The sequence below is a fragment of the Saimiri boliviensis genome, chromosome 16, assembly GCF_048565385.1.
Source record: "Saimiri boliviensis isolate mSaiBol1 chromosome 16, mSaiBol1.pri, whole genome shotgun sequence".
NCBI classification, from domain to species: domain Eukaryota; kingdom Metazoa; phylum Chordata; class Mammalia; order Primates; family Cebidae; genus Saimiri; species Saimiri boliviensis.
In genome coordinates this window covers 18,855,235-18,989,057 of record NC_133464.1, presented here as the reverse complement: position 1 = coordinate 18,989,057, position 133,823 = coordinate 18,855,235, and the positions used below count along the sequence as shown (strand labels likewise).

General features: G+C 40.4%; 2 protein-coding genes, 1 non-coding gene and 1 pseudogene across 8 annotated transcripts; 2 read left to right on the top strand and 2 right to left on the bottom strand.

Moving 5' to 3' along the window:
- Nucleotides 1–29,533: 29,533 nt before the first annotated feature.
- Nucleotides 29,534–29,606, bottom strand: TRNAF-GAA (transfer RNA phenylalanine (anticodon GAA)). Its single transcript has one exon. It is a non-coding gene; the product is annotated as a tRNA-Phe (tRNA).
- Nucleotides 29,607–43,095: 13,489 nt separating this feature from the next.
- Nucleotides 43,096–76,356, bottom strand: TGDS (TDP-glucose 4,6-dehydratase). 3 transcript variants are annotated; one of them, XR_012514310.1, is made up of 13 exons: nt 76,232–76,356; nt 73,733–73,799; nt 72,097–72,165; nt 70,420–70,510; nt 66,331–66,473; nt 63,736–63,834; nt 62,268–62,327; nt 61,147–61,190; nt 60,108–60,273; nt 59,439–59,497; nt 58,676–58,773; nt 46,967–47,058; nt 43,096–46,319 (listed from the first exon to the last, which is right to left on the bottom strand). XR_012514310.1 is itself a non-coding variant. In XM_074387543.1 (12 exons), the coding sequence occupies exons 1-12, from the start codon at nt 76,315–76,317 to the stop codon at nt 47,018–47,020; spliced, it is 1,023 nt and encodes a 340-aa protein (XP_074243644.1). In that variant the 5' UTR covers nt 76,318–76,356; the 3' UTR covers nt 43,096–47,017. The 3 variants fall into 3 exon arrangements, 2 of the variants coding, with proteins under 2 accessions (XP_074243644.1, XP_003928247.1); XM_074387543.1 differs by having other exon boundaries at nt 43,096–47,058; XM_003928198.4 differs by having other exon boundaries at nt 43,096–56,938; nt 76,232–76,352.
- A 116-nt stretch (nt 76,357–76,472) lies between these two features.
- Nucleotides 76,473–110,994, top strand: GPR180 (G protein-coupled receptor 180). 4 transcript variants are annotated; one of them, XM_074387542.1, is made up of 10 exons: nt 76,473–76,552; nt 83,013–83,599; nt 86,747–86,905; nt 93,670–93,870; nt 99,493–99,673; nt 99,811–99,860; nt 101,596–101,759; nt 104,398–104,551; nt 106,749–106,826; nt 108,057–108,145. In XM_074387542.1, exons 2-9 carry the CDS (start codon nt 83,455–83,457, stop codon nt 106,805–106,807), a joined length of 1,113 nt encoding a protein of 370 aa, XP_074243643.1. In that variant the 5' UTR covers nt 76,473–76,552; nt 83,013–83,454; the 3' UTR covers nt 106,808–106,826; nt 108,057–108,145. The 4 variants fall into 4 exon arrangements, with proteins under 4 accessions (XP_074243643.1, XP_074243641.1, XP_003928248.3 ...); XM_074387540.1 differs by having other exon boundaries at nt 76,477–76,552; nt 104,398–104,589; nt 108,057–110,994; XM_003928199.3 differs by having other exon boundaries at nt 76,481–76,552; nt 101,596–101,753; nt 104,398–104,589; nt 108,057–110,994.
- LOC141581600 (NADH dehydrogenase [ubiquinone] 1 alpha subcomplex subunit 3 pseudogene) lies at nt 86,912–93,655 on the top strand (annotated as a pseudogene).
- Nucleotides 110,995–133,823: the final 22,829 nt, after the last annotated feature.

Genomic DNA, 133,823 nt, shown 5'->3' with positions numbered 1-133,823 from the left:
TCTAGATCATAGCATGCTACATTTTGTGATGCTGTTAGTAAAAACTATACTAATAATTATTATGTATTATATTGGTGGTAAAAAACATCTATCATTGCCCTAATTATTTGTCAGAATAACTAACATTTTATTCCTACTACATATAAAGCACTGAGCATACCACTTTATAGATTATTTCTTTTATTCCTTCAATAACATTGTGAGTTAGGCACAGATAAGTCTGCAAACATATATTCGCTAGTAATATCTGGCATCTGAGAAAAAGCTGGGTGGATTACACTGGGTCCCAGGAAAGGTCTAGCCTGGAGAAGTGACTGAGTTATCACAACAGCCACTATTTGATCTATTCCCTTCTAGTTATGTCTTTTAAATCCATTTACTCTGTTAGCACCGCGGAAGGGTAGGAGGCATGAAAGGACGAAGGAAGAGAGGAAAGAAAGAAAAGGGAAAAAAAAATCTCAAATTGCATGAAGAGTCTCAACCTTGTCATAAAAATGTAACTTTCAGTTTGATGTGTTTTAAATTAGAGAAGTTTCCAATTGGAGGAGAAAGACTCAGGAGGAACATGAAAGACAGTTTTTAAAATGTGAAGGGCTGTTCGGGGAAAGGGGGATTCGAGTTGTTGTGTATGTCCTGAGAAAGAAGAATGGGACCACGGGGTGAAAGTTTACGTAGACACATTTTCGCTCATTATAAAGAAACACTTTCTAAGCAGGTAGTCCAATAATGGGAGATGCTGCCTCAGGACTTACTGAGCTCTTGCTCCCATGAGTACTACGGAGGAGGCTAGATAACCAACTCTCAGAGAAAAAGAATAAAAGCAAGGGATTGGTACTTAAATGACTTTGAAAGTCTCTTCTCGTCAGCATGCTCTGTGAGGAATTCTGAGCCTTCACTTTGCCACCGAATCAACCCTAATGAGAGAGGTCAGTTCCAACTCCTTCCTCCCTGGTGTCTTAGCTCTGGGCTACTTATTATGTTGAGTTTAGAGAAGCAAACTGAATGGGTATTTGGAGATAAGAGGCTGACTCAGACAACAAGTGCATTGCTGTCAGTTGTTCAGAGCTGAGAGAGACCTGTATGAGATCTAAAATTTGGAAGACTCTTTGTGAACTCTTCCGTTTTTCTGTAGGCGGGAGGCCATGCAGTATGGTGTGTAAGATGTCAGCTGTGGAGAGCCTGCCTGGGTACAAATCCTGGTTCCCTGTCTCCTGGCTATGGCAGTCATTGATGCTGTTCTCTCGAACTATATCCACATCTTTCCTCCTGGGAAGGGTTGATGTCTCCCCGACACTACCCACCCCTCCTACGCACACACAGAGGAGTGTGACCATGTGACTCATTCTGGCCAGTGAAATAAAAGAAGTAAAGCCAGTGTGTGATTTTCAGCCTGGCACCAAAGTGGGGACAATGTGGAACACAGCTCCCTGCCAACCATAATGGACATGTAGAGTGAGTGAGAAATATATTCTTGTATTAAGCCACCTCGATTTTATGAGTGTCATCTCAGCGTAACTTAGCCTACCCTGACTGATATGTGGGCTCTGGGCCAGTTACTTGACATTGCTGAATCTCAGACTTCTTACACATAAAATGGAATCATAATAACACCTATCTTCTAGGAGTGCTGTGAGAATCAAGTGAGAGAGTTCATGCATATGAAGTCTAAACATGGTGCCTGGCTTATAAGTAAGTGCTCAAAAATGTTATCTACTATGATCACTATACCATAAGCTCCACTGGGTCAGGAATCATGTGCCTGGCACTCAGTAGCAATTTGCTGAGGAATCAAAATAAATCATTCTTAACAAAGAGCATCAATGACACCTACCACACTATTGCTAATCTGATGAATGATATTAAGGTGTAATCTTACTCATGGCAGCGTCCTCCTTGAAGCTCTCCCTTTGCTTTCTAAGACATTCTTCCTAGATGTCTGGCCTCGTCTCAATCTCTTTTCCAGTTCCCCTTTCTACTCCCTTACTATCAAGGGCATTCTCCAGAGTTATGTCTTTGGCCCTCTTCACATCAGAGGCCTTGGAGGGCTCTACAAAGTCTTAATGCCCAGGCCCCACCTGCAGGTATCCTGATATAATTGGATGGGGGTGCATCATGGGCATCAGGATATTTAAATCGCCACCCTCTGCCACCAAGTGATCATCCTGTGCAGCCAAAGTGGAGAGTTAATGCCCTGCCTCTGAACCATCCACCACAGTGACCACATAAGACAATTAAGCACTTGCATTGTGGTGAGTCCAAACTGAGGTGTGCTGTCAGTGTAAAATACATACCAGGTTTCAAAGACTAGTAGGAAGAAAAGCATGTGAAGTGACTCATTCTTAATTTTCACACTGAGCACAGGTTGAAACAATGATACTTTGGATATATTGGCTGAAATATATTATTCAAATTAATGTTACCTGTTTCTACCTTCTGATATGGTTATCAGGAAATTTTAAATGGCATGTATGGCTTATATGTCTAGTGGACAGAGCTGCTTTTGACACTCCTGCTGAGTAGTGCCCTCATTCTCATGGCTTTTACTACTGTACAATATGATCCACAAATACGTTTCTCCAGCACCTACTCCTTTTTGAACTCCAGGCTCACGCATCCAACCCAAACACGTCTTCCACAAAATTGGCTCTTCCTCCTCCTGGTGCTGCTTGTGTAGCATCAACATCTACTGGTCCACGAGACAAAAGCCCAGAATTGCTTCCACTTCTCCACATCTTCCCCCCACCATATGGACGACCTCCTGTCCATTCTACTTGCTAAATATCTCTCAAAACTGCATGGCTCTTCATTCCCACTGTTTCTGTCCTCACCGACTTTCAGTGGTCTATCTTCCCTCTCATTGGACGTAGCAATGGATGGATCATTTAAAAATGCAAATCTCCTCTGTTTAAAATTGCTTTTACGGCACCAATGGATTTGAGTGTAAAATCCAAAGTCTTAACAAAAGTCCTAACAATGTCCATCAGGCCTTTCCTGATAAGGTGCTTACCTGTCTCTCCCCCGTTCCCACCTGAGAAATGGGGGCTGCCCTGCTCCTCCAGCTACATTGAACTGCCGATTCCTCCGGTGCACCCTGCTCTCTCAGGACCCTGGATCTTTGCACAAACTGTGCTCTCTTCCTGGAAGGCTCTTCCCGTTCCCCTGCACCTACATAACACTCTCTCTCTCTCTCTCGCTCTCTGTCTCTCTCTCGATGGAGTCTCACTCTATTTCCCAGGCTGGAGTGCAGTGGCATGATCTTGGCTCACTGCACCTCTACCTCCTGGGTTCAAGTGATTCTTGTGCCTCAGCCTTCCAAGTAGCTGGGACTACAAGAGCATGCCATCATGCCTAGCTAATTTGTATATTTTTTGCAGAGACGGGGTTTTACCATGTTAGCCAGGCTGGTCTCAAACTCCTAACCTCAAGTGATCCTCCTAACCTGTCTCTGACTCCCAAAGTGCTGGGATTATAGTTGTGAGCCACTGTGCCCAGCCTTAGAACTCCCAGCTTGCTCTCTGTGAAAACATCTCCAGCCACCCCATCCCTCAGGCTAAAGGATAAACTTTCTCACCCCACTCCATGTTCTCATACCATAAGCGTGTTGTCTCCTGCCACTATATACCTCAATGCCCAGCATTGTCATTACGTGTGTGTGTGGGTGCGCACGCGCATGTGTGTTTATGTATGTTTTAAGAGATAGGAGCCTTGCTCTGTCACTCAAGCCAGAGAGCAATGGTACAATTATAGCTCACTGCAGCCTCCAACTCTGGGGCTCAAGTAATACTTCCACGTCTGCCTCCGGAGTAGCTGGAACGACAAGTGTGTGACATCACACCCGGCTTTTCATTCTTTTTCCTTTGTCTACTCCCAGTGGGCCAAAAGGCGTTTAAAGGCAGTAGCCATTCCTGACTTGCCTTTGCATCCCCAGTGCCTCACCCAGTACCAGAAACAGCATGATAATAACAAAGCAACAATGATAGCAATGTTAATAATAGCAGCAGGGATGGAGCAGTTACCACACGTCAGAAACTGCTCCCTGCTTCACATGGATTGCCTCTTTTAATAACTTTTTAGAAGTTTATTGAGCTAATCAAATTTGAGCATGGCCCAGGACTATGCTAAACACCACAAGAAACACTAAGGAGCAGATTCTCTAATCTAAAGGAATTGGAAATATCATCAAGCAACAAAAATAGTGCCTGATTCTTTCAGGCAAAACTACCACCCAAAGAAAGACATTCGAATAACTTCTAATTTGCTAATGGAAGAGTTGTTCTTGCCATCTAAAAATAAATATATATCAATAGGAATTATAATCATTATGAACAGTTGAGAAGCCAGAAATGAGGGAAAAAATACATGTAGTATGACATGGCTTTGTTCACTAAAACACTGGCTAGCTGTGGATTGTTTCTATCCAATCGTAAATAATTCCTGTTATTTACCAACTCAACAAATCTATGTAATATTTATAATACAACACCCTGACCAATAGGTTTCCTGTATATACACACACACACACATCTATGTGTATATATGTGAAAATACACAGGAACTAGAAAAGAAACACCTGAAAGATTTAAAACAACAAAGCTAAACGAAGTATCTAGGCCCATTAGAACTTCAGAGTAGGAAGAGATTAGTGTGGATCACTGTAACCTGGGGAGCCTTCACTCAGGTAACAAGATTTAAAGAGGAAGATGTGGAAGGCTGAATACACAGAAGATAGAAAGAAGGGCATTCAGGCAGCAGAAATGGCGTGAGCAAAAGTTTGGGTGAACTTGTTCAGAGAACATGCTCCTCTGTTGAGTCAAATTCTTACCCGTGTCTTTAAAGACACAAAGGGCTGCTTTCTTCATTTCTCCTGATTCATGTCTGTGCTTTTGTGTCACCTGTGATGCTGAGTGAAAGGACGTGTCTCTCTGATGTGTGCTACTCATTCCCAAGGCGACAGCTCTGTCAGAGATAAAAATAAGGAAGTCTCCTTTTTTATCTCCTTTGAGACGCTAACAGGCTGCTTTCCAGACCACATTCCAGTCTACGGTTGTTAGCACCTGTGTGTACTGGTTCCACCTGGGCATATAAATTACTCTCCCCACTCAAAGTGCTTTGTAGAGCACAAGAATTTATCATGTGGAGAGGTAACAATGGTCTGTTACAGTTTTGTTGGTGTCCATGGAATAATCCTGAGCCTAGAGTAAATTTTAGCACACCAAGCAATTTATATAACAGCCAACCTCCAATTATCCAATTTTCAGAAATAACATATGAAACCATGAGCAGCGTTTGTTAGGCACTTACCATACCTTTGAGGTTTGGCGGGGAATGTTCTGTTACAGGGAGACAAAACCAGCAGGGAGCAGCCAGGGGTCCACACGCTAGGGCTATGTAGGCCCTAAAGACTCTATTCAGTTCCCAGAGAGGTAGGCTGGGAGACAGCCGTTAGATAAAGATAGATACCACCTGGCACAATGGCTCACACCTGTAATCCCAGCACTTCGGGAGGCCGAGGTGGTTGGATCACCTGAGGTCAGGAGTTTGAGACAAGCCTGACCAACATGATGAAACCCCATCTCTACTAAACTACAAAAATTAGCCAGGCATAGTGGCGGGCACCTGTAATCTCAGCTACTGAGGGAGGTTGAGGCAAGAGAATCGCTTGAACCCAGGAGGCAGAAGTTGAAGTAAGCTGAAATCGTGCCATTGCACTCCAGCCTGGACAACAAGAGCGAAACTGTCTCAAAACAAAACAAAACAAAACAAAAAACGAGCATGGTGTCTCACACCTATAATCCCAGCACTTTGGGAGGTCAAGGCGGGCAGATCATCTGAGGTCAGGAGTTCAAGACCAGCCTGGCCAACATAGTGAAACCCTGTCTCTACCAAAGTACAAAAGGTAGCTGGGCATGATGGCGGTGCCTGTAATCCCAGCTACATGGGAGGCTGAGACAGGAGGAATTGCTTGAACCCGGGAGACAGTGGTTGCAGTGAGCCGAGATCGTACCACTGCACTCCAGCCTGGGTAGCTGAATGAGACTCCATCTCAAACAAACAAATAAAAAAAGATAGATACCTGTTTCTCCTTTTGATTTAGATGTAACAGGTCAAGGATTGGAGATGGGGCAGCTAGAACACAGAGACTAGGATCATGCGCTGGGCATCTGGGCTTTCCACAGATGGAAAGCCAAAGCCACCGACACTTATCTCTGAGTACAAGACCTAGCTGCCTGCTATGCCGGGAACGTCACCACTGCCATCCTGATGAAATATGGAAAGGGCGCAGATGTGAAGTCATAACAACAGTCCAAGGTGGCGAAATATGAATTTCTTCACAGAGGAAGAGGAGATGGCCGAACCACCAAAACGGGGTGGATATCGAGGGGATTCACCACACTTGACTTCAGGCAGCCTTTCTGAACCCCGTCCTCCTTTCCCTTCCTGCCATAGGACGCTGGACTGACCATGGCAGAGTCCAAGAGGAGTCAGCAAAGTTTTAGCAGCTGCTCGTTAGGCAAAGTTAGCAGCTGGTAAGCAAAGTGAGCAGCCTTGGCTGGGTTGAGTCACTGGAAGGTTCTGTGTGTTCAGAGGCTGCTGCAGCACAGGGTAAGACGCGTGGGCCAGACGCCTGAGCGGTGTCAGAAGAGGCTGCACGTACACGGGAAAGCTAAACAGGAGCTAACCAGGCAGAGTGGGGAACACATGGGCAACGGGGCCAGCAGGAAGAAAGGCAGAGATGTGAGAAAGACGGAGCCTTTCCGTTCCCTCGATATGGCTGCAGGGCAGGGCGGGAAGAGGGAAGGCGAAAAATGGACGGGGAGACCTAGCCTTGCGTGGCAGGAAAAGGAGCCTGGAAGTCAGACTGAAGACAGTGAGGAGCCTGGCAGATGTAGCATAATCGGAGCTGTATTTTAGAAAGGCTGCTCTGGTGACAGGCTGGAAAAAGTTAACTAGATTTGTTAGACTGAATGTTTGTACCCCCTACTTCTTGCCCAAATGCATATGTGGAGACCCTAAACCCCAATGTGGTGCTATTAGGAGGTGAGGCCTCTGTGAGAGAATTAGGTCATGACAGTAGAGCCTTCCTGAATAGGATTAGTTCCCTTAGAAAAGAGACCGCAGAGAAATCTCTACCCTCTCTCTACCATGTGAAGACACAGGAAGAAGATGGCAGTCTGTGAACCAGGAAGAGGACCCTGGGCAGAACCCAACCATGTTAGTGACTTTTTCTTGGACTTCCAGCCTCCAGAACTAGATGGAAATAGATGTCTGTTGTTTATAAGCCTCCTGGTCTATAGGACTGTGCTGTAGCAACCGCAACTGACTAAGGCAGAGGTCAAGAGGGATACAGAAGGCAGCAAAATTAGTCAGGAAACTGCTGTAATAATCCAAGTACTAAATAAACAAGATTCTAAACCAAATTTGCAACAGTGGGGAATGAAGAAGATGGGATAGATTCAAACTGTAACAAGGAGGTACAAAAGAATACACAGAATTTGAAAACCAATTGGATGCGGAAGGTGAGGAGCGAGAGAAGTAAACCCCATGGTTAAGGCTTAGCTAACTCAGTAGCTGGTAATGCCGCTTACCAAATACTTAATCAGTACTTGTCAGTGCTAAGCTGCCATATGTATTGCAAGCATGATGGGTTCTAATACAAGGAAGTAGAGGCTTACAAAACCTCAAGAAGGGCTAGGAGTGGTTTTCAGAAGTGCTACAGCTGCTCTTCAGAAAAAGAGAAGCTTCTTTGAATCTCAAGAACTTCTAGAAAGCTTGGACCTCAGCCTACAGCAGCAATGCAGGTCATCTCCAAGAAGCCACTGCAGCTGTCTATGCCACTGCAGCCGTCTACACTGCCTACAGCACTGTGGCAGATACTCACCTGGGAGTTCAGCTAGAGAATCGAAAGTTGAGTTGGGGTAGGCAGTGTGATCGCCAAGGAAGAGGCACCACATGCATCCACATAACAAGGAAGAGCTCTGAACTAGAAGGACAGATTTGAGAGTCATGGGGCTTAAAAATGGAATCACCCGGCCGGGCGCGGTGGCTCACGCCTGTAATCCCAGCACTGTTGGGAGGCTGAGGTGGGCAGATTTCAAGGTCAAGAGATTGAGACCATCCTGGCCAACATGGTGAAACCTGTCTCTACTAAAAAATACAAAAATTAGCTGGGCATGGTGGTGCTTGCCTGTAGTCCCAGCTACTCAGGAGGCTGAGGCAGGAGAATTGGTTTAAAAAAAAAAAAAAAAAAAAAAATGGAATCACCCAGAGAGACCATAGGCAGAAAAGTGAGAAAGAACAGGAGAGTATCCACAGGAGGCCAAATAAAACAATGCTAAGCAGCAACCCAAGCTCCTAGATGCTGCTCCCCCACCCCCACCCACCTTCTAACTTCAGGAGCTCCTTCGTCTCATGGTGAGGAGCCAGATTCATTTGGTCCCAGTGCAAGCCCTCAGCCTCCTGTTCTCTAGCGCATGACCAGGGCTGTATATTGAAGAGGTGGCATATGGATTGAGTCTGCCTGTCGGATATTATAAGCCTGGGTTTGCTCCAAGTAGGAAGAGACGATGGTCAAGTGCAGGTGGGTAGGGAGAAAAACTTCTGGGAGAATTAAGGCTTGAGAAAGAGAGATGCAAATCAGGTAGGCTATTTCCTACATTAAATTTCAACCATTGCTATAACTGCTGCCCAGAAGAGAAATACTTCTGGTGAAAATCAATGGTTCAAGCTAAGTGAAATAAACAATTTTTCTTTGTGCTAAAGATTTCATGATTTGTCTCGTTTGCAAGTGGAGGGGGGAATTTTTTAAGAGAATATATTGTTAAGAAGCAACTTGCTGTGGTTTGGATATTTGTCCTATTCAAAATTCATGATGAAATTTAATCCCCAATGTGACATTATTTAAAGGGAGGGTCTTTAAGAGGTGATCAAGTCATGAGAACTCTGCCTTCATGAATGGATTAATTCATTTATGAATGAATAGATTCATGAGTTATCATGAAAGTGAGACTGGTGGCTTTATAAGAGGAACAGAGACTTGAGCTATCACAGTCTGCCCCTCACCATGTGATGTTCTGTACCATCCTGGGTCTCTGCAGTGAATTCCCACCTGAAAGAAGGTCCTCACCAAATGTAGCCTCTCAGTCTTGGACTTCTCAGCCCCCACACCTGTAAAAAATAAATTATCAGCCCCCACACCTATAAAAATAAATTGCCTTAAAGGCAGTTAAGGACATCTAATTTTCTTTATAAATTACCCAGTTTCGGGTATTCTGTTATAAGCAACAGAAAATAGACTAAGACACAACCACATTTACTAACCAAGTAGTTTACAAGATCATTCAAGGAACGTCAACACGAACCAATTTCAAAAGTGTGCTCTAAGAAACAAGTTTGTACAAAGATGTATTATTGCAAATGAGGCACCTCAAGGTATACTAATTACGTAGTTTCTAAAATATCTCCCCAAATATGGTCATTTCCTGAATGCAAGAGGGTAAGTGAAGTAAGGAATTGAGGAGAATTATATAGGTTGGAAAACATTTTCTGACAATTTCCCTTCCACCCTTTTTATTCCACCAGACAACATCTTTATTTCTGTCTCCTAACATCTAATCACTTTTACTCACTAGCCAAAGACTGACAATTAACCTCAACAATTTTTTGCCATTTTCTAATGAGGCTTCAAGGTCCATGTTGACACTCACCCAATATCCTGGACCCTCATCTTCTTGACTTCATCTCTGGTGAATTCTTCCTTTTCTCTACCTTAGATACCACCCTCATGGTTTCATTCTTGACTCTCATCACCTGAAACTGTGTCATTTTCATAAATGACACTTCTAAAATTTATAACACGTAAATTGTGACCATACTCTCACATCTTTCCAGTTCCCTTGCTCAAGCATTCTGTAACAGGCTGAATAATGACACCCAAAGACAGCAAGTCCTAAGTCCGTAAATGTTGCCTTATATGGCAAAGACTTTGCATATTCAGTTAAATTCTGAATTTTGAAATGAGGAGAGTATCCTTGGATTACCTCGGTGGGCCCTCTACTAGATGAAATCACAAGTGTCTTTTTTTTTTTTTTTTTTTTTTTTTTTTTTTTTTTTTTTTGAGACGGAGTTTAGCTCTTGCTGCCCAGGCTGGAGTGCAATGGCATGATCTCGGCTCACCGCAAACTCCACCTCCTGGGTTCAGGCAATTCTCCTGCCTCAGCCTCCTGAGTAGCTGGGATTACAGGCACACGCCACCATGCCCAGTTAATGTTTTGTATTTTTAGTAGAGACAGGGTTTCACCATGTTGACCAGGATAGTCTCGATCTCTTGACCTCGTGATCCACCCGCCTCAGCCTCCCAAAGTGCTGGGATTACAGGCTTGAGCCACCGCGCCCAGCCACAAGTGTCCTTATATGAGATATGCAAAGAGATTTAACATGGACAGAAGACAGGAAGTCAATGTGAAGACAGAGGCAGAGATTCGAATGATGCCACCACAAGCCAAAGAATGCTAGTAGCAAAATAAATTGATTAATTAATTAAATAAAATCATCTAAAAGGAATGCCGGTAGCCAACAGAAATTGGAAGAGGCAAGGAATGAATTCTCCCCACTAGATCCTCAAAGGAAAGCATGGTCCCCACTGATTTCACCCCACTGAAGATGATTTCAGGGTCAGGCGCAGTGGCTCACACCTTTAATCCCCGCAATTTGGGCAGCTGAAGTGGGAGGATTACTTAAGTCCAGGGGTTCAAGACCAGTCCGGGTAATAAAGTGAGACCCCTCATCTCATGAAAATGAAGGAAAGAAGGAAGGAAGGAAGGAAGGAAGGAAGGAAGGAAGGAAGGAAGGAAGGAAGGAAGGAAGGGAGGGAGGGAGGGAGGGAGGGAGGGAGGGAGGGAGGGAGGGAGGGAGTAAGGAAGGAAGGAAAAGGGGAAGGGGAAGGGAAAGGGCAAGACTTATTGCCCAGACTGGTCAGAAATCCAGGTCTTCAAGACCAGTCTGGGCAATAAAGTGAGATGAAAGGAAAGGAAAGGAGAAGGGAGGGGAGTCAAGGGGAGTTAAGGGTGCTTATTCAATTTTGGATGGAAAGGAAAACTTAGAAACTTGGGAGTTATAAAAGATGAGCAAGACCTGGTTTTGTACCCAAGGAGTCTGCATTTGGATACTTGTTCAAATCCCATTTCATCTAACCCCATCTCAGAAAAAAGAAATGACTGCATATCAAGAAGCATATTGAGATGAGTACCTAAGCAATTTAAACAGGGTGATTTCAGCATGGCCACTGTAAAATTATGCGGGGTTTGCACTGCACAAGGAAACGCTGCCAGGAGGTGGGTGAGGAGCTTCAATCCAGCCAGGCTCAGCTTTCCTAGCTACACATCTGTAGGGACTGCAATCTGTTGAAGATGTCCTTTTCCTAACTTGCACAAAGGTATGGTAGAGGCTAGTGGTTGCCTTGATTCACATCCCAAACATGTGGGTCCTGGGTGATTTTGGTGGTATGTAAAGAAATGCAATAGCCTAAATCAGACATCCCCAAACTTTTTACACAGGGGGCCAGTTCACTGTCCCTCAGACCGTTGGAGGGCTGCCACATACTGTGCTCCTCTCACTGACCACCAATGAAAGAGGTGCCCCTTCCTGAAGTGCGGTGGGGGGCCGGATAAATGGCCTCAGGGGGCCGCATGCGGCCCGTGGGCTGTAGTTTGGGGACGCCTGGCCTAAATAGTCAGACAGGTAGGAGAAGAACCAAGAAAAAGCCCCAGGCTTGCGACATGTCCATTATTTTATTACATCACTCAAACAGTTAACTATGAGGAAGAACTGACGAGAAGTTCTAAATACATATTGAGTTCTAAGGTGGCAATTAAGGACATCTAATAGAATCTTTAAGTGGTCCCTATCTGACTTTAAGATGTCTCTCTGAGGTCAAGAAAGGTCAAACAGAGCCTCAAAAACACAAATCTTGCTATTTAATATTCTCAATAATCTCAATGTTCGCCCCTCAATAGCTTTCAGATATTATATCATTTACTGCAAAATTAAAAATTAGAGTCAATACAACGAGTACTCAGTATGCAAAACAATTCAAGGCTCTATTTCAGCATGAAGTTTCATTTAAGCTATAGGAATGAAAAGAAAAGACAACCCTTTGTTCTCTTTATTTCACAATCCTGCAAATGGCCTCTTAGCCAAAATAGCTCCTCTAATCTTTAAGTTTTAATTAGCTGCCCACAATTCATAAAATATCAGGAATTAAAATGCTGATACCTCATTCTCCTGAGAAATGGCACACAATTAACCTCTTTTTTCTGGTCAAAGGCAGAAATTGAGAAAGGGTAATGACAAAATTAATCTATTCTGGTGGCAAGGCCTGCTATAGATCTGAAAAACAGCATCCGACCCTGCATGGAAGGGGAGAGCAACCTCCAGCATGTCGAGGCGCTGCAGATCAGTTGTGCCTTTTGTATTCACGGTGAGTCCTATCACAAAATATTGAGCCCCAAATATCTCACAAAAGTGTTAAATGATTCCCCAGGATGAATCAACCTACCCTGCCTTACTTTCTCTCTGAAAAGAGGTATGTACAGAGGTTTTAAGTGGTCAGAAGCACTGGCTTTCTAGCAAGGTGGGTAGACGGAAAAGAAAGAACTGAGAAACTCACCTTCCTGGCAAGATCTCCAGATCAAAACATGCTGGTCCGTAAAGTCAGATGGAGTTTCTGGGACCAAGTTTATGCCTTTCTATAATAATTAGTCCCAGAAAATATAAATTCTGTTTTTATTCCCTAATGGTAAATTACATGGTAAATATTTAAGTAGAATTAGCCATATCTATTTAAACTCAGTTGAAAGCTCATGGGACAGAATAGAGCCCAGTACTGAGAAGGTGAAGGTATTTCAACGGAGGCTCTCCATGAAGACAAAGGGAGACCTAAGTAGCCCAGTACTTAGAAGGTAAAGATGTTTCAACAGTGGCTCTCAGTGAAAACACAGGCAGACCTGGGTAACAAATTGAGGCTGTGGAGTCTATCTGCCTGGTTTCAAATGCCAGCTTGGCAACTTACTAGCTGTGTGATCTAGGGCAAGTTGCTTAACCTCTCTGAGTTTCTGTTACATATCTCTAAAACAAGGACAAAAACCTGTGTTGTAAGGATAAAAGAGAATGCTTTTAAGATGCTTAGCTCAGTATGGCACTTCATGAGTACTTGCTAAAGTTAACTACTGTTATTGTCAATAGAGGAACCTAAATATTTTTAATGAGTTAAAAGAAAGAAAGATACACTTTCATATTAAGAACTCTTTAGTGGCTGGGTACAGTGGCTCATGCCTATAATCCCAGCACTTTGGGAGGCTGAGGTAGGCAGATCACCTGAGTTCAGGAGTTTGAGACCAGTCTGGCCAATGAACCTGGAAGGTGGAGGTTGCAGTGAGTCAAGATCACGCCATTGTACTCCAGCCTGAGCAACACAGTAAGAATCTGTCTTTAAAAAAAAAAAGGAAAAAAAAAAAAAAAGCCAGGCGTGGTGGCCCACGGTAATCCCAGCACTTTGGGAGGCTGAGGCAGGTGGATCATAAGGTCCGGAGTTCAAGACCAGCCTGGCCAATATGGTGAAACCCCATCTCTACTAAAAATACAGAAAAAAAAAAAAAAAAAAAAAAAAACCTACCTGGGCATGGTGGCACATGCCTGTAGTTCCAGCTACTTGGAAGGCTGAGGCAGGAGAATTGCTTGAACCCAGGCAGCAGAGGTTGCAGTGAACCAAGATTGTGCCACTGCACTCCAGCCTGAGCAATAAAGGGAGACTCCATCTCAAAAAAAAGAAAGAAAACTTTAGTAATTTCAATTGCTGCTTTTGATGTTGTTGTTAACAGCTTTATTAAATACAATTCACGAACCATAAGATTCACTCGTTTTAAGTTTACAATTTGATGGTTTTTAGTATATTCAAAGAGTTGTGTAACCATCACCACAATTTTAGAACATTTGTATTATTGTGGAAAAGAAGCCCTATACCTAATACCTAACATGTCCCAATCCCTCCATTCCTCCCAGCCATAAACTTTCTGTGTCTATCCACTTACCTATTCTGGACGTTTCATATAAATGGAACCATATAATACATAGTCTCTTATGATGGGCTTCCTTCACTTAGTCCAGTGTCTTCAAGGTTCACCATGTTGTAGCATGTATCAGGACTTACTCATTTTTACGGCTGAATAATATCCTATTATATGGTGTAATTATTAATACTGTCAACTTAACCGGGCGCGGTGGCTCAAGCCTGTAATCCCAGCACTTTGGGAGGCTGAGGCGGGTGGATCACGAGGTCGAGAGATCAAGACCATCCTGGTCAACATGGTGAAACCCCGTCTCTACTAAAAATACAAAAAAATTCGCTGGGCATGGTGGCGCGTGCCTGTAGTCCCAGCTACTCGGGAGGCTGAGGCAGGAGAATTGCCTGAACCCAGGAGGCGGAGTTTGCGGTGAGCCAAGATCGCGCCATTGCACTCCAGCCTGGGTAACAAGAGCGAAACTCCATCTCAAAAAAAAAAAAAAAAAAAAAAAAAAAAATACTGTCAACTTGATTGGATTGAAAGATACAAAGTACTGATCCTGGGTGTGTCTGTGAGGGTATTGCAAAAGGAGATTAACATTTGAGTCAGTGGGCTGGGAAAGGCAGACTCGCCCTTAATCTGGGTAGGCACCATCTAATCAGCTGCCAGAAAGGCTAGAATATAAGCAGGAAGAAAAATGTGAAAGGAGAGACTGGCCTAGCCTCCCAGCCTACATCTTTCTCCCACGTTGGATGCTTCCTGCCATGGAACATCAAACTCCAAGTTCTTCAGTTTTGGGACTCAGACTGGCTCTCCTTGCTCCTCAGCCTGCAGACAGCCTATTGTAGGATCTTGTGATCATGTGAGTTAATATTTAATAAATTCTTCTTAATTATATATAAATATAAGTGTGTGTGTGTGTATAAATAAATGTGTGTATATGTGTGTGTGTATATATATATACATATATATACACAGTATTAATTCTGTCCCTCTAGAGAACCCTGACTAATACATATAGATATACTACATTTTGCTTAACCATTTATTTTTTGGATTAATTGTAAATTCAATGCTAAGTTATTAAAAAAAAAAAAATAAGACATAGTACCAACTTTCATCCCTATGGAGATGCCTTGGAACCTACAGGATATGTTGACATATGCAATTTCATTTGAACAGGAGCAATTTCATTTGCAACTCACCACGATCCTGGGTGACACGTGTCGTTTTACACTTTAGAGATGAGTTCAGATAACTTAAGCGTCTTACTTAGCAAAGGTTATATAGTCATATACTTACTGGCACAGCCAGAACTCAAACCCAGGCCTTTTGAATTGAGTCTGTGTTTTTCCTGGTACAGTCAAGCTGCAGGAGCACTAACCTGTCCGCCCAGTGGTGAACGTGTCAAGATTGACAGCATTAGCATATGTGTTTTACGTCTGGGAGGAAGTTGAGAGTAGATAAAAGCAATTTACCATTACCTCCGTTTGCTCCCAACATGCAATCACCAGCCAATATCTAGCCAGTAGAAGGGGGACTGGGCTCTCCGGTCTCAAAGCAAGAGTATCGGGTATCGGGATGACCTTGGGGAAGAAATCAACCGAGACTTTGTTAAATGTTTGTGGTGGTGACTGCAGCATAGTACTGGTACCAAAACAGAGTTATAGACCAATGGAATAGAACAGAGGCCTCAGAGGAAACACAACGTATCTACAACCACCCGATCTTTGACAAACCTGACAAAAACAAGCAATGGGGAAAGGATTCCCTGTTTAATAAGTGGTGTTGGGAAAACTGCCTAGCCATGTGCAGAAAGCAGAAACTGGACCCCTTCCTGACACCTTACACTAAAATTAATTCCCGATGGATTAAAGCCTTAAACATAAGTCTTTAAAACCCTAGAAGAAAATCTAGGCAAAACCATTCAGGACATAGGCGTAGACAAGGACTTCATGACCAAAACGCCAAAAGCATTGGCAACAAAAGCCAAAATAGACAAATGGGACCTAATTAAACTCCACAGCTTCTGCACAGCAAAAGAAACAGTCAGTAGAGTGAATCGGCAACCAACAGAATGGGAAAAATTTTTTGCAGTCTACCCATCTGACAAGGGGCTGATATCCAGAATTTACAAAGAACTAAAACAGATCTGCAAGAAAAAAACAAACAAGCCCATTCAAAAGTGGGCAAAGGATATGAACAGACACTTTACAAAAGAAGACATACAGGAGACCAACAAACATATGAAAAAATGCTCATCATCACTGGTCATAAGAGAAATGCAAATTAAAACTACATTGAGATACCATCTCACACCAGTTAGAATGGCGATCATTAAAAAATCTGGAGACAACAGATGCTGGAGAGGATGTGGAGAAATAGGAACACTTTTACACTGTTGGTGGGAGGGTAAATTAGTTCAACCATTGTGGAAGGCAGTGTGGCGATTCCTCAAGGTCCTAAAAATAGAAATCCCATTTGAACCAGCAATCCCATTACTGGATATATATCCAAAGGATTATAAATCATTCTACTATAAGGACACATTCACATGAATGTTCATTGCAGCACTGTTTACAATAGCAAAGACCTGGAACCAACCCAAATGCCCATCGGTGATAGACTGGACAGGGAAAATGTGGTACATATACACTATGGAATATTATGCAGCCATCAAAAACGATGAGTTCGTGTCCTTTGTAGGGACATGGATGAACCTGGAAACCATCATTCTCAGCAAACTGACACAGGAGCAGAAAATCAAACACCGCATGTTCTCACTTATAGGCGAGTGTTGAACAATGAGAACACATGGACACAGGGAGGGGAGCACTACACACTGGGGTCTGTTGGGGGGAAACTGGGGAGGGACGGGGGGTGGAGAGGTGGGGAGAGATAGCATGGGGAGAAATGCCAGATAAAGGTGAGGGGAAGGAAGGCAGCAAATCACACTGCCATGTGTGTACCTATGCAACAATCTTGCATGTTCTTCACATGTACCCCAAAGCCTAAAATGCAATAAAATTAAAAAAAAAAAAAATTTTTTGTGGTGGTGAAAGCAGCCCATTTGGGGATGCTAATTGGCTACATTGACTTCTAATTAACCCCAGTTCCAGGAATGCCTCTAAGGTTTTTATTTTATCTTCTGTTTCTTGTATAAGAGTATGTGCTTAAAGTAAATCTTGCCCTTAAGTCAAAACAACTTAGACCATAAATCCTGTCCTTAGGCAGATTCACTTTACCTTCTTACTTTTCCCTGGGAGGTTGACTTCAGTTGTCTTACAGGCCCCTCCCCTATGGTATATAAGCCCTGAATCTAGCAGGTAGTCCTACTGCGCTCCACCATCTAGAGCAGGCGTCCCCAAACTACGGCCCGCGGGCCGCATGTGGCCCCCAGGCCATTTATCCAGCCCCCTGCCGCACTTCAGGAAGGGGCACCTCTTTCACTGGTGGTCAGTGAGAGGAGCACAGTATGTGGCGGCCCTCCAATGGTCTGGGGGACAGTGAACTGGCCCCCTGTATAAAAAGTTTGGGGACGCCTGATCTAGTGGTTACCTGAGTCACAGATATGGCTTCTGTACCTAAGTCCCTATTCAATGTATCTAAGAAACTGGATTAATCATCTCTTTCTTTGGCCTCTCAGCTTCCTCAGACTTTGGGATAGGTTTGCATAGACCTACTCGCTGTGGAACAATGTTCCATCTTCATACCTTCCTGGCTAAATCTCTATTCCAAGTTTTACAAATCTCTATTCAAGGTTTTTCAAGGCCATTCCTAAGCAGCACCATTCTGATCAGAGACACTTTTGCCCTGCCCTAATGGGGGAGAATGAGATCCTTGTCCTGTATTTATATCCCTAGGTAAGTCCCCAACACCTTTCTGAAAATGTATACAATAGAGTGCTTGAATTTCCTTGCTCCCTGGGAAAGAAACCTAAAATTATTTTACTTTCCACAAGATGTCCTGAGGACTTCTTTTTTTTTTTTTTTTTTTTTTACCATTTTGCATTTCCTCCAAGCCCAAATCTAAGTAATTTGCTAACAGTAACCACTCATGCACCCAGCATCAATCATGGGATGGGCTAATCAGGCAGCATTGTGCCAATCCTGTAAAACAGGACAAAACACCGCAGGAAAAGTAACCAGATGGAGAAAAATGGCAATTACTGGATCATACAGGGAGAACACCCTGGTTGAAAGAATTGGAGTAAGGCTGGGTATGGTGGCTCACGCCTGTAATCCCAGCACTTTAGGAGGCCGAGGGGGGAGGAACACTTGAGGTCAGGAGTTCAAGACCAGCCTGGCTGAAATATTGAAAGCCTGTCTCTACGAAAAATAAAATAATCAGCCAGGTGTGGTGGTGCATATCTATAGTCCCAGCTACTTGGGAGGCTGAGGCAGGAGAAGTGCTTAAATCCAGGAGTTGGAGGTTGCAGTGAGCCAAGATTATATAACTGCACTCCAGCCTGGGCAACAGAGCAAGACTATGTCTCAAAAAATAAAATAAAATAAAAATAAATCAAAAAAAGAAAGAATTCAAGTAAATATCTTCTTATCGACCCAATTAGAGTTAGCCAGTAGGTCAGGTCATTGAAAAAGTTGATTAAAGAAGGGAATCATGAGAAATTACACAGGCACCTTAAATAATTTACAGTATTTTATCTTAAAACATGTAACTGTTCATTTCTTTATACATCTTTTTATATGTGTACACTTTGAGTGTAGGCTGCCTGATCAAAGTTCTTACATTTACTACACTTGTGATGCATTCTCCGTGATTTCCAACAGAACAAGATCAAAACAATTGTTACAAAACAAGTTGACTGCAGCCTCTGTCTACATTCACAATTTTCCCCCATAAATATTTTATTTATAGATATATAGTTATATAATAAATTAAATAACCTATTAATTTATCTTTATTAGTCACCCCATTATGTGACACTGTTTCAAATTTCCAACTCTTCAATATGAGAATAGATTCTCTGAGGTGGAAGAAAGAGATTGAAAAAGAAGATAGAATGAGAAGGAAGAAAGAAAGAACAATTGTGGAATAGATGCTCTGCTCTGGGCACTAAGGGTTGTAGAAAGAGAAAGTTCCCATTGTCCAAGTGTTAGAAAAACATATTCTTTGGGCCATTTAAGACACCATCTCAAGCTGGGCGCGGTGGCTCGCACCGGTAATCCCAGCACTTTGGGAGGCCGAGGTGAGCAGATCATGAAGTCAGGAGTTCGAGACCAGCCTGGTTAATATGGTGAAACCCTGTCTCTACTAAAAATACAAAAAAAACTACACGGTGGAAGGCACCTGTAGTCCCAGCAACTCAGGAGGCTGAGGCACAAGAATTGCTTGAACCCAAAAGGCAGAGGTTGCAGTGAGCCGAGATCGTGCTGCTGCATTCCAACAAAAAAAAGATACCACCTGAAAAGGAGAATCAATAATTAGAGATGCTTTGTGAAGATGAGAAACACTGTTGTAGAATCAAATTTCAAAGAGAACCAAAACATGTAAGGAACTCAACTCAATAGCAATAAAGCACATAATCTGATTTTTAAATGGGCAAAAGATGTGACTAGACATTTCTCAAAAGAAGACAAACGAGTGGCCAACGGGTACATGAAAAAATGCTCAACATCACTAATCATCCGAGAAATGCAAATCAAAACCCAGTGAGATATTATCTCACCCCAGTTAAAATGGCTTTTATCAAAAAGACAGGTGCTGATGAGGATGTGGAGAAAGGGGAACACTTGTACACTGCTGGTGGGAATATAAATTAGTACAACCATTGTGGAGAATCGTATGAAGGGTCCTCAAAAAACAAACAAACAAAAAAATAGAATATCATGTGATCCTGCAAATCCCACTGCTAGGTATATATCCAAAAGAAAGGAAATCAGCATATACAATAGATGTCTGCACTCCCATGCTTATTGCAGCATTATTCACAATAGCTAAAATATAGTTTCAATCTAAGTGTCCACCAACAGATGAATGGATAAAGAAAATATGGTACTACACAGTATTCAGCCATAAAAAAAGGATGAGATCCTGTCATTTGCAACAATGTGGGTGGAACTGCAGGACATTATGTTAGGTGAAATAACACAGGCACATAAAAACAAACATCTCATGTTTGCACTCATATGTGGGAGCAAAAAACAAAATTGATGTCATGGAGATAGAGAGTATATTGATGGTTTCCAAAGGTTAAGAAGGGTAATGGGGAGGTGGAGATAAAGAGGTGTTGGCTAATAGGTAAAAAAATACAGTTAGATAGTAGAAATAAGATCTAGTGTTCAGGCCGGACACAATGGCTCATGCCTATAATCCCAACACTTTGGGAGGCCGCGGCAGCTGGATTGCCTGAGGTCAGGAGTTCAATTCCAGCCTGGCCAACACAGTGAAACCACATCTCTACCAAAAATACAAAAATTAGCTAGATGTGGTAGTAGGCATTTGTAATCCCAGCTACTCAGGAGACTGAGGCAGGGGAATCACTTGAACCTGGGAGGCAGAGGTTGCAGTGACCTGAGATCACACCATTGCACTCCAGCCTGGGTGACAAGAGTGAAACTCCGTCTCAAAAAAAAAAAAAAAAAAAAAAAAAAATCTAATGTTTGGTACCATAATAGGGTGACTAAGGTTAATAATAATTTATTGCATAAGTTGGTGCAAAAGTAATCAAGGCTTTTGCAATTTTTGAAAATGACAATTACTTTTGCACCAACCTAATAAATTTTGAAGTAATTAGAGGACTGGATTTGAAATGTTCCTAACACAAAGAAATGATACATGTTTGAGGTGATGGATATCCCAACTACCCTGATTTGATCATTACACTTTGTATACCTGTATCAAAACATCACATGTGCCCCATAAATACATATGGCTATTACGTACCCATAAAATTGTTTTTTAATTCAAAGAGACCCATAGAAACATGGAGGGAAGCAGCTCTGTGCTGGTTACACGCAGGGGTCACTGCAGCTGGAAGGGACTCCAGAGGCAGGACCATGGATTTTAGGAAATCATCAGTCCCATTATTTGCCTTCACACAGGTAAACGTATATACTACATCAATACTCATTTCCTAGGTAATTTATGGAGTCCTATTTGCCTATCAAATTTCCCTTCAGTCAAAGCATGAAACGGACATAAAACAGACTAGCAGCATGTACCCTTCCCCTTTACCAGGACACAGTATTTAAATGTCTGTGTTACTATACAAGCACTTTAAACACTGTCATGTATCCACCCTACCAAGAATTCGCAGGCATTCTATCTCTTTACTTGAGACAGGGTCTCACTCTGTTGTCCAGGCTGGAGTGCAATGGTGCAATATCATCTTATTGTAGCTTCCACCTCCCAGATTCAAGCCATTCTCCTGCTTCAGCCTCCCAAGTAGCTAGGACTACAGGAGCACACTACCACACTCAGCTAATTTTTGTATTTTTTTTTTTGTAGAGTCAGGGTTTCACGTTGGCCATGCTGGTCTCAAACTCCTGACCTCAAGTGATCTGCCCACCTCAGCCTCCCAAAGGGTTGAGATTACAGGCGTTAAGGGATTACAGGGCCCCTGCACCTGGCCGGTTCCATCTTTAAATGCCTATTCCCTTCACTCAAGGCCACTGAGGATGGAATGGCAATTTTCTTTTCTTAATTCTGACCACATACTGCCTCCTGCTTCATGCATTCAATTCCCCAACTTTCCATTTGCCTGAGGCTCAATCGAAGCGTTCAGATTTTTACTTTTCTAACACTGAGCCTATCTTTAAGCAGACATTTTGTTCTGGAACCAGCTCTGTGAAAAGCATTTAGGAAAACAAGTAATTTACTTGCACGAAAGTTTAACAAGGGAGTACAGGCTTTCAAAAGACTAGCTTAAACACGAAACAAAAACAAACAGGAAACCCTGAAATAAACCCAAAAAACCAAAGCACACCCACATTCACACACAAGAAAAGCAATGTTGCCAAGTTCAGTTTCTCTGTTCATGGTGGGAAAACAGCAATCTTGTCACACTAGTTTATTTACGAAGGATGTTTTCATACATCAGCTTTGAACTGGTCACGGAAAAAAATTCCTTGACATAGAATCAATAACTTTCAGGAAAGTCTCATGACTTCATTTATTATAGGGCATCTAACTGGACATGGTGATCTGGTCGGTGGTTTGTTTTGGTTTACCTCAGGATACCAAGTGCTTTCTGTTTCTGTCTAACTAGGGCACATGATTATGATGTGCACGCTAATCACAGCCGCAGGGACAGATGCTGCTTTTGCTTCTAGTCATACTTTGTGTTAAGAGATAATGAGGTAATAGGATTCATCCAGTAAGGCCATCACCCTTTTTGTCTCTACCCCTGCCCACATCTCATGCTAATCCACCCCATTTCTTCCTGAACAATCACTAGCAGCAAGCACATAAAAATCACAACTCAGAAGAATTTCCAAAAGTGCCAAAAGTTGGCTAGCAGTCTTATTTCAACACAGACACAGCAATTGGACAGCAGCTGTCTAGCTCACCCAATCTTGGATAGATATTTTCCTATAACACAACCGGGTCAAACAATCTTATCACTCCGACTGAACAGTTCCTGTCTTTCTCTAACAGAAATATCTCCTGCCTTTATCTAAGCCCATTCCTTCTTGTGGTATCTTCCTAGAAATTCTATACTCCTGAAAAATAGTAATTTGAAGATGGCAATCAATTTACCCTTAGCTTCTTTCATGCTGGCAAATCTATTCCATATCCATTTATTGCTGCTTTTTAAAATGAATCTCTCCTTCCTAATCACATTGTTATTCTTTGTTAAGCCTTTTTTCTTCAGTTGAGTTAATCAAAACTGAACAAAACGTGGTGGCTCACACCTGTAATCCTAGCACTTTGGGAGGCCAAGGTGGGTGGATCGCCTGAGGTCAGGAGTTTGAGACCAGCCTGGCCAACATGGTGAAACCCCATCACTACTAAAAATACAAAAATTAGCTGGCCATGGTGGCACATGCCTGTGATCTCAGCTACTCAGGAGGCTGAGGCAGGAGATTCGCTTGAACCTGGGAAATGGAGGTTGCAGCGAGCTGAGATGATGCCACTGCACTCTGGCTTGGGAGGCAGAGTGAGACTCCATCTCAAAAAAAAAAAAAAAAAAAACCTGAACAAAATGCTCTATATGGATCTCATTGATGCAATGTATGAAAGAAGAACAACTACTTTATACTATGGCTCATGTTTCATTTTAGTACCTCTCAGAATTACGCTGATTTTTCACAACAGCACTCCTAGTAGCATGTATTTTTTTCTATTTATTTATATTCAACTCTGCCCCCTATCTCTAAGGGTTATTGACAAGTTTAATGGGATTGTGTATGAAAAGTGCGTATCAGAATGCCTGGCACATAGAGAACCCCTCCATAAATGGTAACTATCATTATTCTTGACACTATGGACTAGGCGCAGGCGTCCCCAAATTTTTTACACAGGGGGCCAGTTCACTGTCCCTCAGACCGTTGGAGGGCCCCACATACTGTGCTCCTCTCACTGACCACCAATGCAAGAGGTACCCCTTCCTGAAGTGCGGCGGGGGGCCGGATAAATGGCCTCAGGGGGCCGCAGTTTGGGGACGCCTCGACTAGGGAGTCACTGAAGTATGTGGGGAAAGAGGGTCTGCTCAAAATGAATTGTAGGAAATATTTAGGTAGTGAATAGCAAAATATTTGTGCTCCCTGCTTTAAGACGACTCATTACAGGAACACTGGAATTTACAGAGCTAAAGTGTGCATTTGGTGTATGGGATGAAGAGCTTTGCCATTGCTCAGCCTGTCCAGCTTCATCTGAGGGCCCTTGCTCAAGCCACGACTGCAGACTATCCTGCAAGATGATACATTAGATAAGGGAGCTAAACAAAGGAATCCATTGTGACACCACATATGAAGGATGATTGTACAGGAACCATATATTCCTGGAATCTGTGTCAAATCCACACGGAAGTTTTATTTCTGGCCAAGCACTCACCATCAACTAAATCTGAGGTATGACAAATAGTACAACAAAAATAAGCAACTACAAACCACCATCCGTTTAAAAGAGGAGAAGTATTATCCAAGACTAATGAAATGAGCATTAACATATGTACACACTGATTACACAAAAGGCCTCAATGAATTATTAAATGCTCATCTGGTTTTATTGTATATAACAATTATAGCAGTTTCGCTATATCATGGTTCTGAACTAAAATGAATATAGTATCTAAAACAATTAAGAAAGAAACATTTGCTCAGCAATGCATTTGTGTGTCATCTTAGAAGTTACCCAGACAAGGCAGATGTCCCAGGTTTCTTTCTAAAAAGCTTTCCAAGGAAATTTGAGAAAAGACGCCTTTCTGTTCCCACCCTGATAAATTGCCTGAAGCAAGAGAAGACATTCACAACCTTTCTGCAGACAAAATAGCTGGGCTGAGCATTAACACTTATAAATGTTTAATGGTGATGGTATTCTTTCCCATTAAAAGCATTTCTTTTCTAAAGTAAGGGGTGACTCTATTCTCCCACCCTTCACCCATCATAGCCTCCTAAGTTATAAAATGTGATCATGGCATCAGTTGGGTTCCCAGGAGACACCTGATGTTCAATTTTTTTCAGCCTTCACTCTTGGGAAGTGACAGTGTTTGACATCTATTAGAGCACATCACACTTCAGAGGAAGATGATAAAAATCATCAGATTACGTTTTTAGACTTTATCTCTTCAGGTAAAGTATGTATAATGAAACCGAGTACCCAAATGAGCCATGGTCAGACCATATATAAAAATGGAACTGTGACCATAACCTGCCCAGGAAACCAACCCCATATCTACAATAAACAGTCACAAGCACATCTGCTAAAGCCAGACTTGCAACAACTCTGGGAAATAACAATCTGGGAAGCTAAACAATAACTTCTGTAATGATGAATCCCAAACGGCCAGGACTTGATGAATAACTGACAGTTTTCCTAATTTTTGGCCTCAACCTCCAACTTAGGACCAACCACAAAAGGCTACTTAATTAATCACATGGCTGCCAACTCCCTGTTAGCCACCTCCAGCTTCCGAAGCCAACAGCCTCCAATGAGGGCACACCTGAAGCCGTCCCTTGTGTCTGCTGTAAAGCTCTCCCACTCCCCTGCCTGCCTTTGAGTCTCTGCCAAATGCCAGTGATGGTGGCTGACTCCCTTGCTATAGCAAGCTCTGAATAAACAGCCTTTGCTTTCTCATGTGGTGGTCTTCCTTTATTTCATATATTTAAGTGGTTTGTGTATTTTGTTTTTAATGCTGCCCACCTGCTTCCTGATCATCCCTCCCTGCCACAAGACCCGAAAAACGCTTCACAACCCACAAGTGGAGGCCTGCCTAAGCTCTTCCCCTTCACCCTCCCCTCCTCACACTTCCAATGACAAGGATTCTCTCCTTGACCAAACGCTAGCCAGGCTTCTCTGAGCCCTCCCTTCTAGCCACAGCCCCCTCAGAGTGCCTGCTTGAGAAAGCCCAAGACTGCCCAAAGAATTCTAGGCACCATCTGATGATAGGCTCCTGGCACTTTCTTTCTTTTCTTTTTTTTTTTTTAAGATGGGGTTTCACCATGATGGCCAGTCTGGTCTTGAACTCCTAACCTCAGGTGATCCACCCACCTCGGCCTCCCAAAGTGTTAGGATTACAGGCGTGAGCCACTGCGCCCAGCATGGTACTTTCTTAGAGCACTTACTCCAAAGTGCTTACAATTGTGACACCTTCCTCTGTCTCTTTGAGATGCCTTTGTAACTCCTACAAAGGCAATCAAGGACCTAAAAAAACATTCCTTTATAATGTAATCACCAGGAAAGATGGCGCCAGTGTCTTCCAGTCTCTAGAAGGACAGAATCTGGACTTTGATCATTGCCAGCTAGCAGACACAGCTGCCTCATCAGCATTTATATGCACTAACCCTTTGCTATTTTTCACCTCCCTGACTCTGCCACACTAGTTCCTCTCCTTTATCCCTCACGGTCCCTTTAAAATGCCCAGTCACCTCTGTACAAATCAAAGTTGAGTTCCATTCATGCTGGACCTTCTTCCCTATTGAAATAGTACATTTAATTACAATCTGTCCTTATCACATTACCAAGTGTCTGGTTTATCTTTGGCACTAACCAGGTGTGTGCCTCCATCCTTCCCCCACCCACACCAATAGCCAGTAGCTGGTCTTACTGTTACAGTAGGGAGCTAGTCAGGGCATGAGCAGGGCATGAGAGCCCCCCTCCCCACCAAGGAACGTTAGGAAATCATCAGGTGGTGGGCAGGTGGCAGTTACACTGTTTCTCTAAAATAATAATTGGTAGCAGCCAGCACGGAGGAAAGGCAGGCTCCAAATAGAAAAAACCTGAAACTGATCATCAGCAGCTTCCTGATAAGATCTTAAGGGTTGGGCGAGGAGGCTCAAGCACGTGCACTAAGCGGCAAAACGGCGGCGTTTAACTCCCATATGAGCACTTGGAAACAATCGATTGGTAAGGGAAGAACGTCTCATGTGAGCACAGTTACAACGCCAGTAAACACACTCTGCATGCTCCCCTCCCAAGGACGAGCAGGCCACTGTGCATGTGAAAGCCCACCCCAAAGGAAGAATTAGGGGAAAAGGGATGCAAGACCCTGGAAATAATGCCAATGTATAAAACCCTAAGTCAACGGTCAACGGGGCTCTTTGATTGCTCAAGTTGGTCGCTTGGCCCTCTTCCATGTGTACTTTACTTCCTTTCATTCCTGCTCTAAACTTATTTTATTTTATTTTTTAAGAGATGGAGTCTCACTCTGTCACCCATCAGGCTGGAGTGCAGTGGCGTAACCTCGGCTCACTGCAGCCGCCACCTCCCGGGTTCAATAGATTCTTCTGCCTCAGCCTCCCAAGTAGCTGGTATTACAGGCTTGCACCAACCACACCTGGCTCGCTTTTGTATTTTTAGGCTCGTTTTGCATTTTTTGTATCTGTATTAGGCTCATTTTGTATTTTTAGGCTTTTACAGTCTTGCACCACCAAGCCCAGCTCATTTTTGTATTTCCACCATGTTGGCCAGGCTGTTGTCTCAAACTCCTGACCTCAAGTATCTGCCCACCTCAGCCTCCCAAAATGCTGGGATTACAGGTGTGAGCCACTGTGCCTGACTCTGGTCGAAACATTTTAAAAACTTTCACTCCCGTTGTGAAACTTACCTTGGTCTCTCACTCTGCCTTATGCCCCTCAGTCGAATTCTGAGGAGGCAGACTCGCACAGATTCACTCCTGCTAACAGTTACCCTGGGCAGGGTGCTCAGACCTCAGTTTGTCTGAAATGAAAGTTACTGTCACCCCAGAACCTGCATCTTTTCCCTATACTTTGAAAATGTGATCGCTGGTGGCACTCCTGTTAAATCTTTCCATACCTAAGAAATCTTGGCCAGGCATGCTGCTCATGCCTGTAATCCCAGCATTTTGGGAGGTTGAGGCGGGAGGATTACTTAAGGTCAGGAGTTCAAAACCAGCCTGGCTAACACAGCGAAAACCCATCTTTATTAAAAAATACAGAAATTAGCCGGGCGTGATGAGGCAGGAGAATCGTTTGAACCCAGGACACCACTACACTCCAGCCTGGGTGACAGAATGAGACTCCGCCTCAAAAAAAAAAGAAAGAAAGAAAAGGAAGGAAGAAAGAGAGAGAGAAGAAAAGGAAGGAAGAAAGAGAAAGAGAAAGAGAAAGAGAGAGCGAGAGAGAGAGAGAGAAAGAGAAAGAAAGAAAAAGAAAGGAAAGAAAAGGAAAGAAAGAGAAAAAAAAAGAAATCTCTGGACAAGGAACCAATGCCACTGGGTGAAGACCCGCTGACCCATAGAGCATTTTCTATTGAGCCAGACAAAAACTTTTATTTCCCTCATACATGTACCTGCATGTTTATGCACACCTGTCTTAACTACCCATCTCAACTTTTCACTTACAGTAACATTTAGGAGGTAGCAATGTTAGCTGCCTAGCAGATACAGCTTATGTTTCATTCTTGCAACCCTGGAAAGGCAGTTATGTGTTAAAATGGGGATAATAATAAGTACTTCACAAGGTTGTTATGAAGAGCAAATAATGTTGGCTCATAGTGGGAGGTTAGGAATTAATGTCCAATTAGAGAATGAATGAATAAGCGAGTACTTTATGAATGTGAGTTACCATTCCCCTTCAAAACAGCAGAACCGGAAAATAAGCAAGACTTAATGCACACATCTCACAATTGTCCTTCACTGCTTTCCAGCAACCCGCCACCTCACTAAACTGACTATTCTGTTTTCCAACGACACAAACAGATCGATATTTCTTGCTTTTAAAATTTAGACCGACATCCCTGTAACTTCTCCCCTTGGGTCCTGGCTCAGTTCCCACGAGCCATGCAAGATAACATCAGGCGCCTGGGCCTCCGTTTTCTTGATTCTACGCCCCCCATTTGGCCTTGGGGTTGACTCCCACAGGTAGCTGGGGAAGTTAATGGTCCTGCGTATCCACGCCCACCCACACGTGAAACCAAAATATCTCAGAAACAGTCATTTCGAGCACGTGTCAAAGTTCTAGTTCACACTTGCAGGGCAAAAGACAGCAGAAGGGAAAAGCTGGTTCACAGCAAGTCTTAGGAAAGCAAGGGCTCTTTTAGAAATAGAAAAGAACGTCCAGACCCGTGGTTTAATACCCGCTGTTGGGCCGCACCGCCAGAGCTGTCTATGCAGGGCCGAGAACGCGCATTTCTAAGCAGCTCTCAGGCGGTGCTGATGCTGCGGATCTAGGGACCGCCCTTCGGGAACCACCGGTGCAGACCCTGGCTAACGTTCTTCAGCCTGATGCGTCAGGGGGCTGCAAAGCCGCCACACCTTCACCGCCCGGCCAGGGCGAAGCAACGTGGTGGCGCCACCCGGGGGCCGGGCCCAGGGCGGGCCTCTGTGCGCCTCTAACCAGAAATACCCAGCCCTGGGTTCCGTTCCCCGGCGGCGCCAGCTGGGGGCCATCCGGCCACGCAGCAGTTTCGCTTTTCCTTCGAATTCGGATACTTGGAATGAATGCGATGACACTGGGGATGAAGGTGTTTTGCCGGCCGCGTGGACAGACGACACCTCCTTCCGATTGGAGCCTCGTTTTCACACCATCCCCCCCAGGCAGGGCGCGGCCCCGTCTCGCCACCGCGGCCTGGGTGGTTCGTGTGGCCTGGAGCCGCGGGCGGCGGTGGGTCCCAGCCACAGGCTCCGCGGCGCGCACGCGCGGCAGCTTCTCCCGTCCCCGCCCGGAAGCGCCTGCGCAGAGCAGCCGCGCTCCTGGGAGGGGCTGGGAACGACTGTTCCTCGTTCACCCTTCAAATTTCAGTCTGTGCTTGGGCTTGAAGGAATGAGCCACGGTATCGTGGACGGAGAGTCTTAACAAAATTTGAGTTCTTGAGATCAGAATTTAAAAAGCAACTGCCGAAACCCGGGATCGAACCAGGGACCTTTAGATCTTCAGTCTAACGCTCTCCCAACTGAGCTATTTCGGCACGCTCCTCGCTGCCTTCTGAGTAGACTATCACTGAGTGTTTTGCGTCCCACTGCTTTGCTTTTCACTTCCTGGTGATCATTTACGGCGCTTCTTCCTTGTCCCGTTAAACGGGGTCGTCGGAGTTCTTCCTCCTCAGTCCTTCCACGAGGCCACTGGGAGCGCTACACACGCGCCTCACTTTCTTAGACCGCTGTCGGCGCGCGCAGCCCGCACAGCCCAGCGGCTGGTTCCAGGCTCCCGATGGCGGCTCCCAGTGCAGGTTCCATCCTCCCAGGGCTGGTCCCCACGAGATCGGGAGCCGCGGGGTCGCCTCGGGAGCTCCTGCCCAGGCCTGGTAGCCCCTTCCCGCCGACCCGCCCCTGCCTATAACTGTGCACATTTGTCACCCTGCTCCCCGAAAAGTTCCCGGCCCCAGGCGAGGAGCCGTGTAGGCCCAACCTGATTGGATGAAGGAGCAGACGGGGCAGGAATCGTCAGAGTGGCCTCGGGAGAGGAGTTTGCAGCCTCTCAGTGCTCCAGGGCCCGGGAAATGTCCACCTTAATCATCACCTCTTTGCACGGAGCTTGACTGGCAAGTAAATACTGGTGAGCTCACTAACGATGATTATTCAGTCAATGCTATTTTCCACACGAGTCCACAGATGTTTCTGAAGCACCAGAAACATGCCAGGCGCAGACATTCTTCACTTCCCAAACATCTTACGTTTTCCAGTTTTAATTTTTGTCTCCAATTAAATTGTAATTCTCTCAAGGCAGGGATCTTGCTCTGCTCTTTTAGAGCTTTGTATTTAAGTGGAAGCTTCACAGCCAATTTGGACGTTTGGATAGATTGGATGGCTGGATGGAAAGGATGGATAGAATGGATGGATGGATGGATGGATAGGATGGATGGATGGATGGATGGATGGATAGGATGGATGGATGGATTAGATGGACAGGATGGATGGATGGGTGGATGGATTGGATGGATGAATTCAAATGTGAACGAGAAAAAAATACAAAATCAGAAATTTTTGCAATCTCTATTTTCTCTGCCAAGCTTCCTTCCTTATAAGAAACAGAGTTTCCTTCTGGGTTCCTTTATTGCACCAAATCCAAAAAAACAGCTAAGGCGTTTGTGGTATAGTGGTTAGCATTTTAATCCAAAAAAAAAAAAAAAAACAAACAAACCCGCGAAGAGCTGGAGATTTAACAGAATTCAGCAACTAAGGATGAGAGAGAGAGACCAAAGAGAGCTTGGGGCTGGACAGAGTTCAGAGAAGGGTTTGCAAGGCTTGGAGTGGAAGAGGAAAAATTTTGGGGCAGCCGCCCTGTGAGGATCATACATCTAAAAAGAGACGGGGAAAGAAACCATTAACAGGCTTTCTTGTGTGTTATGAATGTATCTGCCTTTCCCATTCTCCTCAAAACACTGTGGGCAAGATGAATTATTTTCAACGACTCTTGGGCTGCCAGCTGACTCTTTCTTACTGGATTGAATCATGAGATAGCTCAGCTTCTTAAATTTTACAAAAGTTATGTCTTTAGGTTAAAATGAAATCTAGGAAGTCTCAAAATATATGTTAAGAGAGTGGGATTACACATGGACGGGCTGGAACATAGTGTTCGTGTCTGTCTTTCTTGGGCTTCCAGTCACACCGGCAAACCAGCTGCTTTGTGTATTGTCACCTGGGAAATCAAATCCTGGGTAACTAGGAAAGTGGCAGGTAAGTTTTGATGGGATTTAGGCTGGGGCTGGCGTGGGGGTAGCAAGGTCCAAGCAGGGTCTAATGGAAATTAGAGAAACAGGATAAGAGAGAGAGGAGAAGGAAGAGTGCGACCGAGAAACACTGTGTTTCATGATTTAAGGTGATAAAGATTCCTTGGCAAATTGTGAGAACATAGAAACTGCATTGTCATAGTGATCATCTGTTGAGTAAAAGTTGATTTTAGAATGTCAGTGTTGTGAGGGATGTCATGGATCAGCTGGGCGGCCAGGACAGTCTTTATTTATATATGTTGTTCCAGAACTCTCTGTGGTAGTAGCCCTTTCACTGTTAAACAGTTGAAAGTAAGGCCGGGTGTGGTGGCTTATGCCTGTAATCCCAGCACTTTGGGAGGCCAAGGCCAGTGAATCAAATGAGGTCAGGAGTTCAAGACCAGCCTGGCTAACACGATGAAAGCCCATCTCTACTCAAAATACAAAAGTTAGCTGGGCATGGTGGTGCGCACCTGTAATCCCCACTACTCAAGAGGCTGATGCAGGAGAATTGCTTGAACCTGGGAGGCAGAGGTTGCAGTAAACCAAGATCACGCCACTGCCCTCCAGACTAAGCAACAGACCAAGACTTTCCATCAAAAAAAAAAAAAAAAAAAAAAAAAAATTAAAGTGTTCTGGAATGACTGGAAGATAAATAAACAATGTGATCACCTACTTTATGAACTTTGTAGAAAGAGTCCAGCTGGATGCTCTCCAGGGTTTTCCCCCAGGTTTTCCCATTAGTGAAAAGATCTTCGACATCAACCCGGTACTTATTGTTGCTGTTTTACAAAAGAGACTGGAAGTTTCTGGGACTTAGTGCCGTGAATCCGAAACTGCAGCCAAGAACCCTGGGTGGCTGCAGTGAATCTACAGGGGACTAAAGAATATTTTATATTTTTGAGAGAAACACAGGGATGCTTGGCATCTGTGGGATATTATGCAAACTACGTGGTAGTTCAGTTTTGGCAAGAGGTTACATTTCTATCAATGGTATCATCTCTTCCAGCATTATACAAAGTACCCATGAAAATCAACAGGGAATATGAAATTAGAGTTGAGATGTCCAGTCTGCTTCCAAGCTTGAGAAACTGTACACTGTCCAGGGTACACACATCCCACTTGAAAGCTAACTGTAAGAATGAAATGAGGGAGTCTCTCTGAGCCTACTCTGGCTTGGGAGGCTGCCCTAAAAAAAAAAAAAAAAAAAAAAAAGAAGGAATGAAATGAAAATGTAACTTTTCTTTCAATTTATATGTTTAATTGTTTGCAAGTGGATACAAAGTTGTTAAACATAAATCCTTATTAAGTTGTTTGGACTCGAGTACTTAATAAAAGGAATTGTTTAGTATTTCTTTTGGCCTGGGGGCATTGAGAAAAAATTACTGAGACACTGAGAGCATTGTGAACAGAGAAAGTGGATAAAAATTATTAAGTTTGGGGAAAACCTTGCTTTACTCAGCAAGAGTGCAGCGGCAAGAACTGTCAGAACATCCACAGGGAGACCAAGTGCTACAGGCTAAATGAAGTGAAGGGAAAATCTGTGCACATACATCATAGTAAGAAGAGACAGGTGATAAAGAAGTTGGCATTCAAAATGAGGATAAAGATGTTGAAGAAGATTCTGTGTTGAAAAGAAACTGTTAAGCTGCAGTCCTGCCTTCCAAATGAGCTCATGGATGTTGGCCAACTCCAGTCTAATTACCTAGGATAAAGGAAAACTAATTATGAGAACTAACTAGCAGATCTGAGAATAATAAAACTAAAGAGCGCATGTTGCATACAGTTATAACATCTAATAAATTTTTGTGGGTTTTTCTTTTTTTTGTTGTTTTTTTTTTTTTTTTTTTTTTTTTTTTTTTTTTGTTTGTTTGTTTTTGTTTTGAGATGGGAGTCTTGCTCCATTTATTGCCCAGGCTGGTCTTGAACTCCTGGGCTCAAGGGATCTCCCCAGGTAGCTGGAATTACAGACACATACCTGTGCCGCTTCTGATAAAATTTTAAATGGCTGTTAATTAATCTCTCCTTCAGTTTGCTCTTTGGGATTCCACAGTGCACATGCATAAACACACACACACACACACACACACACACACATACACACACAAACACACACATTTTTGCCTCTGATTTTAATCAGTATTTCTCAAAAGTATTTTTAAAATGTTGGGGGTATGTCAAAAGGACCTAGGAACCAGTTTGAAGGTGCTCCTACTGGCCCAAACTGGGACAACCTGAGCATCAAAATAAATAGGAATAATAATGGATTATTTACCCTTTGGATAAAATAAAAGTCCTTTAAACAACGCAATCACCTACTTTATAAACTTTGTGAAAAATAGCCTCAGCTTGATGCTTTCCAGGTTTCCCCCCCGGGTTTTCCCATTAGTGAAAAGATCCTCAACATCAACCCAATATTTATTGTTGCTGTTAAACAAAGGAGACTGAAAGTTTCTGGGACTTAGTTCCATGGTTCTAAAACTGTAGCCAAGAACCCTGGGTGGCTGCAGTGAATCCACAGGGGCACTGAGTAAAAGGTATATGGTACAATAATTGTGTGTGGTGGATGCAGGGAAGGAATTGAGAACTCTTATAGCTGAATGAATTGTGCAGGCTGACAAATTTGGAGGTAGTGGTAGCATTGGACATCACCATTTTTCAGATATCATAGTAAAGATTGATTCAGTCAAGAATCATCAATGGATGTTAAGTCTAAGGGGGGGCAGTTAAACAAGGAGCAGGATCATTGCATGGCCTCAAAGTATTTCTCCACAGATTGCTTAAACTGCACAGTAGAGAAAATGGACAATGACATGTCTGGTCATCAAAATTAGCATCACCAATGAAGGACATTCGGTCATCACATACCTTCTATTATGATGCCCTGTAAAAGACACAACACACCTACACAATGTTCCAGCCAGGGAAGCAGAACCTCTGTTTAATCATGGAGCAGCATTATACAAACTTCAAATAAAGGTCATCCTAGTAAATAAATGGCCTGTATTATTCAAAACTGCTAAGGTCACAAAAGCAAAGAAAGGCTGAGGGACTGTTCCAGATGCAAGGAGGAGAAAGAAACACGACAACTCCATGCAATGTGTAATCCCAGACTGGTTCCTATTCTGGAGGAGGAAATGCTTTAAAGGCTGTTACTGGGACAACTAATGAAATTGGAACATGAGCTGCAGATTAGATGAAAGTGTTTTACCAATGCTAAGTTTCCTGAAGTTGGCAACCATAGGTAGATAAGAAATATCCTTGTTTCAGGAAGTACATACTGAAGTATTAAGGGATGAGAGACAATCCACTCTCAAATAGATTCTGAAAATAAATAATAGTATGCATACATATAATAATATAATTATAATTATATTACATACATATGTAAACATATACACATGCATATGTATATATGAAGAGAATATAAAAAATAGAAACAAATATTAAAATTTGGTGTATCGGAGTAAAAGGCATATGGAACTCTTCTGTACTATTTTATAAGTTTTTTAAAGATTTGAAGCTCAGACTGAGCACGGTGGCTCATGCCTATCATCTTAACATTTTGGGAGGCCAAGACAGGAGGATCATTTGAGCCAAGGAGTTTGAGGCCAGCCTGGGCAACAGTAGGGAGACTCTGTCTCTGTAAAAAAAAAAAAAAAAAAAAAAAAAAAAAAATTAGGCCAGGCACAGTGGCTCACACCTGTAATCCCAACACTTTGGAGGCTGAGGCAGGTGGATCACTTGAGGTCAGGAGTTCAAGACCAGCCTGGCCAATATGGTGAAGCCCTGTCTCTACTAAAAATACAAAAATTAGCCAGGTGTGGTAGAAGGTGCCTGTAATCCCAGATACTGGGGAGGCTGAGGGAGGAGAATCACTTGAATGCAGGAGGCAGAGATTGCAGCGAGCTGAGATCATGCCACTGTACTCCAGCCTGGGTGACAGAGCAAGATTCCATCTCAGAAAAAAAAAAAAAAGTGAAAAAATTAGCTAGTTATGGTAGTATACACCTGTGGTCCTAGCTACTTGACTTGAATGGCTGAGGCAGGAGGATCACTTGGGCCTGGAAGGTCAAGGCTACAGCAAGCAGTCACCATACGCTCCAGCCTGAGTGTCAGAGTGAGACCCTGAGAGAGAGAGAGAGAGAGAGAGAGAGAGAGAGAGAGAGAGAGAGAGAGAAAGGAAGGAAGGAAAGAAGAAAGGAAGGAAGGAAAAACTCAGATTTGTTTTTAAAATAAAAAACATTTGGCAGTCTTCTTGAGCCAAGACAATTTCAGTTAGAATCATACTATAGCTAAAAGCTGAAAGAGAACTTAGCGTTTACTTTGCCTGATCCACAAATTTTACACTAATGATCCAGAGATATTAGTAAGTAATTTGCTTAAGATTAGTGTGTCAGTCTTCTTGGGCTGCCATAACAAAATGCCATAGACTGGGTGTCTTAAACAACAGATTTTTTTTTTTTCCACATTTTGGAAGCTGGAGAGACCAAGATCAAGGTTTCAGAGGATTGGGTTCCTGGTGAGGGGAGCCTGGTGTGCCAAGACCACCGTCTCTGTGTGCCCACGTGACCTTTCCTCCACGTGTATATGCGTGTGGACAGAGAGGGCTGCCATATCTCACAAGGCTGTCAAGCCTATTAGATTAGAACCCCACGCTTACAACCTCGTTAGCCTTCCTTACCTCCCAAAAACTATATCCAAATATGGTCCTATTGGGGTTAGGGTGTCAACACATTAATTTGGAGGAGAAACATTTTTTAGTCCACAGCAGTTACACAAACTGACTGCTGACCCATAGAGCATATTCTTTACTTTGCACCAAATACTCTTAATATTTTTCATAAAGATGCTGTTTCAATGAAAACTTGGCATGAGAATCAAAAACCCAAATTTGAATCTAGGGTTAGGGCACAGCTTTTTCCTGCAGATGCTTTTTTATGGGCATGTATATGCTTTTTGAAGGAAGTTGTTGGATAGATATAAAATGATTCCTCCAAAGTTATATATTAAAGTTGTAGCTTAGAGGAGAAGTGTTTTTAAAAAGTTCATAGATTGCAAATATCATCAGTGTGCTGCATTGATCCAAAAGAAGTCAATTTATTTAAAGCCATTAAACCACAAGTCGATACAGACCTTATTGCTTTTTGTTTTTGTTGAATCACATACATCAATATCAAGCCTCTGGGTATACTTACCAGGCCAGAAACAATTAAGTAAATTATACTCAAAAACAACCTACCAAGCTTTTCATATGCTCTAATCCAATCCTCCCACGTCCATCAAGCAAACGCCTAGCTAATCATGTGGATTTTGCACAATGCCCTACAGGCCAGAAAACTTGGATGCTAGAACCTGAGTTTCAGAAGCTTGGATGCTTTTTAAATACTTCTTACCTTAATTGCTTGTCTCTGCCTTTTGATGAAGTGGGCCAGACTCCCAGTGCATCTCTGTCCCCATCTCCTCATCTTCCCACCCTACCCTTATTCAACCATGAAGGATAAGGCCTGATTATTCACCTAAAGAAATCACATGCAATAAATTTAACACAAGAGTTTCCTAAATCCCTTAATAATTCAAAAAAAAAAGTCAGGAAGCATAAATAAACCAGTCTCTTCCTTTAACCCAGTGAGGTACATAGCTGATGTTCAATGACCAGAGACTCAGAAAAGGAGGGCACGACTCAGAGATACCTGTGCACTTTGGCCCTGTTTCCCTTTCAACCTCCCGGGGGCTTCACATCCTTGACTTTTGTAGGGACTTGCCACTCACCAAAATGGTATAAAGATTAAACTGAAGATATTTGAGATACAACAGATGCAGAAAGAAGGCTTTTCTGAGCTTCCTTTATTGGAAGAAAGGCACAGCCTTCCAAGGAAGCTGCCATAAATCCTCTCTCTGTCTCTGGGGGAATTTCCAGCAAGGAAGGAGACTATCAGCACTGGGATATGAAACTGCATAAACAAACATTATCACAAACTCTCCTACCTTCCATTTGTTTTCCTAAATGCCATCTGTTTCTCCTAAAAGTTCATCTGTCTCCCATAGAAGCCTTCTTTCTTCCTCTTTCTCCTTCTTAAGCTGGTATATAAACCCTTATTGCTAGCTGTTCAGCCAGCCTCTTCATTTGAATGCTCCCACTATTGTGTGAGTTAAAATTTTTCTCCCATAAATCTGGCTATTGTCAGTTAATTCACAGCCCACCCCTGCCACACACTGAACCCTGAACTGGCAAGGGGGATATCTTTCCAACACTTTCTACTGGGTTCATCCACTTCTCTTAACTCCATCTCCTACCACTGGCCTATTCCTCACCCCCCACCCTCTACCTTTTTTTTTTTTTTTTTTGACATCGAGTTTCGCTCTTGTTGCCCAGGCTAGAGTGCAATGGCTTGATCTCAGCTCACTGCAACTTCCGCCTCCTGGGTTCAAGCGATTCTCCTGCCTCAGCCTCCTGAGTAGCTGGGATTATAGGCACCTGCCACGACGTCTGGCTAATTTTCATATTTTGAGTACAGATGGGGTTTCACCATGTTGGCCAGGCTGGTCTCGAACTCCTGACCTCAGGTGATCCACCTGCCTCGGCCTCCCAAAGTGCTGGGATTACAGGCATGAGCCACTGTGCCCGGTCCATACCCCATCCCCCTCACTTTTACTCAGAAGTGTAGTGTTTAGTATAAAAGTCTTGGAGACAAAGCAGCTCTTCTCCACACTTCCTCCCTATCTTCATTGCACATACAGGCCAGGGTTGTTCTAGAGGACTTAAAATATTGTATGGGTGGGAGAGGGTGACAGGAAGGGATAGCGGAGTTTTGCTGCTCTCTGTGGTCAGAGCTCAGGCGGGACTCTAAGGGAAGCCTCACTGAACCCACTGTCCTCAGTCCTGTGGTTGGAGTGGTCAGGGCACATGTCCAGTGGTCTTCCAATTAGTGGGCTGGAAAGCAGGACCCTAACTCCAGATTCTACCACTCAGCTGTCCAGCCTGTTCTCATTTGCAGTTGGAAAAGTTGACTCCCGATTTTCCCAACCACACAAGTTTAAGTATAATTCAGAAGGGAATAAAACTGCAACCCAACCCTCTCATTCACCTGTTTTTCCCAATGATGCTTGATTCTTTCCCGACAGGCAGGAAGGAATATATCAAACCACAGGACAAAGCACCCTATTCAGACTGCACATTTTACCTGCATGACAAGAATTACCTAAATAATTGGATAAGGAGAAATGCTTCAATTTGGGAATGACTGATACTTCCCTGCTTCCCCCAAAAGGAAATGCAAGAAATAAAATCCAAGTGCTGTTCTTTGTCCTAGTAAGAAATATATAGGATATTCAATCATATTGGTGCTTGTGTAACATTTACAAAATGTAAGGGACAATGCCTCTACCTCATGTGTGAATCAATGAATGACTCCCAGTGTGACACAGTTATCTGGTGACAGTGGTAGCACTAGAACTCAGGTCTCAGGTCCCATGTCAGAGTTGCTATACTTGTTTATTCTTGTTTGTCCCTATATAAGACCAGCCTTATCAGAACAGAAGTCTGCTTAAATTTATGGTAACATATACTTTGGGGATATTAGGTTTGGAGCAAATGGTTTTCCTGGCTTTACTCAGTGCTGAATCTTGCTGCTTACACTCAAGTGGCACATTCTCTGAGCCCATGAAGAATTTCTATGCCAACTTTGTAAGGTAAGAGAATAGGCTCTGGAGGCAGGAAACATAGGCCAATTCAGGCTGACTCCTTAGAAATAAAAGGAAAACCCCAACTTTCCACTCCAAAGTAACAAAAGGACCAGAGTCTACTCTCTTTGCAATCTCCACTTTTCTGCCTGGCAGATTTTTAAAAAGTACCTTTGATTGGTCCCCTCCCACAACCAATCAGACTGGTTCCAGGCCAACTCTTCATTTGCATAGGAGTATAACTTTGTAACCTCACTTTAGCCTCTGATTGGTCACTTTCTGCAACCAATCAGATGTTTGCATAAGGTGTAACTTTGTAACTTTGCTTCAGCCTCAGATTGGTCCCCTCTTGCAACCAATTATACTGATCACCAGCCACTACTTTATTTACATAGAGCATACACCAAGTAACCAATGGGAAACCTCTAGAGGGTATTTAAACCGCAGAACATTCTGTAATCAGGCCCTCCCACCCCATGGAGTGAACTTTTGTTTTTAATAAATCTCTGCATTTGTTTCTTCATTCTTTTCTTACTTTGTGCGTTTTGTCCAATTCTTGTTTTTTTTGTTTGAGACGGAGAGTCACCCTGTCACCCGGGCTGGAGTGCAGTGGTGATGATCTTGGCTCACTGCAACCTCTGCCTTCTGAGTTCAAGTCATTCTCCTGCCTCAGTCTCCCAAGTAGCTGGGATTACAGGCATGGGCCAACACACCGAGCTAATTTTTGCATCTTTAGTAGAGATGGGGTTTCACCCTGTTGGCCACGCTGGTCTCAAACTCCTGACCTCATGATTCGCCCACCTTGGCTTCCCAAAGTGCTAGGATTATAGGTGTGAGCCACTGCGCCTGGTCCATTTTGTCCAATTATTTGTTAAAGTCACCAAGAACCTAAACACCCTCCACTGTTAACACTTGTTTTGAGAATCATGAGGCCTAACTGCTTTCAATTGAAAATCTGGGGCCCAGAAAAGGATATGCTAGGAATCATTAATACTTCCGTATAAACAGAAGTCCTTCCACCTGTCTTTATGGGTCTTTTGATACACTGTAAAATAATATGCATAGCATTACTTGTGAAGGGTTCTTGCTAAAAATGTTTGACCTGAAACTAGTTAAGCCTCCAGGTATATCTAACTTCCAGTTTATACAAAAATCAGAAAATGGAGAAATGAGTTAGATGACACCATGAAGAAATAACCAGATATATCCAGAATATAAGGCATTCTCGAAGACATCCAGCCTTCCACTGTTTTCAAAATGTCAGTGCCATGAAGAAAAACCAAACCAAACCACACCAACCCCATACACACATCAAAAAGATGGAGAGACAGCTCAGTGTTTAACAGACTGAAAATACATTACCAAAAGTAATACGTGAACCTTTATTGAATCCTGCTATGGAAAAAACAAAAAAGGTGTAAATAAGAGACTTTTGGGGGAACATGGGGAAATTAGAATATGTATATTAGATATTAGGGAATAAAATATATTACTCCATTCTCTTAAGTACAAAAATAGTATGGTCATTATGTAGGAGTATGCTACTGGTGTCAGAAGATTTGTGCTCACGTATTTAAAAGTGAAGTGTCATGACAGCTACAACTTAATTTTCAAGCACACACACACACATTTTCACACACATACAGGAAAAAATCAATATGGCAAATGTTAACAATTGTTAAATTCAGGTAGAGACATATATCAATTTTTCTGTATGTTTTAAATTTTTCATGATAAAAATTTAAACAAATTAGTCTTGTCTTACAGATCCCAGAAATTTTGGATTTTAATCCTATTTTCATTAAAGACTGAAGAACTTTCCTTCTTATTAATAGGATTTTAGGCATGGGAAGGTGATTAGAGATACATTTTGTGTAAATGAACAGACCTTTCCCCATATCCACAGACGTGCTGAGTAGCCTCTTTATCTTTTTATTGCTAAGGCTTCTCTGGAACATACCAGGCCCATATTTTTAATTCTTCAGTCAGGATATGTGGTCTGGAAAAAAATTTCTTTTTTGCTTCTGCTTTTACTCACAAGAAAGCCTTACAAAAGGATACAAATCAAAACATTTGTAGACATACTTTTTTAATATATAATGAAGCACCTTTATTTAAAAATCACATAAATGAAATTATGCTGTTTCAAGGATTTCAAACATACAGTTTCCATGTCTTGTAATCAATTCCAATGTGATTTACAGCAAAATCTTTAACTTTACAAGGGCAGCTTAATAATCTACCATAATGTATGTGAGGATAAAAATGTCTTCCTTGTCTTTTATTTTTAACTTTTAAGTTCCTTTCTGAATCAGGCTTTGAGTTTTGACTTTCACAGTTACTGAGGAAAATCAGATTCTCGTAATTAGAATACTGTAGTAACATCATCTAAAACTATGGTTTGATTAGTCCATTAACTTAAGCAACCAAATTTCAGCTCCTGACAATTTTAAACTGATTTAATTTGAGCTATGTGGTACACTATTCCTTTTTTATGAATGCTGAAATATTTGCAGAATAAGTCAGAGGTAGCATACTAATTTAGAATATTATAAGAGCAAGCCAGGCATGGTGGCTCATGCCTGTAATCCTAGGACTTTGGGGGGCCGAGGCAGGTGGGTCACGAGGTCAGGAGTTCAAGACCAGCCTAGCCAAGATGGTGAAACCCTGTCTCTACTAAAAATACAAAAAATTAGCCGCACATGGTAATGGGCACCTGTAATCCCAGCTATTTGGGAGGCTGAGGCAGAGAATTGCTCGACTCGAGAGGTGGAAGTTGCAGTGGGCCTAGATCGTGCCACTGCACTCCAGCCTGGGTGACAGAGTGAGACTCCGTCTCAAAAAATAAATAAATAAATAAATTACAAGAGCAAAAGAAAACCCTGCAGAGCAACAAATCAATTCAAGAGAAATGTGCATTTTCTAAATATTAACATACAGAGTTTTCATTTGACATCTAATATCCAAATAGCTAAAATGACCACTTTTAGAAATTTTTCTTCTCGGCAAAGAAACATTGCTTTATATTTTCACTTAAGTTTATTGAATTAAACAAATGTGAAGGGCAGAGCTCCAGAGCCATTTTAAAATTTTCTGGAAATAGAAATATGTTTTACAAGAGCTTATCTGACTTATTTTATGTACAATTTCTCATCTCTGTAATTTCCATTCAGCCCTATAACCTAAAAAATATGCTTTCCCACCTCTCCTACCCCTAGAGTTAATTCTCACAACGATCTTCATTAAGAGAGCCATGTTTTCATTTCAAGTTGATAGATGAGGGACTAGGCAAAGTATAGAACCGTTATTAGACATGCAATTGGAGAGCTTTCCAGAACAAGGATACCTTGGAGATAGTTCCAGACCACAGCAATAAGGTGAATATTGCAATAAAGGAAGTCACAGAAATATTTTAGTTTCCCAGTGCATATAAGTTGTTTACATGATACTGTAGTCTATTAAGTGTGCAACAGCATTATGTGTAGAAAGTCAATTTACGTATCTTAATTAAAATATTTTATTGCTAAAAAAATACTAACAATCATCTGAGCCATTAGTGAGTCATGGTGGAAGGTCTGGCCTTGATGTTGATGGCTGCTGACTTATCAGTGGTTGCTGAAGACTGAGGTGGTTGTGGTAGTTTTAAAATAAGACAACAATGAAGTTTGCTGCATTGACTTCTTTTGCGAAAGATTTCTCCATAGCGGGCCATGCTGTTTGATTGCATTTACCCCCAGAACTTCTTTCAAAATTAGAGTCAGTACTCTCAAACCCGGCTGCTGTTTTATCAACCACGTTTATGCAATATTCTGAATCCTTTGTTTGTTGTCATTTCACTCACAGCATCTTCACCAGGAGCAGGTTCCATCTCAAGAACCAGTTTTTTTGATCATGAGACTGCAGCAATTCAGTCACATCCTCAGACTCCACTTCTAAATCTGGTTCTCTTGATATTTCTACCACATCTGCAGTTACTTACTTCCTTTATTGAGATGCTGAACCCCTCAAAGTCATCCATGAGGGTTGGAATCCGCTTCTTTCAAACTCCTATTAATATATTTTGACCTTCTTATGTTCTTAATGGCATTTGGAATGGTGAATTCTACCCTTTGCCCAGATCCATCAGAGGAATCACTACCTATGGCAACTATACCCTTAGGCAACTTATCTCTTAAATAAGAAAACTTGAGAGTCAGAATTACTCCTTGACACATGAGGTACAGAATAGAAGTTGTGTTGGCAGGCATGAAACATTAATATCCTTGTACATCTATATCATACCTCTTGGGTAACTAGGTGCCTTGTCAATGAGCAGTAATATTTTGAAAGAAATCTTTCAAGTCATCTAGGCTTTGCTGTATCATTTCTAGAGCACAGGCAATGTAGATTTAGCATACCTTTTTTTTTAGACAGAGTTTTGCTCTTCTTGCCCAGGCTGGAGTGCAATGGCGCAATCTTGGCTCACTGCAACGTCCACCTCCCGAGTAGCTGGAATTACAGGCATGTGCCACCATGCCCAGCTAATTTTGTATTTTTAGTAGAGACAGGGTTTCTCCATGTTGGTCAGGCTGGTCTCAAACTCCTGACCTCAGGTGATCCACCCACCTCAGTCTCTCAAAGTGCTGGGGTTATAGCCATGAGCTACCGTGCCCGGCCGATTTAGCAAAATTCTTTTTTTTTTTTTTGAGACAGAGTCTTGCTCTGTCGCCAGGCCCCAGGCTGGAATGCAGTGGCGCAACCTCGGCTCACTGCAGTCTCCGCCTCCTCAGTTCAAGCAATTCTCCTGCCTCAGCCTCTCAAGTAGGTGGGACTACAGGTGCGTGCCACCACGCCCAGCTAATTTTTGTATTTATTAGTAGAGATGGGGTTTCACCATGGTCTCGATCTCTTGATCTCTTGGTCCACCCACCTCAGCATCCCAAAGGGCTGGGATTACAGTGTAAGCCACCGCACTCGGCCGATTTAGCATAATTCTTAAGGGTCTCAGGATTTTCAGAATGGTCAATGAGTACTGGCTTTAACTTATAGCCACCAGCTACATTAGCCCCCATTAAAAGAGTCCTCTGAAACTTTGAAGTCAGGCATTAACTTCTCTTCTCTATGAAAGTCCTAGATGGCATCTTCTAATAGAAGGTTATATTGCCTACATTGAAAATCTGTGGTTTAGTGTACCCTCATCACTGCACCCTCATCAGTGACCTTAGCTAGATCTTCTAGATGATGTGACGCAACTTCTCCCTCAGCCCTTGCTGCTCACCATGCACTTATATGTTACAGAAACAGTTTCTTTCCTTGAGTCTCATGAGCCTCTGCTAGCTTCCAACTTTTCTTCTGCAGCTTCCTCACCTCTCTCAGCTTTCACAGGCCTGAAGAGGTGGGCCTTGCTCTGGATTAGACTTTGGCTTAAAGAAATGTTAAGGGGCCGGGCGCGGTGGCTCAAGCCTATAATCCCAGCACTTTGGGAGGCTGAGGCGGGCGGATCACGAGGTCAAGAGATCGAGACCATCCTGGTCAACATGGTGAAACCCCATCTCTACTAAAAATACAAAAAATTAGCTGGGCATGGTGGCACGTGCCTGTAATCCCAGCTACTCAGGAGGCTGAGGCAGGAGAATTGCCTGAACCCAGGAGGCGGAGGTTGCGGTGAGCCAAGATCGCACCATTGCACTCCAGCCTGGGTAACAAGAGCGAAACTCCGTCTCAAAAAAAAAAAAAAAAAAAAGAAAGAAATGTTAAGGGGTGGGAGCAGTGGCTCACACCTGTAATTCCAACACCTGAGAGCCTGAGGCAGGCGGATCACTTGAGGTCAGGAGTTCCAGACCAGCCGAGCCAACATGGTGAAACTCTGCCTCTACCAAAACTACAAAAATTAGTCAGGTGTGGTGGCAGACGCCTGTAATCCCCACTACTTGGGACGCTGAGACAAGAGAATTGCTTGAACCCAGGAGGCAGTGAACTGATATCGTGCCACTGCGCTCCAGCCTGGGTAACAGAAACAAACTCCATCTCCAAAAGAAAAAAAAAAGAAATGTGGATGGTTTGATCCTCTATCTAGAAAACGCAAACTTTCTTCACATTAGCAATGAGGCTATTTCACTTTCCTATCATTCATGTGTTCACTAGAGCATCTCTGTTAATTTCCTGTAAGAACTTTTCCTTTGCACTCACAACTTGGCTAACTGGTACAAGAGGCTTAGCTTTTGGTATATCTCGACTTTTAAAATCACTAAGCTCAATTATTTCTAGCTTTTGATTTAAAGTGAGAGATGTGTGACTCTTTACTTGAACACTTAGAGGACATTGTAGGGTTTTTTTGTTCTTGTTGTTGTTTGTTTGTTTGAGACTGAGTCTTGCTGCCACCCAGGCTGGAGTGCAGTGGCACGATCTTGGCTCACTGCAACCTCTGCCTCTTGGGGCAAGCAATTCTCATGCGTCAGTCTCACAAGTAGCTAGAATTACAGGTGTGCCACCACACCCAGCTATTTTTTTTTTCTTGAGATGGTGTTTTCGCTCTTGTCACCCAGGCTGGAGTGCAGTGGCACGATCTTGGCTTATTGCAACCTCTGCCTCCTAGGTTCAAGCAATTATCCTGCCTCAGCCTCCCGAGTAGCTAGGATTACAGGTGCCTGCCCCCACAGCCTGCTAATTTTTCTACTTTTAGTAGAGACGGAGTTTCATCATGTTGGCCAGGCTGGGCTGGAACTGCTGACCTCAGGTGATCCACCCACCTCGGCCTCCCAAAGTGCTGAGATTACAGGTGTGAGCCACTGTGCCCAGCTCATTGTAGTGTTACTAACTGGACTAATTTCAATATTGTCTCAGGGGATAGGAAGGCCCAAAAAGGGGGAGAGAGATGGGAGAAAGGCTCATTAGTGGAGCAGACATAACACAACATTTATCAATTAAGTTGGCCCATATTATATGGGCATAATATGTGGTACCCCAAACAATTATCCTGGTAACACCCAAGATCACTGATCACAGACCACCATAACAGATATAAAAATGAAACAGTTTGAAATGTTATAAGAATTGCCAAAATGTGACAGAAATATGAAGTAAGCACACGCTCTTGGAAAAACGGTGCCAGCAGACTTGGCACGACTGAGGGTTGCCGCCAATCTTCAGTTTACGAAAAACACAATTCTCTGTGAAACACAGTAATGTGAAGCACAATAAAATGAGACCTGCCTGTCGTTTGGAGCCAGGGGAAGAAAGATGAACTAGAACTGCTTCTTTTGCTCTTCAAAATTCACTTAAGTAGCGATAATAAAAGGGGGCTTCCACTTCCTAAATTTGGGACAGAAAGGTTGCACTGGTAAAATATAACATCGTTTATCACTGGGTAACACTATTTTTAAGAGCATACCAATTAAAGCATAGTGAGTTTAGCTATAAAACACGACAGTATTAAAAATGCTATTAAAGCTAAGGAAGAATCAAATAATTCATCAAGGATAGAAGTTTCTATAAAGAAGGACCAAAGTGAGAATTAATGGTCAGTCTTTCTAAACAATAATAACAAAACAAAAGTGAAATCAGACACAAGACTTGGAAAACTGGTTCACCTCTTTCTTACAATGTGAGATCTGAAGGAGAAAGTGAGCTTTATGGAGTCAAATGGGGTGTGATAATGCAAGAGATTCTTCCTGGGGTGTGGAGGGAGGGGAGAATATGTATGTAAGGAGGGAGGACGCAGGAGAGAGAGGCAGAGAGAAAGTGAGAGACAGACAGACAGACAGTCGCAAATGCCCCACTCTTTAAAAAACCTGTAAATAGGCGGGGCGTGGTGGCTCGCACCTGTAATCCAAGCACTTTGGAGGCCAAGGCAGGCGGATCACCTGAGGTCGGGAGTTCAAGACCAGCCTGACCAACATGGTGAAACCCCGTCTTTACTAAAAAAATAAAAAAATAAAAAAATTAAAAAAAAAACAAACCTGTAAATGAATAAAAATGCTGAATTTCCAGGTCTGGGAACAGGGTGGTGATTACATCCCCAGGAGCTCCACGTCTAGTGAACCACAAAGACCTATAAACAGGTAAATTGTATGAGTTCAGTGTGATGGTAGTATGGAGGGCACAACTTCAGTATCTGCAGGTGAGGTCAAAGAGAGAGTCAAGCTAGCTAAAGATTCCAGAAGTGCAAGAAAACAATTTTTGCATCTTTCACACTGGCAAAAATTAAAGGTCTTTTAATACCCATGGCTGACTAGAGTGCAGGAATTTCATCTACATCTTTCAAATTTTAAACGCATGTACTTTTGGACCCAGATATACCATATCTAGGCATTAATCCTTCAGAAATACACTCTCCTGTGTACATACAGGTGTATACTGGGATGGTTAATGCTGCATTTTTTCAGTAGTTGTAAGGGTATAAATCTATGGCCTTCAAACATGGCTGCACCTTCACTGGGCAGTGATAGAGCTGCTGCTCTCATTCTCCTCTGAGACTGTAAAACTCACTTCTCTCCTGTTGCCTCCCCTACTTTCAGGAGCAAAATTGAGGCCATGGTGAATTCCCTCACATCCCTCTCAAAGAGTCACTGTATCCAATCTCATCTCAACTCCTGCCATTACTGATCCAGAAAGATGAGACCAACCCCATCCCCAAATGAGTCCTTCCCTAGGTAGCCCATTTCCATGGACACTGTACTCCATTAATTATGTACTCCTGAATATCATTGATCTTTCTTCACCTATTGCTCATGTCTTCAGCTTATAATCATACAGAAGTCCATTCCATGCCAAAACCAAAATACAGCAGGTTCTGAAGACCTTTCCTTAAGCCTGTGCCTTCCTTAGGGAGGGCCCCATCCTGACTCTTCTCAGCTCAATGAAAGGTTAAATTCCATTTTTCTATCCCTTGATTCCTAATTACTACTCCATCTGTATTATCCAGAGGCTCTCTCCCTCTTCTCATGCTAGAAAATTTGCCTGCACGTTGCCAAAAACCAGTGGACACTTTTGTTTTGCCTGACTGAACTTTGGCTGGCCATCTGCTGATTATTGAATGTCTTTTCATTTTGCTTTGGTGGCATTATTTCTTCCTTTATTCCTTTCCTCTGACTATTCCTTCTTTCTTATTTCAAAATTGATTGATGGATTGTTTTTTAAGACTAGTCGAGTGAAGCAGTGGGAGTAATTTTTTTAACCATTCCTTCTTAATTTCCTTGGGCTGCTTGCCTGGAACTTACACATTGGTGTTTCTCATGGCTTGTCTGTAAATCATTCCACCAACCATCAACCCTGTCATTCCATATACTCTCCTTGGGGGAACTGAATCCACTTGCAGATGTTAATAGCCATTCAACTCCCAAATACCTATTTCTACATCTTGAGCCCTCAACACCATTTTGAGCTTCAGATTCACACACTTGACTGTTGACCAGGTATCTCTACTTAACATGTCCCATGAACCCTTAAAGCTTAACGTCTCCCCAAGCTCAACATTTCCTAAATGTAATCCACTGTCCTTCACACTTTCCAATCCAACATTAAAAACCTTAAAATACCACCCACGTCAAGAAACAGCACCTCCAATGTATCATCAATCAGTATGTTTTTACATCTAAAATGTTCTCACATCAGTCCCAGACTCTCCCTGTTTGCGGTGCTGAGCTTTAGGCCTTATCATCACCAGTCTGATTGACTGCAACAGCTTCATAACTTCAATCCCTGCAGGAACTCATTCTTGTCTTCCTTAAATTCATCTTCCACAGTATTGCCAGAAAAAGCTATCAAATACGTAATTCTGCAGTCAATAAAAATGGCAAAAGATCTCATAATATGTAACAACGTTCATGATATACCACTACTTGAAAAAAAGCAGGTGCCACAACAGTAGGTCCATTATGATCCTCTACTTGGTTTTTAAAATGTATGTATATATGCACCAAAAACTGAAATGACATACATCAAAATATTAACAGGAATTATCTTCCAGTGTTAGATTATGGGTGATTTTCTTTTATTGATTAGTTTTCCAAGTTTTCTGTAATGAGCATGTTATTTTTGCAACTACAAAATAGATAAATCCTACAAATCTAACCATGTCAATATCTTCCTTAAAATCCAGAATTAACTCTTGGCTGGTAGGATAAAGTCCAAGCATCTTACCATGGCAGACAAGGCTCTCCATGACCTGGCTACCACATTCCTCTCCAGCCTCATCTTCCCATCTCACATTACAGAAGAGTGGCTTTCAAACATTAGGGGGCATTAGAATTATTGCCCCCCCCACCTCCAGGGTTTCTGATTCTGTAAGACTGGGATAGGGCCCAAGAATTTGTATTTCTTTTTTCTTTTTGAGACAGAGTCTTGCTTTGCCACCCAAGCTGGAGTACAGTGGCATAATCTTGGCTTACTGCAACCTCTGCCTCCTGGATTCAAGCGAATTCTCCTGCCCCAGGCTTCCAAATAGCTGGGATTACAGGTGCGCACCACCACACCTGGCTTATTTTTGTATTTTTAGTAGAGACGGGGTTGCAACATGTTGGCCAGGCTGGTCTCAACCTCCTGACCTCAGGATCCACCCATCTTGGCTTCCCAAAGTGCTGGGATTACAGATGTGACCTACTACACCCAGCCTAGAATTTGTATTTCTAACAAGTTCCTAGGTGATGTGAATGCCGTCTGTCCAGGGCCACATTTTAAAAAATTATTACTATGGCAAAATACACATAATGTAAAAGTCATGTTCAGCCACTTCTAAGTGTACAATGCAGGAGTACTAGGTAGACTCAATGTTTACAGCCATCACCATTGTCTGGTTTCAGGCCTTTTTGCATCATCCAAACAGAAACTCTGTGCACATTAAACCATACCTCCTCCTTCCCTCCTCCCTCAAGCCACTGGTAAACCTCTGATACTATATCAATTTGCCTACTCCAGGAACCTCATTTAAGCGGAACCACGCCACTTTTGTCCTTTTGTATCTGCTTATTTCACTAAGTGTAATGTCTTCAAGGGTTATACATGTTGCAACAAGTGTCAGAATTCCAATCCTTTTTCAGGCCAAATAATATTCCATTGTATACGCCATTTTGTTTTATCCATTTATCTGTTGATGGACATTTGTGTTGCTTCCACCTTCTGGCTTATTGTGAATATTGCTGCCACGAGCACTGGTGTGCAGACATCTCAGTCTCTGCCTTCGATTCTTTTGGATCTATCCCTAGAAGTGGAATTGCTGGATCGTATTACAATTCTATGTTTAACGTTTTGAGGAACCACCATATTGTTTTCCACAGAGGCTGCATCATTTCACACTCCCACCAGCAATGCACCAAGGCCCCAGTTTCTCTCCATCCTCACTGACACTTTTTAAAAAAAATAATAGTCATCCTGAGGGGTGTCAGATGATATCCCATTATAGTTTTGATTTCCTTAATGAAATGAAGACACATTTTGGGAATGACTATGCTAGAGTAAAACTGATGGCCTGCTGTTCCCTGAACACTCAGCATTATTTAAAACTTGGCACGGCTGGGCACGGTGGCTCAAGCCTGTAATCCCAGCACTTTGGGAGGCCGAGGCGGGTGGATCACGAGGTCAAGAGATCGAGACCATCCTGGTCAACATGGTGAAACCCCATCTCTACTAAAAATACAAAAAATTAGCTGGGCATGGTGGTGCATGCCTGTAATCCCAGCTACTCGGGAGGCTGAGGCAGGAGAATTGCCTGAACCCAGGAGGCGGAGGTTGTGGTGAGCCGAGATTTCGCCATTGCACTCCAGCCTGGGTAACAAGAGCGAAACTCCGTCTCAAAAAAAAAAAAAACAACTTGGTGCTTTCACTCTGATGACCCCTCTGCCTGGAATCATCCTCAGCTTCCTCACTAACTCCCAAGTATTCTTTAAGTCACAGCTCAAATGTCATCTCTAGCGAGCCTTCTAGGAATCTCCAAATTAGGTAAGCTGACTTTACAGAACCTGGCAGCAACTGGGGCAATGAAGGTGGAGGTAAGGGAGGTAGGGGAGGGCAAGGCATTGGATGAAAAGCAAGTTGTGTGACCAGGCGCAGTGGCTGACGCCTGTAATCTCAGTACTTTGGGAGGCTGAGGCAGGTGGATCATGAGGTCAGGAGACTGAGACCATTCTGGCTAACACAGTGAAACCCTATCTGTACTAAAAATACAAAAAGTTAGCCGGGCGTGGTGGAACGTGCCTGTAGTCTCAGCTACTCGGGAGGCTGAGCGGGAGAATCACTTGAACTCGGGAAGTGGAGGCTGCAGTGAGCTGAGGCAGTGCCACTGCACTGCAGCGTGGGCAACAGAACGAGACTCATCTTCAACAACAACAACAAAACAACAACAAAAAGTGGTTCGGTTGAAAGTCTGTATAGAGAGCAATTAAACCCCAAGAACCCTTCTGCTCTACAAATGGCAATTAAATGGTCTACCATTTTGATTTCCCTTTAAGAAAAATTTGTCATTTAGCTGGCAAGAGTGCAGTTAGCCAGCAGCTTCCTCTTGCAATTCCTTCAGGATCCAGCGGGCCGTTTCTAAGTAGCCCCTGGCCAGTTACTGTGCACAACAGGGAAGCCGGCCCTTTCTGCCCAGGTGGGACTTTTTTCAGGGGATTTTGCTCTGCAGATCCCTGTTGAGCTGGATGAGATTCCAAGGCTCACTACGCCAACCCTCGTCCTCGCCCCTTCCTTTTCACAGCTGTCTCATCTACACTGCAGCCTGAAGATTTCTCCTGCCAAATTATGCATCTTCCCTTTTGTATCTTTCACAAGCATTAACTCCCCTCCCCATTAACAAACTGGGACCACTAATTTGGCCTCAGCCACTACTTCCCAGAGGACTCAAATGACGCAGTCACTTCTAAGAGTGATCTAACAAAACAGTTGATAAGGTGGGTTTGGACTGGATCCCTTTCTGCCTGGCTGGTCATAAGAATATCATCCTGGGGGAGGCAGGGGACACAAACAGTCCCTAGCATTAGGCAGTGACACAATTGCTAAAACTTTCATGGTGGTGACTCAGGTAAATGTTCCCAGGAAGGGGACCACCATGTCCTGCTTACTGCAATAATTCAGGCACTTGAAAAGCTCGGGAGAACAAGTCTTACCAGGGCAGTGGAATTGTTGGTCTTTAAAAAGTTGTACTGACATCCTCCAGAGGGGTAAGGAAAAGCTGAGAACAAGAAATAAGTGACAACTAGGTGTGACGGCCTTATCATGAGGTGGGAGACCAGAAGAAGGTCAAGACCAAACTCAGGGTTTAATAGTTTAAAAGTTACAGACGGCCGGGCGTGGTGGCTCAAGCCTGTAATCCCAGCACTTTGGGAGGCCGAGGCGGGTGGATCACGAGGTCAAGAGATTGAGACCATCCTGGCCAACATGGTGAAACCCCGTCTCTACTAAAAATACAAAAATTAGCTGGGCGTGGTGGTGTGCGCCTGTAGTCCCAGCTACTTGGGAGGCTGAGGCGGAAGAATTGCTTGAATCCAGGAGGCGGAGGTTGCAGTGAGCCGAGATTGTGCCACTGTACTCCAGCCTGGCGCCTGGCCACAGAGTGAGACTCTGTCTCAAAAAAAAAAAAAAAAGCTACAGACATCTTTAAAGGAATCCACTCTGTCTCGTCTTTGTGTCAGGGTACCCGGTTTTCCCAACCAGTGCCGTAACCTTGGCTTATGCAAACTTAACAAACCTGCCTCAGCGGAGCCCCTGCCTGGTTGAGAGTGTAAATAAAAAAAAAAAAAAAAAAAAAAATCACAGCTGGGAGCAGCGATCACATGGGAACTTACTATCACGAAGACAGTGTCAAGCCATGAGGGATTCACCCCCACGACCCAACACTTTAGAACCATGGCTGAGACAGGAGGATTGCTTAGGTCCAGGAGTTCAAGACCAGCCTGGGCAACATAGTGAGATCCTCTGTCTCAATTTAAAACACAAAAATCACACCTTGCAGGAGATAAAGATGATGCCACCCTTGAGGATCTTAAGGATACAGAGAGGCCTCCACCAAAGCTCTATCTAATTCACCAACCTGGCCACTGCTGGCACTGGGTAGAACCTGTGGAATGACTGCGGTCAAGGCCAGCTCAATTAAGTAGCAGCTTGGTATTAAGCTGTTCTTGTACTGCTGTAAAGAAATCTCTGCAACTGGGTAATTTGCAAGAAAAGAGGTTTAATCGGCTCATGGTTCTGCAGGCTGTACAGTCATAGCGCTGATGTCCCTTGGCTTCTGGGGAGGGCTTTGGGAGGTTTTACCCATCACAGAAGGCAAACTGGGAGCAGGCACATTACACAGTGAAAGCAGGAGCAAGAAAGAGAGGCAATGGGGAGGCGGGATAGGTATCACACACTTTTAAACAACCAGATCTCACAAGGACTTCCTATTGCAAAGACAGTGTCAACCCATGAGGGATTCTCCCCCATGACCCAAACACCTTCCAGCAGGCCCCAACTCCAGCACTAGGGATTATAATTCAACATGAGATTCGGGCAGGGACAAATATCCAAACTTATATACCAGGTTCCAATGGTAGCTGCTGTGCTCACGTGGCATCTTCTTTGCTGAAGCATATAAGAAGGCCCCTGGAACACAGTATCCAGCCACTGATGTGCTGAACATGTTCTTTTCCTCCTCAACCACGAATGATGAGAAACAGCCTGCATTTGCAGTTTTACCTTAGGGCTAGGTAAGTTCTGCTCTCCTCAGAGACTTGGGTCTCCCTCCTGAACATCCTACACAATGTCACACTGATCTATCACACTGATGACATCATGCTGATCAGGCAGAATTAGCAAAGGTGGCTAGCACCCTGATGGCTTTGTTAATTCACATTCACCCCAGAAGGTGGGAGATAAAACCTGATGAAGATTCAAGGACTTGTGATTTCAGTAAAGTTTTTAGGAGTCTAACCGTCAGGGTGTACCAGGACTTGCCCTCCATATAGAGGTCAAACTGCTTTATCTTATATCCCCTTCCACAAAGAAAGAACAGAGCCTGGCTTTGGGTTCTAGAGGGAACACATTCCACACTTAGGGATACTGCTCCAGCTCATATATGGAGCGACAGAAAAGGCTGCCAGCTTTGAGGGGTCTAGGATGGGAAAGAGGTCTGCAGCAGGTCTAAGGTGGGGTGCAACTATTCTTGCCACTTGGGCTAGATGATGTGGTAAACCCTATGGTGCTGATGGTGTCAGTGGTAGAGACAGATGTAGTGTGGGTTTTACGGTGAGACCCAGTGGAGAATAACCATGCAGGTCCCATGGTTAGACCTGGAAAAGACCATTCCAAGCACAGTGGAGAATCATGCTTTTGGAAAACAAATTACTGTGCCATGGTAGAGCCAGAATGCTTGACCACAGGACATCAAATGACCATGCATCTAGAACTGCCCATATGTGCTAAGTTCACTTGGACCCATTAAGGGCTGAAATGTGTCTCCCCCAAATTCTTCTGTTGGAAGTACTAACCCCTAGTACCTCAGAAAGTGACTATACTTGGAAACAAAGTCTTCAAAAAGGTCTATTAAAATGAGATCTTTAAAATATACCCTAATCCAATATGGCTGGTGTCCTCATAAGAAGAGAAAATTTAGACACAGAGTAAATATCTAAGGACATGTGAGGACAGACAATGGTCATCTGCAAGCCGAGAGGCCTCAGCAGAAACCAACATGCTGACACCTTGATCCTGACCTTGGGCTTCTAGCTTCCAGAACTGTGAGAAAATTAATTTCTGTTGTGGAAGCTACCCAGTCTCTGATATTCTGTTACGGCAGCTCTGGCAGAGTAATGTGCTCACCCACTCAGAGTCAGGTGGAGCCAGCTGCAGTCCATTGGAAGGTGGAAATGGCACACCTGGGATTGACCATGAGCAGAATGGGAGAGCACAAGTAAATTGCAAGAGCAGGTAGGCCAGACTCCCATGTCACCACCTTAGTTCTTAATACCTATAGCCATATAGAGGGTCCCATACAACCAACCGAAAGGAGAAGAAAAAGCTGATCTTAGTTTATAGATGGGTTGGCCTGTTATGTGAATACAAGCCAACAATGGAGGGTGTCTGCCTGAAAGCCATGGAGGGGTGGCCTTAAAAAGAACACGGAAAGAGAAAACCTTTCAAAGAATAAAGCTTCAAGTAGTATATCTGCTCATGCGCTATGTATCCTAGTGACCTGTGGTGAGGATATACACTTAGTCATGAGCAGTAGCCTGGCTAGATACTTTGGGGCTTAGAAGGAAGAAGTGTAGAGAAGCAGAAAACAAGGAAGTAAAGGTTGGAGAAGTGTGGATGGGCCTACCTATGGGAGAGGATGGGGTGTATGAAGATCTGTATATTCCATGTTAACATTCACTAGAAAGCAACCACCATAGCAAGAGGCACTGAACCATCCAGTAGATAAAATGATTTGGTCAGTTCACTTTAGTCAGCTTTCATCGTCAGCCACCCCAGAACTACCATGATGAGCATCTGAATGAAATAGGCCTCACTGTACAGATGGTCCCTACTCTTGGGACCCACAGCATGAATTCTCACCTACCACGGACAATCTAGCTACTGCCACATGTGAATAACCAATCCGCTGGCAACAGAGACAAATACTGAGTCCCCAGTATGGCACTATTCTTCAAGGAAACCCATCAGCTACTTGGTAGTCCATGAACTCCATTGGGTCCTTTCCACTGTGAAAGGGCCAGTAGCTGATTCTCACAACAGACATTTTCTCCACATGGGTTTGCCTTTCTGCCTGCACAGCCTGCTCAATTTTGCTTCCTCCCTCTGTTATCGTTACAGTCATTACTTTGTCTCAGCATCTGCTTCCTGAAAAGACTCAACTGACACACTAGTCTTTCCTCCCTTTCTCTCTAGAAAGGGGAAACTGGAGAAACTGAAGAGAAGAGGTATGGACTTAGGGACCCCTAAGCACAGTAGGAGGCTGGTTTTAAGGGTATTTTTAAAGTATAAGACTTTCTAATGAGGAATTATGAAGCCTCCACACCACAATCTGCATTCTTAATAGAGGGTAACCCAGCTTGTTTTCCCTTTCTCCACCCAATAGCCAATCAGTTACTTTTTCAAGTCATCTTAAAGTCTTCAGGGCAAAGAAGGATTAAAAATACATACTCAAGTTTTTAAATTTTTCTACAGCAAAAACATATTATTTTAAAAAGCCATATTCTACATTAAATATATTCAGATATTGACAATTTTATAAATAAAATCTTTTAAAACAGTAAATACATGATAAATTTCTCTGATACAAGGTTTTATGTAGGTCAACTTATTCACAATTAATTGTGAAAATATAAAAATTTTACCTTATTTTCTTAAAAAGTATTCAACGTAATCAATTTTACAAAATTATCAAAAGTTAAAAAGTGCTAGATATGCTAGTATTTTGTTCCACTATTAAAGCAACGATAGCTTACTGGATCTTAAAAAAGAAAAGGTAAGACTCATCCTATATTGCCTAAAAACGAACACTTCAGAGAGTTTCTTAGGTACTGGGACAGGCTGGGAAGCTGACTGAGTTCAAAACCAGTGAAGGCTGCCACCTGTCTGGCACCATTACCCATCACGGTTGTCAGAACCAGAAGACTTCTTCCTGGCCACCCTTAGGGAGAGTCTTCTACACCTACTATTTCCTAGTTTCCATGAACAAGGGTTTCAGAAAGAATTTTGACATTTAAATCCTTTGCCAGTACTGAACCTCTCCCAAAGATTGAGGCATTCTGCATTTGAATTTTATAGAAAAAGTCATTAATCTAATTCCAAATGAAAAGAGAGCACTTCATTTGTCACTGGACTTCATATCACTCCTGGAGGTAGGATAATTTTCTTCTTTGACAACTGTCCTGACTATATAAATGTTGATTATACTGGAAAGGGTTCTAATGCCTTTTCCACATTCTTCCAGTTGTGAAAATTCTCTCTGTACCATTCAACTAATAGGAAAAAACAAAAGACCAAAAAATAAATAAATAAATAAATAAAGAAAGAAAGAAAGAAAGAAAGAAAGAAAGAAAAACCAAACATCAGTTAACCAACATTTACTAAGTTCCTGCTAGCTAAGTCTTGCCCATCAGCTAAGCAGCAGATAAGGGCTGCGTAAGAATTAATATAAACAATTTGATTTTAAAGTTAACAATGAAGTTACTCAGAAGACATTTAAATCACCTAAAAAATTTAGAATTAAAAATCAACCATTGTTTTTCTTTTTAACTTCAAAAGTTATTCAATACTAAACTTGTTTGTACAGATATTTGAGACATTTTGATTTTAAGGAATCTGGGGTATGGGAAATAAGTCATCTGCCCTGGTTTTAAGGTTATTTTACATAGACAAGTATAATACAGTGTTTGGTCACATAAATACGGTAACACTGCATGAGAGGCACAATGAGATTATGTGAACTTCCTTGTATTTTTTTTTAAGAGATGAGGTCTCGCTGCTACCTAGACTAGAGTGTAGTGGTGCAATTTATAGTTCACTATAAACCCAAACTCCTGGTCTCAAGAGATCCTCCTATCTCAACCTCCTAAATAGGACTACAGGTATGTGCCATCATGCTCTGCTGATTTTTTTACTTTTTGTAGAGACAGGGTCTCACTATGTTTCCCAGGCTGGTTTCAAACTCCTGACCTCAAGTGATCCTCCCACTTTTGTCTCCCAAAGTGCTGTGATTACAGATGTGAGCCGCTACGCCTGGCACCTTCCTTCTATTGATATGTGAAATTGGCCAGGCGCAGTGGCTCACACCTGTAATCCCAGCACTTTGGGAGGCCAAGGGGGGTGGATCACCTGAGGTCAGGAGTTGGAGACCAGCCTGGACAACATGGTAAAACCCCATCTCTACCAAAAATACAAAAAATTAGCCGAGTGTGGTGGCGCATGCCTGTAATCCTAGCTACTCAGGGGGCTGAGGCAAGAGAATTGTTTGAACCTGGGAGGGGGAGGTTGCTGTGAGTTGAGTCTGCGCCACTGTACTCCATCCTGGGCAACAAGAGCAAACTTAGAAACTTGAAATCTGATAACTTTAAATTATTTTTGTTTTTTAATATTTGACTTAAGTATTTTGTATTTCAAGCTCTGAATCAACACTTTGTTTTTCTACATCTCGGTAGAGCTTTTCCCATGAATACATTTCTAAATAGTGCTTTAACATAAATGCACAGACTTTATATGCACTTATTTTAAAAAGATTTTTCTGCACATACTAAATTTATTTCCTTTGCTGGTTTCAACATAAAAAGCCTCAAGACACAAAAAAGACTGCATCCATATTTCATCAAATCTAAGATGCCACTGATGGATCACTATTTCACATACATGTAAAAAAGAAAAAAAGCTGCAATAATAATTATAAGACACCAGTGATTATAAGAAGACATACCTTTCAGAAGTGTGAAGACAGTTAAAAAATATGTACCTCAGAATCAATGATATAGGTATATTATTAATGCTAACAAGATATGGGAAGACTGATTGGAAGTTGGTTTATAAAAATTCAAGATATTTAGAAAACACAGGACTCTTTAGTAGAAATATATGCAATGTGGCATTTTGAAAAGAACAAATGATTCAACATAGTATTCCAGTGGTCTGTATCATGTTCTGGAAATAAGTTACTTTTCCTTTAAATTTTTCTGACTTGCCCCCAAAATGATTAATTCATAACATACTTGTTTTCTTTATTCCTTCCTTCCAAGGCACTTTAGGTCTCCATCCTAAGCCATGTATTTTTTCTGACTTCATTGGATATCTCATGTCATTGGTAGGTCTTGGAAAACAAAACAGATTAAAATGATATTGTAGATATATATTTACAAATTTCGATAATAGGAGATATGTGTTTATGCATTTTTACCATAAACCAAGTTTTCTCTTTACAAAAATTTCCAATAGGATTTTTGCAGAAAATTTGTTAAAATCAAGTATATAGTAAAAAAAAAAAAAAAAAAAAAAAAAAAAAAATCATCCCTAATACCAGGTGCCTAACCCTCTGTGTCTTATCTTCTTGTTTCAGCCACAATCTAGATATAAGTGAAGTACCTGACCATAAAAAAACTCTATAAACGTTCAATGAATGAATAAACAAATACGCAAAAATGTATTAGGACTCATATGCCAGGCCCTGTGTCAGGTATTTCATATACATTATAAATAAATGTTAAAATACTTTTATAAGAAAGACGTTATTATCCCTATTTCACACTGGAGGTTTGAAACTTCTGACTTGGAAAAGGTCAATAATTTTTAAGTCACGTAGCTAGGAGGTAATAATGCTATACTTAATCTGTATGGCATTTATAATTATGGAAAAAAATGTTTTGCCAGAAAATTCAAAAGAGATAAAGTAGTTATTGGTCAAGTCCACATATTTTATGATTTTATAAGTACCTAAGATTTCACAATCTTTCCCCAATGTTTTAACTTGTTACTCACCTATCATTAACATAATCAACCCAATTTTCCATTTCAGACTCTGAACTGGTCTCTTTGATCTGTCAAAATGGAGACGGCTTTTGAGTCAAATTATAAAATGAGATCAGAGAATAACAATGGTATTTAATGGCTGATTAAAAAGAAAATAACTGCTTCACAGCAGGGAAGACAGCTAAAATGAACATCATTTTAGTAACACTTTCTATACTTTATAACCTAAATTCCATCTGAAGCTCAGATATATACACTGGATTTTGGTTATTATTCAGTCCCTCTTTATATTAAACTAAGATTTATAATTGATGTCCCCTATGGATATTCGTAACTATTAACAGTACAGATGCATATTCATATATGGATATTCATAATTACTAATATAATTATTTTATATATCACTGTTACTTATTTTAAGACACAATTTTATATTTCTGAAAATGAGTTATATCTTACTATTAGGGAATGCACATTTAATGAATTATTTTTTCCTAAAAAGCTGTTACTAAATAGATGATACAACTTAAGACACAAATGCTAGACATAAACATTAATTTCATTTTCTACTTGCTTACTTTTAAATTAAGTAAACTGTATGCTACTGATTTTGACTAAATCAATCGTTACTGCCACTAACAATTCTGAAAATACTACCCTTTTAAAACAGATACAGACCAGTTGTATTAGTTCTTTGGCAAGCTGGACAACCGACATTTCAAAATTGGTTCCGATGTTGTAAATTTCACCTGGTTTCCCTTTTTTGAGGACAGTGAGAAATGCTTCCACAACATCAGTAGCATAAAGGAAGTTTCTTGTTTGAAGCCCTGATCCATGAATGCAACTAGAGATTAAATGAAGTGAAATCATAAGTGTAAAAATGTAAGCTCTCCTAAAGCATGGACTAGGTACAACTCCAGAGAAGCCAGTTCCCCTGGGGATCTCAGAATCTTTTACTGAAAATACAAATTGTCATAGCTTTTCCAAATTTTGTTCCTATTTCTTAAATAATCTCCAAACCCTCTGACAGTACTCAGTAGGAAAGTGGCAAACATATCAGTGACCCCTGTGAAATGTGTATTTAATTTTATACCATAAGTTTGTTGTAAAGAAATAGCTACAGTTCTATGACTTAAGGCCTTTGAGAAAGTAAAATTATATAAAAATAGCTTTCGAATTTTAATGCTATAACTCAAAGTTCTGTGATAGGTCATTAAGATTTGACATTCTCTCCGCAAGTAAATTACAAAAACAAGATACAGATTATTTTAAAAACTATTACACTGTGTAATCCCAGAACTTTGGGAGGCCGAGGCGGGTGGATCACGAGGTCAAGAGATCGAGACCATCCTGGTCAACATAGTGAAACCCCGTCTCTACTAAAAATACAAAAAATTAGCTGGGCATGGTGGGCGCGTGCCTGTAATCCCAGCTACTCAGGAAGCTGAGGCAGGAGAATCGCCTGAACCCAGGAGGCGGAGGTTGCGGTGAGCCGAGATCGCGCCATTGCACTCCAGCCTGGGTAACAAGAGTGAAACTCCGTCTCAAAAAAAAAAAAAAAAAAAAAAAAGCGATTACACTGGAGAAATGATTCTTACATTTAGTGAGACATTCAATTCTATGGCCTCTAAGACTTTATGATATTCAAGAAACAGTGTCACCAAATACTCTAACATACCAAAAAAGGATATGGGTAAAAAGGTAAATAATTACATACCATTTCCTGTTGTGCTGTAGCAAAGATATAAATTTTGGAATAACCTAAAAGAATATTTAAATCAGACTGGAAATTTACTCATTAGTATGAATCTGAACTCGTCATAAGATAAAAAGATTAAGAAATATGCATATGGATTGCTTCTAATTCTTTTTATCAGTTCATAAAAAAACCTACTATAATATTTGATAAGTAAAAGAACTCAAGTTTGCTATTTCACAAAGACAGACTACTTGAAGACAAAATGATCTGAATAGTGGAAAAATGCAGAAAAAGTCTTCATCAGTTGGTCTCATCACAAAGTTCACCTTTGTGCTGACTTTATAAAGGCAAATATTTGTCTCTTATTGTTTTACATATAGCACCTGTGCATTAAGTGCTTGATGAATTTATAGAAAGTAACTTCCAGTGCTCTTGGATTCAAATAAAAATTAAGCAAAGTAAATATTAATACCTGCAGTTCATGACATGGCCCTTTCCTTTGGGCAAACAGATCAATCCAACCAGCTGGGAAGCCACAAAACCCAGTCTCCAAATTTAGGCAGAGTGGCCAAAGTTACATAAAATCACGCTTGATGATATAGAACCAACTGCACAGGCATTTTCAGCCTCTAAACTACATTTTTTTATTCATTACTTGTAGTACTTTCTGGAAGACATTCATGCCTACACAATAAAGATGAGCTGAGGCACAGTTAGCCAGGTGACACTAAGACAGTTAATGTATACAAGCTTCTTGCATCACTATCTAGTTAGCTTTTGACTTTCCCTATATCCTGATATACTGGTCTGACTGCAAACAGGGAGTCAGCTGCAGCATGTCAGTAGTGATGCTTTAGAGTCTTTAAAAGTACAAGGTATTTTCACATGTATCATTTTCACTGGATCCTTCAAAATCCCTGCTAAGTGGTGAAGCCAGCTGGTGAGTGTCAGCCAGCTTGAGACTTAAAACCCAAGTCTTCAAACTCCACATCTGAAGGAATATGCATGTGGTGTTATACGGCATATAAAATTATGTATAATTTACAACATATTATTTTAAACAACTGAAGAGAGGTTATTTCAAATAATGAGAAGTTCCAATCACTGAAAAATACCATGAATTCAGAAGTAAAGCTTACCTTTTCTGGATATTGATGTGGTCCATAAACATTACTGCTTCTTGTGATAACAACTGGAAACTTAAAAGAATATTCACCATTAAGGCTTTTGAAAAGGTCTAATAATAATGATTATTTTAAAGATGAGCAGAATTTCAAAATACGGGCACCTTTGCCTAAATAATTCCACACACCTTAAGGTCAAAGGGAAGAGAGATTTTTCTAATGCAAGGTTTCTAAAATGGAGAGGACAGGATTCAGATAAAGGCAGAGGTTCCAAAAGGAAGAAGAGGAACATTCTTTTATTAGTGCAAGAAGATGAGTATAGATGGCACATATTTGTAAGTCTGGGAGCAAAGCATTGAAGAACTTTTCAGCTGATTATTTTAAAGACCACCTTAAGGACTCTCTTCATTGTACCCATCCCTACAAATAAAAAGAGCTACTATGAAAGTAAAAAGGGCCGGGCGCGGTGGCTCACGCCTGTAATCCCAGCACTTTGGGAGGCCGAGGCGGGTGGATCACGAGGTCAAGAGATCGAGATCATCCTGGTGAAACCCTGTGTCTACTAAAAATACAAAAAATTAGCTGGGCATGGTGGCACGTGCCTGTAATCCCAGCTACTCAGGAGGCTGAGGCAGGAGAATTGCCTGAACCCAGGAGGCGGAGGTTGCGGTGAGCCGAGATTGCGCCATTGCACTCCAGCCTGGGTAACAAGAGCGAAACTCCGTCTCAAAAAAAAGAAAAAGAAAAAGAAAAACAAAAACAAAAACAAAAACAAAAGAAAAAGAAAAAGAAAGTAAAAAGGACCGACGCAACAGAACCCAAATGGTGAGAGAATCTTGAGGAATTTCAAGGCTTGCCTCTCTGACCCAGTCCCTAAAAACGCACAAACAGCAGCAGGAAGCCGAATGTAGGAGATTCATGATGAGGATTCATACGGAAGCCTCCCCTAGTGACAGTGTCAGAGCCATCAGGGGCAAGTCTACTTCCCATTCATGAGGAGCCACAAAAGCAGAATCATGCAGAGAGAAGCACATCGGCAGAAAGGGGATCTGTCCTCCCTCTTCCTCCACTCAAAGGACTCCAACAGCACTCTGACTATAGCTGTAACATTCTACCTATTACTGAAATAGAAAAAATACATATATTCAAATTATTCCCTTAATGATGAACTGAATGAGGGGTAGGTCTTATTTTGTCCACACAATAGAGGAAATTAGTTTTTGAAATTCTATAATATGTACATTTTCTCAATCTATGCCTTCTACTCTAAGCATGCTGCTAAAAGCTGACTTGGGCTGGGTGTGGCTCACGCCTATAATCCTCCTAGCACTCTGGGAGGCCAAGGTGGGTAGATCTCTTGAGGTCAAGAGTTTGAGACCAGCCTGAGTGTCAGATCAAGACCGTCTCCAAAGAATAAACAAAAACTTTAAATATCTTTAGGAAAATGGAAAATGTTTCAAGAGCTTCTGCCATCAGTTTTTACCTTATATCGTTCCCAGTAAGACTGTACAAAACATTCAGCAGCCGCTTTAGATGATGCATAAGGATTTGTAGGTTGTTTGGGTGAAGATTCATCAAATTCCTAATTTTAAAAATATATATTAAAAAACAGTATTATGCATATTTTAAGTATAAAAATCAGAGCACAGATTAAAACTTGAAATGTCAGTCACCAAATTTTAAAAGCCACTTCTTAAATCCATGTGCCTGGTGTTTTCCCAAGGACATCTAGTAACTTCTTTAACATGCACAACAATCCTAGATAGCCGAGAGAGAGAACAGCACGTGTAAAAGCCCTGAGACAGAAGCGTGTCCAAAGGAACCACAGGCAGGCTGATGTGAGGGGAGAGACAATGGAAGAGGAGGTCAGAGAGCTAGAGGAAGGCCAAAACTTTGAAGGCCACCATGAAACCACCACAGATTTTGAGCAGAGTAATGCCAGGTCTGACTTATATTTTAAAAATCATTCTGGCTACTGTGTCGGAGCTGATGTAGGGTGGCAGGGTGCATGAAGAAAGAAGTTTACCTGATAAAAACTGATAAATGGTTACCTCTTGGAAGCAAAATTGAGAATTGAGAAGTGGTCAAGGTCTACTTTTTCTCACTGTCTTTTTGGACTATTTGATTTTTTTTCACTATGTGTTCTGGCAAAATAAATAAATAAATAATAAAATAAAATGAGGTCACTGCAAACGCCAACTTATAAACACTCTAGATTGGACAATGGAGTCTTCTTTGCATAAAAACCATAATATTTATGCACAATTTATTACAAAAATAGATCCTGGTTTTTACAAGAATTTTACACTGTCTCCTTGGCATTCCAACATGTTTTCCTGACTGAAAGGAAAGAGGAACAGGCAGTGTGCTGCCGCTGCATTCACTTATGCTTTGGTCCATGGAATGATATTCATCACATTTACAAGAGTGGGACAAAAAGGTGAGATCTACATTTCTCTGCATGGGGGAGATCCCATCAGCACTGGAGCAAAAGGCCTCAGCCTATTTCCATATAAATAATGATAAATAAAGTAACTAGAAATATACCGTAGTAGTTATTAGTTATTCATATGTGATCTTAGTTATTCATAGGTGATCTTAATTCTTTTATTAACACCTCTCAGGTCGGAAGTGTGCACCTGGGGTGACAGTGTGAAATGAATGACACTAAGGCAAGATGCTTTAAACCCTGTCATGCCCGTATGAGGGCTGCTGGAGGTCGCCTCAGCTCTGCGGCAGCACCAGTGCTGTGAAAGCACCCGCTGTTCAGCCAGCTAGGGAAGGAGATGCCCAAAATTGCCGAGACATCTCCTTCCTGGGGAAGTTTGGAGAAAACTCCGCTTCTCCAACCTCTTGTGGTAAGGCCTGGCAGCTGTCAGGGAGGCCCACAGACATCCAGGGGCTCAACTGTCTCTATGTGATGATGCTGTGCCTCAGTGGTCACATTCCATGTCTACTCTCATGTCCTGTTTCTGCACCTGTTTCCTTTTTTCTTAGAAAAGTAATAGTAATATAAATTTTAATGTTTTAGTTCTTTCTTGATAAGTATGGAAAAAATGCTGATGCATTATGCTCCTTACCTCACTTTGGGTGCCAGAAATTTCTGAGCACGTACCTGAACGACACGTGATATACTTGACCCTATCACTGCCATGCCCTATCTACCTTGCCCCCAGTCTCCTACCACCAAGGCCATGCCCTACCTACCCTGCCCCCAGATTTGCAACTCATTAAAAGTGAGAGTGTCCCAGCATTTGGGGCCACTGCTGGTCTCCGTGATTTGGGTAGCAGTGGACCCCTGGGCCCAAACTCTCTTTTCTCTATCTCTGTGTCTTGTGCCTTTTATTTCTACAATTTCTCGTCTCTGCACTAGCTGGCAGGGGCTCACCGAACTTTGTAGGGCTGGACCTTATAATTCTCTTGCAAAATTACAAATAAATCTGTAACTGAAGAGAGTTCTGGGGCATGAAAAAATAAATAATACGCCTCTATCAGGACTAGGCTGTTGTTCCTATCTGGGGTGGTATCACTTGATCTCAACAGAGGAGACATGGAATAACATTCTGTCACGGTTAACACTAAGTGTCAAATTGACTGGACTGAAGGATGCAAAGTATTGCTCCTGGGTGCTGTCAAGGGAGATTAACATTTGAGTCAGTGGGTTGGGAAAGGCAGACCCACCCTCAATCTAAGTGGGCAACATCTAATCAGCTGCCCGTGTGGCTAGAATATAAAGCAGGCAGAAAAACATGAATAGATTAGACTGGCCTAGCCTCCCAACCTACATCTTTCTCTCATGCTAGATGCTTCCTGCCCTCGGACATCTGTCTCCAATTCTTTAATTTTGGGACTCAGACTGGCTCTCCTTGCTCCTCAGCTTGCAGATGGCCTATTGTGGGACCTTATGATCATGTGATAGAATACATATACATATATATTCTATCGGTTCTGTCCCTCTAGAACTCTGAAGAGTGCCACAGTGTACATAATTTGAGGATGAAAAAAGCCCAGTGTAGGTTAAATAAAACTGTATCATGGTAGATGGTAAGTAGGTAAAATATACATTTTCTAAGCTCACCTTATCAAGACTGCCACCATATACTTCATCTGTGCTGACATAAATAAATTTCTCCACTCTGGCTTCATGAGCAGCACTTACCAAAACGTGAGTACCATAAACATTAACATAGGTAAACTCAAAGGCACGTACGAATGAAAGATCTAAAAAACAAAGAGTGAAAAGCTAAAACAAGTCTACCCAAGAGATAAAACAAATGCCAAAAGATGAACTCAGGTTTAAGGAGGGTACCTTTCACTGCTCTTCATACCACAGCTGCAACAGCTGTAGTAACAACACACACAGGCAGTGATATTTATGATTTCTTAAAACCTAAATTGTACAGTACATGTAAATTCTTAGAACCCAGAAAACTATCAGTGTTAAATTTGTAGAAAACTGTTTTTTATTCTATAAGGAAGAAACTTTAAAAAATGATACATCTAGCCGGGCGCGGTGGCTCAAGCCTGTAATCCCAGCACTTTGGGAGGCCAAGGCGGGTGGATCACAAGGTCGAGAGATCGAGACCAACCTGGTCAACATGGTGAAACCCCTTCTCTACTAAAAAAATACAAAAAATTAGCTGGGCATGGTGGCTCGTGCCTGCAATCCCAGCTACTCAGGAGGCTGAGGCAGGAGAATTGCCTGAACCCAGGAGGCGGAGGTTGCGGTGAGCCGAGATCGCGCCATTGCACTCCAGCCTGGGTAACAAGAGCGAAACTCCGTCTCAAAAAAAAAAAAAAAAAAAAAAAAAAGATACATGTAAATTTAAAATGTTCTTAAATTTTAAAAAAGTATAATTACAGGACTAGGCTTTTCGGATCAATCTGTTACTGCCAAAAGCAATAAATGCTGAATGAGTTATTGAAAAATAAATTCACCTTAAAAGAACAGACCCTCCATAACCAGGAAATGGAATAAACTTTAATTATGACTCACAATTCAGAAGCAATAATGAAAGAGGCTTATAAATTTGACCATATAAAGATTTGTATGGTCTAAAGAATTATCATAAAGCTACAGTGATTAAGACGGAAGGGTAACAGTATAAGCACAGACAAAGACCAATGTAATCAAACAGAGCTAAGAAATAGCAGCATACATATATAAACATTTGATCATGACAAAAGTGACAATAACGGAGAGTAAAGTCTTCCCAATAAATGATTTTGAGTCAAACTGATATCAATATGGGAAGAAATCTAAATGTAAAAGGAAAAACAGTAACTTTTAAGAAGAGAATTGTAAGACAACATGTCCATGACCTTGGAGGTGGGAAACCAGTTCTTGATCAAAACAGAAAGAGCACGAACCCTAAAGAAAAGTAAAGATAAACTGAACTACATGGAAATTAAAAACTTTCACTAATAATAAGACACCATTAAGAATGGGAAAAGGCAAAGCAGACTGAAAAAAAGGTAGTTGCAAAAGGCTTGAATCCAAAATATATATAGGAATTATAAATATCTGTAAGGAGCCGGGCGCGGTGGCTCAAGCCTGTAATCCCAGCACTTTGGGAGGCCGAGGCGGGTGGATCACAAGGTCAAAAGATCGAGACCATCCTGGTCAACATGGTGAAACCCCGTCTCTACTAAAAATACAAAAAATTCGCTGGGCATGGTGGCGCGTGCCTGCAATCCCAGCTACTCAGGAGGCTGAGGCAGGAGAATTGCCTGAACCCAGGAGGCAGAGGTTGCGGTGAGCCGAGATCGCGCCATTGCACTCCAGCCTGGGTAACAAGGGCAAAACTCCGTCTCAAAAAAAAAAAAAAAAAAAAAAAAAAAATCTGTAAGGAAAAAAACTGACAACCTAATAGGAAATGGTCACGAAACTTAAATAGAAACTTTCCAAAGAGGATATACTAATAAGAAAGAGAAGAAAAGTCTAATAAACAAATGATAAAGGTTTTTTGGTTTTTTTTTTTTGAGACGGAGTTTCGCTCTTGTTACCCAGGCTGGAGTGCAACGGTGCGATCTCGGCTCGGCTCACCGCAACCTCCGCCTCCTGGGTTCAGGCAATTCTCCTGTCTCAGCCTCCTGAGTATCTGGGATTACAGGCACGTGCCACCATGCTCAGCTAATTTTTTGTATTTTTAGTAGAGACGGGGTTTCACCATGATGACCAGGATGGTCTCGATCTCTCGACCTCGTGATCCACCCGCCTCAGCCTCCCAAAGTGCTGGGATTACAGGCTTGAGCCACCGCGCCCAGAATGAAAAAGGTTTTTAACCTCATCAGAGAAAAATGAAACTGCAAAATTGACACAGCGAGTGTTGGCAAGCATATCATAAATTGCTGGTAGACGTTCACAACTGCTTTTGTCATTGACCAAGTAGAAAGACTTGCTTTAACAGATATGAAATCATTGTATTTGTCAATATAGTGTGTAATCAGACAGGTAGGGACAAACAAATGAAAAGAGACAGAGGTATCAAATACACTTGATATGACACAGAGTAGAAACGGATGAACTTTTCAGTAAGTGGTACAGGAACAATTGGTATTCATACATACAAAAAATGAAATTGGTGTTACATAAGAATTAATTTCAGATGGATTACAAATCTAAATGTAAAAGACAAAATTATAAAGCTTTGAAAATATAGAAAAATATATCTTCATGACCTTGGGGTAGGAGAGAATTTAAGAACTGAAAAAACATTAAGCATAAAAGAAAAAACATACATTCACTACACTAACATTGAAAACATCTGTTCATCAGAACACACTATCAAAAAGTGAGACCAGCCATACAGAGTAGAAGACATCTGTAATATACATAATGATAAAGAACTAGTGTCCTGAATATATCAAAATTCTAAGTGCCATTTTTTTCTCATTGAAACTTCTCTTTCAATGAGGAAATAGGTAAACAACCCCATTTTAAAACGGACAAAAAAATTTCAACAGCATTTCACAAAGAAATTCAAATTACAAAAAATATATATAAAAAGTACTTAATCTTATTAGTAATCAGAGAAAATACAAATTAGAAACATGAGACACCACTACACAGCACTGAGATTTGGCAAAATGGAAAGACTGAGAAACCTAAGCTTTGGTGAGATCTGGGGCAACAGGAAGTCACACACTTCTGGAGGAGTGGAAGTTGGTATAATTACTTTGGAACATAATTTGACATTATCTCAACGTGAAGTATACAGATCTTATGATCTCAGTTACACATCTAAGTGTAATGTACACTTAAGTATCATGATACTATCATGATACATGTTCATGGTAGTAGTGTTCGAAACTGCTCCACAGTGTAAAGAACCCAAATGGCCATCAAGAATAAAGTATATTAACTATGGTATATATGTATGTATACATTTTTAGACTGGAATATTATGACACTGAAAACAAACAAACTATATCTGTATTCAACTCCATAGATGAATCTACATATGCACAGAAAAATAAAACAAAAAATACCTTTACATATCTTTTTATATATATATATATATATATATATATTTTTTTTTTTTAACTTAAAAACAGCCTAAGCTAAGCTATATTGTTTAGGGATAAATGTATAGACAGCAAAAGTGTAGAGAAAAGCAAAGGAAATTATAACTTTAAATCTAACAGGCAGCAGTAGTACTTACTACTGAAGAGGATTCAGCAATATTCTATCTTTTCTTCAGGTGATGATACACGGGTGCTCACATTATCATTATTTAACTGTACTTCAAAATGCTTTCAAATATATTTCATAATAAAACAGTCAAATTATTAGAAAATATCTAACATTCACAAAATGGTATAAATAATGTTCATCTGCATACCCACCACAAAACTTAAGAAAAACAACGTAAAAATACAGTTGAAGGTCCATCTCACCATTGCTCCCCTTCATCATCCTGAATTGGTTAAACTCAAGTTTTCAGACAGCATTCAAGGTTGTATTTCACTAATACACCCTCGCAATGCTAATAAAAGTATCTAAAAAGTGCTGAGTTTATTGATGACATAGTGACTATGGGCTTGTTTTTCTACTGTACCTACTTATTTAACTCCACTACTGGACTTTGGATTTAGGTTAGTTAGCCACAGCAGGTGGAGGTGGGGGGATCTGCCAATCATAACTGTAACATAAAACAATGCTTACCTACATGTGTTTGCGCAGCAAAATGTAGTACTATATCTATTTTCTCTGTTTCAAAAAGCAGTTTCACAAAGTGAGAATCACATATGTCACCCTATGTGAAAAAGCAAACATAAAAGGGCTAGGTTTCATTGGGCACTCTCATTCATAACCATTTTTACTATAACATCCCCCTACTTCCCACCGACCTGTTTAATAGAGTATGTCTTAAAATTCCACTAAGTGCTCAAACAAGTATAGCAATGATGTATCTCTCCAGCATCTTAGGATATTAGATATTTAATTCAAACTATTTTTCCAAATAATATTTTAATGAGCACCAAGAACTACTAACTGCCATGCTAGTGTTGTCCACAACATTTTTGCCAACCCAAGGCCACTATTCTAATAAAAAACTTTCTTTTAGCATTTTTTAAAAAAAACCTTTGCGATAACCATTATTAAAATATATCTTAGGTTAGGCTCAGTGGTTCAAGCCTATAATCCCAGCACTCTGGGAGGCCGAGGAGGGCAGATCACTTAGGTCCAGAGTTCAAGACCAGCCTGGCCGACATGGTGAAACTCTGTCTCTACTAAAAATATAAAAATTAGCTGGATATGGTAGTGGGCGCCTGTAATCCCACCTACTCAGAAGGCTAAGGCAGGAGAATTGCTTGAACCCAGGAGGTGGAGGTCACAGAGAGCCGAGATCGTGGCACTGCACTCTAGCGTGGGCGACCGAGCTCTCGAGACTCTGTCTCAAAAAAATAGTGTAGCTGGGCGCGGTGGCTCAAGCCTGTAATCCCAGCACTTTGGGAGGCCGAGGCGGGTGGATCACAAGGTCAAGAGATCGAGACCATCCTGGTCAACATGGTGAAACCCCGTCTCTACTAAAAATACAAAAAGTTAGCTGGGCATGGTGGCGTGTGCCTGTAATCCCAGCTACTCAGGAGGCTGAGGTAGGAGAATTGCCTGAACCCAGGAGACGGAGGTTGCAGTGAGCCGAGATCGCGCTATTGCACTCCAGCCTGGGTAACAAGAGCGAAACTCCATCTCAAAAAAAAAAAAATAATAATAATAATGTAACAACAGTTAAGTAAAATTATGATACCTCTGATGTTTATATGTACATTTAATCTTCTAAAAATATGTATTCTCAACAATTCTTCAGCAGCTAAAGAAAATACCATCATACAGAACAGAATTATGAAACGGTTGCTGTATATTCTTTAAGTTTGTACTTAAAAAGATAGTTTATAGAATAACTTTTAAAAATCATATAGCATAACATAAATAGTTTCATTTGACAATAACATTTCCCTTCGCAAATTAATGAACTGGTCATGTGGTTTATACTTTGAACTTGTCTAAAAGTGGTAAGAGTCAGACTTCTAGAGTCAACCAACCTTCTTAGGGAAAGATTAGGGAGGAACTAAAACACAAACCATGTAAATCAACTTTGCTACTAGTCGATCTGCCAAGGTACCAAAAAAATCACATGTAGCTTTTTATGTGTTGTCAATCAAAAATAGTATCCTCTAGAGCACATGGTTCTTTTGGAAATTAACTACCTCATCTTTTAAAAGGTCTTTAATTAGTGTGCCTTTCAAGCCCGTATTACACAAGTTTGTAAAGTAAAAAGATATTATAACCCCTGCCTGACTAAAGAGGCACAGTACAATTTTAAGAAAGTGTTCATACCTGTATAAATTTGTAGTTCTGTTTGTTAGAAATGGTTTCAAGATTCTTCAAGCTTGCACAGTAATCCAGCTTGAAAGAAGAGAGCATAGCAGGGGCAACACAAAAAGTGACATTAGCTTTTCTGATAAAATACCAATTTATTTTAAAGACTATAGATGTTAATAGTTATATGACAAGAATATATGTCCTCTTAAAGTGTCTTTGCTCTCTATTTTTACATATTTTAAGTTTCTGACATCTTAAAAGTAAAAAACAATTAATTCTGTTACCTTTTCAAACTACCAAAAAACAAAACAAAACAAAAACCTTTTCATAATCTCTACTTTAAAAAATGTTCCTGGCCTGGTGTGGTGGCTTAATCCCAGCACTACAGAAGGCCGAGGTGGGTGGATCACGAGGTCAAGAGATACAGACCATCCTGGCCAACATGGTGAAACCCCGTCTCTACTAAAAATATAAAAATTAGCCAGGCGCGGTGGCTCAAGCCTGTAATCCCAGCACTTTGGGAGGCCAAGGCGGGTGGATCACGAGGTCAAGAGATCAAGACCATCCTGGTCAACATGGTGAAACCCCGCCTCTACTAAAAATACAAAAAATTAGCTGGGCATGGTGGTGCGTGCCTATAATCCCAGCTACTCAGGAGGCTGAGGCAGGAGAATTGCTTGAACCCAGGAGGCGGAGGTTGCGGCGAGCCGAGATAGTGCCATTGCACTCCAGCCTGGGTAACAAGAGCGAAACTCCATCTCAAAAAAAAAAAAAAAAAACAACAATTAGCTGGGTGTGGTGACACATGCCTGTAGTCCCAGCTACTCAGGAGGCTAAGGCAGGAGAATCTCTTGAACCCAGGAGGCAGAGATTGCAGTGAGCCAAGATCATGCCACTGCATTCCAGCCTGGGGACAGAGCAAGACTTGGTCTCGAAAAAAAAGTTCCTGCCAAATTTGCCTGTAGCCACTGGTGGCTAGAAAAGTTTTCTATTTCTTATAGGAAAGGAATTAGTGATTGAAGATAATTAGACCTGTGTTATATATATTATAATTCATTGTACCTATTCCTCAAAGTGTTGGTATATCAGTGATACAGAAAAAAATTCCTGTCCATTATAGCAAGTCAGGCAAAACTTCATTAAGAGTTAAGGGTTATTCTTATGACGCATGTCCCAATTACTCTGATTTGATCATTACACATCGTATACATGTATCAAAACATCACCGTGTACTCCAAAATACGTACAGCTATGTCAATTAAAAAATTAAAAAATTCAATTAAGGCCTATAATCACCAAATTGCCTTATAAGTTTTTCTTATAGTTTTTTTGAATGAAAATCCAAAAAGTCCATTTGCAAAGTTGCAACTGAAAAAACAAAACAAAACAAAAATTTTATTTTGTGGACCATCATAAGAAACGAAAGTTTCAAAAGATTTTACATAAGATTAAACACAGCATGAACACATTATTATACAGAGCCTCTAAACTGCTAAAATGACTAAATACAAAATTAAAATATGAGCATGACAGAATTCTATTACTTTTAAAAAAACATAAATTGACATGTAATTTCCGTGCATGAAGCTCATTTTTTTTTTCCTTTTTAAGCTTTGGAAAGAAGCATGAAGCTCATTTTTATAAAACTCACCTTGTCTAGATTTATGATCATGTAATTTGGATAATCTTCCACTAAAGAGACAACCATATGTGATGCGCTATTTTAAAAAAAGCATATATTGTTAGTGAAAAACTTCAGCTTCCCTAAACTCTTGAATATTTTCCTAAGCTGTTGAATATTAGGAAAATACTCAAAGATAACTTTAATTTTTTCTGAGATAACAGAACAATACAAATACACTAAATATACACACATGCATACTTTTTACCAAACTTCTCAACAGTATAAACAAAAGTTTTACATTGCATTTAGACTATGCAGAAGACAGAATGCACTGGTTCTGGGTATAGAGAAAAAAGTCAGTTTAACCAAATGATGCACTATCCATACATGTACAAGTGTGGAGTAAAAGGAATGATAAACGGGAGCTAGTCAGCACAACTGTACATGCCTCTGCCTTTTCAGGAACTGCAGATATAAGTATGTAAAAATTAAATTACTATGAGCATAGTCAGTTGTCCATATTTACAGTAACTTCTGTAACTGCTGTTTCTTGGTATAAGATTTTGGTAATGTAAACCAGAATCCTCAAAAGGGTTCTAGACTGAAGCCAGAATTCCCAGGCTAATAATAGCCGAAACCATCCTGAATTGAATATCCACAGTGGGTCCCTGGCTTCAGAGGACCCCGAAGAGGAGTCAGGCATATCTCAGTGAAATGATCTACCAGACTTACCAGATATACTTAAAAAGTTGGGCTCCCAGGAAAGGGCAGCCCTTGACCAAATTATGAACTTGGAGTTTGTATTCGGCATTCCTTTCACAACACTTTCTAAGTCACACCCTTCCTGGACCCACACTCTCACACGAGTATCATCACCCTTTCATGCCTACAGTTCTTTTTTTTTGAAACGGTGTCTCACTGTGTAGTCAAGGCTGGAGTGCAGTGGCGCGATCTTGTCGGCTAACTACAAACTCCACCTCCCAGGTTCAAATGATTCTTCTGCCTCAGCCTCTGGAGCAGCTGGGACTACAGGTGCGCACCACCACACCCAGCTAATTTTTGTATTTTTAGTAGAGACGGGTTTCACCATATCGGCCAGGCCAGTCTCAAACTCTTGATCTCGAACTCCTGACCTCGTTGATCTGCCTGCCTCGGCCTCCCAAAGCGCTGGGATTAAAGGCATCAGCCAACGCACCAGGCTCCTCTTTCTCATTAAGTGAAACTTGCAGTCTGATGCCCTCCAACAAGTGACTTGTTGTATTACAAAGAGTGATTTAATGTGCCACTGGCAATAAACAAGATTCCTCACATTCCCTCTTCTTCCACTAAACACTGAGTTCCTTGAGGGGAGGGTGGGAGAGTTTCTTAACATTCATCCATTCAACAATTACTAAAGACTTATATAGAATAGGCCAGCATTCTTCCAAGGGCCGAGTGAACAGTAGTCTCTGTCCTTATCGAGTCTGCATTTTAGAGTGAGGACACAAGCAATAAACAAGCAAAGACAAATCAGCAACATAATTTCAGGTAGAGTTAAGTGTGCCAGTTGGGAGAGGAGCTATTTAGATACGGTGGTCAGGTAAGAACTCTCTGAAGAGGTGATATCTGAATAAAAGCCAGAATTGAGTGGTGCAAACAGCCTCAGCAAAGGGCAAGCAAGTGCCAAGGCCTCAAGGCAGGAGGAGGAACTAGCCTGGTGTGTTCCAAGAACTGTAAGAGGGGAAGTGTGGCAGGTACAGAAAAGCAGATCGGGTTGCAAAAGTAGGGCTTGGGCACTTGAGTTTTCTAGACGTGGTAGAGTTTGGACTTTAAGTGTGGCAGGAACCACTGAAGTAAAGTCCTGCTCACTAACACGATCTGATTGACTTAAGAAACACTGACTTGTACGTGAGCAACGGTCTTTACAGGAACATGAGTGGACGCAGTTATGGCCAACCAGCAGGCTACAGCAGCAGTCTAGGCGAAAGACGACGGTAAACATGGGCTAGGGTGGGCCTTAGAAAAGTGGTGAGAAGTCGTCGCCGTGAGGCCACACTTTGGAAGCAGAAAGAGAGGACTTGCTGATCGCATGTGGGACTGAGGAAGAAAAATATCGTCAACAGTGGATCTGTGAGGTTTGCTATTACATGGATGTCCTATCATAATCCTCAAATCGTTTTTGGGGTGCCTGTACGTACAGGGCCTGTGCCTCGTGGGGTGGGGTGCTTCAGGCTGCGGGTGGGAAGCAGTCGGTGAGCAGTTTAGGGTAACTTGCAGGCACTCAAGGAGTGACGTGGTGAGCACCTCGTGCCACACTCTTTCTTTGGGAAGAGGCATTTTAAAGAAGTCACAGTTTCAAAGGAAGCACGTCTTCGCAGGCCAGGGAAAGAAACGCTACGACGGTCCAAGCAGTGCATTAGGACCCCTCCCCAGGTCAGAATAAGGACCCCTCAAAGCTGGACCCAAATTGCCCAGGGCAAGCAGAGCCGCGGAAAGAGGTAGGGGTTTCCGGGGAGCCACTGCTTAGCTAGCGGCGCTACTACCTACATGAAACCAGCACCGCCGGTCACCAGAACCCGCTTCGCGAAGTCGCCAGGAGGACCCCAAGGCTCCGCCCAACCCGCCGCCGACATCTCCCAGCTCGGCAATGCCTAGTGCCGTAAAGCGTACTGTCTGAAAAGCGCCGCGAAGTTCCGCCACGACTTTTTGCGACACAGCTAGCTCGCTCGACACGCGGACAGAACTGCTAGCGGCCGCTTCCGGAGGCTGCGCGGCGGCCAACTTAACCCCGCCCACTAGCGGGCTGGGCGGGCCGGCGCTCACCACCGCGTGGGCGCAGCTCCTTTCCGCCCTCGCCTGACCGACTAGGTGCGATTGGGGTCGCCGGGACGGTGCGGGTATGGAACGATTTTCCCGGAGGTGTCACCGCTGTGGGTCAGAATTATCAATGAGTACCTTCTTTCATTCTTGTAATACAGCCATGTCTTAGAAGTTACGTATCAGTTGAGCTGAGAACGGGGAGTTGTTGCAGATGGAGATGGGAGGTTGCAATTGCAAAATGATTTTTTTTTTTTTTTTTTTTTTTTTTTTGGGAGACAGGAACAGGGTCTCGCTCTGTTACCCAGGCTGGAGTCCAGTGGCGTGATCACGGCTCACTGCAGGGTCGACCAGTGGGACTCAAGCAATCATTCCACCTCAACCTCCTGAGTAGCTAGGAATACAGTCCTCCGCCACCACGCCCACCTAATCCTTGGTAGAGTCGTGTTTCGCTTTGTTGCTCAGACTAGTCTCGAACCCCCAGGGCTCTAGCCAATCTCCCTTCTCAGCCTCCTAAGGTGCTGGGATTACAGGCGTGAGCCACGGTGCCTGGTCTGCAACATGATCTTTTGCTGTTGTTAATATTATTACAGGCCAGGCGTGATGACTCACGCCTGTAATCACAGCAATTTGGGAGGCCGAGACGGGCAGATCCCCTGAGGTCAGGCGTTCGAGACTACCCTGGCCAACATGGTGAAACCTCGTCTCTACTAAAAATCCAAAAATTAGCTGGGCATGGTGGTACGTGCTTGTAATCCCAGCTACTCGAGAGGCTGAAGTGAGAGAATCACTTGAACCCTAAAGGCAGAGGTTGCACTGCAGCCTGGGCAACGAGGGAAACTGTCTCAAAAAAATACATGTACAGTATGTATTATTACAGACAGCGCACAGGCTGCTTTCAATCATGATAAAGATATTCCCCAAATCCTACCCTGGTGTCTTATCCTATTCTCCACTTCACCTATTTTCCTATTTGCTAATTCCACCCCAATCTCCCGCCCTCGTTGCTCTTCATTGAATGCACTAGGCATGCTCCTTCCCGGAGACCTGGATGGCCCTTCCCCAAATGTCTGCCTAGTTCTTTTTTTTTTTTTTTTTTTTTCTTGAGACGGAGTCTTACTCTGTAGCCAGGCGCCAGGCTGGAGTGCAGTGGTGCGATCTCAGCTCACTGCAACCTCCGCCTCCCGGGTTCAAGCAATTCTCCTGCCTCAGCCTCCCAAGTAGCTGGGACTACAGGCGCACGCCGCGACGCCCAGCTAATTTTTGTATTTTTTTAGTAGAGACAGGGTTTCACCATGTTGGCCAGGATGGTCTCGATCTCTTGACCTCGTGATCCGCCTGGCTTGGACTCCCAAAGTGCTGGGATTACAGGCATGAGCCACCGCACCCAGCGTCTGCCTAGTTTTTATCCTTACTTCAGTTTTGAGCTTGAATGTCATCTTTTTTTTTTTTTTTTTTTTTGAGACGGAGTTTCGCTCTTGTTGCCCAGGCTGGAGTGCAATGGCGCGATCTCGGCTCACCGCAACCTCCGCCTCCTGGGTTCAGGCAATTCTCCTGCCTCAGCCTCCTGAGTAGCTGGGATTACAGGCACACGCCACCATGCCCAGCTAATTTTTGTACTTTTAGTAGAGACGGGGTTTCACCATGTTGACCAGGATGGTCTCGATCTCTTGACCTCGTGATCCGCCCGCCTCGGCCTCCCAAAGTGCTGGGATTACAGGCTTGAGCCACCGCGCCCGGCGAATGTCATCCTTTTGACCACCACAATTAAAATAGGGAGCTCTACCCAACCCTGCTGAATCATCTTTCCCTTCTTTATTTTTTTTCCTAGCACTCAACATTTACATTGATGTGACTGCCCTCTGTTTAGTGTTCCATGGGGTCAGGGGTTTTGTTTTGTTTTCTGCTGTAAGCCCAAGTCCTTAGAGACTTGGCACAGAACAAATGACCATTAACTATTGTCAAATAGGTGAATAAGTATCTTTCCCCCCCCCAATATAATGTTTGCCAAAGCTGAAAATGAATGGAAACATCCAATACAGGTGTATATGTGAAAGTATCATGTCACAACCTTTTTACAGGGCAAAGTGGTAATATATATGAAAATTTCAAATGTGCTTATTCTATGACCCCCCTAAATTCCATCATGTATAATATAGATAATTGTTCATAGCTGTATTGCTTGCAATAATGAAACACTGGAAATCATCTAAATGTGTTTTATAGCCTTAAAAAAGAATATACCAACATGGAATTAAAACCAAAATTGTAAAGTCTTTTAGGCTGACTCACAGTGCCATGGACTACATGGTAACCTCTGTGACCTGCATGTATACCTCCAGATGAGTTCCTGGAAATAGAAAGTCTGAAATAACTGAAAAACCACAAAAAGGGAAAAATTAGGCCCTGAGGCTGTTGGGAACCAGCCCAAGCCTGTGCCTGGGTGCCCCATGTCCCGGTGGTGCTGAGTAGTGAGAAAAAGAAATAAAGACACAAGAGAAGTTCACATGGTTCCAGGGGTCCAACACACACTCTCGAGGGGTGGCCTGCGTGGGCACTTAGCTCTGGGCTCCACATGCTTTTTTTAGTTGTATATACTTGGTAATTCAGGGGTGGGAGAGCAGGGAGGGATGATCAGGGGAGCATTTGAAACTAAGGTGGGCAAGATAGCCAAGTGGGTAGAGGTTTGGTCTGCAGTATTCAGTAGCTGTGGGTGATCAGGCCACACTTTCACCCAAAACGGGGTGGGCTACTTTCCCAGGTGCAATCTTACCAAATTCAGTGAGCTGGACTTCCCCAAATGCTTGTTCCTCCTTGATGTTCAGCCACTGGGTGGATCCGAACTGCAAGGCCTCCCTGCTCGGCTCTGGCGAGGCTTTTCCACCAGGCAAATATCTGCCCAGGAGCGCTCTTAGGATGCGTCACCCCAGGAAGCAGGAGTCCCCCTGCAGGGATGCTCCACAGGGCTAGGCAAACTACCTAAGAGACTTTTTCCCGCTGTCTGCTATCTGAGACTCGCTTCCCGGCCAACACACTAAAATGTTGCAGGAGCAGCCGCAGGAAATGGATCTCTCGGACACCGAATATTGGAGGAAGGCGTTTATTCAGCCAGGAGCAAGGTGGCATATTTGCCTAATAGCCAAGCTTGCCTAACAAAGGAAGGTTCCTTCTTTATGTAGGCTTATACTTTAGTTGTTACAAGTGGAAGAATCTTAGGTTTATAGCTTAACATATGAAAAGGGCCTCAGTTTACAGTCTTAGGAATTACATATGAAAAGGGTGTCAGTTCAGTCTTAGGAATTATATATGAAAAGGGTCTCGGTTTACAGTCTTAGGAATTACATATGAAAAGCGTCTCAGTTTGCAGTCTTAGGAATTACATATGAAAAGGGTCTCAGTTTACAGTCTTATAATTATATATGAAAAGGGCTTCCGTTTACAGTCTTAGGAATGAAAAGGGGAAGCTTACAGTCTTAGGAATGGAAAGAGGAAGTTGATCTGAGATGCCTGGATCTCCCTCTTCATGAGGTCCTACAAAGCTGGAACTTTTTGGTGGTCATGTTCTTTAAAAGTAATGAAGTAGGGCCGGGCGCGGTGGCTCAAGCCTGTAATCCCAGCACTTTGGGAGGCCGAGGCGGGTGGATCACGAGGTCAAGAGATCGAGACCATCCTGGTCAACATGGTGAAACCCCGTCTCTACTAAAAATACAAAAAATTCGCTGGGCATGGTGGCGCGTGCCTGAGGTCCCAGCTACTCAGGAGCCTGAGGCAGAAGAATTGCCTTAACCCAGGAGGCGGAGGTTGTGGTGAGCCGAGATCGCGCCATTGCACTCCAGCCTGGGTAACAAGAGCGAAACTCTGTCTCAAAAAAAAAAAAAAAAAAAAAAAAAAGTAATGGAGTAGCCCAAAAACCTGTCCTCACAGTGAGAAAAACAAAGTTGATTGACAAGAAAGAAAAGACAGGAGAGGCTTACCAGCATTCAAGGCCTATGTTATGATTTTTTTCAGAAGCAATTGTATTCCGGTCCTTGGTTTACAAATGCCACATATATTTGTAAAGGGTTATTTGAAAGGATTCACCCTAAACTCTTAAAAGAAGTTACCTTTGGGGATGGGATATAGGCAGGGAAAGGAGGATATGGGGACTCTTTTTACTTTATACACATTTTTTTTGGTTTTGTTTTTTGAGATGGAGTCTCTCTTTGTGGCCCAGACTGGAGTGCAGTGGCACAATCTTGGATCACTATAACCTCTGCCTCCCAGATTCCAGCTATTCTTCCACCTCAGCCTCCAAGTAGATGGGATTACAAGCATGTGCTACCACATTTGGCTAGTTTTTGTATTTTTAGTAGAGATGGAGTTTTGTTTGCTATGTTGGCCAAGCTGGTCTTCAACTCCTGACCTTAGGTGATCTGCCTGCCTTGGCTTCTCAAAGTGCTGAGATTACAAGTGTGAGCCGAGCTCAGCCCACTTTATCTACTTTTGACTGTAAGTTTTTTTCTGAGTCACATGAATTACTTTTATAATAAAGAACCATTGCAGTTTTTTATCCAATTAATACTTCCAGCATATTCCTGGTCAGTCAGAAATACTGAAGATACTGGGTATATGGTAGGAGTGATCCCTCAAGATTTTTTTTTTTTTTTTAATAATGAGGTCTGTTTTGAGAACTTGCTTATATGTTATAGAAGCTTGTTGTTGAATGAAAATAATTTGCATACATGTATTCCTGAAATAATTTTTAGCTCCTACTTTTGTGACTGGTGGAGGGTCTTGACTGCAAGTTGCTCAGGTACTTGGCGTTTTGAACAAAGAATTGGACAAAACACACAAAAAAGCAAGCAAAAAATGAAGCAGTGAAAGAACGGAAGCAGGGATTTATTGAAAATGAAAGTCCATGGTCAGGGGCAGTGGCTCACACCTGTAATCCCAGCACTTTGAGAGGCCTAGGTGGGCAGATCTCCTGAGGTTATGAGTTCAAGATGAGCCTGACCGACACTGTGAAACCACATCTCTACTAAAAATACAAAAATTAGCTGGGTGTGGTGGTACACACCTGTAACCCCAACTACTCAGGAGGCTGAGGCAGGAGAATCACTTGAATTTGGGAGGTGGAGGCTGCAGTGAGCTAAGATTGTGCCAGAGCACTCCAGCCTGGGTGACAGTGCAAGACTCTGTCTCAAAAAAAAAAAAGAAGAAGGAAAGTACACTCCTCAGTATGGGTCCAGAGCAGCGCTGAAGGGCCCAGATACAGAATCTTCTCGGGTCCAAACACCCCTGAGAGGTTTCTCATTGGCCACTTGGAGCTCACCTCATGTAAATTGAAGTGGTGGACCCAGTCGGTCTGATTGGTTACTCAAAGCAACTAATCAGAGGCTGAAGTGGAATTACAAAGGTCACACTCCTTTGCAAACATCTGATTGGTTGCAAAAAGCAATGTTACACAGTTACAAAGTTGCACTTCTATGCAAACAAAGACAGCTGGCAATCAGTCTGATTGCTTGGGGACAACCAATTTCTTGTCTGCCTCAAGAAAAAGCTGGGGATTTGCAAAGGGGTAGCCTCTGGTTCTTTTGTTACTTAGGCGTGAAAAGGCCTTAGGTTCCCTGCCCCCGGGCCCTATACTCCTTCCTCACTTTCACTGAGACAGGTATAGTCAGCTGGAGCTGACAGTATAGGCAGAGATTTCAGAAGCATGAGTGAATACTTATAAACAGTGCATGAGTGCTCTGGTAGGCAAGTAAGGGATTCTGGTTCCAGAATTGGCGAGTTTGAGATCTGGGGATTTGAGAAAGATTCTTAAACTGCCTTGGGAAGGAGGCTTCTTAAAGTGCCTTGGGAAGGAGGAGTAAAGGAGGAAAAGGAAGGTGAGGAGGTCCAGTGGGGGAACGAGCGAACGAGCAGAAGTATTCCCGCCAGAGGGATCAGGGAGTGATAGAGGCCTAGAAGGGAGAGCTTGGGAGTGTTTATGAAACAGATGGTGCTAAGGATGGAGATGAGAAGAAATTGACATTTGAGAGGCTGTAGAGCCATATTCTAGAGTTCGGGTTGTGTGCTAAAGGCGGTTGAGAATCCTTGAAAGCAAGTGCTGCAAATTGTTTCCTGCTGTAGAGATGGACTGTAGCTAACCAGAGAGAATAAAGACTGGAGGGCGGTCTTTGCCATAGGCCGAGAAAGTGTTGGCCCGAGTGCGACTGCGGCTGCTGCTTCCCATCCTCACCAGAAGAGGGGCTAATCCAGACTTGTAATCGGATTGATTGAATGGAGAGGGAGGGCGCTACAATTGCCAGCGGTCTGGTCGGGCATGGGGCGGGGGCGGGTGGATAATGTGATTTGAAAAGCCAGGGAGCCTAGGAGGGAAAAATCGGTCGGAGATGTCAAGACAAATCATGTGTTAAACTGTGGACATGCATTGCCAAGTGTCTTTGAGGCATTGAATCGGACACGTCCTGTAGGTTATACGGGCACCGAGGGAGAAAAGCTGCTTACGAACACGGTTTTTTCTTTGCAGGTGTTTTCCTCTCTCGACCAGAAACGGGCCCTGTCCTGGCGTTTCTGAAGTTTCTTCCGAACCCCACATGCCCCTCGAAGGCCCCGCGGACTCGTGCCAGCGGGCCGCCGCATGCGCAGTAGCACGACGTCCTAGGCGATGAGGAGGGGGATGAGTTTTCCGTAACCTGAAGCTACGTCCTCCTGATTCCTCATTAAAGAAAAAGGCGGGAACTAGTCAAAACCCGGGGAGTGATGGGACGCTCGGATCTGCTCGTCCCGCCCCTTTCGGCCTCTCATTGGTGAATATCCGCGGCTCCTGTCAGAGGAGCCCGCCTGATTGGCTCTCAGGCTCTAGGGGAGCAGGTCTCCAGCGCCGACCCCGCCTCCCCCAGCTGCCTACGTGGGGCGGGCAGCAACCGGCGTTTGGGAGCCGCCGCGTCTGTGCGGAGCGGGAGGCGGGCATGGGGGGGCTGCGGCTGCTGGCGGTGGCCCTGACGTGCTGCTGGTGGCCGCAGGGCAGCCAGGGTAAGACCCTGCGGGGCAGCTTCAGCAGCACCGCGGCCCAAGACGCCCAGGGCCAGCGCATCGGCCACTTCGAGTTCCACGGTAGGTCTGGGGGCGGGGAGAGGGATGAAGGCGCGCCGGCCCTTCCCGCCGGCGGGGTCCGCCGGCCGCCCCTCCCCGGCTCCTCCCCGCCACGCTGGGCGAGGTCTGCGACTTCCCCAGCCTCACCTGGACCTCCAGCGTCGCCGCGGCTGCCGGGAATGGTGGGATGCGTTCCTTGCCAACCCCGCTGATGCAGCTTCCCAGCCCGAGGCAGCTCAGCGGCCTCTCGCCACTAGTGATCGTATTCTGCACCTAGAAGCCGGTTTCCTTTTCTCCAGCCCTCTCCTTGCAACCCAATGTGCAGATGAGTGGTCGGCCTCATCTTTCCAGATCCTTCCCCCAAAGAAGCACGTTTGCTCCCTCCTGTCTCGGCCACACTGTGTACACTGACGTACTATATAGATGCGGGAGAATTAAAGCCTAGCAACTTAAATTTCCTTTTTTTTTTTTTTTTTTTTTTTTTTGTTGAAGACCAATTTGCTGAGACCTACTTGCAGCCGAGTGGTTTTGGAAACCAAGTAAAACACCTGATACTGTAGTTGTCATATTGAACAGTTTGGTTACTCGGCCACTAGTGCAGTAGATTTACTATAGGCGGTGAGGCCTAGAATGAAGTTGATGAAAATGCATTTAAGTAGCGTCCTGGAAGCTCTGTGTGGCTCTTCTGAAATCAGAGTTGCATTTGATTCTTACCTTTTGGTCGCCCTAAAAAATCAGCAATTATTCCATCAATAAGTGAATTTGCAATTCATTCTAATTTTGGTCTCATTTGTACCCTCACTAGTACTTTGAATTTGACTAGTACTGTATTTCAGTAATTCGCCTTGATGACATTAGGATCTTTGGTTTGTACAGTCTTTAGCATTAAAAGATGCAGCGATGAACATCAGAATATTGACCTAGAAAATATTCGTAAGAGAAGCTAATAGAAACTAGGAGCTACTTTGGTGAGAAACGGAATTTAAAGTATTGGGAAATTACAGAACTGATTGTTGTTGTTAAGTTTTTAAGATAGCCAAGAAAAGGACTTTCAGCAAACCCAGTTTTTCAAAATCCAATGTAGAATATGTTTTGAGTGAATGAAGAAGAAATACTAGAAACAGTTTTACTATTTTTGATCACATTTTGAGTTTCCCAATCAATGGACTGTAACCTTATTTTGAGTATTGACAGCCACTATATTAAATGGCACAATATGGACAGTGTTAGAAAATCTGGGATATATAGAAGACATGGGTCATTACTTAGGACCAGCACAGAGACTTGGATGACCTCATATAGTTCATGATGATCATTTGGTAAACATGGAGGAGAAACATGTACTAAATTGAGATTTCTCAAGACAGATTGGGGATAAGGTGTTTCAAGTACATTCATTCTTTTTCATATGTATAAAATAATATATGAATATTTAGTTATTACCAATTTTCGTGAATCCCAGTTCAGTAAATACTGAAATAATGAACTGTAACTCAGAATGCAATTTACAGTGTTAATTGGGCCTCAGAGTCATTTTTAAGGCTTCATAATATGTAATCAATTTATGTAAGAGACTTACACGTTCTTTGATCTATATACTGTATATTTAAATTACTTAAAATATTTAATCAACGTAATTACAGTAACAAAAGCATAGAAAAAAAATTTTCCATGAGAACGGAAGATCTTAAAATGAAAAACAGTCTCCTGTTTTACCTCTCTCACCCAGTCCCTTTCCCTAGAGACAATAGCTTACTGCCATTTCTGTTCTGGGCCTTAAATGTAATTGGCGTGTGCCACCAGGTTCATTCTGTATTCATCTTACAACATATATTGTTCTGAAAGTTTTTTTTTTTTAAAAAAAAAAAAAGAATCTGGGTTCGGTGGTGGCTCAAGCCTGTAATCCCAGCACTTTGGGAGGCCGAGGTGGGTGGATTGCGAGGTCAGGAGATTGAGACCATCTGGCTAACACAGTGAAACCTCATCTACTAAAAACAAAAAATTAGCTGGGCATGGTGCCTACTGCCTATAATCCCAGCTACTCGGGAGGCTGAGGCAGGAGGATTGCTTGAACCAGGGAGGTGGAGGTTGCAGTGAGCCAAGATCACACCACTGCACTTCAGCCTGGGCAACAGAGTGAGATCTGTCTCAAATAAAATTAAATTAAAAGGCCATCCTGGTGAAACCCTGTCTTTCCTAAAAATACAAAAATTAGCTAGGTGTGATGGCTCATGCCTGTAATCCTAGTTACTCTTACTTGGGAGGCTGAGGCAGGAGAATCTCTTGAACCTGGTAGGTCGAGGTTGCAGTGAGCCCAGATCATGCCACTGCACGCTGGCCTGAGTGACAGAGTAACACTGTCAAAAAAAAATTTTTTTTTTGCTCTGTCACTCAGGCTGGAGTGCAGTGGTGTGATTGAAGCTTAGTGCTGCCTCAGACTTCCAGGCTTAAGCCATTCTCCCATCTCAGCCTCCCAAGTAGCTGAGACTAAAGGTTCAGCCACCAACACTAAGCCCAGCTAATTTTTTTTTTTTCCAGTAGCAACAGGATCTCACTTTGTTTCCCAGGCTGGTCTCAAACTCTTGGGCTCAAGGGATCTTCCCACCATGGCCTCCTAAAGCTCTGGGATTGTGGGCGTGGCCACTGAGCCGTGCTCCTGAAAGTTCTTTTGTAAAAGTCAGATACCAAATTTTGTTTTAGGTATAGTATGTCTATCCTAGAACACATACATTTAAACTTTCCTGCTATTAGCTATGTTTATTTTTTATATTGAGTATAATTAAATATTAACACCTATGTTATATTAAACAGAAACTTTGGTAGGACATTTCTATAGATTATTAATAAAATGTAAAACATGTGAAGTGGTTGTTAAAGTGAGGCAGAATTTTAAATACAGTGAATTGTCTGAATACCCCAGATATGGCTGTTTGAGTGAAATATGATCGCTTATCAGCTGAATTACAAGGAAATACCACACATTAATTTGAATAATCTCTTGCATCTGAATGTGGTGGTCATTCTGATGTGATTTACCTAGTTAAGCAAGATTTAAGAAGAACTGTGCTTTTTAAATTTCATTTTGGTAAGTAGAGGTGTTGAGTTGTCCTCGTGTCTCGAGTTTCATGTAGGACTGAACTAGTTGATAATTTTTGTTTTAATGTCAAGGTGACCATGCTCTTCTGTGTGTCAGAATCAACAACATAGCAGTAGCTGTTGGAAAAGAAGCTAAACTCTACCTGTTCCAAGCTCAGGAATGGCTAAAGCTACAGGAAAGCAGTCATGGTTATAGCTGTAGTGAAAAATTATCCAAAGCTCAGTTGACAAGTGAGTATATCCTTTTTCCTTTGATCATTAGATATAGTTTTTTTTCCTCCTAATGTTGAAATATTGTACCATATGTACATACCAAGATGTTTCATGACGGCATACATCCCACTGTGATGATACTTTGTCTAGTACATTTTAAGCTGAGATTTAAGAATGCCTTTTCCCTCTGTATCATTCATCATTTTCTGGAAAAAAAAAAAAAAGTTCCAGGTAATTTACAAAGGAATCCTTCGTTCAAACTCTTTACAGTTTGCATAATTTATGCCAGTATGGAAGATATACTTAGATCCAGTGGCAGCATAGAATGAATGGTAACATTTGTTGAATGCTAATTATCTACCAGCACTGAGCTAAATGCTAAACATGTATTATCTTAGTTAATTGGATAATTTAGCTTGAGTGATGCTGTTTCACAACATGTCATTCGAACATGAGACTTAGTTATATGGTGATACAATATGTCACTTTGACGGCCAGGTGCAGTCACCCGCATAATCTCAGCACTTTGGGAGGCTAAGGTGGGCAGATCAACTGAGGTTGGGAGTTTGAGACCAGCCTGGCCAACATGGTGAAACCCTGTGTCTACTAAAAAAAAAAAAAAAAAATTAGCTGGGCATGGTGGCGCACACCTGTAATCCCAGCTATTCAGCAGGCTGAGGCATGAGAATCGCTTGAACCTGGGAGGCAGAGGTTGCAGTGAGCTGAGATCACACCACTGCACTCCAGCCTAGACGACAGAGTGAGACTCTGTCTCAAAAAAAAAAAAAAAGTCACTTTGAGATGTACCAGCACCACATCATTTGTACACTTCTGAGTTTGCCTCTAGAGAGGCTGTACTTTTAAAATCTTAATCTAAGGCCTAAAATCTGCAATCTCATTCATTCTCATCAACATTGTCCCATGCATTAGGGTGTTAGCCATCCAGAGGGAGTGAAAATTTTTTAAAATATGGAAATGAAGGACATGTGCCATTTTTTCCATTTTGCATCTTGCAAGTTAATAAGTTGTAGGAGACATTAGGAATTTGAAGCATCCATGAGGAACAATGGGAATTATTCCTCTTCTCATCTTTCCCCTTATTATTCAGGGACTCATCCATATGTGGAACATGGTAGTCTCTTCTTTTAGCCTAGTTTAGTGAAACATTCATTTCTAAACATCCATTCTTTAACTTAGCAGCTGTCTGATTCCCTTGTAAGGCAACTAGCTGGAACAGTGATAAGAGCAGAGGTCCCTACTCCTTGCTACCCATTGTGGGGATCTTTAATACAGATTTGTGAGATGACATTGTGAGAAGATAGTATCCTGAAAGATGAATGATTGGATTCAGATATCAAAGAGACAATTACATAAAATTACTTCCACCCTGAATTCAAAACTTACCTGGGAAATGTATGCAGATTTTCATTCTCAGTCATCTCTTCCTTTCTCTGCCAATTTGCTCATCTAAGTGTCCCGCATAAAATTTGCTAATCTAAGTGTTCCACATATATGTATAAGGTCATGTCCCTCCATTCCCAATTCCTTTAGTGTCTAAACTGAACTCACCATCTTCCCCATCCAGACCCGGTCCTCTTCCAGTGTTTCCTGTTTTAAGAGCTGACACCACCATCCATCTAGTAAACAGTTGAGAAACCAAGGTGTCTTCTAATACTCCCCTCTTTGACCTTTCTACCTCCCCCATCCATCAGTGTCTTGAGGATTTACTTCTGAATATCTCTTGAATTCATCTACTTGTCTTCCTCTCTACCCCCACTGTGTTATTCCAAGTTGCCATAATCTCTTGCCTTTACTATTTCAGCAGTCTCCTGCATGGCAATCCTATAGCCATGCTGGTCCCGCTTCTGTAACTAGATCTTTCTAAAGAGCAGATTTGGTTATGTTACATTCACTTCCTCACCACACCCTTAAAATAAATGGTTTCCCACTGCTCTTAGGACAAAGATAGGCCTCCTTAACTTGATCAGCAAAGCTGTCATAGACTGGCTGCTGCTTACCCCTCCGTTTCATCTTAGGGCATTGCCCCACTCACTGCATTTTATTTCAGTGCCATCCTGAGCCTTGGCATAGGCTTTTCGTCTTCAGCCTCCCCTCTGGTTCCTCCCTTGATTAAGTTAACACCTAAGTTTTTATAGCCTCTTGCTCTCCTGCACAGTCCTTACTGTAGTTATCACTTTACATTTTATTTATTTGTTATAAAATCAGTCAATGAGAGCAGTAGGGCTCTTTGGGTGTGTTCATTCACTGAGCACTTCCATTGTTTCATGAACTATGCTAGGCACTGGTGATATATCCGTGACCAAAATGCTGACACTCTCAGTTCTTAAGGCTGGTGGTGGAGGTGACCAGAATGAAGGGAATCAATGTGAATAAATGTAAAATTGCAATTTTGGTAAGCACTATAAATGCTAATTATATAGCACCATGAGAATGAGAATTTATGATACCTTGGTGCATAGTTAAGTTTTTACTAAGTATTTGTAGAATGAATAGTCATAGACCTTGATGCTTACGGGCTTTTTGTTTGGTAGGCTGTTTGCTTTTTGTGTTTGGCATCTCAAAGACTTTTTCTGTTTCCAATAAAAACTTACTAGCAGTTTAAAGCTTTGAGCTATAGGAATATTGATTTGTTCTCTTATATAGTATTATACTATATATACTTAAAAACATCATTTTTGTGTCAGTCATATTCCTGTATTCTCAGAACTTCTGTATACAGGGAGACAGTAAGGTGCAATGGGAAGACCACAAAACTGAGAATCATGCGAATGATTTATAACAATAATGTGTTATCTTCGAACCTCATTTTACTTATCTGTACAAAAAGCAAGTTAGACTAGGTTTCCCTAAGGTTCATGATAGTTCCATAATGCTGCCATTCTCATTCTAACTCTTAAGGATGGAGTTACTTATGTATAGGACTACAACTTAACAAAACCTTCTGCTATTGTTTCTTTTTCTATTTTCTCTTTCTTTTCTATGTTCTGTTGAGTGCGGAGGTATTCTTTAAAATTGTGGAATGAAAGATACCAGGAAACAGGAATTTGGGAGTAGTGAAGGTTTTTTGTCAAATTTTGGAGCCTACAATAAATTTAGTACTGATTTCTACGTATGTTCTATATATTTCACCAGTTTTTTTTTTTCCAATAACAAAATCCAAATCTTAAGTTTCTAACTTATATATTAGTTGTCACATTTATAATATGTTATCTGGGAGCTTAAGTACATTTAAACAAAAGGCATATCCTTAAATTCATGACACTGTAATAGTAATGCATATTTAAGAATAATTCCTTATAGCAAGTGCTTTTCCTAGCTGTTAATAAGACTTAAGAGTTAACAGCCTTTCACCTATTTGGTAGTGAACTCGGTGACTATGCCCAGCTCCTATGTAAAACCCTGTGTACTATGAAAAAACCAGCAGATTTTAAAAATCTCAGTGTTGAATGTTGCTTGACTCTCCCAAATTAATGTTTGAGAAATTATTTTTTAGTCATCTCTTTGTTCTGTCATAAAAATCTGACTTAAAACATACTAAAAACTATTTTGTAGATTTTTAAAGCAAGCCAACAAAACATTTAAAAACACCGAAAATGATGAGTTTATGTATTTCTATCTAAAATTTAACATGGAGATTCAGAGGAATTTTCTATCAGATTACAGGAGCTAAATAGAATATTGTATATAAAACATTTCAGTGTTCTTTTTACAAGTGATGCATGTGATCCCTTTTGTAGTTTGGTATATTTTTTTAAATCATTTAAAGGTGTTAGTATTTTATTGTGTGTTTTGGTTAGCAGTATTCATTTCCTTTTATAATATGATTGGACAATTAGCTATTCAACACTATTCTCTGCAGTTCAAGTTTTGTTAATATTTGAGGTGCTAATTACACCAGCATAGAATATGCATGCTGTGCTGTAGTCTTTTGTCTCAGAAACAATGAACACACAGTTTTGTCAAGAGGCTTGTTTCCCAGGCTTGCTGAAAAGACAGCAAGACAAAAACTAAAGGCTGGTATCACTTTAGGAAGCACACTTTTATTTCTGTTTGAAGTAAATCCACATAATTCAAAATGAAACATCAAAAGTACATTGGTAGAAGTGTGGTTTTTTATATTATTTTGTCTAAGAGAAAAAGTGCAAATGATAAAAACAGTGACACAGCAGAGCCTTTATATAATGAGGTCTGGATTATATAATTGCAAATTGCACATTTAAACAGTCCTATTTCTGAATCATTTATTGAGCATATATTAAATTCTTATTAAAAAGTCTTCAAATATTTAACAGAAACTAAAGTCTTTGCTACATTTTTCCAGAAGCTGTATGTTTAAAAAAAAAAAAAAAAAAAAAAGTAGTTTAAATGTCCGCTAACTTACAGTAGCCAAAAAAGCAATGCTATGGTTGTATTAATCTCATCCTGCTGTCCAATTTAACTACCAATGAAAGAAATTCCCATTTGTACTGTCCGAGTCCTCACAATTCAATTCTAACTATATCTGAATCTCATTCATAAAGACAACCTATAAATAACATTTTCCCAACTTTCTACTGGGAAAATTTCCCAACATACAGAAAAGTTGAAATTATAGTACAATCAGCATCTGTATATCCTCTGGTTAGACTAAATAATTATTTATATTTTGTTAAAATTTGCTTTATGTTTATATGTATGTGATATTTGTTTTAATTGAACCATATGAAAATAAGTAGCAGGTATCACAAACAGTTTGCCCCTCCATACCTAAGCATACATCTTCTAAGAGTAAGGACCTTCATCTGTTTAACTGTCATACCCTAAGAAAATGAATAATTTTATACTGTCCTCTGAAGTCTATTCCATACATAAATTTCTGGTTACCTCAAGAAATGTCTTTTATTTATTTAAAATTTTTTTTCTACAGTTGAGAAAAAGATTAAGACTAATTTGTCCTTAAATATTGACATGTTGTGGGGGCAACCTAGAGTTGGGGATTAGACCCATCATAATACTGTTTTAAAAATACTTTGTTTAGAATCATGCTTTTTACATAAGATTGCATATACTTTTCGTTTCCTCCTCACACAAACTCTGAACTAGACAGGGCAGAGTCTTTATTTTTATTTTACTATCTTTATTTTACTATTGAAGAAACACATTTAGAGAGGTTGCCATTTATTTGCTGAGTCACAAGGCCAAGACTTGCTCTTCTAACTGTACTACTCTTTTTGTTATACTCAAAACTTGAGACACTCCTCCTCTAGGCAGCTTTGTGTTAGCGTTGGACAGTGCCTCTTAGGTCAGGTCATATTCAGAAACCACAATTACTTTTGCACCAACCTAATTGTTTTAGATCCAGAAGTAATCTTAGATGTCATTTTCTGTTTCTCAGAAGGAAATGCTGTTGGCATTTTAGGGGGAATAATTCTTTTCATGAGGTTGAACATAGCTTCCCTCCAAGTATAACCAGCTGTTGTGACAAAAAATTGTCCCCTTACATTTTCAAATGCCCTGGAGGAAAGGAGATTACCCTGGATTGAGAATCACTTATTAGTGTAACTATATTGTTTTAAAGAAAGGAAAAGCAGAATTGACATTTAGCAACTACGCTGTGACAGATACCATGCTAGGTGACTCATATAACTTAGTCCTTACATCAACTCTTTGCTGTAGGTAGTATCTTCATTTACAGATGAAGAAAGTAAGGGTCACTGTTTATATAACTTGCCCAAGGTCACATAACAGTTAAATATTGAAGCCATGATTCAAACATACATCTGAATGATGCCACACACCCCCACCCCTGACTATATCATACTACTTCAAAAGATTTTGGAAAATCTATTGAAAATATTAGCCATAGTTTTTAGATTTAATGATTTCCTAAGTTGAATGCCCCATTTAAAATTTAACTCAAATAATTTTCAAAAATGTCGCTGATTGTTACATAGCTTTGTGGATGTTCTTAATGCCATAGACAGTACTTAAAAATGCTTAAAATGGTACAGGTAGAAAGAAGTACAAAAATATTAACAGACTGTTTTGATACTCTGGGTGGTAGAATTGTATAGTTTTGTGTGTATTTTACTACAATAATTTTTTTGAATGTCATTAACCCACTTGGAAACTTTGAAAATATTGAAAATTAAAATTCAAGTTTTGCCTGCCAAGACCAAGATGGCCCCAAGGTTTGGCACCTTCCTCAAGAATGCCTGGGCCAAGGAGCCAGTGCTGGTTGTGTCCTTCATCACTGGGAGCCTCGCTGTAATTCTGCTGCCACTTAGCCCCTACCCCAAGTACTTCATCATCATCAATGAGGCCATGCCCTACAACTACCAGTGCCTGTCACGATGATGGGAACATGCCCAGCATGCCCGGCCACCCTCAGAACCCCCAGGGCTCCAGCTTGGAGTGGCTGAAGAAACTGTGAGCACTTCCAGCGACAGGCGGCCCCTCCCATGGCTCCCAATAAAAATGTGAAAACAAAACAAAAAAAAGTTTCAGAGTTTCGGTGGAGCCATTCTACTCACTTGTGCTTTATAGTCTTACTTTTATAGTGATTTCTTAGCTAAAACATCATTTTTATCTCCTTTGCAGGTAAATTTTGATTTATTCCATAAATATCTGATTTTTAAGACTGATTCCAAATACTACACAAGGTCTTGGATTTCTGAGGCAGTAAAAACTAAAGATTGTCCTAACCTCAAATTGATTATATGACTAAAACAACACATTTGAGAGTTTCGTTATGATAGGTGTTGTTTTCTTTCTCTTTAAAGTGACCATGAACCAGACTGAACATAATCTGACAGTGTCCCAGATACCATCTCCGCAAACGTGGCATGTGTTTTACGCAGACAAGTATACGTGCCAAGATGACAAGGAGAACTCTCAGGTGGAAGATATCCCATTTGAAATGGTGTTACTAAACCCAGATGCCGAGGGGAATCCATTTGATCATTTTAGTGCTGGAGAATCTGGTAAGAATATGTATTTGAATATATCGTAAATTTAGGAGATGATTTATGCACAAACATACTCATGTTGTTCTTTTAAAATAAAAAATGAAAGCAACCTATATGTGCAAAAGTAGAGAAGTGGTTAAATGAATCTTACAGCATTTTGATAGCCATAATATTAGTTTTTAAAAGCAGAGTATTATTTGATTGTATTAAAACCTACATAGAATAAAACAGAAGTACAAAAATATTAACAGATTGTTTTGATGCTCTGGGTGGATAGAGTTGTATAGTTTTGTTTGTTTGCTTGTTTGTTTTGGTTCCTAGCAGGAAACAAGTTGTGTAGTTTTTAGTTTCTTCTATACATTCTAAATATTTTTGTTTTCATGATAACCTTGCATTACTTTTATAAACAGAAAAATGGTAATAAATTGAACAATTTAAATTGATAACTCAATGATTAAATCAGATTAGAAACTGAACTACATTGTATGGTTAACTCTTTACTAGGTTGTTTGAACAAATTTAGGGATTGCCTTCATTGAAGCTTACAACAATTCAGGAATGATCGGAGTCTACAATACTTCCCAGAATCACTTACTCATGTAAAATATTTCATCAAAATGTTGGATGACTGTTCTTTCCTACTGAAGTAAGATTCCTAGCCCCAGCAGAAATGAATGACTTCTTATGATCATGATAAGCATGCTATGAAGTATAACTGATTTGTAAATGAACATGTTGGAATAAGGATTTGTAGGCCATCTGTCAAAGAAAAGGGTTAAGGGTTTATCTCTTGATGAGTTCATTGGCTGTTTGAAAGAGTCAATCTGCTCAAGAGAAAAAATTAATTCCATTGTATCCCATTGTCCATAGAATGGGGTGGTTGGAGGTGAGGCGGGAGTGAGGCCATTTTAGCTTAAACCGATTGTTTAGATCACAGCGTAAATTTGTCACATCTAGTTTAAGGTTATGAGGTTTAAAACAAAAATTCAGATGTTCACACCCAGAGACTCAGATTTGGTTTGGAGTGGAAGCCAGTTAATGAAAGCTCTAAAGCTGATTCGTAGGTACAGGACACTGATCCAAAAGTCCGTATTTCACACTGTTATAGTAGTGTGTTCTAAAATAGAGCCTTGAGGGGTTCTTTCTACTCTAGAGCCTCAGGTATGGTATTTGTTTACAGGGAAAATCTTCAATTCATTTTAGAAACTTCTGCTAGTTTGTCTAATTATCTGCTTCAAGTAGGAAAAATTGATTTGCTATGCTTTTTACAGAGAATTGACTATAACCACATGTCTCAGAGGTTTGAATTAGAATAACCTGGTGCAAATAGCTGCAATTACTGTTACATGTTATTTTGGTTAAAATTTGTAATTTGTTTTCTTTCAAACCAATTATGTATTTTATATCTACCAGACTTTGGTTAATGCTTTATTTTACAGAGTTGGTCTAGATTAAACAAAGTAAGGCAAGTGTGATGCCACTTGACAAAGTACTAAATAGAATTTTAATACTTTAAGGTAAAATAAAACTACTTCTTTAAAAGATCAGAATCCTTGTTAACTATGGTTGTACTCAAGTTAGAGACCAAGAAGTACCTAGATTCCTGACAGCGTTGTTACCTAAGGACATGTAGACTGTTTTTCACTGGAATATTACAGGCTCTGCCACATCTGCCATCTCAGTTTTTAAGATTCCAGCAGCTATGTTCATTATTTTTTTTTCTTTTTCTTTAATTTTCACTTCCCAAATCAAAAGGAACTGTGTTCATTCTTTTTTTTTTTTTTTGAGACGGAGTTTCGCTCTTGTTGCCCAGGCTGGAGTGCAATGGCACAATCTCGGCTCACCGCAACCTCCACCTCCTGGGTTCAGGCAATTCTCCTGCCTCAGCGTCCTGAGTAGCTGGGATTACAGGCACACGCCACCATGCCCAGCTAATTTTTCATATTTTTTTAGTAGAGACGGGGTTTCACCTTGTTGACCAGGATGTTCTCCATCTCTTGACCTCGTGATCCACCCGCCTCGGCCTCCCAAAGTGCTGTGATTACAGGCTTGAGCCACCACGCCTGGCCCAAAAGGAACTGTGTTCTTTCTTTAGTGCTATCCCTTTTACCCTCCATGTCCTAAAGACAGTGGGTTGGAGCTTCCATTTAGCTTCAGTAATATGTTCCTGGTAACATGTTTGAATGTTTTTGGCTTAAAATAACAGAAAACCCTAATGCAAGTGGTGTAGACAGTAATGAAATGAATTATCTTACACCACAAGAAGTTTTGAGGCTTCTGCAGGGTGGTTTATTTAGCATCTGTCTACCCTGCTATCCTCAGATTATTAATGTTGTTCTTAAGCTAGCTGCCTCAAGTTCAAAGTTAGCCGTGGCAGTTCTGAGCATCATGTTTAGATGATGGCAAAATTCAATGTCTCTTGAGGAGGAAGCAAATCTTTCCCAGAAGTTTCCTCTCACATTTCCTTTTTCAGATCTGTGTCAGAGCATCATAAGAGAAATGTAAGTTGACGTGGAAGAAAGAAGATAAACGTAGACAAATCTGTCAAAAGGGTTAGATTTACTTCCTACTGGCAAGGGTATGAGAATTTCCGATTGATTTAGACCGGGCGTCCCCAGACTTTTTACACAGGGGGCCAGTTCACTGTCCCTCAGACCGTTGGAGGGCCGCCACATACTGTGCTCCTCTCACTGACCACCAATGAAAGAGGTGCCCCTTCCTGAAGTGCGGCGGGGGGGCCGGATAAATGGCCTCAGGGGGCCGCATGCGGCCCGCGGGCCGCAGTTTGGGGACGCCTGATTTAGACTGATCAGGATGTATCTTGAGACACTTGAGTGTGGGTGCACACTGGGGCTCTGAGATAAGGTCGGCAGGAATGTCTATTCCAGGTGCTGTCCAGGAACCCAAGGACTCTTTTCCCTCACCCTCTCCTGTCTCATTCACCATCATTTAGCTGGGGCTGAATTTACTGAAGCTGTCCACTAAGTTTTCTTGCTACTTTATTTTGCCAGTGCTGCTTCCTTTAAGCTTGCCTTAAACCTTACACATTTTCTTACAAGTGTTCACCTGTTGTATGCTCATTAAGAGTATTTTTCTTCTTCACTGTATTTTTTTCAGTGTATATTGTCTTAAATATAAGATTTAACAATTGCTAATTCAGTTAACAGTTAATTTAACCACCTGTTTTAAAAGTAGACTTTAATTTCAAAGTGAACAAAAACAAACTGAACACAAAGTGAGTTTAATTTCAAAGTGAACAATTTTTGCTTGTGGCAAATAAAAAATAAAGTTGGTAGCTGATGATCAAAAAAATAGACTTTTTTAAGAGATGACTTGTTTAAAAGCACATTGAGTACAGAGCTAGCATTTTATCTTTTTAGCATTTTGTGAACAGGTTAAAGGTAAGAATCATCTAAAATTTAGTGAATAAAGTGTGGGACGTGTCCCAGTTCAATTTATTTAATATGTCAATGAAATAATTTTTGTGTTGGTTATAATGTTAGCTTTTTCTGGAAGATTAACTTTGAATAATTCTAAAACATTTTTTTTGCTTGTGACATTCATCTTATTTTCCAGAGTCCTTTCCTTCTACATTGTTCTGATTCCTCAGTACGTAGTCTGAGGATTTTCAGAATTGTAACTTAATGTCAGAAACTTTATCCTATAAGTCAGAAATTTTGTTTTATAAAATATTCTGTAAAATATTATAAATAAATAGAACTTTAAATTGAATGCCATGTTTATTTCTTTAATACTAAGAAGGAAAGATAAAAACTAAGATTTGAAACACAGGATAGCATAAGGAACTTTGCTCACCCACAGTTACATTGTGTTTAGCATTCGTATTTTCTGTCTTGTTCCATTGCTATAGTAATCCCAGGATTATGTTGTCATTATTTCTAAGGCTGGAATGCTTTTCTACGTAAGGAGTTTAAAAATAAAATATGTTCTTTCTTTTACTTGATCTTCACTTCCTGAAGTCTAAACATGCTTTTTCACCTGCACTAGAAAAGGTTAACTGTCCATATTTATATTCATAGAGCAGGAGAGACACCCAGTGGCAGAAATATTTTCTGCTGCTTTTTTCCCCCCAACCAGGCCAAAACATGATTGAACAATTTATTGATTGTTGTGATTTGTGTCTTCTGATTGCTTTTCCAAAATTATTTTCCGCATAATAGAAATATTTTCTTATCTTACTGTTAATTGGAGTTTACCCAAATGGGAAACTAGAGTAGGCTTGGTGTTCACAATTGGAATGAAAGTTCATCCACAGACTCAAGATGGCTCTATTCGCAGTTTGGTGTTAGATAGAATGTAAAAACCTTAATATTAGGACTGGCTTCACATGTAACCAAGTCTGTGTTAACTATTAAACTCAAAGCTAGCCTGCTGCTTTACTATAAAAATTTTCTGAAATTTCTGAAAAATGGGGACTCAGTCAAAAGATTTCAAGTTAACAGAAGTGACATTTATCATGAGGTTATATGAAGACTGGACTAAAAAGCTGCTAGCAGGGACTAGAGGCTGCTCTAATGACTGGTTCCATTTTTAATATAAAGTCTGCACATTCTTTGTTCTTTGCCAGCCATCTCTCTTTCCTCACTTGTAATTTCTACTCCCTCAGAACTTTGATTATTATCATGGCTCATTTGGTTCCTCTGGCCTGTCCTGACATCAGCTCTCAGCTCCTTTCAACTTCGATTTCTATGGCCTCTTTCATTTCCGTTTTATAGTTTGATGTACTAAGAGAAGTGATTAGCTTAACTTAGCTTGCAGAATTGTTATGTTGCTGGCCTCTTGCACTGGTAGCCATTTGGTTAGGTGTTAACAATTTTCAGTCAATACGGGCATGGAGTCACGTGATCTCCTTAGTGGGGGTTTTTGTTTTTTTGTTTTTATTTTGGCAAGAGCTGCAGACAGTTTACCTCAGAAGGGGTCTCTGGACGTGACAGGTATTTTGAAGATTTGTCCAAATGGAAATTCAAGGTATTGGGACATTCTAGAGCTGTGGTCCTCACATGTTAGCTTTATCAGAATCACCCTTACGGCTTACTAAAGCACAGGTTACTGGGCTCTACTCAGGGTCTCTGATTCAATAGATCAAAAACTGGATGGAATTCAAGAATTTGCATTTATAACAAGTTCCCTGGTGATGCTGCTGGGCAAGAGAACACATTTTGAGAAGCATTGTCAGGGTATATTAAACTATTATTGACTGTAAACTAATCTATTTCTAAACTTTTTACAAAAGAAATTCATTTTGGCGGTAAACCGTATACCTAACTGAATGCTGAAATCATTATTTTCATTTACTGTTTTCAAACAAAACTGTGATTTTTTGAGTGGTCTTTGCGTTTCCCTGACCATTATGCTTTCTTACAGATTGACCTTAACTAGTTTGGTTTCATCTGCTTTCTTGTAGTTAAAATTTTGCCCCAAGGTACAAAATTGTTTAAGTTTTAATAATTTTTTTTTTCTCTTACAAAGGTGAATGCTATGACTCCAGTTAAAAAATGTGATGACTCCAGTTATAAAACAAGTTCTAGAAATATATTGACAGGGAGATTTGAAAGCAACCCAATATGATAACTGGCTTTGTTTTACTGAAGCAAACTCCCTTTCTTCTCTTCACAGGGTTACATGAGTTCTTTTTCCTCCTAGTCCTAGTGTACTTTGTGATTGCTTGCATTTATGCTCAATCATTGTGGCAGGCTATTAAGAAAGGAGGACCCATGCACATGATTTTAAAGGTTCTGACAACTGCATTGCTGTTACAAGCTGGTTCAGCTTTAGCTAATTACATTCATTTCTCCAGGTAACTCAAAACCACTAAAACTGTGTTCATCATTACATCTAATTAATCCTAATTAGTCCACCAAAATTATGCTTGCTTTGATTGTGAACAATTTTTTTCACATTTGTAATTTACGCTAATCTTCTTCAATTCCTCAGTTACTCCAGAGATGGAATAGGGGTACCATTTATGGGAAGTTTGGCAGAATGTGAGTATCTTTCTGAACATTTTCTTAAAAGCGTACACTTGCTATCTGCTTGGTTTTTTAAAATTATTTGTGATAGTATAAATTTTCTGTCGATGATTGGTTAGAAACCGGATTGAGAACAGGATTACAGTTTAAATTTCCATATGTCCTACTTAGTTTCTTCTTAATAGTAGGTAATACGTACAGCTCCTCATTTTTTTTTTTTTTTTTTTTTTTTTTTTTTTTGTTTGTTTGAGACAGGGTCTTACCCTGTAGCCCAGGCTGGAGTGTAGTGCTCCTAGGCTCAGGTGATCTCTCCTGCCTCAGCCTCCATAGTAGCTGGGACTATAGGCACATACCACCATGCCTGGCTAATTTTTAAATTTCTTTTTCTGTAGATGAGGGTCTCACTATGTTACCCAGGCTGGTCTCATACTCTTGGGCTCAAGGGATCCACCTGCCCTGGCCTCCCAAAGTCCTGGAATTACAGGCATGAGTCTCCACACTCTGCCTCTTCGTTGGTTTTAGGCATATTTATATATATTCTCTCACCTTATCCTCAGTAGAAAAGTAGGTCTGCACATCCTTATTTTGTAGATAAAGGATCTGGGCTCAGTGATATGAAACATATTTCCAAATGTCCGTCAGCTATTTAGTGGTAGAGACTAGACTCAGACCCAAATTTTCTTACCTCAAACTGAAGGTTTTCTTCCTACTAAAATCCCATTCTCTGTTATGCTGACTCTTCTATTTCTGACCCAAAGCCTAAAACTCACATCAAGATACTCTATGAAGAAAAGTGATAAGCTTTCTTAAAAAGCATTAAATACTACCTCATAAAATAAGTATATGAAACTTGAAGCATTTATGGATTTTTGTTGATTTCTTGTAGTGTTGACCTGGATACAGGTGGTTTGGGTGCATCTTTTCTGTTTGACGTAGCATGCTTCCCCTGCAGTGTAGGTGATGACCACCTGGTGGCACATCACACTAATGCATGGCGCTTTTCATTTGTCTTCAGGATTCTGAAAGGAAAGCCAATGTTTGGATGTTCTGGGAACTTTGCATTTCATTGTGTTGTTCTTGTTAATAGTTTTAAAAAACACTCTTCGCATTATAGTTCAGCCATCAAAAAAAAAAAAAAAAAAATAACCCAGAAACGAAGGTACTCATATTCTCCACATTGCAGAAATCATATTTAGAATTTTTTGTTTTAATAAGCAGTGAGTTATAGAGAACAGGATTATGTAGTTAGAAACGCTAAGAAAAATGGAAAACAAAGAGAGTTAAGGTTGGACTTAATAGACATGGTATGGGCATATATATGTATTTTTATTTTTTATTTTTTCTTTAACACTGGATAGCTGCCAAATTTATATTTATTTTTTAATAGTATTGCTGCTGTTTTAACTATTCTTATAAATATATACAAAATGTATGGCAATTTTTAGTTCTTTAGGATTATTACATGCAAATATCTCTTTATGAATTTCCTTAGCTTCTCTTCGAAAATGGGTTTTGTGGTTAAAAAAAAAAGGTCCTCATCTTACTGCAAAAAGTGCTAAATTTTGCCAGGTGCAGTGGCTCACGCCTGTAATCCTAGCACTTTGGGAGGCCAAGGGGGGTGGATCACCTGAGGTCAGGTGTTCAAGACCAGCTTGGCCATCATGGTGAAACCCCATCTAAAAAAAAAAAAAAGTACTAAATTTTTTATATTGTGAAAACTTAGCTGACGTTGGTTTTTATGTCCCATTAGTTTTTGACATCGCTTCCCAAATTCAGATGTTATACCTACTTTTGAGTCTATGCATGGGTTGGACAATAGTCAGAATGAAGAAGTCTCAAAGCAGACCTCTTCAGTGGGATTCTACCCCTGCGTCCACTGGAATTGCAGTATTCATTGTCATGACACAGGTGAGTGTCGATACTCAGTGTTTCTGCTTAGTAATCCTCAGAAATGCAAACTTGAGCATACCTCATTTCAAAATTGACACCTGGGATCCATGAGGAACTTGTGTCATTTTTGTTTTCTTGAAATTCCTGAGCTTCTATAACTTGTGTCATTTTAAAGTATAAATTTAAAGAGTGATAGATCAAATAAGCTTAATCATCTGGGTGCTACTATATGTAGGTTGCAGAATTTAATTATAATTTACCTGAATTTGAGCTTCCTATCAGCTTATTTAAGCACAGTGTGTTTAATTCTAGGTTGGAGTCTTACTTCCTACTTAATAATGGCTTTCTTTCATATTTCCCTAGCACATGGTAAGTACTTTGAGATTTATCCATTATCAAGAATCTTTAGGATTGGCTACTTTGTACATAAAAGAATTCAGGTGATTAGCTAAGATTAATTAAAAGGCAAAATATAGACAAAGAATGAAATCTTGTTTTTGAAAGCAAGTATGAAAACGTACAAAAACAAAACCAATTTTTTATGAAGGTCCTGAATGCCTTTTTTTCTTTTCCTCTATATTGATAGTATTGACATGCTAGGATATCCATATGCCTATGTTCAATGGATTTGTAAAAACTAAGAAGAAAGGTTTAAAGACGAAAATTTATACTGAGTTTTTGATGACCATTAGCTATAGATGAAAATGAAATATATACTTGGGCTCTGTAAAGAGGCATCATAATGTAAGTTTAATGCATTATGTAAGTTGAAAAAAATATATTAATGAAGGATGGACCAATACTTTATTCATCTTTCTATCCCTAGTATTTATTTAGTACAGTAGGTTTTGAGTGGAATGGCAGTATTGAATTTACATGAGTCATTTGAGAAAGAGACCATATCACAGTTGGTGATATTTTGAAAGGAGATGGTGCCAGTAAAGGGGCTGATGAGAAATAATTGAATTAGTAGAATTGATTAAAATAAGGTTAAGATTCTACCAACTTAATGTTTTTGAGCCAGGACTTACGGAGAGTAGTATCAATGTCAGGGTAAATTCTCACTTTTCATTTCCTTTTAAAAATTTTATTTTTATTATCATTTCATTGTAATTTTAATTTACTGTCAGACAAATATGAATTGATAATTGAGATGATATTATACTAGAGTTTATGTGAGCGTTTATGTGAGCATTTATGAAGAATACATTAAACATAGCTCTGATCTTCAACAGCAGCCCAGACAAGGCAGATCAGACAGGCAGACTATACAAATACATGCATATTTTATACAGATCACATATTACCGTATGTATATGAAAACAGGGAAGTTTAAATATGTAAAATATGAACCATGGGCTATGGTAGCTCTCTAGTAGCTCTTCTGTGTTGCAAAAGTAAAGTTTAGAAATGTAAGTTAAGAAATCAGATGGGAAGCCTGGCACAGTGGCTCATGCTGGTAATCCCAGCCCTTTGGGAGATTGAGGTGGGCGAGACACCTGAGGTCAGGAGTTCAAGACCAGCCTGGTCAACATGGTGAAACCCCATCTCTACTAAAATTACAAGAATTAGCCAGGCATGGTGGCTCGTGCCTGTAATTCCAGCTACTCCGGAGCCTGAGGCAGGAGAATCACTTGAACTTGGAAGGTGGAGGTTGCAGTGAGCTGAGATTGTGCCACCACACTCCAGCCTGGGCAACAAAGTAAGACTTGTCTCAAAAAAAAAAAAAAAAAAGGAAAGAAAGAAATCAGATGGGTATAATTTGGTGGTTTGGAGGAATAAAACTTTCAGTAACAGAGCAAATATTGGGCCCAAGAAGGAATTTTACATGTCATAATGACAGAGGAGTTTACCTAACAAGAATGGTAGCAGGATTAAAATTAGGGTAGAGGATCTGAGAATGAGGAAAGGAAGAAGTTGCTGGTAAACCTCATAAAACCTAATAATTAGATTTAATACTGAGAGCTACAGATATGTGTTGTAATGGTTAAAACATTAAAGTAAGTTAAGTGATTGACGTTTAGTGACGATGGAGGGAACGTAGACACTGATTTCTATTGAATATTCTGTTGAAACTAGCTGAGCTTTTTACTGTTAGCAATATGGGAGAAAAGGTCAATAAAAAGTGGTAAATAACAGTGCCCTGAGGATTTATAGTGAATATTAAAAATATGCTGTCCTTTACCAAGGGAGGTTACTGTGAAAAATAATAAAGTCTGAAATAAACAATTCTGACTTTTTAATTTCTGAATTATACAAAAAACACTGAAATACTTGAAAGTTACCCTGAGATAGCTGGTTTGAATGCAGAATGGTTTACATTCAGTGATGGTGTTGAAGTAAGAAGGAAATGGATTTAGAAGAAAGTTTGTTCTTTTAACCTTTTCAGCTCATTTTCATCCTTAGAGATATCTTATTTGAATCATGACAGCAGTAGAATTTTTAAAAAATCTTTTAACTGTGGTCTCACTTGATAAAAATTCGTTTTGACTAGCTTAGGGTATTAGAGTGATGAAAAGACTGTACTTTATTAATTAACCTCTATGGTCTGATAGAAATGTTTATATAATATTTCAAGGATGTTTATTAAAGAGTTGAAAAAAGTGCTTTATTGTAATTAGATATGATTTTTTTTTTCTAAATGTAATTTTTTTTTTTTCAGAGTATTTTGCTACTTTGGGAACAGTTTGAAGATACCAGTCATCATAGCTATCATTCACACCACAACTTAGCAGGGATCCTCCTAATCATTCTACGAATTTGCCTAGCATTGTCATTAGGCTGTGGACTCTATCAGATCATCACAGTGGAGAGAAGTACGCTCAAAAGGGAGTTCTACATCACATTTGCCAAAGTATGGGTTTGGAAAGAAAATAGTTTCTTCCGATTATCCTACTTTATTCTGGTTTCTTTGGGAAGTTACTAAACAACCACATGATAACTTTTATTAAACTTCTGGGCCGGGTACGGTGGCTCACGCCTGTAATCCCAGTGCATTGGGAGGCCAAGACAAGTGGATCTCTTGAGCCCCCAAGTTGGAAACCACCCTGGGCAATATAGTGAGACCCCATCTCTACAAAAAATTAGCTGGGCTTTGTGGTGAGCACCTGTTATCTCAGCTACTCGAGAGGCTGAGGTGGGAGGATCCCTTGAACCTGGGAGTTGAAGGCTTCAGTGAGCCAAGATTGCACTACTGAACTCCAGCCTGGGTCACAGGGTGAGACCTTGTTTAAAAAAAAAAAGAAAAAAAAAATTCTGTTATGTGACAGTCAGATGCTACCTTAAGTTCTTTATGTGGTTCACCTCACTTAACCTTAGTAATTTACGTGCTACAGATATTATCCCCATTTTTACAAGACCTGCGAAACAATATTTTCCGTATACCCTTTGGCAGATCAGTTTTACTTGGTTCATGGCTTCTTTATCAAGAGGGATTTTATATTTTTTTTTCTGTAATATCAGAATTTTAAATATCTAAAATAAATTCAGATGTGGTTTGGATTTCTTAACAGTTTAAATTGACTATAAACTGTTTTTGTCAGAGTTATGCAATGTTTTCTAATAAACTGTTAGGAGCTGTCCTTCAGCATAAGCAGATGGAGCCAGGAGGCTGAGTCCATGTGTTTCAGCCACCTCACTCCATCCACGTGAGGTCATGTCACTTTATTCCTTCTTTCTTGTCCTTCTTATGCTAGTGAGATCTAAAAGCAAATTCGATTTTTTTCTACGCCTGTTTAGTAACGGAGGACATTAGGAGGGTTAGAGCGGTAACATTATAGAAGCCTCCCTCCCTGGAAGGTTTCATTTTTCTTTCAGTTTGAGAGAATCCAAACCCCTTCATTTTAGCACCTCAAACCAGCATTCTGATCAGACTGATTCTGTTCAGTGAGCCCACCTCGTCCAGAGTCATTGACCATTATTCTGAGGCAGCTATGGAAGGAAAGCTAAATTCCTGCTTTATTCCTAGTGTTGAGCATTGCAAAGCTGCTGCTGCAGTCCTAGGAACCAACTTCAGGCCTCTGAGCACCAGACAAGAAGATGCCATGCTGCCTTTGAGTTTTTCACAGGGACAGTGGTGCTTATTGCTTGATAAGTTACTATGTATTTGAGGTGTTTAGGCACTATGTTTTCTTATTTTGCTTTATGTTTAAAGCAGTGCAAACTTTTTCTTCAACTTTTAAAGTATTTTATGTTTCGCTTTAACTTTCTGAATAGGATCAAACATCCAAAAGTATTTAAGGAGTAGCAAAAAGTTATTCTCACCTCCTCATACAGTTGCTGCTAATAGTTCTTAATTTATCTTTTGAGTTTTAAGTATATATGCCTGTGTTACAAATGTAATATACAAATATATGTTACAAATAGTAACACACTAAACATTTTTCTGTATCTTGTTTTTTCTCCCTATATCTTCAATGTACCAAGCATTTCAACAGCTACTATTTATTAACTTATTTTTTTATTTCAAATTTAAGTTTGGAAAAGAGAATACATTGCCATGGTTCAAGGAAGAATAGAAAAATATTTGAAAAGTATAAGGTGAACAGTTACCCATTCTTACCTGCCCAGTTCCCTTCCCTTCCTCTGTTGTACTCCTCAAACAAATAACCACTATTCATGTTTTTTACTGTATTATTACAGGATTTCTTTGTGTATCAGCATGCAAATATGAATTTACATTCTTTTTTCTTTTTACAGGAATATTACACACTTGTGCCTTGCTTTTGTCACTTAATAATTTGTTACGTAATATATTTGTAGTGTATCAAAATGTGTATGCAACAGATTTATAAACATAAGATTATAAATACTCCAAAAATGCTCATTTGGTTGGAAACAAAAAATGTCACAGCAGCAGTAAATTTATTTCTACATTTTTTTGCAAGCTCTACTCTAAAGGCCTGTTGAGGTTAATCAGGACCTAAATATGCTAGTAACATTTTTTTAATCTGGTACATTCTGAAAAAAATAAAATACATACATGTACTTATTTCACTGTTTCATTTGTTTCAGGGCTGTGTCTTGTGGTTTTTGTGCCATCCAGTTCTTGCATGCATTTCTGTCATTTTTAGTGACTACCAAAGGGACAAGGTAAGTAGTAATATACATGATCAAAGTAGTTATTAATGAAAATATAGTCTTAATTGGGAGAAAATTTAAATAGGAGGAACCTATTTATTTTTTAGACATTTTCTGTGTTGTTTAAAACTTTGAAACAAAATAGTAAACCAGTAAGTATATAAGTTAGAAATTTAAAATATTTTAAAAATATTTATAAGCCAAATGTGGAAATAGTTTTCTTTATTCTGTTTCAGCTTATTTTAGAAATTAAAATAGAGAATTTTAAAATAGATATTTTGTTTTATCTATTTGCTTTAAGAGACTACAAACCAGAGTGCCTTGCTGAAGTATGACACATTTTGGTTGTGCTGATACCTACCTTCTTAGGTGAATGGCTCCATCATTTCAAAATAGAATTATGCCAGGAGCCCTTTGACAAGCAATGCAGTATGTGTTTGAATGCACACATGGTTTTTTTTGTTTGTTTTTTTTTGTTTTTTTTTTTTTGTTTTTGAGGCGGAGTTTCGCTCTTGTTACCCAGGCTGGAGTGCAATGGCGCGATCTCGGCTCACCGCAACCTCCGCCTCCTGGGTTCAGGCAATTCTCCTGCCTCAGCCTCCTGAGTAGCTGGGATTACAGGCACGCGCCAACATGCCCAGCTAATTTTTTTTTGTATTTTTAGTAGAGACGGGGTTTCACCATGTTGACCAGGATAGTCTCGATCTCTCGACCTCGTGATCCACCCGCCTTGGCCTCCCAAAGTGCTGGGATTACAGGCTTGAGCCACCGCGCCCGGCGAATGCACAAATGTTTATTGAGCCTGAGGTATTTACAAAGAGTGAACAGACAGGACGGTAGTCTATAAAAATAGAGAAGCAACTTGAGAATTTTTGAAAGGGCTTTTAGAGTACTCTTTAAAGTTCAGGTAGGAGCATGCTTTATTCCTACTAATAAACTAGCTAGGAACCTGATTTTTCTTATTTACTGAAACTCTTGTTTATAGTGCTTACCCTTAGGAGCAAATGGTTTAGCAAGTTATTCTTTTGTGCCTTACTTTGTCATCTACAAACTAAGAGATAAAGGAATTTTTATGCTTAAACAGTAAGAGTTCTGAACATTAGTCAGAAAACTTTTTTGATAAAATGTATCTATGGCAAAGATGAAGGATAGAGTATTGCATTTATATAGATTCATGATCAACCGAATATTATTTCTCTGTTTCTGCATGCAGTCAAAGCATTTCTTTCCTTTTCTTTTCAGGTCATTACGATAGGTGTTATCCTTTGCCAGTCCGTCTCCATGGTTATTCTCTACAGACTCTTTCTGTCTCACAGTCTATACTGGGAAGTTTCTTCACTTTCCTCAGTAACACTACCACTGACCATATCATCTGGACACAAAAGTCGCCCCCATTTCTGATACTTGATTTTTGTTAAGAGGAAAAGTGAATTGGTTAAAAGAGTGCAATAAGGATCCAAATACAGTGACTTTTCTTCATACATTTGGTGTGAAAACTTGAACAGCGAAAGCAGAGCATGTTATTTATATAACTGCATTTAGGCAGTACCAAAACTGAAAAAAAAAAAGGTAATAAATGAAATGTTCTGAAATGTACTTAAACAGGCTTTGAAGAAAGTGATGTAATAAAATGACTGAAGCAATTTCTATATGGAAATAAATGTGAAAAATAACTATATGATATTTTGGTAAAATATTCACCACTTATAATGCCTCATCTTAATAGCTAACTCAGGTTTAATAGTCTTATAAAAGTAATCAGTTAAATGATTACTTGCTTATACATATCTAAACTAGTCCAGTTAAGAAATCAGTGTAATATCCTGATTTTTAAAAATGCTGCTTTTTATGCTTTAAGGAAAGTACATTTCATATTTGAATTTAAAGGAATTGAAATTGAAATTACTTCAGGAAATGAATTTAAAGTAGTTCACAGTTAAATGAATAAGCTTTTGTTTATATGTGGGTGGAGTTACTCTCCATTTTTTTCTGCCATTTTTGGCTCTAGTTCAGGTCTTAGCTTGATTAGCAAAGGTTTTTGACAGTTTATGAAAAAATAAAAAATATATTACACGGGTTGTAAGGACAAAGGATTTTAAAATCTGGGCACTTAGGTGAAGGGACAAGCAGGTTTATGTGTTTAAAAAGAGAAGGGAAAAGGTACTATGTGATACGGTACTAAAATTTTAATCCCAATATAATTCATTTCTCTTACATTGAATCCCCAATCATAATTAAGCCATATACACAGATTAAATTAACAGAAGCATTTCACATAAATGTTGGTTTCAGTCATCAACTACCCATGAATTCCTGCCCAAGGATACTTAGTCAGGATTAAATTTTCTATGAATAATTGAAAAACAAAACACTCACTGGATTTGTTATAATCCATGTTGGCACTGGATTCTAAGTAGTTGCCATCTTGAATCCTTTGTAATAAAGCCATACTTTTGTGTGTGTGTGATGCCCCATTTTTTAGTATGCTAGCTAAAAAATATCAAGTGCCTGATTAAAGAATTGCTAAATGGTTGTCGATACTTGCTGTACAAAATAAGTATTCCCATTAATAGTCACTGATTGGAAATTATTCTATTGCTCTTTGTCAGGCTGTTGAGGCCTTTTTCTTTTTACTTTTGGCTTATTTTAAAAATATTTTTATCTACTTTAAGCAAGAAACAATGCACTGATCTGGTAGTTAAATCTTTTAATAGCTAAAATAATGTAGTGTAGCTTAAAAAATACCTATGGCTTTGTCTTTGTTTTCCCTTGCACCTAGTCTCATGGGAAATAACTAGTATTCTGCATCATTTTCAGGTCAGAATGTGGATTTGTGACTTGCAAAATGACAAAGTTACAAAGTTCGACCTGCTTATTAAATCATTTCTTTATTAGTTCTTTGTAAATCATTTAGTAAATTAGAGCTACAGGTTAAGACTAGAAAGTCTGAGTTATGTTTTAGGTTTCCATGATCGTCTGAGTGGTCATAACCTTTTCTTTTATCATGTCTCACTAATAACCCCAGCTAATGCCTGTTGTGTTCAGCTGAGGTTAATTAAGCAAAAAAGGAAAAAGGTGAAGCTGTTTCATAAATTTTGTGAACTTGCCAAAAGGGGAAGGGAAAAATCTTTGTGTTACTTTATTCAAAGAACATAAATGACTGAATTTAATGTATATGAAATTTATTACTCTGCTTGCATATATGAAACAAGTTTTTTAAACTTTTAATTCTTAAATTTGTGGTTGAAATTGCTGATAATTTATTTTGTTATTCAAGAGCCATTGTTAAGTGGAGGAAAGTAGTTGTTAATAAGTGTATAAAATTGTTGTTGACTAGTTATCAGGGACAAAATTTATAGTTTGTAAGTCATGGCACAGTATCCCCTCTTTTTCTGAATGTTTACATCGAGATTCATCACTGCAGATTACAGAAAGTTAAGTGTATACTACAAACTCTAATTAAAGATAAAAATATTTTCTATTTTGTCAGATAATGCTTTTTTATGTGTTTTTACATTTTTTTAAAAGAAGAATGGTTTATCCAGAGCTTTATTAATGAACATTTCCTTCCTTCCCTTAAAAAATAGATGTTTGTTTATTTATTTATTTATTTTTTTGAGACGGAGTTTCGCTCTTGTTACCCAGGCTGGAGTGCAATGGCGCGATCTCGGCTCACCGCAACCTCTGCCTCCTGGGTTCAAGCAATTCTCCTGCCTCAGCCTCCTGAGTAGCTGGGATTACAGGCACACGCCAACATGCCCAGCTAATTTTTTGTATTTTTAGTAGAGACGGGGTTTCACCATGTTGACCAGGATGGTCTCGATCTCTCGACCTCGTGATCCGCCCGCCTCGGCCTCCCAAAGTGCTGGGATTACAGGCTTGAGCCACCGCGCCCGGCCTAGATGTTTATTTTTATTGATGTGTGTATGATGAGATGGGTGCCTACTGTGATGCACTAGGCATTTTACTTTCATTATTACTAAATGGGAGCCAAGCTCCCATTTAACTGAGTATAAGAGAGAATAAATGATTTCTCTAAGGTCACCAAACTAGTTTTTCCACTTTACCTTCATGATTTAATGAACATGTATTAGCTGTGTTTTAGTGAGAATGAATTGCTGTCCATAATTTTCGCTGTTGATGTGAACATTAAAACTGGAATTACGCTGAAATCAGAAAATGAGCTTGCATACCTGTAAGACCTCAGCACACTTCAATATTTGAACCTGGCTTTTAGCCAGAATTACTAGCAGGAGCGTTCATCAAGGAAGAAGACCTTGCTTTAGGGTAATTGTTTATGATCTCCAGTAAAGTAAGTCACATCTGATAAACACAGGAGATACACAAACCTGAGATCACCTCTAAAATAATGAGACTAGAACCTATCTATCGACATGAACCTGGGCTCCTTCAACATGTTTCTTCTAGGAGACTGCACGTTCTTTGGAGACTGCACGTTCTTTGGAAACTGGAGACCTGGAATTATCTGTGAAACATTTTCTTATGTAGCTTCTGTGGTACTAAATCATGAGGTTGTTTCTGTTTGTTTTTGAGAATTGCTATGATTGTCAGAAGTAGCCAGATCCAGAGAGGTAATACCGTTTTTTTTCTTTCAACGTGTATTTGTGAACTGAGAGTAAAATAATGAGATTGGTTTCCCTCTGTGATCTGAAATAGTGTGGTAGAAGCACTGCAGCTTGATCTCTTGCAGTAGCTTTCTAAGTAATATTACTGCTTCCACACTTGGCCGGCTTTCTGCCCAGCTCCAGGGGGATCATATGTATTGTGCTGTAAGGAGTGCCATGAAGCCTGGAGGTAAGGAAAGAAGTGTTTCTGCCCACTAGGGCCATTCTCCCCAGTGTAGCCAAAACAATCTCCTAAAAATGGAAATCATCTGGATGATGAGCATACAAAAATTCTTTGTGCTAATCTTACAACTTTTTTGTAACTTTGAAATTATTTCAAAAAGTTTTAAAATCATATAAATCAGATCAAACTACTACGTCCCTGATTAAAAAAAAAAAAAAAAAAAAAACTCCATTTACCTCTCTTGCACTTAGGAAAAAGTCCTTGCTCATTACCATGTTCTGCAAGGCCCATATGATCTGGTTATCTCTTATCTCTTAATTTGTACCACTCTCTCTCACACATATCCCAGCCTCGTTGTCCTTCAGCATAAAAAGATGTAGCTTATATCATAGCCTCAGATACTTGGCACCTCAGATACTCAGCCATCTTCTCTGTCTAGGACATTCTCTCCCAAATATTGGAATCGTTGGTTGGCTGAATCCTCATCCTTCAGGTTCTCAGCTCAGAGGATGTCTTTTAGAGAACTCACACCATCTGTGGTGGATTTATATGGTGCAGGTTAGTCAGCCTGGAAATGTGTTCCCCAGAACTCTCTCCATGTATAATTTGAGGACAATGTGGGCCGTAAGAAATGTTTAATACAAGATACAGAAAGCCGAAGTAAAGCAGCAGCCAGATCTGGATTCTCTTTATAAGTGAAAGGACCAAACAAGGCACAAGGCACTGTTGCAACTTATCCACATTATTGCTTATCCGTTGGCTCATCTTGGCCTGAGGGACAACAGTCAGGCCCACAGGAACACCAGCTCCTGTGGGAATGCCTCCTCCAGCTTCTCTGGCTCCTGAGTCAGGGGTGCATTTTACTCTGACAAAGGGTGCCAGCTTTCGCTGGACAACCCCATCATTGGCACTGGAGGGTTGGAGGCAGCAAAAGACCTGTATGGCTTCCAGTCTGTCCTCACAAGTTCCACTCCGTTCCCACAGGTTCTCATCCTAGCAGGCTCCTTGCTTTCCCCATTCCCCATGTCTTCCCTTTCCAGCCGACAAACGCACAAAAAAGGCCACCTATAATTCCTATAATAAGTCCCTTATTTTGAATATTAAGATGTGTGTATGTGTGTTTGATTCTAGTGGTTCTTTTCTGGTCAGACCCTGATTAACATACCATCCTATCTAATGCTATTCCCCATCCTAGTTCTGTCATATTATCCCCTTTTTTCTTTGTTGTACTTGGCTGGTTTATCTTTGTCATCTCTCTAGAATATAAATTTTAAGGGAGTTTGTCTCTTGTTCATTGCCGTATGCCTAATACTAGGACAGTCCCTGGTGAATACTAGATGCTCAAAAACATTTCTGAGTGAATGAATGAAGGTAATGCTGAAAAAGTCTCAAATCTGTACTTAGCAGTGTAGTATCAAATAATAGAACTGCCCGTAGTGACTTCAGTAATGCCTCGTCTGTTCTTTGTTCAGTTGTATGGAACTTGGTATTGTGTAAAAATCTGGACTAGTTAAGTAGTTGTTATAAAACATCAATGACAAGAGGATTTCTCAAGTTCTCACAGAAGCAGTTTCTCTTTATTTTGTGTAGTCCTGTAATAGGGCCATGTGTCTTGTTTCTTGGCCTGCCACAGCTAGATGCACCAATTTAAAAGAGAAGTTTCTAGTCAGCTAGAGGAGGGAATGTTGACAGTAGTAGGAAGCAGCTGGGAAAAGATAGAAAAACTGGAAGTGACAGTAACACTCAAATTGCAGCAGCCTGGGGTCCTTTAGTGTAGGTGAAAGCAGCCCTGTGTATCTCAGTAGACTCTTAAGAGCTTTATTGCTCAATATATTTATGACAGTGCCCGATGGTAATCAAGAAAATATTAAGTTATAAATTACGTTTAGTAACCTCAAAGAGGTATGCTAAAACCTTGCAATGTTTTCTTCTTGTTAAACAGGTAATACGTGTACATCGTACAAAAACCAGAAAGTTGAAAAAGGTGGAGAAAAGTCCTCCTCCCAGTCATTTCCCTTCCCTGATCTAACCTCTGTTACCAGTTATCTTTTTAGAAATGGCCCCATGCACATATAAACATACATATATGTGAAACACAAATTATAGCATAGAATACAGACTTTTGCACATTCAGCAATGTATTCTGTAGCCCTACTTACAGAGTTGTCCCATTTTTTTTTCACTGATTGCATAGAACTCCATTATATGGATGTATTTTGATTTTTTTAAAGAATCAGTTCTGTTACTGGACATTGTTAGCTTCCAGTCTTTTGCTAATACAGACAAGGCTGAAATTAAGACTGTAATCGATAATTTGCCAAGGCTCCTCCCCTCCTCTCAAACTGCCTCCACTCCAGGTTCCAGGTCTAGATCCTTGTGATTTTCTAGGTGATAGAAGTATCTTGTTATTCATAGTGAGCTCTGATAATTATGCCTACAAGATGACTCAGATAGGTGCTGGCCACACCAGAAGACAAACCATCGGATTAGAGGGTTGGAGTTTTGAGTCATATGATATTAGCCTAACCTCTGAGGTGGAGAGAGGGGCTTGAGATTTGAGTTCAGCTTTACATAGAGATTGAGTCAATCAGTCATGCCTGTAATGAAAGCAGCAGCTCTGGTAGTGATGCTCAAGTGAACTTCTCTGGTTGGCAGTACTCTGCATGTTCTAGGAGGGTGATGTTTCCCCAAGGACACAGAAACTTTGTGTTTGGGATCCTCCTACACCTTGCTCTATGTATATCTTTTGTTGGCTGTTCTGATTTGTATCCTTTTGTTATAATTGTATGCATAGCACTTTGCTGAGTTCTGTGAGTTGTTCTAGCTAATTATCGAACCTGAAGGCATTGCGGGAACCCCTGAACTTGCAGCCAGTTGGTCAGAAGTAAGGATGGCTCTGGGAGTGCCCAAAGTTGCTGCTAGTTCTGAAGTGAGGGCAGTCAGTCATATGGAGAATTGGGCCCCTAACCTGTGAAGTTTGGCTTAACTTTAGCCAGTTGGTGTCAGAAGCCATTGCAAATATCCTGATTATCCATGCAAAACAAAAACACTTAACAGAAAATTATGCTGCCCTCTCTGGTAGGGATAATTTTCTGTTAAGTGTTTTTGTTTTTCATGGATTGTACTAGATACCAATCTGATAAGTAACTTTTATTCATTATAGTTTTAATTTGTATTTCTTTTATTAATATATATGTTTTAAAACCACTTTCTTTCCAGTTCTGTGATCTGTTAATATAGTATTCCTACTTTTCTATTGGGTTGGTTGTCTTTTTCTTATTGATTTGTTGAAACTTGTTATAACAGAAATTGATCATTTGTGATATGAGTTTAAACTGTTTCTCAATTTGTTATTTTTCTTGTACTTTTTTAGTGGTATCTTTTTCTCATAGATTTTTTTAATGCAGGTGGAATTATCAGTCTTTTATTTTTTTTCTTCTGTGTTCTACCTTTTCACAGGTAGAAAAGTCTTATCTCTTTCAGATTGTTTAAAAGCCCTGCATTTTCATCTAGTGGCTTTATTTTTTATGTTTAAATTTTTTTATCTACCTGGAATTTATTTGCTTTTAAAATATGAACTAGAGATGCAACTTAATTTTTTTCAGATGGTTGCCCACTTATTGCAATATCATGTTATATAATCCATCTTTTTTTTTTTTTTTTTTTTTTTTTTACTGATTTGTTGCTAATTGATTTCTGGACTTTTAAGGCTGTGTGGTGAATTGTTGATTCATGATCTGGTACCACACTGTTTCAATTATTGCAGTTTAAAATTGCTGTACTCTCTGGTAGGGATAATTTTCTGTTAAGTGTTTTTGCTTTTTATGATTTTCCAATTAGTCCTGCTCATATTTTATATTTTGAAATCAATTTTTCTGGTTTTTAAAAGAAAAAAATCCTGTTTAGTATTCTTGGTGGAATGAATTAAGTTTCCATAGCAATTTAGAGAAATTCGACTTTCTTAATGTGTTGACTGTTAAACGCACAGGTGGTAGCATGCCATTGACTCCTCAGTCAAGTGCATTATCAACTGTCTGAAAATGTTTTTTTCCATTGTGATCCAAGAAAATAGTATGAAATGCCTTTCTGATTTTTTAATGCTTATGTATATAATATATTGTATATACTATATATTAAGTAATTAGAAGTATGTGTTTCTCAATCACCTTTTAAAAACTTTATATAGCTCTTGTATATTTGATACCCATGAACAATTTTAATATTTTCTTTCATTATATGTAGCATATGGCTGTTGTTTTATGCATGGAAACTGTTGATTTCTGCATTTTAATTTTGTTCCCAGTCACCTAACTGAATTCTTCTAACAGTTGTAATAAATTTCTGGCTGGTTCTCTTGCATTTTCTAGGTGAACAACCATATTATTCGCTGCAAATAATCACCATTTTTATCTTTTCCATTCCATTTTTTACCTCTAATTGTTGCCCATTATGGCTGGTATCTCCAGAACAGTGCTTTTTGCTTTTTTTGTTTTAGAAAGATAGGGGCTCGCTTTGTCACCCAGGCTGGAGTGCAGTGGCATGATCACAGCTCACTACAACCTCAAACTCCTAGGCTCAAGCTACATTCCTACCTCAGACTCCTGAGTAGCTAGGACTATATGTGCATACCGCCACACCTGGCTAATTTTTAATTTTTTTTATAGTGTCAATCTCACTGTGTTGCCCAAGTGGATCTCAAACTCCTGGCCTCAAGTGATCCTCCTGCCTCCGCCTTCCAAAACTCTGGGATTACAGGGCATGAGCCACTGTGCTCAGCCTAGAACAATGTTAAATTTTGATAATTATGTGATGGTAAGAATTCAGTATTCCACATGTAATGGTTCCAAGTAGACTTTGAAAAGCCAAGTACGTATATTGTAATCCCTACTAGCATTAAAAATTTAAAAGACTGTACAAACAGATACTGTCAAAAATACAATGGGAAAATTAAAACGAAATAATCCCCAAAATAGAGAAAAGTTGTAACAGGAATTTAAAACAAAACATGAATCAGGAAAACAAGCAGAAAACAAAATGTTAGAACTAAATCCAAACACATTAATAATTACATTAAATGTAAATGATGTAAAGATGCCAATTAAAAGACAGAGATTGTCAGTTTTTTTAAGTGACACAGCTATATACTGTTTGCAAGAAACTCACTTCAAATCTAGTGATAAAGGTAAGTTAAAAATAAAATGATGGGAAAAGATATATCCACGTGTCTTAGTCTATTCAGGCTGTTATAATGAAACACCTTAAACTGAGTAATTTATAAATGAGAAGTTTATTGCTCATTGTTCTGGAGGCTGTGAAGTCTGACATCAAGGTGCTAGCAGATTCAGTGTGTGGTGAGGGCTTGCACTTAGCTTCAAAGATGATGACTTCTTGCTGCAACCTCACAAATACAGATGGGGCCAGGGAGTCTCTTGGGCTTTTTTATAAAGACACTAATCCAATTCATGAAGGTTGAGCCCTCATGACTTAATCACTTCCCACAGACCCCCACCTCCCAACATCATCACATTAAGTATCTCATTCCAACATATAAATTTTGGGAGGGCCGGGCGCGGTGGCTCAAGCCTGTAATCCCAGCACTTTGGGAGGCCGAGGCGGGTGGATCACAAGGTCAAGAGATCGAGACCATCCTGGTCAACATGGTGAAACCCCGTCTCTACTAAAAATACAAAAAAATTAGCTGGGCATGGCGGCGCGTGCCTGTAATCCCAGCTACTCAGGAGGCTGAGGCAGGAGAATTGCTTGAACCCAGGAGGCGGAGGTTGCGGTGAGCCGAGATCGCACCATTGCACTCCAGCCTGGGTAACAAGAGCGAAACTCCGTCTCAAAAAAAAAAAAAAAAAAAAATTGGGGTGGGGGGACATCAGCATTCAGACCCTAGCACCATGCAAACAATAAAAGCTAGAATGCCTATGTTAATATAAAAGTAGAGTTTAGAGTAACACAAATTACCAGGGATAAAGAAAAGATGAAGCAATCACTTCACTAAGAAGACATTGCAGTCTTAAATATACACACCAAACAACAAATCTTCAAAATTCATGCAGCAAAGATGGACAGAATTGAAAGAGGAAATAGACAAGTTCGTAATCATATTTGGAGACTAATATGGTTTGGATCTCATGTCAAATTGTAATCCCCAAAGTTGGAGGTGGAGCCTGGTGGGAGGTAATTGGATCATGGGGGCAGTTTCTATTGAATGGTAAAACACCATCCTCTTGGTACTGTCCTGGAGATAGTTCTCATGAGATCTGGTTGTTTAAAAATGTGTAGCATCTCCCCACCCTCTTGCTCCTGCTATGTAAGATATGCCATGCCTGCTCCTGCTTTGCCTTCTGTTATGACTAAGTTTCCTGGAGCCTCCCCAGAAGCAAAGCAGATGCCAGCATCATGCTTTCTGTACAGTCTGCAGAACCATGAGCCAATTAGACTTCTATAAATTGTCCAATCTCAGGTATTTATAGCAATTCAAGAATGACCTAATACAGAGAGTTGAACAATCTTTTCAGGTATCAATACAACTCGTAGACAGAAAATCAGCTAGAATATAGAACAACTGAATAGCACTGTCATCAGCTGGGTCTAACTGGCATTTATACATCACTCAACCCATCATCAGGAAAATACATTCTTTTCAGGTGTACATGGACCATTCACCAAGACAGACCATATCCTGTTTTGGGTTATAAACCATAACAAATCTGAAAATTGAAATCATGCAAAGTATGTTTCCTGATCATAATTAGTAACAAATATGACTACAAAATCTACAAATGCTTGAAAACCGAACACTTCAAAATCATCCATGGTTTAACAAATGGTTTTTCAACTGGCTGAAAAATGAAAATATAGCATATCAAAATTTGTGAGGGGCAGCTAAAGTATTTCTCAGGAGAAAATATATAGCATTAAATGCTAATATAGAAAAAAAAGAAAGGTCTTGAGTTAATAAGCCTTCAACTTAAAAATGAAAACCCTAAAGCAAGCAGAAAGAAAGAAGTAATAAAGATCAGGTATCAATGAATTTGATTATAGAAAAGACATAGAAAAAAAATCAACAAAACCAAAAGTTATTTGAAAAGGTAGTAAAATTTATAAGCCTCTAGCAAGACTGACAAAGGAAAAAAGATACAAATTACTAATATCAGGAATAAAAGGAGATACCAGACTGCAGACGTTAACAGAACAGTAAGAAAATACTACAAAAATTCTCTACTAACATAAATATAGCAATTGAGATAACCAGTTCCCTGAAGATTATATAGCAAGAATTATAAAAGGTCTGAGATTTTACCATACTTACAAGCTAACTAGTTAACCTGTTACAGCAAGCACCATAGCTTCATATTGGTTTATATTGGTTATATATTTATCTGAAGTTAATGGAGGCAATACAGGCAGGACTACATGAGTATAACACATGCAGTGGATTTATGTTGCACCCAAGGAACACTGAACCTAGACAGTTTATCTCCTTTATAACTGGCTATTTGTAAAGGGGAAACATTTCCTCATCCTGCTCACCATATACATAACCTTCAGACATGGCCTAGATCAAGAGTAGTTAGAAACTTGTATTCTTGGTCTACCCATTAGGAACATGCAGGGATGCAAAAGGATGGTAGATTGTCTCTCCCAACATCACAAAATACCCACACCCACTCAAGAAATAAATATCCAAAATTGTCCTGTAACTATTAAGGAAATTGAATTCTTGTTTAAATGACTTTTGAAATAGAAATCTCTAGTCTCAGATGGTTTCATGGGTAAATTCCACCAAACATTAAAAGAAATAACACTGATTCTACACAATCTATTCCAGAAAAATAGAAGCGGTGGCAGAGAAAGGTGCAGAGGCAAATCCGTGAAGAAAGGAATGCTTTTGCCACAAACGATGTTGAAACTATTGGACAGCTATGTGCAAATAAATGAACCTCAACCTAATTCTCACACCTTGTATTCGTCTGTTTTCACACTTCTGGTAAAGACACACCCAAGACTGGATAATTTATAACAAAAAAGAGGTTTAATAGACTCACAGTTCCACGTGGCTAGGGAGGCCTCACGATCATGGTGGAAGGCAAAAGGCATGTCCTACACGGCAGCAGATGAGAGAATGAGAGCCAAGTGAAAGGGGATTCCCCTTATAAAACCATCAGATCTCGTAAGACTTACTACCAGGAGAACAGTATAAGGGAAACCACACCAGTGATTCAATTATCTCTCACCAAGTCCCTCCCACAACATGTGGGAATTATGGGAGCCACAGTTCAAGATGAGAATTGGGTGGGGACACAGCCATACCGTATCACACATAAAAATATTAACACAAAATGAATCAGATCTAAATGTAAAACATAAAACTATAAAACCTTTAGAAAACAAGAGAAAATCTTTGTGACAAGGTTATGCAAAGAATTCATAGACATCTAAAGCATAATCCACAGAGATAAAAAAATGACAAACTCGAAAATGAGAAATTTGTTCTGCAAAAGACATTATCAAGAGAATGAATAGATAGGTGATAGTCTGGGAGAATATTTGTAAATGTGATAAAGCCTAATAAAGAATTTTATATAAAGAATGTATAAAGAACTCTTAAAACTCTACAGTGAGAAGACAACCCAATTAAAAGATGAGCCAAAATAATGAATGAACATTTCACCAAAGACAATAAATATGGAGTTGGCAAATTAACACATGAGAATATGTTCAATATAATTAGTCATTAGGGAAATGCAAATTAAAAAGATGGAGAGATACCACTAGACATCTCTTAAAATAGCTAAAATAAAAATATGGAAATTACCAAGTCCTGGCAAGGATATGGAGCAACTGGAACTCTCCTATATTGCTTGTGGGAATGGAAAATAGGACAGCCATTCTGAACAACAGTTTTGCAGTTTCTTATAAAGTTAATAAATTACCATATGGCCCAGCAACTCCACTCCTCGGTATTAACCCTAGAGAAATAAATGGTTCATACAAAAACCTGTACATAGTGTTTATAGCAGCTCTATTCATAATTATCAAAACTGTTAATAACCCAGATGTCCTAAATCGATAAAGTATGATCTATCCCTAAGAAGGAATACTATTAGTAATAAAAAGAAACTATTGATTCACACAACCTGTATGAGAACCAAAGGCCTTATGTTGGTTGAAAGAAGCTAGTCTTAAAAAGTTACATTTTATTGTATGATTCAATTTAGATGGCATTCTGACAGAGACAAAGCCACAGTAATGGGAAAGGATCAGTGTTTGCCAGGAGTTACAGGTGAGGGCAGTGTATGATTACAAAGGTATAACACCAAGAAGTTTTGAGGGAGGTGGTGAAACTGTTCTGTATCTTGACTGTGTAGGTGTTATCTCAGTCTATATGTGTGTTAAAATTCAAAGAATTGTACATCAAAGAAGTCAGTTTTACTGTATCATGTTTTTTTAATAAGATAATTTTTAAATGAATGTTGGATACTGTTTAATGCCTTTTCATCATCCAAAAATATGATGATATAATTTTTCTCTTTTGTATATGGTGAGCAGTAGTAAGAGATTTTCTATTGTTGAACCATCATTCAATGCATTTTGGAAAGTTTTATCACAAACTGATGAAATTTAAAAATCTGGATACTTAATAGGATATAAACTCTAGCAGTAGGAAGAATGAGAAACAAATAGAACACTCATTCTTCATACTGCTAGAGTTTATTCTCAGGTCATATCTGTTTGCTCTGAAAAGTCTATTTAAAAATAGTTGTACTATTCGTTTCTTTCTTTTTTTTTTTTTTTTTTTTTTGAGACATAGTCTTGCTCTGTTTCCCCGGCTGGAGTGCAGTGGTGCCATCTCAGCTAACTGCACCCTCCACTTCCTGGGTTCAAGCAATTCTTCTGCTTCAGCCTTCTGAGTAGCTGGGATTACAGGCTCCTGCCACCATGCCCAGCTAATTTTTGTATTTTTGTTAGAGACGGGGTTTCACCATATTGGCCAGACTGGTCTTGAACTCCCGACCTTAACTGATCTACCTGCCTTGGCCTCCCAAAGTGCTGGGATTACAGGCGTGAGCCACAATGCTCAGCCAGTTGTACTATTTGAATTTTTGCTTTATTCATCAATTCTATGTCAGATTTATTTCCACTAGGTGCTTTAGAATATGGCTGGTTAGGTATAAAACATACTGAAATCTTTCACAATTAGAAGGTATTACGATATACTGGAGAAGAGCATGGCCTCTGTGGCAAGACAGACCTGAATTCAAATCCTGGCTCTGCCATTTTTCAGTGATTATCTCACCTGTAATCTGGTTCAGAGCAAACAGTGATTCTTTTAGTACAGGAAAATGGTCCTATAAGATAGAGTGAGAAGTGGCCAGATATGAGATATGAGTTCTAATATTAAAAACTCACGGGAGTTTTGTAAAAACTATGTGTGGTGCTTGTGGCCACTCAGTGCAATGCTCTTTATTTATAGACCTAAAGGTTGTATGTAAAATTTTCAGTGAGCCTGAGGTTCTTCCTAATCTGCCTGTTCGTGGAGATAATATTTAAATATCCATGAGATGAAATGTTTGTTTTAAATAATCATACATATGTGGTTAGAACAGAAAGTAGGTGTGTTTGGGATATGTTCAAGATTCTATCTAATTCACACATGACTGCATTCCAACTTACTCCCACACAAAATAAACTTTTAAATCTCTTGCCTAGCCTGTGAGCCTTATAGATCTTTCAGAAGATTAGTTTTTAAGACTTACTCAGAAGTCAGTGTTTGTAAAAGGCTTTTTTTGGCAAAGGGGTAGGGGGAAGGTAAGAGACGGATTGCTTAAGTGCAAAGTCGTTTCTTTCTGGGTACACCACAAATTGCTCTAACTTATTTTCCTCATCAAATTTCTAGACTATGTTTCATTTCATTTTGTAAAGACAACAGCTTTTGCGGAAATAAATGATACCTGATAGTTGTTAAATTTTAATGTTTCCTAACTACAATCCTTTTAAATCCCTGCGAATTCTATCTTTGATTGTTCAAAGAAAGTAGAGTGGTTCATAAAGTTAACCTGAGAATTCAAGATGGAAAATGTTCCTGGCATAGTAAGGTCAGATTTTAAACACATAGCAAAAATTGCAGATCATGGCTTCTATGTAGATTTCAAGGTCATAGGTCATTCACCTTTTAAAATATAAATGCCCTTTTAGAGAGCAACGTTTCTCTGCCTGCTCTTCAGCTTCCAGGAAACCCTCTCTCAGACCCCAGCACCCCTCACTCTACCCAGTGAGACCAGTGAGACCTCTTCAGTGTACTAAAAGAATCACCCTTTGCTCCAAACCAGATGTTTCCCTCCAGGGCTCTGCTTTAAGTCGGTAAGGCAATATTTTCTGCCCTTTGTCTTCTCTGTATTTTTCATACTTCTCCTCTTTATCATAATGTTGTTTTGGTGTTTCTGATTCTTGATGATACACCACTGTCAGCTCAAGCTTTGCTGAGTTTCAACAGCTGTGACATGTCTAAACTGCATTATCTTGAAAGTGTTGGCTCTAGTGAAAACTAGAAAGGAGCCAAATTAATAAAACAAAACATTTCAAAGGGTTCCTATGGATACATCCTGAAACTAGGAAGTATACACTGAGTTGAGTTGACTCACTCAGCCGGTAATAGCCTTTTCTACACTGCTGCATCATTCATGTACACACTGTCTAATACATGCTTGAAGAGAATTGGAGCATCTGATGATTGCAATCACGTCACTAAAGGTGCACCTTTTTACCTATGAAATCCATTCTTAAATGGGTTATTGTGTTTGAAGTGATTTATTACAATCTTTAGAGATAAAATATAAATACCATACTAGGGGTGTGGAAACCAAGGTACAAAATGATATGTTTTATATAGAGGAGTAATCAGAAAATAATGAGTATGCATTCTAATAAGGGTAAAGTCGCCAGAGCAGATTGAAAAGACTTCCTTTTATTGCAAGTTGAACCTGTGCAGAGCTGGACTCAGGCAGTAATAACATGATGCTACGTTCCTTTGCATCTGGTTTTATGAGATCTTTATGTGTCCAGTGTGACTTTCTTCTTTATATATTCATGTTTTAGTTTTAATATATCTGCTTTGAGTTTGATTTTTTTTTAAGGAGCTTCAGGGCAGGAATGTAAACACTGCTATGCAGCCCCTGGGTTATAAGTGGTAGGGGTGGAGGAGGTGTGAGTGGAGGAGTCAGAAAAGGAGGAATATATTCTGAAGTGAAGATCAGCTTATTTTTTATTCGAAAAGGAAATGCTTTTTGTCTCCATATAAATAATGACTTTTTTCTGGGTTATTTGCCTATGCTTGGCCTTTTCTGTTAGCTCTTCATCTTTTATGCTTTCTAAGAACCGTGGCTACAATGCAGAATGAAAATATTTTTCCTGCTTTGTGATTTGCTTTTCAGTTTTTTATGTAATTGTTTTGGCATACAGAAATTTAAAGTTTTTATGTAATTAAGTATGTGGATATTTTCCTCTGGGGTTCCTGCGTTTTGTGTTCGTCAGTATCCAAGATTCCATCTTCACTGATGTATACTCTAATGCCATGGCTTCGATTTTTTACAATCAATCTTTAATCTACTTGGAATTTATTTTGACATAAAAGAATAGTTCTCATCCAGGCTATGCATTAGAATCACATGAGAAAAAAAAAAATTGTGCCTAGATTCCATCCCAGACTAATTCATCGAAAATCTCAGAGGATGGGGTGTGGCCATTGTATTGTCTCTGAATTTCTGCAGGAGACTTGAGATGTACAACCAGATTCGAGAACCACTGTGTAAAGGGTCAGGTATTTCCAGCTGATTAGAAGGGGACACAAGATCACTTTCTGGGATGCTGGAAATACTCTTATTCTGATTTGATGTTGGTTACATGGATGTATACATTTATCAAAATTCACCAAAATGTATGCTTAAGATCCATGTGTTTTATTCTATGTAAATTTTACCCAAAAATGTTTTTTAAAGATGCCATTTTAATCAGAGCTATGAAGGGAGCTAACAAATAAAGTTGTTCCACATCAGATGGGGGCTTAACTAACTAGGCACAAAGCATAGAAGCAAAATTCATATTGTACTTAAAATCTAGTGACTAAGTTACAGAGTAGATTTTACTCTACAAGACCTGAATGTATTAAATGTAATGGAAGCATTACATAGAAGAACTGGAAATGCATTATTTTGTTTTATTTTGTCTAGCTAGGCTAAACCCATTGGAATGTTAGATTAATTTGGATTTTAATATTTTGAGAGGACTACTGAAGAGAAGAGAAGAATATTAGGTAAAACAATATGAAATAGATCCTATGATGAAATGTTAAATGACAGATAGTTATAAAGATTGAAGAACAGGCTGAGGGGACTTCTTAAAAACAAAAATGTAAATGAGGCTGGGAGAGGTGGCTCTGACCTGTAATCCAGCACTTTGGAAGGCTGGGGTGGGAGGATCACTTGAGCCCAGGAGTTTGAGACCAGACTGGCAACATAGTGAGTCTCCATCTCTACAAATACATACATATGTGTATGTACACACACACACACACACACACACACACACACACACACATATATATGTATTATGGTGGTAAGCGTCTGTATTCCAGCTACTCAGGAGGCAGAAATGGGAAGATCGCTTGAGCCCCCAGGAGTCTGAGCTGCTGTGAGTTATGATATCACCCTGCTGTACACCAGCCCGAGCAACAGAGCAAGACTCTATTTTTTTTAAAAGCAAATGATGGGGAAGTATAGGATGTGGAAGACATAGCTCTTTTATATTTTACAGATAACAGAATTATATGCAATAATTCAAAACTATGGTAAAAGCAATTTAAGTTAGATTTTTAGAAAGAGCTCAGCGACTGGGCATGCTCTCCCCTGCCGAAAGTCAGCTGCCATCGTCCGATGCTGGTGGTGCTGACTGGAGACAGAGAAAAGGATAACTGGCCGGTGAGAGCTTCTCTCAGCCCTGAGCTGGGGACCACAGGACATCTGAGAGTATGAATTAATGGAATCCATGAAAGGAAAACCTTAAATCAATCCACATCCTCATTCATTTTGGCTCTCATCCACTATTGAAAGAAGGAAAGTGTTTGTTAATTTTTTTAAAAAATGATTAATAAGAATCCTCTGGCTTTTGATCTTCAGGGTTCAACTTAGGTATGAGCTCCTCTGGGAAGCCTCTCTGGCTCCCCTGTCTCCCAGGTGGGTTAGATACCCCGCGCTTTACGCTCCTGTGGTTCTTGCCTTGCCATACTGTACTTCCGTTTTTCATTTTTTTCCTCTTCTCTACACTTTGAGCTCCTTGAGGGCAAGAAGTGTATCACTAGTCTGTTCTCAAAACTTAGCAGGAAGCCTAACACAGAATAGGCACTCAATAAATATTTGTTGAAAGATGACCACTAATCCACCTAAATAAGTTTGCCAGTAGGAACTTCCCAATGGCTACATGCAGCACTTTGGGAGGCTGAGGTGGGAGGATTGCTTAAGCCTAGGAGATTTTGAGGCCAGCCTGGGCAACATAGTGAGATCTCATCTCTGCAAAAAAATACAAAAATTAGCTGGGCAAGTACAAACTATACAAAAATATAAAAAATACAAAAATTAGTCTCAGCTACTTGGGAGACTAAAGTGGGAGGGTCCCCTGAGCCCATGAGGTAGAGGCTGCAATGAGCCATAATCACACCACTGCACTCCACTCTGGGTGACAGAGACCCTGTCTCAAAAGAAAAAAGAAGTATTTTTTGTTTTAATTGAAAATTCCTTTTTTCTCATACTCCATTGCAAAACTAAATACGCAGGAAAATTGGAGGAATTTAACAGGGGAAAATTAAAAAGTATAATCAAGCAAAGAATATTACAAGAAAAAAAAAAACCAGAAAAACCTGTTTCTACCAGCTAGACATCCCTGTTAATAAATTTGTGTATATTGCAGATTTTTCCCCTTAAGGTTAAGTATAATATAAATATCATGCACATATTAAATGGGATAATACTATAATATTATTTCATCATGTTCAGCATATATTAATTTTTAACACCAGCTAAAATGCCTGAACACTATTCCACTGTGTGAACCTACCTCAGCTTATTTAACAAATTCCTAGATATGTGGATTTTCCATTTTTCATTGTTATAAACCATGCTAAATCATTTCTTAAAGATTCGTAAAGGCAAGCAGCCTCTGGGAAGGTAGCATAACAGAAATGCCTCTTGACCGAAAACTCCACTAGACTGGAATGGACCTGCTTTATCGGTCACTTCCTCTGGCATGTGGTAGTCACTAGGCGAGTTTTACAGGCTAGCAAAAGAGAGGAAGCGCAGGTTTCCATGATAGTAGCCTTTCCCCTCTGGAGTGAAGTTCTACACTTCTTATTCAATTCTGGATTTCTATTTCACACGCAAATTCACTTTCTTACTTTGCAGTGTACGCATATTCATAGCACACATGTAATGGTATTTCTGCTATCAGTCCAAGTTTGTTTTAATTTCCATTCTGCTTGCAGTGTTTTCATGGTTTGTCTTTATCGGCAATATTAGTTTATGATCTCAATTCATTGTACCTTTTAAACTTTACATAGCCCATTGTATAGTGCCAGGCATTTGTGGAAGTTTCATAAATAACATTTGATCATGTTATTGAGTTCCTACTGTATCTTCTTTCATTGGTGAAGTTTTACTCACTGCCTGCTATGTCCCAAGGGGTGTGTTAGAGGTGAACATACAAAGGAATGAGAGAGAGGATGGAGGCTCTATCCTTAGGACGCTCTTACAGATAACGGATAGACATGGAATTAGATAATGGCATCACAGAGAGTAAGTACCAGAGGAGCTCTGCACACAGTTCAATGGAAAGACTGGAGAAATCATCTCTGAGGTTTTGATGGTGGAAAGGGAGGGCTTCATGGCGATGAAAGTCAAGGTGAAGATATTGGAATCTTGAAGAATGAGCCAGGAAATTTACCAGAAGAAGGAAGGACATTTCAAGCAGACTAAATGACCATGCAAAGCAGAGGTTTGAATGAGCACACTTGGGGAAATACATGTTGTTTGGTAAGGATAGAGGGCAGGGTACAAGTTGGAGAGTTCCAGAAGAGGCTAGCAAGGTGGCCAGATCAAAAAGCCTTTTGAATACCAGACTAAGGAATACAAATTTTATTCATGTATTTATTTTTGAGGCAGGGCTTCACTCTGTCGCCCAGGCTGGAGTGCAGTGCTGCAAACTTGGCTCACTGCAGCCTCTCCCTCCTGGGTTCAGGTTCAAGTGATCCTTGTGCTTCAGCCTCTGGAGTAGCTGGGACTTCAGGTGCCTGCCACCAAACCTGGCTAATTTTTGTATTTTCGATAGAGACAGGGTCTCACCATATTAGCCAGGCTGGTCTCAAACTCCTGGGCTCAAGCCATCCACCTGCCTCAACCTCCCAAAGTGCATGAGCCACACCTGGCCTATTTTTTATTCTTTATTTAATTTATTTATTTTTGAGTCAAGGTCTGCTCTGTTTCCCAGGTGAAACTGCTGTGGCACAATCATGTCTCACTACAGCCTCGACCTCCCAGGGGTAAGCAATCTTCCCACCTCATTAAAATAATTTTTTTTGTAGAGATGAGGTCTCACCATGTTGCCCAGGCTGCTCTGGAACTCCTGGGCTCAAGTGAGCTGGGTCCTCTGCCCAGGGTCTTATAAAGCTTCAACAAAGGTGTCAGAGTGGCTGTGTTCTTTTTTGCAGCCCATAATGTTCTTGGGCCTGTGTGGTCATTAGCAGAAGTCAGTCCCTGTGCTCTTACTGGCTGTCAGCTGCAGCCACTCCTAGCATCTAGAGGCTGCTCCTAGTTCCTTGCCATGCGGCTCTCTTACAGATCCTCTCTAGATCCTCTTTAAAGGACTCACCTGATTAGATCAGGCCCACCCAGGCTTATCTCTCCTTTGATTATCTCTCAAGGCTAGCCGGAGAGGGACTTGAATTACATCTGCACAATCCCTTCACTTTTGCCACGTGGGGAATCACTGGAGGGCTCTCATCATGTTCATGGTCCTGCTCACCCTCGAGAATGTGGGTCCCTGGGGCATCTTAGAATTCTGCCTACCACAGAGAGTGCATCATAAATTAAAACAGAAAGTACATAGAGAAGGGCAATTTCATTGGGGTTAAATATTGAATTTTGTCTTCAAATTAATTTGGTTTGAAATGTCTGTGTCACCTGGTGGAGAATGCTGTATTTGGTGACTTTATACATAGTACCTGTGGGCTCTGGCACACATTTTGTGTTAGCCCAAATCCTACAAATTTATCTTCCTGATCACTATAGTCATCCCATGGAACAAAAGTGGTAATCACATGAATGACAGGAGCATCTTAAAATTCTTTGCATCATTACAATCTTAATGTAAAAGATCCATCTTATATGCTTTCACTTCACTTACAGTTTTGAGTTTGTGACACACATATACACATGCATCTTGAAATAATATAAAATTATTTCACATTATATATTTGCTTCTATGTAGTATGAGGTATTTCTGTGTAAGGTATATGTACAAGATGCTTCTTTCACCTATTTTACCAACAGTATACATGTATTCCCCAACACTTCTGGATTCTCCGGCTTCAGGACAGAAACAAAACGACATTCTTTCTTATGCTTTGAATTTTAAGAAAAAGTATCTTTATAATGATATGTTATTATGTACTTCTACAGAGTGTAACCTTTATGCAGTAAAATATAGTTTATGTGATGCCTGATACTACACAGTTGATGTTGGTGAATATTACCATATTTACATTTATAGCACGTGGGTTGGCATTTTATAGGAAAAGCCTGTGTTCCAGCTACACAATTGCCCCACTGAGGTTAAAACAGTGCCAGCTGAGAGGAGGCACTGCCTGAAGCCTTTGAGACACTCTTTAACTACAAGAACAACATCAAACAAGATGGTGGATGGCTTCATTAGCAGCCTGTTTGAATAGCATTTTCTCACTTTAAGATAAAAATGTTCTGAAGAGTTTGTTTAGGTCGGCTAATGAATATTTCATCCCAGATGGAGAAAGCTCACAGGGGAATATTGCACAAACAACCGGTCCATGAACTCGCTCACCCTTTGTGTTCAAGTGGTGTGTGTATCTGAAGAGGATGGGGCTGCATATTTGATGGCACCGACTCTTTTCAAACATGGTTTTGCTGTTGTCGCTTAGTTTTGCATGCCTTGTGAAACAACTGAATTCTCATTCGCACTTCAGGAGGATAGTACATCGTTGAGAAATTAAATTAGATCAGTATGTATTTAGCAAACATCTAATTTTAGGATTTTTAAAACTCCTAAAGACTTCTATGAGGCTGAAACTTTACAAGGAATACAAAATTAAAAGGTTTACAAATAAGTATGTTTTGCAGTGTCGTATAATGATTTAAATTTATGAGTTAAAAAAAAATCTTTGAAGTGTATCAGCCCTTACATGTTCACAAGATCTGGAGGATCAGGGCCCTCATTTGCATTTTTGTATTTTCTTTAGCTCAAAATAGATTTGATTAAAAAACAAAATTTGGCACAAGATTAATCCATAATAGGATTTTATTGATTCTGTTATTTTTTAAAAAACAATGTTATGCTTTGAGGTGCGATTAGCTCATAAGTACAGCAGCTACTTTTCAGATATGTCTCATTTCATTTTCTTTAGTATTCACCCGTTGGCTTCCATGTTTGTGGAATGGTGTGTTGCAAGTGTACCCTTTAGCTCACTTTCCTTGGATCTACCCAGAAACACAAAATTTAGCACCAGTTTCTTTTGCCAGATTGTGACAAATGAATCCTCATAATTACTAGGTATGATGTGTAATATATTTGAAAAGCTAGCAGGTTTGCCAACAAATACATCCAGTAGATATTAGAGTTGTAAGAAATTTAAAGTTAATGGCTGAAACGCTAGAATTGAGTTGCCCACTTTGCCTCAGGAATGTAGGTTATGAGGACCAGATTTTGCTCTATTAGACAGTTATGTAAGAAAAACTTATAGAAATCAGAACATTTACCGTAGTGTGTTCAACAGTGTCCTACTTGGAACATAGTTCTTTCTCTTACAATCTATTTTGCTTTGAAAAGTTGAGCTCAGAATGACTGTTGGCTTAGTTTTCCACAAATGACCTATTTAGTTTTTCCCTTGATGTGACTTTTGATTTTGAGCTGTTCGCTTTGTTTCTTGTAACATTACGGTTAAATTTTGTTTTAAATCTACAGCACCTGGTATTCCCAGGCGGTCTCCTCTCCAAGTACTAACCAAACCTGCTAACCTTCCCAGATCGGACAATGTCGTCTGTTCTTGGATGCATTCAGGGTGGCATGGTATGGTATGGCCACAATTTAGTATTTCTTGAACACAAGCAGAGAATTAAACAAGGTCAAGACTGGAAAGTAAACTTGGTCCTTGGATTTATGATCCAAATTAAGCATGTACTTCAAAGTCAAGTTCTTAAAACCTGTGGTAAATATATAGAACTCACTATATGAAGAAGCAATGTCAGCCATGCTTATGTTTTAGTTATACCTGCGAGTAATATACATGCCTAGCCGTCTACAGACTCATCCCTTTTGTTATTTATATATGTGTGTGCATATGCATATGTGTATATGTATGTTTATGCACATACACACATGTAGTCATGTATATACATATATACACAAATAAAATAAACAATGAGCATGTAGAGGTCTAGGCAAGTGTAGATTTCACATATTTTAAAGCCACAACAGTTTATTTTGGTGGAAAGCACATGCGTGGACATTGGCCTTTTATAGTCAAGGATCTCTCTAGCTCTGTCAAGTAATGGTGTGACTTTGGAGAAGTTGTTCAAATTCCTATATTTTTTATAAAGAGAGAAGTGAGAAGAGCCTCCTGAGGAAGGCACCCTTCAAGAATTTAATCCTAGACTGACATTTAATCCTAACTCCCCACTAACTTGCTACTTAGGGTTGATAATATCTTTATTTTACTGGAAGCAACTGAAAGTTTGGGCTTATCTTTTCATATGATGATGCCATTGTAAGCCATCACTAAGCTCTCTTACAAGATACTTTTAAAAATGCAAGACTAGATAATCATTTTTCTGTTTTTGTATCACATGCTTTCCATGAACAAAACATGGAGTGTTTTAAAAAAGCAAGCTGGATGACTATTTGACTATTCAAAGTCAAAAGTTATTTTTTGGACTTTCAGACCCCGAACTGGAAAATACTAACATAAACAACATTATGTATTACTAACACTACTAGAAAAGAAATGAAATGTTTCAATAATGTTTTGAAATAGATATAAAATATTGTAATTTAAATTTTTTTTAGAAAAAGAAACCTGTATTTATGATAATTTTCTTTGAGTGAGTTTAATTAGAACTGTGAGAAAAATTGAAACATTGCCAATTAAATTTATGAATTAGTAAAAATGATCAACTACTAAAGGTAGGTTTTTAAAACTGAATATTAAATGTTTTGAGAACCACCATTCTTAACAAGAAAAAAGAAACTTACCAATATGAGACAGTCAAGACTGAGGAAAAACTCTGTAGCTCTGAATTTAAATTAGAAGTATTGGCCGGGCGCGGTGGCTCAAGCCTGTAATCCCAGCACTTTGGGAGGCCGAGGCGGGTGGATCACGAGGTCAAGAGATCGAGACCATCCTGGTCAACATGGTGAAACCCCGTCTCTACTAAACATGCAAAAAATCAGCTGGGCATGGTGGCGCGTGTCTGTAATCCCAGCTACTCAGGAGGCTGAGGCAGGAGAATTGCCTGAACCCAGGAGGCAGAGGTTGAGGTGAGCAGAGATCGCGCCATTGCACTCCAGCCTGGGTAACAAGGGCGAAACTCCGTCTCAAAAATAAATAAATAAATAAATAAATAAATTAGAAGTATTGCTATGAACTCTACATGTAGTTTATTTTTAATGTGTATACTTTCTTAATATTTATTGTTAATATGTGTACTTTCCCAGTGCCATTCTTGCAAAAACCAAGAAACAATGGTGAGCCCAATAACAGTGAGTACCTGTAGCCCCTGAATGCCAACTGCATGTATCACAGGTTTGTGGCAGGAAATTTATAAGATGATGCCAGAACATCTTGTCAAACCAGAAAGAAAGGACGTAATCAAAGGTTACTGAGATCTTGTCTAATGGACTTAGTGGTCAGTTTGAAAAGGCTCCCAATAGCCAGAGACACAAGAACTTCAGCATCAGTAAGAATAGTAATTGCTTCCACTGGATAAAAACATAATACAGAAAAAAAACGAAGGATAAGAATAGTAACTGTAATGGATTGAAATGCAGCAAACATGACTAAATATATTAGGTCATAATGATACAAAAAAAAATGATCATCATTGAAGGAAACCAAATCATAAGTTTGAGGATTGCTAAAGGGGGAAAAAAATCTAACATTTACTATGCCTTCCCTGTATAAACTGTACTAGTAAATGAGCAGACATTTCTCTTTATACAAGTATTTCAGCTAATAAATAAAGAAGGGATGGGACAAGAAATGATTCCTGTTTTGCAATTCCAATGGATCTATGCATTGAGCATCATAGACTGCTAATATCACGAAAATAACCAAAGATTATGTGCCTCCTGATACAAGGATACAACCACCTAACAAAGTGGGCTTGTCAAAGAATACACTTGATCATATCTCTAGATCCAGTGTTCAAGTGCCTAGAAAAACAGAAGACAAAGGGACAGGATAAACTTATCACAAGATGCAATCAGGAAAATGCAGAAGATGAGAAAATCTACAAGGCAAAACAGATTCTTCAATAAAAACATTTGCAAAGAAAAAGAAATGGAAGATGATTACAGAAAAACAAAATAAAACAATGAAGACTTAACAGACATATCAATCAGACGAAAAGATGTGTCCCTTCTTTGAATTTTGCTTTTAAAAAACTGCCAAAATGGCTGGGCACAGTGGCTCATGCCTTCCAGCACTTTGGAAGGCCAAGGCAGGTGGATCACTTGAGGTCAGGAGTTCAAGACCAACCTGGCCAACATGGTGAAACCCTGTCTCTACTAAAAACACAAAAATTAACCAGGCATGGTGGGGCATGCCTGTAGTCACAGCTACCCCAGAGGCTGAGGCAGGAGAATTGCTTGAATCTGGGAGGCAGAGGTTACAGTGAGCCA

Excerpts from the sequence above, each read along its gene's own strand:
- TGDS (XM_003928198.4), bottom strand. The coding sequence starts at position 76,317 with ATGTCGGCGGCGGGTTGGGCGGAGCCTTGGGGTCCTCCTGGCGACTTC. Across the intron at positions 70,511-72,096 it reads AGAACTACAAATTTATACAG|GGTGACATATGTGATTCTCA; the intron begins GTATGAACACTT and ends TTTTTCACATAG. Across the intron at positions 66,474-70,419 it reads TGCTGCGCAAACACATGTAG|ATCTTTCATTCGTACGTGCC; the intron begins GTAAGCATTGTT and ends TTTGTTTTTTAG.
- GPR180 (XM_074387540.1), top strand. The coding sequence starts at position 83,455 with ATGGGGGGGCTGCGGCTGCTGGCGGTGGCCCTGACGTGCTGCTGGTGG. Across the intron at positions 83,600-86,746 it reads CGGCCACTTCGAGTTCCACG|GTGACCATGCTCTTCTGTGT; the intron begins GTAGGTCTGGGG and ends TTTAATGTCAAG. Across the intron at positions 86,906-93,669 it reads ATCCAAAGCTCAGTTGACAA|TGACCATGAACCAGACTGAA; the intron begins GTGAGTATATCC and ends TTCTCTTTAAAG.